Source organism: Perognathus longimembris, chromosome 26, assembly GCF_023159225.1.
Source record: "Perognathus longimembris pacificus isolate PPM17 chromosome 26, ASM2315922v1, whole genome shotgun sequence".
NCBI classification, from domain to species: domain Eukaryota; kingdom Metazoa; phylum Chordata; class Mammalia; order Rodentia; family Heteromyidae; genus Perognathus; species Perognathus longimembris.
In genome coordinates, this window is record NC_063186.1 from 4,424,538 (window position 1) to 4,568,716 (window position 144,179).

General features: G+C 44.9%; 1 non-coding gene across 1 annotated transcript; it reads right to left on the reverse strand.

Moving 5' to 3' along the window:
• Positions 1-24,964: 24,964 nt before the first annotated feature.
• On the reverse strand, positions 24,965-25,071 carry LOC125342707. The gene has a single exon (XR_007209264.1). It is a non-coding gene; the product is annotated as a U6 spliceosomal RNA (small nuclear RNA).
• Between the last annotated feature and the right edge of the window lie 119,108 nt (positions 25,072-144,179).

Here is a 144,179-nt window from a genome sequence, read left to right on the forward strand (position 1 = left end):
GCTAAGGACAGTGCTCAGGCCCTGAGTTCAAGCCCCAGGACTGTAAAAAAAAAAAAAAAAAAAGAACAACTAGGTAGAGCATATATGACACAAAGTTATGAACTTAAGGTTAGGATGAAATTACATTGTTTTCAGGGAAATGGGTGGAACTAAAGATCATCATAGTAAATGAAATAAGCCAGACTTAGAAGACAAGTTTGACGTATTTTCTCTCTGATTATACTTTAAAGAAAAATTAACATGCATATATAAAATGAGGACTCTTGGAGAGACCAATTGGCGGGGAGGGCAAAAGGAGAGAGGGTGATTGGGGTATGTGGATATTGAAGTCTTTTATATGCATGTATGAAAATAGAATAATGAAAGCCACTAAAACTTTAGGAGGGGATGAGAAAGAATAATGGAGAGTGCATGTGATCAGAGGACATGTATACATGAATGAGGATTCTCCGTCCAATTAATAAATGCTAAAATAAGAAACGTTTTTAGTTGCAAGTAATCAAACAGCACCACCAACAGTTTTAAATAGTGAAGACGACTGATTGTCCATTTCCTATCCATGGAGCCCAGAGGAGGCCCTGTCAGATGTGATATCTTTACTCACTCAACAAAATCAACGACTTAAGAAGCATCTTTTGTTTCCACTCTACCAACCTGGGAAAATTGTTTCCTGTCCTTAGGCTATCGTCTGGATGCAAAACCTAAGAAGCACAGCTCCAAGCAGAACATCTGCTCACTGCCATTGAAGGCAGCTCGGGGCGGGACAAAAGGGCTTGCTTTCTTCTTCCCAAAGCGTCCTAGTAGTTGTTCTAAGTCCTCAAGAATCGCCACAGTCAAAGCTGCTTGGGAGGGAGGCAAGAGGAACTTCTCAGCCTGGATCCCGTAGCCAGCACTCGTTTTGACCAGTCATGACCAAGCTATTCACAGAACCAGCTCTTGCCTCTGACTCCTGCGTCATGGAGACTTTGTGGCAGGCCTTACCGGTGAGCTCTCTCAGCATCCGCTTTCATGATACACTGATCACACCAGTGCAGTTTACCCGTTCCATGCTATTACCCTCCCCATCCCCATCACCACCACCACCACCATCATCATCATTTCACCAAGAAGGAAATTAAGGAGATAATTTGCCCAGGATGAAGTGGTGTGAATTGAAATCCAATTCTAAGTAGTATTGTTTTGATCATGAAAAGCCAGAGTCTGCCTTGTTTTTCTACTGTACCCAACAACCAAATCCTACCTGAAGAAAGGTTAACTTTCCAACGGAAACAGATAATTGGAAGAGTGGCACAGAAGAGGTTACTTTGAGAAACCTTGCGAAGGGAAGGAGGAGGTATAAACGAGGGAGGAAAGATGGAGATGAAAATTATAGTACACAGTGCAAATTGGGTCTAGTGTCATTGGCAATAGGCAGGCAGGCAGGATGAACTTCCAACCCTTCCTTCCGGAGCCTTAGACTGAGCTCTTGGTCACACTTAATCAAAGCAGTGTGAGGCAGAAAGTGTACCACACTTTTACATCCAGCACGGCTTCCTTGCTCCTCTTCTATCACCTACTAACCCCACGTCAAAATGAGGATGAAGGGGAAATCTTTGAGAAGCCCACACATAGTTTCTATCAGGAGGCAGGCCCCCTCCCCCACCTCTAAAGGCACCGAGGGCGGGGCTCTTGCTTCAGTGTCCTGATTCCCACCCAACTGCATTCTCAGACAAAATGGTCTGTACCAGCACTTCCATTTTAAGATACAGCTATAGCAGTGAAATTTAGTTGTCAGCAACAGACACATAATAAACACTATTTTATTCTGTCTGCACCTACCTAAACTCCTCCCATAAATACTCTACTATTTTTCTTCTGGCTTGACATAACAGAAAGGTTGCACAATTGTACCTGCAGCCATCCAAAGAATGATTTAAAAAAAATAGGTACGTGAGAGTGGCCTTGTGCGTCACCAAAGATAAAACAATTAGATAAAAACAATTATGCAATGGATGCTGGTGGCTCACGCTTGTAATCTTAGCTACTCCAGGAGGCTGCGTTCTGAGGATGGAAGGGCAAAGACAACCTGGGCAGAAAAGTCCTGGAGACTCTTAATTCCAGTTAACTACTGAAAAAGTCAGAAGTGGAGCTGTGGCTCGGGTGGTAGGGCACTAGCCTTGAGTGATAAAGCTAAGGGACCACACCCAAGCCCTGAGTTCAAGTGACAGTAGTAATACACACACACACACACACACACACACACACACAAAGCATTTATGCTTATGGCTAATTTGTATCAGTAACATGCAACTGAACAATGAAGTCCATGATAGAATACTTCCATTAGGAGCTAATGTTGCTCATTTTATGGCCAGTTTTTCAAATATTTCATTCACTGACTGAACACAGTTATAGCTGGAAATAATTCAACTTGATTAAAGTTGAAGATGAAAGAATTCAATTTATGAAAGGTTACCCAACAGAGCGAGATTTGTCTAAGTTCTATTTGGAAGCACAGATCAGATAGCACATGGAAATGGGTTTACACTGTTTGCAAAAAGTTCTTAACAGAAGTAATATAATAATAAAACAATAGCTTATCAAGCCGATCAACAGATGAAGATCACATCATAATTTTTTATGAGTAAAAAAATGTCAGGTAGTAGAAGTTATCCTCTTTAATAATGATCAAAACCACTTGGTTTTAAATAGCCATGTTCTTTTCCTGGTTTTATTTATTTGCTTACTATTTTACAATCACTCTGAACTATTACTGTGATGCATATAAAAGCTATGGTTTTATTGACAACATCAAAATTAATTTAGAAACAATTTGATATCCAAGTTTTCAGCAAACAAGAGTCCAGCAGATGAAGGTAATCACAACGTCTTAGTATTTAAAGAGTTTGTGAGGGTGGAAAAACATATTGCCCTAGGTGATGATTAAATGTTTGTAAAATCATTTATATGAGATTTACACACAGGTTAAAGCAGTCCTACTTGGTTCACATTTTTACTTTTTGTGTGCCAGTACTGGGGCTTGATCTCAAGGCCTCACATTCTCACCTGGCTTTTACTGCTCTAGGCTGGTGCTCTACCACTTGGGCCACTTTCCAGCTTTTTTTGCTGGTTAATTGGACTTTTCTGCCTAGGCTGGTTTTGAACCTCGATTCTTAGATCTCAGCCTCCTGTGTAGCTAGGATTACAGGCATAAGCCATCAGTGCCCAGTGTGTAAATGTTTGTTGAACAAATGAATAACACACTAAACACACAAGTGTATACCACCCTCTCGTAGATAAACTAACAATTATGGAAACTTTTAACATTGGGAAGTCTACTCCATTGATGCGTGACCTATTTGCTGGAGGGGATAGGGCACAAAGTCCCTCAGACTAATGTTTCCTTACATCTGCTTTATTTGTTGCACAGCATGGTGGTTTTAACCACCTCTCCCTGCTCTTCTTCAGTTTCTACACCTGTGAACCTAAACTCAAATCTTATTAGAAAGGTTCCATTCTTCCCCTAGGGAACCGCATTTCCTCCTCCTTATTTTAGACAGAATCTCTGTTGGATTGGTTTTACTGGTACAATTTTATCTGGCTTTTCAGAACTTCTCATATTAAAAAAAAACACACATTCTTTCCTTATGGTCCCTCAGACCTGAAAGAACACTGCATACCAAATTCTGCTTTCAATTATTCATTTTACTGCTCCATAACTCTTTTACTGGGTCATAACGTTTTGGTTTCATACATTTATTTTAAGTCTCTCCCCCGTCCACATAATATTGTCTTATGCCTGACTCCAAATGTTTAGCCAAGATCCAATCCATCTAATTGCAAGCTCATGTTATTAGGATTGGAGAGGACTTTACTAGCCATATTGACCCGAAAGTGTTCTTATTTTAAGGAGCTAGAGCATCAGTCCTGTGAGCAGAGTCCTCAAGGACAACCAGTGTGCCCTGTCCATGGGTGTCAGGGCAGGGGTGGAGGCACCGCAAATACAGGGGTACTCAGAAATCAGCTGTGCAGAGCTTACACCAATTGGGCTGATGGAGCAGAATTTATATAAGCCTGTGTGTGTATGTGTGTGTGCGTGCTGATGGTCCTGGGGCTTGAACTCAGGGCCTGGCCTTGTCCCAGAGCTTTTTTTTGCTCAGGGCTGGTGCTCTTCCACTTGAGCCACAGCGCCACTTCCATCTTTTTCCGAGTAGTTTATTGGAAATAAGAGTCTCCCAGCCCCTGTTGTTTTATACTCAAACTTTGAAAGCCGAGAACAGGTTGTAGTTAATTACCATTAGTTGGAGGAGTAGCTGATTTTCTCTGATGAGGCTGTTTGTAGAGCTCTTCTCTTAGGGAGTCTGGGAACAGGCTTTTGGGGCGTTTTTTAGGGGACCAAGCAGTCACAAACCCTTCCCCTCTTTTTTTTTTTTCCTTCCCATGAGGGTTCTAGAGCAGGAGGTCTGAAGGCGGGGCTGAAGACCCCACCGCATTTAGCTTCCTGCCTCAGGGAAGGGTTCTCCCTGCCTGAGCAGGCACTGGACCAGGTTGTCTTGGCCGGTGAGAAAGAGGAGAGTCACTGAGGCTGGTGACTCACCCCCTCTGAAGAACTGTGCGGCCTGTCACGGAGACGCAGTGAGCCTGCTTGCTGAGGCACGCAGGAAGCAGGATGTGGCCCCTGCCAGTGGAGCTATATCAGTGCTCTTGATCAGAACTCACCTTACGGAGTCACCTAGGAAGGAGAGCGTGCTGTTGGCCAGAGAACTTTGCGGACTATCTCGACGACCTCTGGAGCCCTAGCAAAAAACAAGCATGGAAGGCTAGAAGGAGAGGTGGCTGGAGACCATAAGTACTCCATTTTGAAGACGGATACTTCAAAGGGGAACTAGGAAGGAAAATTGGCGTATTGGCTATACTTGTTTGTTAACTAGCAAACGTTGGCTTTCTAGATTGGGGCGGACAGATAAGAGTTCTTTGCAGTGAATCTGGGAAGACCTGTTTGACTGGGGAGATTTCCCCCAAAATGTGAAGTAGCGGAGAGAAAGAAAGGCCTAAGAAAACAACAAAAATGAGGTCTCAAGCTCACTAAAGTACCAGAGCAGCGGGAAATCAGAGGCATCTTTGGATGGAAGTGTCCCAGCACTGGGTTTGACATACGATGCCTAGGCCTTGAGATCTGTACTGTATAGTGCAGAATCTAGAGGAGCCAATCAAATCTGTTTAACATTTGTTTTGAACAGGTACACATAATCCTGTAGGCATGGGGAGGGGAGAGATGGGAACCAATGGCCAGCCCAGGCTTGTGACAAACTTGAGACATGTCAGGAAGGATAAAACTCAGAGCAGGCTGAAACTTGTGAGGATAAAAGGGCTAAGGACAAACAAAAGGGTTTTTGAAAATGTGTTTGGAACAAGAAGAATATGGAAGGTGTAGGTCTACAGTTGGGAAAACTGTAATATTTACATGTAATAAATGCCATCACTCTGGTGTCACCAAACAAGAGAAATGCTTTTCAAACCTCCTTGTGGTACAAGGTCACAACCTAAACAGGGAACCTATCCAGGCACCAAATACCTAGCAGAGATGTGCTTGCCGAAAAGTTTTATTAATCATTAACTTGGTGCGAGAAATGAAGAATGAGGAGATAATAAAAGACCTTCCCACCAAGAGATTTGAGTATTTATTTTAGAAAATTCCGTCCTGGTCTAGATGATCCTCTTGTAGCAATCCAGGAGTATTTGCTAAGTTTAATGGCCTGCCCTTGCCCGCAAACCCCCTTAATGAATGCCAGGTTATAGAGAAAGAACCCAATAGAGTTTACCCCACAGATTATAGTCAAGGTAAGAAGTTCTGCCAAATTCTCACTCATAAAAGTAGGTGCATGGAGGGTGAGATCTGAGGATCCTGGTTTGAAGCCAGCCTGGGCAGGAAAGTCTATGAGACCCTTATCTCCAGTGAACCATCAAAACGCTAGAAGTGGAGCTGTGGCTCAAGTGTTAGAGCAAGACAAGAAAGCTACGGGACAGCACCTTGGCCCCAGGTTCAAGCCCCAGCACCAGCACATACACATAAAACTGGAATATAGAAACAAGTTGAAAGAGTAGAAGTGCTTGTAATTATACCACTGCTAGGATTTTGATGTTTTCCTTTCTCAAAACACACACACACACACACACACACACACACACACACTATAAGTGAATTGCAAACCATACTGTATGAGCTTTGTGAAAGCGCCCAGGCCCTGAGTTCAAGCCCCCTGCCCAACAAAATAATTCTTTTTCAATACATTTCACTAACTTATATCCACCCTGCACCCTCCCAGAGGTCAAGTGAATGTCAATTTGTCAATCTCTTCCCAATGCTTATTATGAGGTGGTTTCGTGTGATGGTTCAAACCCCTGCTTTCTGCAACCTCATCCTACCTCGGCCATCTCCTGTTCTCTCCAAGGCTTCCTCCATTGAGGGATGGAGCTTCCATCCTTGGATTATTTGACCTCTCTCTCTCTGTCTTTTTCTCTCTCTGTCTGTCTTCTTCTGAAGTCCTTTACCTCTCCGTGGCTGTTTTTATGTTATTGCTTTGAAGTGATGCGGATTTTCATCCATCTGACAGGCACAGTAACTCCCACCTGTCCCCTGGACCTATCCTGTCTGCAAGCTTCCCATCAACATTCCAGGCTAGTGTTGAGTCTTTCCTGTCTGTTGTGTCTCTACTGCCCTCTGTCAAAGCACTTACTACCCTGTACTGTGTCACCAGCTGCCCCCTCTCCAGCTGTGAGCTTCCTGAGGGTAGGGGCATGGCTTACTTCCACTGGTATCCTTTGTGCTGGACATGACATTGGACAGACATGGATGCTCAGTAGATGGGAAAAAGATGTTTGTTGACCAGAAATTCTTAAAGATTTATCTGTATTTCCATACCCTCCAACCCATCCCATTCCCATCAAATATTTACTGGGCCTTTTTTTTTTTCCTGGATACATAGCATTTTATTTAACAACTCAAGAGTTTACCTTGGAGCATTAAAATTAAAGAAATAGAAAAGGAAGGATAAGGACTAAGGAAAAGGGAAAAGAGAAGAGAATTTCATCAGACTAGGTTAGTATACTTGACATGTCTATGTGGTTTTGTAGTTTATACTGCTCTTTCATACTCTTGATTTTGATGTGGTCGTCTAAGCTTCCTGTTCTACTGTGATGTGATATTACAGACTCTTCTGCTATGATGTGATAACATTTGATCATCTCTCATAGAACACTTCACAATTGTTGGCATATAATTATTAGTATTCACTCTTGTTGTCCCATTGCCAAACCCAGGGCTCAATGCACTGTAGCAACCCAGTAAATATTTATGAACTCAGAGCAAAAGCATCATTATCTCCATCTTATAGACAAGGAAATGAAGCTGAGAGAGTTGATGTTTCCATTTGGGAGCTAGATTCCAAGTTGGGTGTTCTTTTCACTCCATATCAGCAGATATAATGGTCATTCCCTCCCCCCACTCCCGGGAAAAATATGAAAGTGCAAGGAAGGAGGAAAGGGGAGGCAACAAAGGGAGAGAAACGAGGGCTGAAAGGAGGAGGGAGACATGGAGACGGAAAGGGAGAAAACTGGTTGGAAACTTGTCTCCAGGTGCCTGTGGCTCAGGCCTGTAAGCCTAGCTCAACCAGGAGGCTGAGATCTGAGAATTGTGGTTTGAGGCAGCAAAGTCCACGAGACTCTTACCCAAATAACCGCCCCAAAGCCGGAAGTAGAGCTGGGACTTGAGTAGTAGAGTGATAGCCTTGAGCTAAGAAGCTCCAGGGCAGCAGCGCTCTGGCCCTGAGTCTAAGCCCCAGGACAGGCACGTACACACACACACACACACACACACACACACACACAGATTGTTTTAAAATACTTGTACAAAGGGATTTCCATTTAATATGTTCACTTGTGTTTCCAATGCATTTTGATATCAATATCCCTTCCGCCATTCTTCCCTGACCCTCTACCCCATCCCTGTTTCCCCGTTCAGTGTTCGTGTGTGTACACTGAATATGGTGACCATTCCTCTCCATTCGTCTTCCCCACTTCCCACTCCCCTCATACAAGACATGTTTCCGCTTCCTGGTATTGATTTGATTAAACTGACACTTCAGAGGAGTTGTTTGGAGGAGTTACACTATGAGTGTACAGCTTTTTATATGCCATACTTTGATCAGTTTGATTATGTATATCTGCATATGACCCTGTATGCATTTTCACATGTTTTTATTTTAGATCTAAAGTTCACACAGACCCTTGTCTATCTGAGCCTGGCTTCACTTAACATAATTTTCCCATCTACCCATCTTTCTTCAGTGACATATTATTTTTCCTGATGATTGAACAAAATCTCATTGTATATACACATTTGTATGTATATCTATATCAGCTATCTCTGTATAATCTATATGCCATCACACTTTCTTCATCCATTCATCAGTGGTAGGGTATCTGTTTCCATAACTTGGCGGTGGTGAATAGTGAAGCATTGAGCATGGGTGTGCCGGTGCCTTTACTGAATCTGACTTTCAGTCTTTTGAATAAATGCCAAAGGATATGGAGTTGCTTGCTGGGTCATAGGGTAAGGAACTTGGGATGTTTTAAACTTATTTTTTTTTTTTTGAGTCGTAGGGCTTGAACTCAGGGCCTGGGCGCTGTCTCTAAGCTTTTCTGTGCAAGGCTAGTGCTCTACCACTTTGAGATATAGCACCACTTCTGGTTTGGGGAGGGGTTAATTGGAGATACGAGTCTCGCAGACTTTCCTGCCTGGGATGGCTTTAAGCTGAGATCCTCAGATCTCAGCCTCCTGAGTAGCTAGGACGCCAGCCGCGGGTGAGCACAGCTTTGCACTTAAGTTTTGAATGCTAAGTGGGGTGTCTTAGGGTGTGACACTTCTCTGAGGCTCTGGCCTTTGGCTTCATGTGAGTTACAGTAGCAGGACAATTCAGATATATCACGTATAGGAGGCTAGAAGGCTCAAAGGTATCTTCTGTTAAAACTTGTGTGTGTGGCAGCTTTGGAGCAAGGGGCATTTGACTCAAGTTATCAGTGGTTCACCATTGTAACAGTTGGCCTAGTGAGAAACAGGGAAAGCTTTGCTAGAAATTCTGCTTGTAATAATTCTTTCACCTCAGACCTGGGCTGTCCAGTATGGTAGCCGTATGTAGTTATTATTATTATTATTTTCATATGTACTTCTTTAAGTCGAAGCTATTTAAAATAAAAAAAAAAAACCAAGCCGGGCATCAGTGGCCTGTAATCCCAGCTACTCAAGAGGCTGAGATCTGAGAATTGTGGTTCAAAGCCAGCCAGGGCAGGAAAGTCCCCATGAAACTCTTATCTCCAATTAACCACTCAGAAACTGGAGTGGCGCTGTGGCTCAAAGTGGTAGAGCGCTATCCTTGAGCAAAAGAGCTCAGGGACAGTGCCTAGACCTTGAGTTCAAGATTGGAGAAGAAGATTGGAGAAAAAAAATTGTAAAAACCCAGCTTCTCAGTTTTACTAACCACAGTTCAAGTGCTCAATAACTGGTGGATACCAGATTGAATATGGCAACAGAACATACCCATTATCATGGACTGTTAGTCCTATTGGCCAGTGCTGCTGGGTAAACTTGCTCTAGTAATAGAAATGAGTCGGTATTTAAGACCATTTACCACCCATCTCTTCTTATGTTTCATAATGAGTAAAAATTAATCATATCCAGTTAATTGGAATCTTAATGATGGCTTTGTGTTCATTTCTGATGCAGCGCTGGAATTCATCTTTTCAGCTTTTAGAAGGACACATGGTAAGGCTTGCCTCTTGCTTGCTGCCTTTTTGATGGGCTAAGGTATAAGAGCTGAAGCCCTGTCTTCTCTTTTCTGTAGATGTGCTTCATTTCAGGCTTTTCTGGGGGTTGTTCGGAGTCTACTCTCGGCCTCCTCCTGTGGTGTGTGTCCTGGGTCACTAACCCCAAACAGTAAGAACTGATTAATGAAGCCTGTTTTGGAGTAGAGAGCAGGGATCTGTAACCCTCACGGTGACGCTGACACCCACGAGGGGGCTCCTGTCCTTCTAGACAGACCCTCCTGCCTGCAGGGTGCAAGAGACACAGACACAAGGACACCCGTGACAATTAGCGATGGCATTTTGAGGTATCCTTTTTCTCATTAACCTCTTGCAAAATCAGTTGCCTTCTGGGAAGGAAACAGCCGGACCAGAATGACCACAAGAGGGCAGCAGCGTACCTTAAACGGCTTTAACCTACCAAAAAACAAACCCCTGGGATGGTTTCCTTGTGTTTCTAGGGAAGGAGAGAGTGAATAGACCGGGGGAAAAAATAGAAAACTAAAACAACAACAACAACAAAAAAAATCGTATGGTTGTATGTAACTAGAAAGCCTGCTTACTATATTTATGCATCCTGAGTCCCCTTAAATGCAGAAGTCACAAGAACATTAAACAATAATAGATAGATAAAGGATTAGATAGAAAATACTTCAAATAAGGAGTGAACAGGTCAGTAGACTTCAAAACAGAACAAACCTGACTCCGAAGCAAGGTAGCTATGGAAACATTACCAAAATTATTCCGTTACCTCATGACTGCTGTCGTCCCTGCTGCCTGCGAATTCTGTCAAGGGAGGGCAGAATATTATTTTCTTATAAATAATACAACACAAGATCCTATATGGAAAGTTACAGGAAAATTAGATTTCAGAGGGAGAGATGTTTCAACAAAAATACCCAACAGCTTTAATTTGGTTTCTGATAACTTAGCTCAGGGTTGCAGTTGTTAAGTTTTTCTCTGTTTCTGGTTTCGGTGGCAGAAAGGGAGCCAGGGAGAGCTTGATTTCCAAGTTCTCTGGCTGTGTTCTGTTCACCCACATGCCTGCACATTCAGTATGGCCAGTAGAAGTTACCTGTTTGTCCTGGTATGAACTACGTGAGCGTATGGGGTTTATCTTTAGTATGTTAGGGCATGTTTACTTGTTGTGGATAGGCCTGGAGCTTTGTATCCTCAGGTCTCAGGATACTACCACTGCCAACCTCCTGTGCTCCCGAGTCCCAGTAAATCCTAACAAGCACACAAAGACCGCGCACACAACCACTTCCTGACCTTGCCACGCACGGAGGCTCGTGTGTGGGTGAAGGATGTAGGTTGTGCCTGGCATGGTGACTCCTGCCTGTAATCCTAGCTACTCAGGAGGCCAAGATTGGAAGGATCATGGGACAATCCAGTTCAAGAAAATAAGGTTTGTGAGACTCCATCTCAGTCAAAGAAGTTGTGCGTGGGAACCTATGCCTGTCGTTCTCGCTGTGTTGGGAAACATAAAATAGGAGAGTGGTGGTGCAAGCGTGGACTCCAGCAAAAATGGAGACCCTATTTCAAAATAACCAGTGCAAATAAAGGTTTGGAGGCATGGCTCAGTAGTAGAGAGCCTGCCTAGCAAGTGCAAGCTCCTGAGTTCTAATCCCATTACTACGCAAAAGAAAAACTGCATTCATGCTAAGAGGGATAGGTTTTTGACAAGCAGGTCAAATGCCATATTAAGGCCTAGAGATGTGGGAAGTCTGGCATTGTCCTCATCTCAGGTTTATTTCTCTCTCCTCTCTCTCTCCTCTCTCTCTCTGCATGGTTGAAACAGAACATGGCTTGTGTGTGGCTGGGCTCTGATCACGTTCTCTTCTTAGCTGTTGGCAGTGGTGTGGAATAGGAGGTCAGTCTCTCTCATGTAGAAGAGCAGAGTGATTAGACTGAAAGACTGGTAATTAGCATGCTAAGACTGCAGTACGGTACCTTCTCACTGATAAGCGGTGTGAAGGCAGCTGAAATTGTGAGAAGCTGGAGAGAAACCATGTGGAATATTTGTTGATGCCAAAAAAATCTCTAATGCCCTGAAGAAAAAAAAAAGCCAACTCTCAAGCCCACACAGGATTTTTAACTCCAAAGAAAGACACACAGTGAATTCTAGTTTTACGTGTTGAGAAGGTGCCAAGACTAGACTAAGCGGTGAATGATTGCTGTTAAAGGCAGTTAACAGTGTATATATTTCTTTAAATCTCGCTCTATATGCTGCAATCAGTTTTTATCTATAATAATTTGAGATGGATTGGTATGCTTTGTTAAGCTTTATAAGGGGTTCTATTTTTATAGAAAGACTACAGTGTGGTGGAAATGTCTGTTAACCTCTCCTGTGGAGTGCCTTTGGTTTCAGTCTGTGGTCACAGATCCACCCCGAGGACTGCCAGCTCAGATTGTAGTCATGATAAAACACACAAACACAAACAAACTACTCAGACCTACAGAAGAAGGCAGCAAGTGTGTGTGTGTGTGTGTGTGTGTGTGTGTGTGTGTGTGTGTGTGTGTTTCCTGGTGTGTGTGTGTGTGTGTTTCCTGGAGGAATGAAATACAGAGAGAAGCCAGAAATGAGCCTGCGGACCACAGAACCTGGAATTCTGCCCTGGATACTTGGTTAGACAGCAGGACCTCTGAAATCAAGGGAACAACTTTTGGCTTAATCACTGTATTAGTTTCTCTTCTCATCATGATGAATCAAAATGCCAGGGAGAGGTTTTTTTTGTCATGGATCCCAGTTTCAGAGGGTTCAGTGCATGGTTTCTTGGCCCCCCATGCTTAGTTAGAAAGAACATCCTGGTGGTGAGGATATGTAGCAGAGACAATTCATCTCATAGTGGACAGAAGTAGAGAGAAAGAGACAAGAAGGGAAGGTTCTGCCCAAGAACTCAATCCCAGTGACCTATTTCTTTTACCTAGGTCCTACCTTCCAAAGTCTCCAGAACCTTCCAAAATAACGGGATCAAGTCCTCATCGACTGAAGCCAATCCCTGTCATTTCCACCATTCCATCCTACCATGTCCTTGCGCTAGCGGATGCTGCCTGTTCTAAGCTATTAAGGCATCCCTGTTGAGAGGGTATTTTCCCCAAGCGTTGGAAAAAATGGAAAGGGATTTGTGAGAGAGATGCCTTGGAGGAAATCGTAGTTTTACACTGCAAAGTGGAGGCAAAAGCCGTTCCTAGTTAAAGAGAAAGACGCCTGTGAGGATGGGTAGGTGGAGAAGAAGGATGGGTTTGAAACACAGCCCACCATTTCTATGCTGTGTTATCTTGAGCCGGTTACCTAAACTCTTCAGACATCGGCTTTTGTCATGCTCATCACAGATGTAAAAATAATTGCTTCCTAGTGCTGTGAGGAGTAAATTTAATAATTTACATGTAATAATTACATAAATCTCTTGATACAAAGCTTGAAACAGAACAAGCATTAAATCAGTGATAGCAAGGGTTCGTAGCTCTTACTCTCGGGCCCACATTGATGGGCCAGCGACTGAAATGACCATGCAGTCATCCATCTTTCATGCTTACCCTATGTCCTGCCATTCTTGCGATTCTTCACGCCTTGTATCTTCACGATGGACATACACCAGATTACATCCTGTCCTTGCCTCCATGTTCTTCTCCTTCGGCTCACCTTTGTGGCAACTGTAACAAGTACTTTGATTTTGATAGAAACCATGGACTCCTTCCTCCCTTCAGCCCATGAATGAACTAAAAGCAGGAGAAAACCCTGGCATCCTTGCCTCCATTTCTGTGTCTATCTTTGTTTAGAGCCATTCTCCTTCCCTGAATCCAAGAGAGACAGGAATGATGGATTCTATCTTCCCCAGGAGGGATGGAGGAAACTGCCCCTTCCTTCCTTCCTTCCTTCCTTCCTTCCTTCCTTCCTTCCTTCCTTCCTTCCTTCCTTCCTTCCTCCCTCCCTCCCTCCCTCCCTCCCTCCCTCCCTCCCTCCCTCCCTCCCTTCCTTCCTTCCTCCTTCTTCCTTCCTTCCCTCCTTCCCTTCCCCCTCCCTTCCTCCCTCCCTTCTTTACTTCCTTCCTTCCTCCTTCCTTCTTCTTTCTTCCTTCCTTCCCTCCTTCCCTCCCCCTCCCTTCCTCCCTCCCTTCTTTCTTTCCTTCTTTCCTTCCTTTCTTCCTTTCATGCCAGCCCTGGAGCTTGAACTCAAGGATTAGACACTATTGCCTGAGCTTTTTGGCTCAAGACTAGTGTTCTACCACTTGAGCCGCAGCTCCATTTTTGGCTTTTTGGTGGTTCATTGAATATAAGTGCATGATAAACTTTCCTGCCTGGGCTGGCTTTGAACTATGATCCTCAGATCTCAGCCTCCTGAGTAACTCGGATGTCAGGTGTGAACTCCCAGTGTCTGGCTCACTAATTAAAATTTAAATTTGAATGTCCAGCTTTGCCTGACAGGTCAACCTTCACTTTAACAAAAGTCAATTATGAAGTCACACACACACCCATTTCTCCTGGCCTCCTGGTGTCATCACCGAATGTGTCTTCCCAAAGCACCTCTTTCCCCATAGAGAAACCCAGGGATAGATTTGGGAGAAGAGGAAAGGGGCAGTGCCCCATCGGAAGGGTTGGGGGTGAGCTGGATTGAAGATGGGGGGTGAATGGGTGCAGTCTGGCTGATTTCTTTCTGGATGCAAGGTTCAGCGAGATTCACCTGAGCCCATCCCTGGTGGGCTACTGGCTGGGCCTTGCAGCTCTGAGCATGGGCAAAGCCTTTGAGTCATTGTCGCACACCTGTAGGCCTGACCCTCGCAGGGAGGGATGCTAGAAGACCCTGGTCTGGCATCTCACTGGCTTGGGTCACGCTGCTCTGCCTTCCTTCCCGATCCACCCTCTTGGAGAATCTTCACCCTTGATTCATCTCTGCCTCTTGATTTCAGCCTCTGCAGTGATGCCTTAGAGTCTTCTCTTGCTATCTGGAGCTATCTCTATTTTCTGAGTGTTGGGGAGATGACAGATTCCTCTGAGAAGTTTTAGACACTCTTAGAAAACAATGCACATATGCACATTTATATACCACTTTGCATAGAATTGTAGCAGACTCACAGATTTCTGAAAGCCCAGGCCTACATAGGAGGCCCTTGGTTAAGAACACATTCTTTAAGCTGACCTTAGAAGTTCCTTTCTTTCTTAGCACGGGCTCAGCTCCAATTCTGTATCACTGGGTAGCATTTTGATGACTGGTTCGGGCTCTAGTTACCTTAATAACAGGAGCAGACACTCAAAATAGCTACGAAGAATGCTTCATACACTATAAATATCTCTCCCCATTGGGTAGGTTATTAGATTGGCATTCTGACTCACAAGTCTTTTCTCTCTTGCCAAAGAGGCTTTACAGCTTAGTTATATGTAGGTGAAATTATAAAGTTCATAAAACAAGCATAGTGGGCTTTAGATTATGAACGACACCCCTTCTACAGCTCAATGGAGGTATTTGGCCCTGGGTCTATCAGACTACCATGTCTATCTTCAGTTGAACTTTAGCTCTGTGTGTGTGTGTGTGTGTGTGTGTGTGTGTGTGTGTGTGTGTGTGTGTGTGTGTGTGTTGGTACTGGGGCTTGAACTCAGGGCTTGAGCACTCTTCCTTAGGTTTTTCACTCAAGGTTAGCATTCTATACCACTTGAGCACTCTATACCACCTCTGGATTTTTTGGTGGTTAATTGGAGATAAAAGTCTCACAGACTTTCCTGCCTCGGCTGGCTCCAAACTATACTCCTCAGATCTCAGCCTCCTGAGAAGCTAGGATTACAGGTGTGAGCCAGCAGTGCCTAGTTCTGGTCCTTTTCCTTATAGGTAACAAGTTAAAAGTTAGAGGAAGCTCATGCTTGTAATCCTAGCAATTCAGGAGACTGAGATCTGAAAAACAGTGGTTTGAAACCAGCTGGGGCTGAAAAGTCAGAGAAACTCCATCTCCAAAGTAACCAGCAAAAAGTTGAGCAGGAGGCATGGCTTGGGTGGTAGAACACTAGCCATAAGTAAGAAAGCCAAACAAGTGTGAGGCCCCTGAAAGAAACATTGGGAAGAGGAAACATTTCCTGGAGGAAACACTGAGATCTTTTGTTACAGATGCCTGCTGGCTAGTCCCAGAGCTCATAGCTGCTGAGTGGCCTGGAGACTGAAGGAGCCGCCTGACTTCACTTCTAGTTCACTCTCTCTATTTGTCCATGCTGTATAGATGATTTGTCCTTGAATTTTGGACAAGACTACTTAGGAAGCAGACCCTGTGTCATATGCATATGGAGCCCTCATTCGTGCCTTGGATATATTCTTGTAAATTTGATAGTGAAGTGAGTTTCAGTAAATTATATATCTTATCATGTTTTTAAAAGATTACAGCTGTATCCCATCTATAACTGCTTCCAGTCTTGGGTATACACTTGGATATAATAGAAAAACCACATGCTTAGAGGAAAAAGAATTTTCTGATGAAATATTAAAATAATGTTCCAAATAAGCCAATACATATTAAAGCGTGAGACAAGAATCTTTTTGTCTAGAGGAAGACATACTCTATCTATTTATTTAAATGTAATATGTATTTCCCCCCTCTCTCTGCAGGTAAATATCTATTTAAAAAATCTCAAACTATTATTTCTTCCTTCTGGAGAGTTTATCTTGCACGATTACTATTAATTGTTTATTTAACAGTCTTGATTCTTTTGCCGTAATGTTTGCGTTAGCATCTTGTGTAAATTTTCTAATGCTATCGGTTTTCCTGATAGTGTTATTAAGATTTATCATTCCTGTATTATTATGACTTTCTCTATAGTAGGAATTCAGCAAGAAGAGTAAACAAAGAAACAGCTATTTTAAATTTTACTCACTATAGAACTGTTATTAAATTAAAAACCTCTAAAAGGTGATATGAGGTAGCATAATGCTTGCAATTCCCTCCCTCCCTCCCTTCCTCCTTTCCTCCCTTCCTCCCTTCCTCCCTTCCTCCCTCCCTCCCTTCTTCCCTCCCTCCCTCCCTTCTTCCCTCCCTCCCTCCCTCCCTCCCTCCCTCCCTCCCTTCCTCCTTTCCTCCCTTCCTTCCTTTCTCCCTCCCTCCTTTCCTCCCTCCCTCCCTCCTTCCCTCCTTCCCTCCTTGTCTCTCCCTTCTTTCCTTCCTTTCTGCCTTACAAGAACTTGTGATCTTTCTGCTTTAGTTTCCCACTTACACTGAGATCACAGGTGTGTATCACCATGCAGGGCTAGAAGAGGAAAAGAAAAGAGAGAAGGGAAGATGAGGGGAGAAAAGAGGATGGGAGGGGAGAAGAGATGAGTACTTGGGGGATCTTTTACTTGTGTAATCGGTTCCTGAATTATCGCAAGATGCCCCCAGTTTTAGTCTCCAGTGTTGAGGGGAAGAAGGAGAAGAAATGATGGGGCTCCCACTGGCCTGATACTCACTTTGTCCATGAGTTTGGAGACACAGCCCCAAAGAAGATTCTTTGGAGGAAAAAAAAAATTTACATCGGACAAATGTTGGTTTGCATAGTATAATAAACCTGTATATGTTTACAGTGCAGCTGCTGACACTGTTTAACCTAATAGCAAGCTGTTGTCTAAGCAGCTTTCAGAGGGTAATTAAAAGGCTCCTCCATGCTCCAAAACCAATTATATTAAAATTTTATTTGCAGGAGATACGCAAAACTTCAGGTTAAAAAAAGAAAAAAAAATCAGGATTCATGACCCAAGTCAAAGATATCTTCCTGCCATGGGCAAAAGGGCCACCTACAGGAGGAGGCCCCAATTAGAGACCAGGGCTTTGTAACAAAGACAGAGACCTCAAAGCAGCTTTCCTCCAACCCAACCCAGTACCACTTCAGTGAGGAAAAGGAAAAGCTCACTATTCCAATGGAAATGAATGCAGAGACATAGGGAAAGATGCTGTTTCCAAAGAGACAATATTTGAGTATAATGAATAGGTCATATTTGCTCTGTGTGTGTGTGTGTGTGTGTGTGTGTGTGTGTGTGCGTGCGTGCGTGCGTGTGCGCATGCGCACACATACACACTGTTGATCCCTAAACCGATCACAACTAGCTGGGTTTCCCAGAAGAACTACAGATGACCCATCAGGAAATCCAGCTGTTCATTCTAGAACCACCACGGAGGGACTGAGTGACGTCAGAGTGACCACGTTCCTTCTCTGAGCCTCAGTTCCCCGGGATCTGCAGAGAGAAGGGAACAATTCCAGCTTAACAAAACAAAACAAAACACAAAAACTCAATTCTGCTGCAATTATACTTCATGGAGAGAAAATTCTTTCTCTTCTGCACCCCCTTCCCTACCTGTCCCCCCCCCCCCCCAAGTAATTTAGAAAAGAGATGGTAGTCTTTTAAGCCTCTCAGCAATTCACAGGTATTATATTGCAGCTCGGAGTTATGGAGAATAGTGAAATTAAGTGACGGGGACAAGCTGACCGTGTCACTTTCAGAGGACAGATGACTCTACTCTTGACCCTAGAGCGTAAGCCATTTCAGGGAGAGAATTGCACAGAAAATGAAAAAGAAGCTGTTGGAATTTGGTGGTGGTGTTTTCCCCAGTGGTCCAGTTATTCTCCCCTTTGTTTGTTTGTTTGTTTATTTACTTATTTATTTATTTTTTTGGACTAGAGTTCATCCATAGTAGCTACAGACAAAGGTATCAGGAGTGATATCATCATTTTCTAAGTGGAGCTTTAAAAAAAAAAAAGGCCCGCTATCTTTAAGAGCAATTTTTATTTCTCAGCAACATTGAGAAGATACCGGGACATCTTAGATACCTCCTACCTACACACACGCACACCCTCCCACGTTATTAACATCCCCGCCAGTGTGGTGTCTTTATCGCAGTAGATGAACCTGATCCGAACATCATTCTCACCCACGCTCCACCCTTACTTTAGCTGGGGTTCACTTAGTAGAATGCACTACCAATTCATAATAATATCATTTTACTGGTATGGCATCCTACAAAGGAGTTATACAACACTCTAAGCTTTGCATATTTAGCCCCCCTCCCATTCTTCCTTAGCCTGTGTCCACCATTGATCTTTCTGCTGCTACCTTCATTGTTTTTATCTTTTTATTTTTATATTTAGTTTTTGTCAGTCACTGGGCTTGAACTCTGGGCCTGGGCGCTGTTCCTGAGCTCTTCAGCTCAAGGCTAGTAACCTACCACTTTAGCCACAGTGCCGCTTCCTGTTTCCTGGTAGATAAATGGAGATAAGAGTCTCTTGGACTTTCCTTCCTGGGCTGGCTTTGAGCATTGATCCTCAGATCTCAGCCTCCTGAGTAGCTAGGATAACAGGCGTGAGTCACCGGTGCCCAGCTAGTTTTTATTTTCTAGAATGCCATATGTTTGGACTCATACAGTAAGCAGACTTTTTGTTTGGTTTCTTTCTTAATGTATGTAATATGCATTTAAGTTTTCACCATCTTAATAGATCTCCTTCCCTCCCTTTTCACCCATCCCCTATATCCCAAATTTAAGATAACATGATTTTTTTTTTCCCTTCTGCCGACCAGAGTAAAAATGGCTGGCAGGCTGGGGCTGGAAATGTGGCTTAGTGGTAGAGAGCTTGCTTTGCATGCATGAAGCCCTGGGTTCGATTCCTCTGTACCACATAAACAGAAAAGGCTGGAAGTGGCGCTGTGGCTCAAGTGGCAGAGTGCTAGCCCTGAGCAAAAAGAAGCTAGGGACAGAGCTCAGGCCCTGAATTCAAGCCCCAGGACTGGGGGAAAAAAATGGCTGGCAGAGATGATCAAGCCTGGGGCTTTGTTCAGTTGGCCACAGCAGAAGTGAAGGTGGGTGATCCCCAGAAGCCACAGAGGAAAGAGAAATAGTCAAGTGAATACACAGACGATAAAAAGGCATTGCAAATATTTGACTTCAGTCATTGCATAGAGATCTGGGTGATGGATAGAGAGAATGATGGAGAATTCGGGTGAGTAGGTAGAAGGAGAGGTATGTTGGGATAAATGTACTTGTTAGATGAGGTCAAGGTCATTGTTAGCAATAAGGGCATTAGTTCCACGTCTGGCTTGGCAGATGGAAGAAAGACAGACTGAAAAAAAAAAAGAATGAATGCCAACAGTAGATTCTATTCCTCTTCGCTTACAAAGATGTGGGTGAGTCAGAGTTATTAATATAAACAGTTGCAACAGTAACAATATGTCCTAGTAATAGTCCTATTAAAAATTAAGTTCAAAATCTATTTAAAATTCAGTTTGAAATCCCATGTACATTCTCTTTTGCATCCCTTTGAGGACTCGAGCCTGTTATTTATGGTGTTTATTACTTTTAAACATATGGGAGGACATCTGATGTCTGTCCACTGTTCTCTAGAGCTAGTAAACAGACTTGGAATAGCACCAATAGGATCATTTTCTCTCCACCATTGACCTTGTCAGGCTCTCCAAGGTCAGCCATGATGTTTGGATTTTTGTCAGGATTGACTTGTTTTCAGAAAGCCCAAAGTCTCCTGCCCACTCACATTTGTAATCTTTCCTCACTATCTAGCCCACTGTAAAATTACTAGTACCGTTTCCCCAGGCAACGACTTTGTGATTTTCTCCTTTTCTTTATTGATCAATAAACAGTTTTAAACTAAAAAACCCCACAGTGAGAATAGAAACTTATTTGGTACTTGTAACTACCTGCCTTGGAGAAGAAAGAGGGACTGGGAAGACAAGAGCCTCAGGCGTCTGCTGCCTTCTTGACGCCAGCACTACCAGGTAGAAAGGGAAAATGCAAGTTTAGGTTCACCCAACCGTGTGTGGATCCTCCGTGCTAAGTCACTGACTCTTCCTCACGACCTGCAGCTATAGAGATCACCTTCTGTAGGTCTGAAAGAGTCAGGGGTTGCCTGTGGTGCTCACTGGAGTCTTCCTACTGTTACACACAGTGCCCGGCATGGGTTTCGCATCCAATAGTTCTTACCTGTTGAATAATTGATTGAATGAATAATACAGCTACCAGTGTTAAGACTGCTGGCCACTGGTTTCCTTGCATCCATCTGATCTCTCCAGCAAGACTTAAGCAGAGTCCCTGTCTCCTAGATCTTCTCTGTTCTCTGTGGTAGTAAATTTCACTTCTGACATGGAGAGTTAGTCAGGGCTTGGTCTCCAGTGGTTAAAGTTACCCGGGATTCTGTTTCTTTTCTTTCAGCTTTGTTCTTAGGGCAAAGAGAATTTTGAAAAATAAGTTTAAGAAACAAGACTTTTTTTTTTTTAGGAAAAGCAAATCAATAACCCGCTAAGAATAGTGGATGATTAGTGATTTTTGAACTGCAAATTATCTGTCTGGGCATGTTTTAAAGTCTGGGAGAGATTTCTTCTTACATTTATTGACATCGTTTAAAAAATTTGTTCTGGTTTGTGAGAATAAGGGGGAGGCACAGAAATGGAGGGACAAAGGGTGAACAAATGCAGCAGTGGTACTCAGTAGACACTGTGAAGAAACTATACAACCTGTGGGTAGGGATAGGAGGGGAAAATTGGGAGAGAGCCAGGGAAGGAGTGACATTGTCTAGAAAGAAATGTACTCTTTACTTGACTGATGCAACTGTAGCCCCTCTGTACATCACGTTTATGTATTCTTTTTTCCCCCTGCTGGTCCTGGGGCTTGAACTCAGGGCCTTGGTGCTATCCCCAAGCTTCTTAGTACTCAAGGCTAGCACTCTACCACTTGAGCCACAGCGCCACCTCTGGCTTTTTCTGAGTAGTTTATTGGAGATAAGAGTCTCATGGACTTTCCTGCCAGGGCTAGCTCTGAACTTCAGTCCTTAGATCTCAGCCTCCTGAGTAGCTAGGATTATAGGTGTGAGTCACTGGCATCTGGCTTGTACATCACGTTTATAATAACGGTAAAAAAAAAACATTGTGCTGGTACTAAGGATCGAATTCAGCGTCTCATGCTTGCTCAACTTGCTTACTCTTGGCTTGGTGCTTTTATCTGAGTCATGCCTTCAGTTCTGTTTTTCTTTGCTAGTCCTGGGATTTGAACTCTGGGTCTAGGTGCGGGTCACTGGCGCCCAGCTTCTGTTTTTTGTTTTCTTCTTATTGTTTACTTTAGAGATGGAGTCTTATAAACTGTTCTGCCCAGGTTGGCTCTGCAGTTCGATATTCGGGATTTCAGCCTCCTGAGTGGCCGTGATGGCAGGTGTGAGCCACTGGTGCTTGGCATTTTGTTTTGACTTTAAGAATCATAACGTGTCCTTTTCCTCTGGTGTTGAGAAGTGGTAGGCTTGATTGGTTTTCCCTTTGTCCACGGTGGCGCCAGCTGATGAAAACCTGCTGTCGGAGGTGATCGGGGCCCAGAGATGGGAAACAGCAGTGACATGAGCCAAGTCCCAGGACTCAAGGAGGGGTGGAAGATCTGGCTTATAGCTCATCAAAGCAAGAACACTCCTTCCACAAGTCTTTAAATTAAAAGGGGTGGTGGGGGGCATGCAAATAATCCCAGGCACTAGGACCAGGAAGGCTTTAGGGAATATCCACTCTAGTCATTCATTGTACACTGGAGGAAACCGAGGATCTAGAGACTCTGAAGACCTGTCCAAGGTCCTGGAAGGAGTGGGTGGCAGAGGGGCTCCCCGCCCGGGGTGGAGGATGGGCTCTGCGATGTCCCTGCTGTCGGGTTGAACTGGGCTGTCCCTATTTTGCCATCCAGGTTCACAACCCTTGATGGTCCTTCTCGGCACATCCACAGGGAATGAAGCGTACACAGCCATTTCCTGCAGGGCCTTTGCTGCCTGTTTTCTTTCCCATGTGGCCTCTTCAGATTCTCTGGAACCTTAAGCGTGTGTGTGTGCGCGCGCGCGTGCGTTTCCCAGGGCCTTGAGGCCTAGGGATGCAGCCGGGTGTGGCTTACCACCTTGGAGTTCTTACTCCAAACCAGCAAGGTTGCCCGTGGGCTGCGTTTGTTATGGCTCCAGGCTGGCAGCCCTCGGAAACAGTGAAGGATGAGGCCTTTCCCTCAGCTAACGGATGCAATTGCTGAAAGATTTCTGTCCTTTACAAAATGTCCCAGGAAGCCAAAATAACTCGTATTTCCCACATCATGTTATAGAGCAGATTGATGTCCCTTTAAGAACACATGTGGTGTAAAAAGATGAAGGGGGGGGGTGGGCTCAAGTTTTACATATGGTAGCAAGGTAATCGTAGCCCAGTTGGCTTCCTTCTGGAGAATGCCTGCAGAGTATAATTAGCAGGGAGCTAGCCATCCCAACAGATCTACCCTTGAGCAAACTGTGGCTCAGACGAAATGGGAGCCAAGGCTAAATTTATCCATAACGGGGTTTAAAAAAAGGAAGAGAAGACAAAGGAAGTTGAAATCTATTTATTTAAATGTCCAGAATATTTCCTAGCTAACTTTTATGACACGGTTCCAGCATTTTCTTCCATTTATTTATTTATTTTTGCAGTTAATTGGATTTCCAGGTTTTTGCAGTCAGTTACCGCAATTGATCCCTGAAAAAAGATGGATTTATTGCTTAGCCAGGCAGAATTCTGACAATCTTCAGAGGATGGAAAAATAAAAGAAAACAACCCAAGATAGAGAGTGCTGTAGGTCATGATAAGGGTCAGGACAACACAATACGTTACAGCTGGCAGGTTTACACCAGAACTTCAGTACAAGTAATCTTGCTGAATGAGCAATGCCAGAACCCAGTAGAATGTGGGTAGGGTAGCGTCAGTGATGTTCAGGAGGAATTACTGCCCAAGATGAGACTCTGAGACAGATCTCAGATGGGTTCGACCCACGGGAGGAGAATTGACTAAATTTGAAATGACTCACATCTTTTCTCTCTCAAGCTAGACCAGGACCTCATTTTTGCATAGCGAATGGATCTGGTCGGAATGGTTGGAGTGCCATAATAGTTCAGTGGGCAGAAACGATACAGACCTCATGTCTTCAAGTGAGCCGGGGCAGAATACTGGCCATAGCTCTCAAGAGTCCAGCATCCATCCAGCCACTCCCTTAGCAATCAGTCAACCCCTGTAATGATTTCTGCATCTTTACTGAATGCTAAGCATGTTGCTCACTGCTGAGTTTAAAGAAATGAATAAGAAAAGAATTCCTACCTTTACAGAATATACAGTCTGCTGGGAAAACAACTTTCCACTTCATGAGAGGAAAGAGAAACTCCAGGAATACTTTAGAGGTAGATTTACCCAGATCTGGAGACTGAGGAGGGCTTCTATGAAGAACTATTGTAGATGGAGACCCGAGAGGCTAAATATGCAAATGAACAAAACTAACAATGGGCAGTCCATATAGGAAAAAAAACCTCAAAAGATTCACAACCTGCAGTAACTAACACCAAGACCAACCTATTACTTTTGGTAGCCTTGCTAGAAACTTCAGTCAGTTTACTGCCTGTAAGTCAGACTTGTAGGAAACCAAAACAATAACCCATGTAACAGCTGGCCCTAAATAATGGCCAATAACTCATATTGTAGGACTAATCAGTTCTCAAATTTTAAAGTATGGAGGCATAGAGACTTTATGGGATCAAATCCTACAGCCAGGAATCTTGAGGCCACATTCCTGACTGTGACCCTATGACACTACTGTTCCTGAACCGGGGACTTGACAAAACAAGAGCTGAAGAGCCCAGGCAAGTTGCTGTAATTTCCTCCCCCTTCCTAACGGGAGCAGAGGGTCTAGACCACTGGGGGGAGGGGAGGGTTAGAAGCCCGCCAATTAACTTCAGCATCGTCAAGAATTTGTTAGGGAGGAAACTCCTTGGGCTACCTTGACCTACCGAGTGAGATGTTCTGAGATTGGAGCTCAGCAAACTCAACGAGCCTTCTGGTGGTTTGGGTGCCTGGTAAAGATTGAGAAGTACTGGATTTGAGATAAATCCCTGAGGGATTATAAGGAGTTGAGGAGGTGAGAACGCAACAAAAGACTGGCAGGCAAGAGCTCCTTTCTGAGATCGTCATCATCTCTGGAATAAAAAAAATCAAAGCCCGAATCAGATCCAGGAAACTTTGAATGCATATTAGGGCAGTGTAGGATCCGAGTCATAGAATCCTAGCATTAGCTTCTGTATTTCTTACTTTTGGCCCGTCCTGGCACTTGAACTCTGAGCCTAGGCAGTGTCCCTTAGCATTTTTTTTTTTTTTAATATGGAACGCTTCACGAATTTGCGTGTCATCCTTGCGCAGGGGCCATGCTAATCTTCTCTGTATCGTTCCAATTTTAGTATATGTGCTGCCGAAGTGAGCACCCTTAGCATTTTTTTTTTGCTCAAGACTACAGCTCTACCACTTGAGGTTTTTGGTGATTCATTGGAGATAAGAGTCCTATGAACTTTCTTGGCCGGCTTGGCTTTGAACCTCAGTCCTCAGATCTCAGCCTCCTGAGTAGCTAGGATTATAGGCATGGGCCACTAGCACCTGGCCCAGTGTGCACAATACCATTTGTCTCGCTGAAGGATTGAAAATTGCTATACATAAATTCATTATTAATATCTCAGACCTGAAGTTTGCTCTTCTGCAGGACAGTGGTCATATTAGAGACATCATGGAGCAAATCTATTTTGTCGTCATTTCTCAGTTTTGCTCCTTCAAGGTTTCCCTTACCTGTGAACTTGCAGAATACGAGTGCTTATTTGAGATCTGTGGTTAAAAAAAAAAGAAGCAGGCCTTTTGAATGATTTCAGTCACGGGGCATTCAATAAAATATACTCATTGTTTAGGCAACTTCTGAAAACTGGTCCCAGGCAATTTAACCTCCTATTTCCTTCACAGAATTTGTCACTATTTATTGGTCTTAATTTCCCTCAACATTGTATATCAGACAAAAAGAACACTTTTTTTTCTCTTCTGTTTCCATAGCATTAATATTTAAATGGTAAAATGTGACACTCATCAACAGCTGCGGAGGAGAATGATGGTGTTTCTAGAAAGAAAAACCTAGATTAAATACTCTATCAAGGTTTCTTTATAAACCCTCAGAACAAAGCCAGGAAGGCTTTGTTTGCAGGTGTGTCTTTCACACAGAATAGAGAGATGAAGAGGGCTTGTCGGGGAAGTGACTTAGGCGAGAAGAATGGCCTTGTCCCCCGCATTGTAGGGCAGAAGCGGCGCTGGGGAGGGAGGTGGAGGCTGAAGGCGGTGCAGGTGGAGATGCTGGCAGAAATATCCCGTGTGAATGCTAACATAGCTCACCGAGCAATCCAGAGCCGGTTGTCTGCTTGTTTTGTGGCTTCGGGAGGGACTTCGCTTTTGGAACGTTAGCTACCTAGTTGGCATCCTTGCAGTGCTTGGTGCTGGGAACCCCAGGATGGATGAGGCACCACCCCAGCCTTCAAGCAGCTGGTCCCCATCCTGTGAGACAAGTGCCAAGAAAAGTTGTAAAGAAAGGGGGATGGGACGTGTCACGAGTCACGAGTCGGGGTGGAGAAGGCATGGGAAGGAGCTTGGAAAGATGGGCTTCTTCACAAAGGGGGACCACAAATGGGGACTGGTAGAAAGGAAGCAGTACTGATTCACTATACGTTTCCGAAGCATGCACGGAATCCCGATCTTAGGTCAGGCACAGCACTGGATTTGGGGGTTATAGAAGTGAAGAAAACCTTATCCTGCTCTCAAAGAACAGAGACCGTAGGCAATGCCCATGGGAGCATCATGAAGGCTTCCGGGAGGAAGTGGTGTCTACTGAAGGACGTGTGTAGGTTACCCAGGCAAAGTTCAAGGAAGTGGGGCAGGGAATGTGGAAACCGCATGCGCAAAAGCCTTTCCAAGAGAGAACCATTTGTGGATTTGTAATGGCCCTGAGATGGCCAGGGGCTAGTGTTAGGGCACTGCTCACATTGGCAAAAACCAAGAAGAAACCTAAATGCCTAAAAGTAGGAGAATGGGAGAAAAAAAGATAGGCTCCTATACACATTCCAGGATATTACAAAATCCTGAAAATGAAGGAGCCCGCGTGACTGGTAAGAATATGGATGAATTTAACAAACATCCTATTCCCAGAGTAGAGTAAATCTCCAAAGCATACTTACAGTGTGATAAAATTAAAGCACTAATATGTAACCTAAACATACACATTTACACATACTAGACAACACATACATATACACATATTGATGTATAATGTGCAAAACTTTATGCAAAGGAACGCGATGGAATTAACCTAGGATGCTAATGAATGCTTATATGAGGAAAGGAAGAAAGAGGGCAAGTTGGGGGGGAGGAGAGGGAAGGCCTGTGGTAATACATAGATCCTTGTCAAGGGTCCTGGTTTTATTTTTTGGGTGATACATTCGTGAATGCTTAACACATTATTTGAAAAAGAAACTGAAAAAAGTAGGTTGGTCATTAACTAATGATGAGATTGCCATCAATCAAGGGCTATGGTGAAGCCACTTCTGTGTATCCGAGGTCTAATTACGTAAAATAATTTTCTTGAATGAATGAATGGTCAAATAGAAACTTAACAATGACATTGATCAGCAGAAGCCTCATTTAGATAGAGCGTTATCACACTTATATTGATAACAGAATGTAGTTGCTGGGGTATCTCTTGGAAGATTATAACTGAATTCAAGGAAAAATTGAAAAAAGATTAGGGAGGTTAGCCTTACCAAAAATTGTTTCTGGATCATTTCCTAAACTTCATTCTTTATAGTTTCAGGGATGTGGTTCTTTTCTTTCCTGTTGCTTTTTTTTTTTTTTTTTTTTTTGGCCTGCAATGAAAATACATTAGTCAGTTATTTCTTAATTGAGTTATGTGATCTAAGTCATGCAGATCAAAGGAAACATATGCAAAATACAATTGTTCCCCTTTCTCCCTCCCTCCCTCCCTCCCTCCTTCCCTCCCTCCTTCCTTCCCTCCTTTCTTTTTTTTTTTTTTTTGTACTAGTCCTGGGTCTTGAACTCAGAACCTGGGCACTCTCTGAGGTTGTTTGTTTTTGCTCAAGGCTGACACTCTACCACTTGAGCTACAGCTCCTCTCCTGGCATTTTTTTGGTAGTTAATTGGTGATATGAGTCTGATGGGCTTTCCAGCCCAGGCTGCTTTGAACTGCAGTCCTCAGATTTCAGCCTCTTGAGGAGCTGGGATTACAGGCATAGACCACCAGCATCTGACCAGTCTTTCTATTCCTAAATTAAAGCATTCAGAGTATCAGCACAACCCCAACTTTCTAATATGGCATTTTTAGACTATTTAAAATTTTATACACATCACTTTCTTTCTTACCGTTGCTATCCACCAAAAATTTAATCCAACTCAAATTCTATCCCCAGAGTTTTTATTAGACACTCTTTCCCTCTCATCTCCAATCTTGTAAGGTTGCAGCTGGATTGCTTAGTTTGAGCTATCCACAGTAGCCGGCCCACTTTATGTGACCAGCAGAGACCCCAATAATGAGATTTTCTCAGCTCATGGAAGTACAGGCTAACTGTGGTTGACTGCTGACCCAACTTTATGAGTACAATTCAGAAATAGTATTCTTGTTACACAGCAACACCTGCCCTTTACTTGCCCTAAAGACTCGTTCCAAAGAATGAGAGACTAGAAATGAGAACTCTTCCAAAGCAGCCTAAAATAACCCTCATGTCACTTGTCACCACGGCTGCCACACAAGGAGAAACTTGGCTCTTTATGACTCTATTGAGCTCTACTGAGTACCACTCTTTTGATTTGAGGCAGACATGTTTTGGTGGGATGGGAACTGCGTGCGGTGTTTGGTGGGGGCCAGAAGAGCATCTTGGGTGTGGGCTTTCTCAGTGTGATGTGGTCCTTAGCTCTGAGCACTTCCCTTTTCCCAGTAAAAGAGAAGTCAACCAATCCCTAAGTGGCATTTCCCCCCTATTTCAGATCATGGCTTTTGGACACTGTGGCTTGTTACAGACCTGCATCCTTTAGTTGCCCTTTTAACTTCTCCTCTTTTCCTAGTTAATAAAGCCTTTCTGAAGCATAGCCTCCCATTCTCCCCCCCCAAAAAAGGGTACATGGTCATTCTGACCTTATTGTTTCAAAGACCCACCACCTTTCAGTCATGAAATGCCTTTTTAAGATTTTACATAGGCTTCATCTCAAGTGTTCTTTTTGCAATAGGTAAAATTGTCTTTTAGATAGTGATGATGGAAATTTATTTCCCGAGGCAGGTAAAATACTCCACCATATGGTCAGACTCTGCCAGGGCGGGGCCGGCATTGCATGGTTGTGTCTCTGCCTCCAGCTACCGGGCAGGGCAAAGAGCAAATTTTACAGCTTGAAGATTGTAATTGATGTCACCTGTTGGGATGATGTCATGGCCCAATAATCCCCAATACTGTACTGTCTACCTCTCCATGGTCTTTCTCGGGAAGCTAAGTTTATAGTACATAGTTGCAAAATTGGAAGAAAGAGCCCTATTCCAGTAAGCAAGGCTGACATCTGAGGGTCATGGTTCAAAGCCAGCTGGGGCAGGAAAGTCAGTGAGACTCTCATTTCCAATTAAAAAACTGGAAGTGGAGCTGTGGCTCAAAGTGGTTGAGTGCTAATGCCTGAGTGAACAAGCTCAGAGACAGCACCCAGGCCCTGGGTTCAAGCCCCACGACCAACAACAACAACAACAAAAATTAAATAAGCAACAAGTAATGCTAATTTAGGGTTCCAGGGTAAAACTGGATAGGAGACATGGTTTGGGGATATGGTGGACTTCACCTTCCGAGCACCCCTTAGCCCAAATCTTGGGACCCTAATGCTCAAGATGTGCCTATGTGGAGATAGAGACAAAGAGGAGAGAGAGGTGGCTCCCGATACGGGACTCAGGGAATGTTCTGGAGATATGCCCTTGATGTAGAAGAGGAAAGCTCATTGCCGCTAGCACCAGCACCTACCTGCATCGGAGGCAGATGGCATCATCCTGGCAAGCATGTGGGAAAAAGAGGCACGCGACACATTTGGGAAAGGGATGAAGGAGCAGGGCATGCAGGCGCCCCTGTAACAACCCAGCCCCAGAAGACCTGCCTTAATCCATTCTGCAAGGGGCTACTTTGTACAAGGCTCCATTTCCAGATGGTTCTACCTGCCATACTGGGGGCTAGGTGGGGCTTGACATAGCAGACTGACAACGGAACTACAAGTAATTTAAGAGTTCTTTCTGATAGAAGGACGACTTAAAAAAATCAGGAAATCCACCTGTAAATCCCTATCCCAGTCCACAGAATTTAAGAGAAATCAAGAAGTATTTTCTGAGTGAACAACTGAGTCAAAGAATTGTTATTTCTGAAAAATTTCATTTTACATATTGCATTGCGTTTTGAATGTTTGGGAATACTGATAAATGACCAAGTGATTACTTCTATCCTTTTCAAATCCATAATTTCACAATGACCCAGTTTGGGTGATTGTGTTCTCTAAGGAGCTTTTGCTAAAGATCTTAGAGGCCGCAGGAAAACTTACCTTGGCAGACAAACACACTTTCAACACCCTCGCTTTCCTCCAGAAATATCTAGACTCTTCCTTTTATTGGAAAATGGTGGCCATTGTTTGCTTTTTGTTGTTGTTGTTGTACTGGTACTAGGGGTCTTGAACTTGAGGCTTGGGACTATCCCTTAGTTGTTGTTGGTTTTTTTCCTCTCCAACGCTTGTGCCACATCTCCACGTCTGGCATTTTGGTGGTTAATTGGAGATAGGAGTCAAAGCTAGCCCCAGACTAGCTTTCAATTATGAGCCTCAGATCTCAGCCTCCTGAATAGAGGAGTACAGAGAAGAGCTACTAGCACCCAGCTGTTTCCTTCCTACTATTTATTTGAATCACTGAGGCTGTATTACCCAGGTCTGTATGTTGTACACCACTACAAGTTATCCACGTGCTCTAAGGAGGGGAGAATGAACCTGTGAGCTTTAGTCAAATTGGTTTCCTAAATGATACTGCACATTTAAACTGGAATTTGTGTAGTAGTCTCATGGAAAAAAAAGTGGGGGGGGGGAAGGGAAGGGTTCCTTTGGTTTTCAGGCTGTTAACTGTAATTAGCCTGGTTTCTGAGATGTAATTATCTTGCAATCTCAAAGCAAACACCCTGGAGGAAATTGCACTGTTAAAGACAGCGTGGCATTAAAAATAAATTATTACCCTGGTGCCTGCTATTGCTGCTTATGCTGTGCAATTTGTCAGGGTTTCCGTTAGCAAGCACTTGTTTTGGGGGGCGGGGGTAGGCTGGTGTTGGGCAGCCATCTTGTCTCTGTTGGTACTACAGGAATTGGGAGGCTGGGTTTGCCTTGTTGTAAATAATATTGGGAGTACTTCTCGCCATGGTGGGAACGCTGGTGTTACACCATCCACACTGTTCTCACCTGTTCCCATCACCCTTTAGGGTCCAGAAAGGAGAGTGCTGTAGGTCTTCTCTGGCTCCAGATGATGACTGCCTAGAGTCAAGCATCATACGCAAAAGCACGTCAAAGTATCCAAAATTAAAACAACAACAAAAAAAACCCACACACAACAAAACCCGCAAAGAATGGGATTGCTTGGAAATGACGGAAAGACAAGGAGACTTTTATTTCAGGAGATCACTATTCACCCTCACTGGCCAGCCCCAGAGACTGAGGGAACGTGGGGGTTGGGCTTCAATTCCAGTACAGGTTGTTCATGCCACACAAGCTTCCCAGAAGAGGCTGATGTTCCCTGGTGCCCAGCTGGCCAGGCTGTGTGTCCTTAGGGCTGCGTCCACCCACAGGAAGGACAAAACATTTTAATGTCTGCTCCATTGGAATGCTTTAAATATCTATCTGTCTGTCTGTCTACCTATCCACCCATCTCTCTCTCTCTATCTGTCTAGAATAGTCTATGACAGTGCCATCCAGGACTATGAATGGTGTGGGTGACCTTATTGGACCATTATTCTCCCTGAGACTCTGCTTTCTCTTATATAAGAAAAAATGATAATCCTAACAGCAATAATAATAATTCCCAGTATTATTTCAAGACTGAAAATGGAACCTGGAAGGTATGTGATCACAGGAGTTATGATCGTGATGACAATTATTGTGGAGATAGTCCTGTCATCAAGGATTCACCTAGATCTAAGCTGTACCCCTGCTGAAGTCAGCCACAGAGACCCCGGGAGAGGCACAGACTCTTGGCTACCTCATGGAGCTGAGGGTTTGGTTGGGGAGGACAAAGCACTGAGACAATAATAAGGAGTTAAGCTGTACGATGTCTTTGTATGGGCTTTGTAGTGTGAAAATTCCACAGTCCCTAAAGTACTTTATTTTGGCTATGGATTTGGTGGTAGTTCTGGCTTGGTTTTTGTTGGTTTTGGTTATGGGGCTTTAACTCAAGGCCTGGCCACTGTCCCTGAGCTCTTTCATTCAAGGCTCGTGCTCTACCACTTTGAGCCACAGTGTCACTTCCAGCTTTCTGGGGGTTCATTGGAAAGAAGAGTCTCATGGACTTTCCTGTCTGGGCTGGCTTTGAACCACGATCCTTCAGATCTCAGCTTCTGGAGCTTGAGTAACTAGGATTATAGGCGTGAGCCACTGACACCCAGCTTCTGGCTTGTTCTTTTACACAGAAGAAGGAAAAAGGTGGAGGGTAGCTCCTACATATTTTAGAGTTAAGGATACGACCATATGAATAAGGGAGACGTGGAAATAGTGGATTCCAGGAAGACGGAAAGACATTGTAATTGTCCTCAGAATATCCAAAAGACTTTGGCTACACAGATGAATGCTTTTATCTTTCAGTGGTTGTATTAGAAATGATTTGAGTTATAAAAATCCACAGCTTTTTATTGTAAAAAATCTAATTTTATCCCACATCGCTACTTTTTTTTTCCTTGTTAAACTTCATCCATACCTTTGATGTTTCACTAAATAAATTATGAAATGGAAGGCCAATTAGGTCCATCTAGATTTATATCTCACCATCAGGGATATAATGTTAAATTTGCTCTGAGCTATTAGTGGTGGCTTATTAGCAAAATATAACCTCCTTTAATTTAAATGATTTCTTTCTTTCAGTGTTGGAAATTGAGCCCAGGGCCCCATGCATGCTAAGCAAACACTCTGCCACCGAGCCACACACCCCCAGGTCTGGTTTTACGATCTTGAATACTAGAATAGAATGTCTGCCCAAGTAATTTCCTGGCTTGCTCTAATTCTGAGAGTGACTGCACCACTATTGGCCCAGCAGATGCTTTCTTTGATTATTAAAGAATAAAACGTAGGTAGCAAGTTCACAATTTCCTTTTCAAAGACAAGCCAGGCTGGTCATTTAACAAGAGTCTGAAAAAGAATTTCTTTTGGTATCCAGCCTACAGTTCTCTTTTTCTTTCTTCTCCCTCCTTCTCTTAGAACCTTGAGGCACCATGCAAGCAACCTCGCAATGATCCCGAGGCCATTATGCTATGAGAAGCCCAGGAGATCACTTGGCTGTTGCAACTCTGTAGAAGAAAAGCACCAATGTGCTGGGACAGGTGAGTGAAGGAACTGTCTGGAAAGAGAATAATCTGGCTCCGGCTACCTCACCTGAGAATATGTTGATTCGATCTCTTCATTTAATTGAACTCGTCTTGCATTTCTCATCCATAATATCAAATAAAAACAAAACAGGAAAGGCCCCTGGATTTTGGAGTAATGTTCTGCATAGCAGTGAAGAATCAGGAAAAGGTTGTTTCTTTCGAGAGTTTGAGAGCTCGGTTCTGAAGCCTACTGCTAGGACATTGAGTCTTTGCTCTTCTGGAAGACTTTTAATTCTCTTTTCTCCATCCTTCAAGCGTGTTTGTTTTACAAGCTCAGCTCAGAACATTTTCCCCATGGTTTTTGCTTGGGTCTCAGCCGATCAGAATGCTTTTCCTTCTGATCATTTCTGTCATTGTCATAATTTTGAACAGAGCAATCGACACGCACTTGATTCACTGACTTATTCCTTTGTTGTTTACTTCCTGTCAGTCCCATCTCTGAGATCTGATGGCCAGTAGCCAACAAAACGACAAGACGCTCATTCTTCTGGATTTTACAATGTTGATGAGGTAGTAGCAATGTGTGAAACATAAACGATGACGTAGTGATAGCGGAAATAGCTGGGCAGAGGAAAGGCACAGGGTCACTTGAGAGCATATGGTGAGAGAACCTGTACTGGGTTCTCTCCTTGGGCCAGACAGAGGTCTAGAATCTAGGTGTTGCCAGCATTGGTTCCTTCTTGGAGAAGCAGAGGGATAATCAGTTCCAGATCTCTCTTTTAGCTTCTAGTGATGACCAGCACTCCTTGGCGTTGTTTGGCTTGTGACTGTATAACTCTAACCTCTGCGTGGCCACCTCTGCCATCTTCCCTCTGTGTGTCTGTATCTTGAGATAGTTTCCATTCTTTGTGTCTGAATCCACATGTCTTCTTCTATACTTCCAAGCACATCAGTTCGACTGGATTAAAGACCCACCCTACTGCAGTATGACTATCAACTACATTTAACAGTGACCCTATTTCCAGAGGTCATACTGTGTGGTTCCAGAAAGGACATGCATTTTGAGGAAGGGGATGCTGTTTAACCAAACATGCCATTCATCGGGAAACCTTCATGCTTCTACCTAAAATCTGCCTCTAGAATCTGACACTTCTTATCACCCCAGGACCTCGCTGACACAAGCCATGTGAATTGTTGTAGTGACCTTCCAGCTGTTTCCTCTGTTTCTTCCTTAGAGACTATGTTCCTCCTCTGCCCCAAACCTTCCCATCGCTGGGCAGAAGTTTTCACGTGAACCTAGAAGGTTAGACTGCCGCCTCTGCTTGGTGTCCTACCACTGTCCATTCCACTCTAGCTTATTTATCTCCTTACTGTGTTTTGAATATACCAGCCCCGTTCTGGCCTACAGGCCATTTTGTGGGATTGGTTTAGCATTCACCTTCAAGTGGTGTTATTTTATGTGTCTTCTTATCAAATACTCAGTCTGTTTTCTTGAAAATCTCTCCATGAATTTAGTTGTTCATTTGTTTGCTCCACATACATTTATTTAGTTAGTTAGTTTGAGACCAGGACTTGAACTCGCTATCTGATGCTTGCGTTCGCTCACTGGCTGGCACTTTGCCACCTGAGCTACGCCTTCAATCCTTGACACGCATTTATAACAGCACAGCAGACTGGGCTCCCATAAACCTGGACATTGCTGGCCCTAGTTGAGTACCAAGGAAAGTTCATTTCCCACCCTACCTCCTAGCCTCATCTCTCACAAGATCTGAGAGACACAAAGACATGGCAATCAGTTTCTTCTCCCTCAGTTGGAGAGAACAGACCAGACTCCAGTGACAGTCATGAGTTAATTAGTGCCCGAGGTTCCAAGTTCACACACCATGGATGTTTTCAAGGTGCCAGCCATGGATGGAAATTGGTAAGTCTTGAGAGATCTTGCTTCTGTGAGTCTTGTGTCCCTTCCAGGGCATTTGGTTCTTGGGCACAGAGTAGCATTTTTGGATGGTTTCCCAGCAATCTTGTTCCTAGGAGAAAGGGAACACTTCCAGGCGTGGCATGGAGTCTTTCTGGCCTTCGTGGAAGGCTATTAGCTATTTCATTTGCTTTCCCTGTTCTGCTACTTATAGTTCAAGTTTTATTTACCCAAATCTGATTATACTAGTCTAGTGGAATGAATCAGAATTAGTGAAAAATAAATTATAGACTTCCTGGGCTCATAATATAGACAGTTTTAAAGGAATGTAGTTTTTACTCGGAGATAACAAAGTAATTCCACACTAACTGCTAAGCGCTTTTGGGCTGACATTCGTCTAAGCCTGCTTTAATGAACAGATAACTCATTTATAATTAGCAGTGCCAATTAATTGGCATGCAAACAATTAAAGTGATTAAAATGCTAAAGTTCTTAAGAACAGTTTTTCCTAAGTAGGTTATAGACAAACGTTGCCTGACCCTGCTTCTTGTTTACATGATTAACTTGCTGAACGAGTCTTCCTTTTATAGAAAGCACGGGAGGAAATTTTAAACCAGCCTTGGTGAGCTAGCCTTGATTGGGAATTAGCGATGGAGAATTTATTGTACTCTGATTTGCCAGATCAACACTTTTCTTAAAGTGTAAATTATGTATATGAGTTGGTGAGTCTTCAATATAGTAGTCCTTGCTGCCCTCTTTTCTGGCTCCAGGGTCTTGGTGAACCGTAAGTGGTCAATAACCTCATGTACATCATTTTGCCTATCTATCCCAGATTCTAGAAAAGTGTAGGAGGTACTCATTGAATATGTTTACATGTATAACAGTGTATGTATATGTTGTGGAACAGCTAAAACATATACATGATTTCAACGTATACTTTATCTTACATACATATTTTTTTCGTGACATGAATATTTAAAAGCCACCCTCTTTCTGGAAGCTGCTGACATTCATGGATATAATCATAGCTACGCAGAAGGCTGAGATCTGAGGATTGTGGTTCAAAACCAGACTGAGCAGGAAAGTCTGCAAGACTATTTATTATCTCCAGTTAACCAGCAAAAGTTAACCAGCCAGAAATGGAATTGTGGCTCAATTGGTAGAGTGCTAACCTTGAGTAAAAAAGATCAAGGCCAGTGCCCAGTCCCTGAATTCAAGATTCACTCTCGGCATAAATTACAGTAGCAACGGTCTCCCTAAAATCTGCTTGTCTCAAGACTTGAAGATCATACGCATGAGATATTAGGTAGCATGTAGGGAGTGGACTAGCCAGTCACACATCCTCAACTCCAGAGAGAAAGGTCTTCTCTTTCTTGGCTGAGCTGTTTGGCATCTAATAGGGCACGCCCCCGATGGCAGGAACATTGACATTTTGTAGAAGTTCATTTTTAGTGTTCCCAGGTACTCTAAACAACCGCATCCTACTGAGGAGGGGAGAAGAAAGAGTGAGCGGGACGGGGCAGCGTGCATGTATGCGGGTGTCACGCTGAACACCAGTACTGCGTACAATTTAATACGCACTAGTAAAAAGAAAACGACGGAAGGAGAAACCAACGAACTCTATAGGTGTTGGGGCACTTCTCCTGACACAAGGGCTAGTGACTTTAGTTCTGACTGGAAGAGAGAAACCATCGATTCTGGCTGCCCAATCGAGGTCTCTTACTTAGCCAGGAAGCCACTGTCAGCTAAGCATCGACTGTGAATTAGGTTCTGTCCTAGGGGCTTCCCATATCCTTACTTGGTCTTATTCCTCAGGAAAGCTCAGTATGTAAGTGATTTCTAGGGTGAGGCTAAGAGGAATGACGTTGCTAAGTAAGTCGAGGGGCTCAGGAGTTGAGAGGTTTTAACATCCAATATTTTCCAATTACTTTCTGTTTGTGCCTGGGGTCCTGGCTGAGACCAGCTTCATATGGACCATGACTGAAGAACTTACTGGTCCTGGGGCCTGCTGTTTGCATTTTAAAAAATCGTCTTTCCTCCCTTCCCTACCCTCATCTCCCTTTGCCTCTGTTGTCTGCTAGAGTGAAGTATAGGGTGAGAATGGAGGGCACGCTTTGCGATTAATTAAAGCCGCAAAGGGATTCAGTGCTTCTTCTGGAATCCACTGGCCCTCCTCAGATAAGCCATGACCTCACTTAGTGAGTACCTTGGTTTTACAAAAGAGCTTTCTCATTTGATAATAAGATAGCCAGGCTAGACAGTTCTATATCCATTTTACAACTGCAGATACAGAGCTTTCCCCACCCCACCCCCCCTGCCCCCATCCCTAAGCAATTGTCTTTCTAGTGCTCCTGACTCTGGTTCCAGGACTTTTTTCCATTACCTTCTAGCTGCTTCCTCTGAAGAACAAGGTCAAGAAATGCCATTCTGGGAAATTGAAGCGACAAGAATGGAAACACAATGGCTTCAAGCAGTAAGTCATAAGTCATTGTGATTGGGAGAAGGCTGCCCCTGCTCAGGTTCTGGGAAGCAGCCAATGTAGCCCATGTAGAACAAGAATAATCTGGGAAATTGTAACTGGAGATCACATAATGGCTGGGACTTTGAATGATAAGATAACTGATAAGGACCATGGAACGAAAAGGAGCACAGGAGACTACCAATTTGAAAGATTTCCTCTTTGTTGCCCCGAGTAGGTGATATCTGACTTCAGATGACCTGTACTGGTTGTTCAGACTCAACTATCTCCCCAGTGGAGAAAGGCAATTCATCAAACAACTGGAGTTGAAAGTAATTTCTCTGAAACAATGTCCAGCTGCTCTGGCTCATGCTCTCTGCTCACCCAGAAGAGAACTTGTAATTTGGCCTCTGAAGTGCTAATGACTAGCCTGGGTTCTTTAGTGATGGCCTTCCTGGGGGAAGCTGGTATGGGGGTATTGGACTATCAGTCACTCTCGGGTGAGCTCAGCTCCTATACTTCAATCCCTTGTTGCTAGATTCCCTCTGTCGTTGCAGAGAGAGCCTGAGTCAGCTCAGATGCTGAGCAGATGTCAGACTTTGGCTTTCCATTTTAATATAGCCGTATACTTGGGAGGCTCTCACCTGAAGACGATAGGTTCTGTGTCTTATTATGGATTTGGGGAGCTAGAAGGAGCGGTCATCTTGTTTAGTCCCCAAACTCATATGTCCATCTTGTCTTGAAGCTTCAAAAAGAAGTTTTAAAGAGTATGAGTTTAAGAATCTCCTCCAGCCTCAACAGGAGAGCTTCAGATTTACTTAGAATAGTGAGCCTTGCATTGATAAGGTCAGGTGGCTGAGAGGGCCCTTTGGGGCCCCAGTATCCTGAGGCTATCTCAGAAGGCAACCTGTTGGTACTTTTGTGAACACCTGGTAAGTCCCTGGGTCAGAAGGAGAGCAAGTATGTACAGGGAGAGGAGCAATGGAAGTTCTAGTTGCTCTAGAAGCTGAAAAGTGGGTGAGGATATCAGTTAGCTTGGCCTCTTGGGTGCTGCTTAAACATCCTTCTAATAGTCTAGTCACTTGACTTGGGCAATGCCCCATCCCAATTATGGGCAGCGTCTTGAGATAGATTGGGCTGCAGCATGCCAAGATTATGTCATGAAGAGATCACAATGTAAGTGTTTATTCCAGACACTCGAATGTCCATCTGGTCCTAAAGGACCCAGAAGGCTTCTTAAAGGCTTCCTACCCAGCTGGTGGTGTTACTGAGGGGTCATTGGACCACAAAGGTCTCTAGCTTCATCAATAGGCTAATAGCTAAGAGGCTGTAGGGCTGGCTAAGGAAATAGTTCCCTGGTATCTATCTTTTAGGGGTAGATCTTGCTCTGGCTCCTTGCTGCCCATCTCTGTTTCCTGGCCTCTATAAGGTGAGCAAATCTCTGTCATACAACTTCTACCGCCATGCTATTCTGCCTCACCTAACGAACCTCAGGCACAAAGTCATTGACTCTGATGGCCTTGGACCAAAACCTCTGAAACGATAAGCCAAAGTAAACGTCTTGCATTATGTTGTTCAGTCAGGTGTTTTGTCCTAGTGATGAGAGTTTGACTCGCAGAATCAGATCGCAAAAGGAGATTTTTGAGGTGGAGGTCTTCTGCAACCTGCTTATTTGTGATTTTATGTGGGCTGAAGTAACACCCATGGAAACCAGGAAGTGTGAAAATTCTTGATGATTATTAAAGATGGAGATGTATCTGTGGCATTGTGGTGAGTGGAGAAGGTGAGGAACAGGTCCATTTTCTGGAATATGATGACATCCTGTTCTCTCTCTTTGTGTGTGTGTATGTATACTGAATTAGCATTAGCTCTTAGGCAGAGACGTTGGAGTAGACATGGAATGTATACTGAATTAGCATTAGTGCTTAGGCAGAGATGTTGGAGTAGACATGGAACTAATTGGAGGGATGGGTGCCATGCTAGAACAAGAGGAATCTGGAGGAGAGACAATATCCCAGTGGGAATAGAGCCAGGACATTCCATTTTTTTCTTGATCGATTTTTTTTTAGGTCAACAAAACACTAGTGTAATTGAGGAATGAGTATGTATTGGGTATTAGGACAAGTTTTACTGATGCATTTTATTTGGCTCTGTGTAATCAAAACACAGGACATCAAACAGCTCCTAAATGGTTCACATTGAACCTATGCAAGAGATTCACTGGCGCTGGTACAGTGGTTAATTTCATTTCTATGGCTCCCTGCCTCATCACACATATCTTCTGCTGCAGAAATTTCAATTGTGGGACTTTGGGCATACTGGGAAAATCCAAAAGAACAAGCCTTAAAATTGAGGTCTTTTGTGTGCTTTGTCATTGGGTTTATAGCAAAAGATTCAAGGAACAACAGCATGGAATTCAATCTTAGGGAGTCAGGAAGTGGAAGTCACAGGAACCTACTGTATGAACACCTTCCTCTCAGTCACTGATGGTTGCATATCAAGACATTATTCTGCAGAGTTGGAGAGCTAGATAGGACGGACAACTGATGGCAACTGCAACCATTTATCCATCTGGGCTCAATCAAAAACCAAGTGTCTCTCTAACTAACTATCCTAACCCTTTCCCAAACTCCCAAGCACCCAGATCTTTGGGACTAGAATTACATTAACCATAGAGATGAAATTTGGGGGGAGACTTGACATCTTTATGATAGCAAATTCTCCTATACAGGAATACAGGATGTTTCTGAGTTGATTCAATTATTATTTTTATGTCCTTTAGTGAAAATTTATGGTCCTTTTTATTTAGCCCTGTGTATTTCTTATTAACTTTGTTTCTGGATATGTCATATTTTGCAATGCTCTTCTGAATGTAATCTTTTTCCATTATATTTCCTAAGGAATTAACTAGTTCGTATGGTGTATTGGAAAGCTATTTTTATATGTTTACTTTGTAATGACTGCTGAACTATCTCATTAGTTCCTGTAGTTTTATATGTATATTTTTGCGGGGGGGGGCAAGGAACTAATCACATATTTCACAATATGTTGCATAAATGCTGCCAGTGTTTTCTCCAATATCACTGGAAGGATCATTAGTTGGTCACGCCACCCTTTCCCACAGAGGCTGAATGTGGTAACTCCTTCTCAGTCTGCAATCAGTTGGGAGACAATCCACCACAGATCTGTTGTATTTATTGCATATTCTCAGCTGGACGTTCACGTCCTATTGTCCCAAGCTATCTGCCCAAGGCTGTTTGTATTGCAAACAGTCTCAGAAGACAGATGTGGTTCTGCCTTTAGAAGCAAAGAGAAGATTGCAATTTTTTTAAAGCTCTGGGTTCTTTGACAGTATGTATCATTGCTTGGACAGTGTCCTCTGGTCTTCTTTGCCATCCCCAAACCCTGCAAATTGGATTTCAGAAATTGGTATAGAAATACTGATAATCAGACCAGTGCTACTGATGTGATTGATAAATAATAATTTTTTTGGGGGGGAGCTGTTGGTCTTGGTGCTTGAACTCAGGGCCTAGGTGCTGTCCTTGAGCTTTTTTGCTCAAGGACAGTGCTCTACCACTTTGAGCCATAGATCTTCTTCTAGTTTTTAGGTGGTTAATGGGAGATAGGAATCACACAGACTTTCATTGTCTGGGCTGGCTTGGAACCACAATCTTCAGATCACAGACTCCTGAGTAGCTAAGCTACCAGCAATCATTCTTTTTTTTTTTTTTTTTTTTTTTAAATTTTTTTTTTTATTATCAATTGAACATAAATTTTTTTTTTTTACAAGGTGCTGTGCAAAGAGGGTGCAGTTACATAGTAGGGCATTGTGTACATTTCTTGTGGTATCTTACAACCTGTTTTCCCATCCCTTGTCTAGGTCAGGTAGACCCATATGCAGTATACAATGTATCAAGCACATATACAGTGATCACAGACTTGGTCTCTACTGTCTCTCCATCTCCCTTTGTTAACAGTCATATATCAGGGAGATCATGCCCCTTTGTTTTCTGTGTTCTAGGCTTGTCTCACTCAACATTATTTGTTCGAGTTCTGACCATTTCCCTGCAAATAACAATATTTCACCATTCCTAATCGCTATGTAGTATTCCATTGTGTATAAGTACCATATTTTTTGGATCCATTCATCTGTGGAGGGGCATCTGGGTTGTTTCCAAATTTTGGCTATTGTGAATTGTGCTGCGATAAACATGGAAGTACAAATGTCCTTTTGATATCTTGGGTTTTCCAGCAATCATTCTTGATCTCCTACCTAGGAGTATTATTTTTTTTCCTCCCAGTATCCATGAAGTGTGTCAGGCTAACTTGTTTATTTACAGGTAGGGTAAAGTCTCAGACTCATTTTTGGGGCCCAGTTTTGTTGCTGATCAAAACATGACTTTCTGAAATAGAAAAGATGAGGCCCTCATAAGCTTATTAATGAATGTTATCCGGAGAAAGCCAATGAAGTTGGTAGCAAACATGTCCTCTAAATTGTATGATCAATAGGATAATAAATGGTTCTTTCTAGCCCATCAATGAGGAGGAAGGGGAAGTGGTTGCAGACAGAACTAGGAAATAAGCTCAAAGATAGCTGCTTAAATGGTGTCCTGGTTGATTGTTGTTAGTTCTCCAGTAGGCATGGAGACTTTCACTTCAAAGTAATGGTCAGTCCGAAGACAGCTCTACTAGTGCCCATGGTGCTAAAGTTGGAATGAACTGATATCAGACAGCAGTCACAGATCTGTAGATCTGTGTTGAGCATGAAAGCAGGGATACATGTGATTGCAGTGGGCGGGAATCATCAAAGCTGCTGGGCCTGTATCACATTTAGATCGCATGGGTACAAAAATGAAAGGTCTGAGAGGTGCTCCTGTGTCTTTCTCTGTCTCTTTTGTTTGGGGAGTTTCGGCTGCTAGAAGGGAGTGTTGGTCCTTTGGGGGAGGCTTTTCTGAGGAAACTCCTATGGGAAACAGTTGTTGAGATGTTTAAGCTTTAACTGTCCAGGCTCTATTTGCAATGCAAATGAAAGTGACCCATTGGAGAATGAGAAATGGAACCAGAACACATTGCAATAAAATTCTTGTAAGCAGGCCCCACTCCACTGGAAAATCCCCCGAGCTCTTTTGTTCGATATTATCTTGCCAGTTGTATAGGGATCCGCAAGCTTTTCCTGAGCAGGGTCGGATAGTAAATATTTTAGGCTTTGTGGGACATGCAGTCCCCATCGCGACTTCTCAACTCTGTCACTTTGGTACAGAAAAAGCCACGGACAAGCCGTGAATGAATGCATATAGCTTTGTCCCCAAAAAAGCCTTCCAGGCAGCAGGCTGGATTTACTTGTACTTTGCTGAGCTTTAATATAGTGGGTGCCTTGGATTAAGAAGGCATCTTTGGAGAAGGTTCCTACTGTGTAAAACCAAGCTTAAGTTAGTGAGTGGGGTACAAATTCTATGGCTCCAACCAGAAAGCAATGTGTTAAAAAAAACAAAAAGACAATGTTGTCAGGTGCTGGTGGCTCACACCTATAATCTTAGCTACTCAGGAGGCTGAGATCTGAGGATCACGGTTCAAAGCCATTCCAGGCAGAAATGTCTCCATAAGACGCTTAGCTCCAACTAGCCACTCAAAAACTGGAAGTGGCGCTGTGGCTCAAGTGGTAGAATGCCAGCCTTGATCACAAAGAAGCTGAGGGACAGCGCCCAGGCCCTGAGTTCAAGCCCCACAACTGACCAAAAAAAAGTGTCAACTGAGTACATTGCTGCCTGACACAGAGAGCTGGGTGGACCGCAAGCATTGGGAGCTGAGCCACTGGGGTTGGGCGATGCTGTTTCTATCAAACATAATAGAAAGCTGGGTGTGAGCGGTTCACACCTGCAATGCCAGCTACTCAGGAGGCTGAGATCTGAGGATTGCAGTTCCAAGCCAGCCGAGGCAGGAAGTTCGTGAGGCTCATCTCTAGTTAACTACCAAAAAAGCCAGACATGGAAGTGTGGCAAGTAGGAGAGAGTTAACCTTGAGTGAAAAAGCTAAGGGATAGCACCCAGGCCCTGAGTTCAAGCCCTGGGACCACCACCTCCTCCCCGCACACAGGGGAAACCCATTTGGTCTCCCCATACCTTCTGATCCCTACTCCCTACATACCTCAACTTCATCTACAAGTTGGGACTATGGCCTCTCAAAGACAATCGGAAGCCATACACACGCAGATCTGTGTATGCTGTGTATGTTTCCTGTGTCTCAGGAAGGAGAGGGATCCCACCTTTCACAACTGCTGGTTACCAGTTGTTCAAGCCACCATCTTCCTTGGATCTGTGGATGAAAAAGGCACCTGGAGGTGCCTAGTGGCTGGGTCTTTTTACACAGAGTGGCAGCCCTTCCTGTATAGTCTTAGACGTTGTCGAGTTTCTTTTTCATACTACTGATGCCTGGGAATTCAGATCAGTTCATGTGCACATGGCAAAATTTCTAGTATGTGCTAGGACTCTTTGCCAAGTGTCCATAAACTCCCCTGCCATTCACTCTGACGATTGGACATCAGTGATGATGTCTCTACCCTTCCGTACCACAGCTTTCACTAAAGATGAGGTCATGTTGTTTGGTACGATGGACCAAATTGTCCTTTCAAAATTCATATGTGTGATTGCTTTTGGAGATAGGACTTATAAAGAGGGCGTTAACATGGGTATAGTACTTCATGCCTTCTAATCCCAGGTCCTGTTGAGGCTGAGGTGGAAGAACTATGAATTAGAGGGCAGCCAGAGAAATTGAGCAAGATCCTGCCTCAAAACAACAACAAACAAACAAAAAACCCAGATAAGGTTAAATAAATGATGGGACATGGTAGCTCATACCTGTAGGCAAAACTGCTCAGGAGGCAGAGATAGAAGGATCATGATCTGAGGTTGCCTTGGGCAAATATATGAGGCCTTATCTAAAAAATGAACTAAAGTCAGACACGCTAGGGACGTGGCTCAAGTGGTAGACTAGTAAGTGTGAGTTCTGAGTTCAAACCCAGTACCACCCTAAGATGAAATGAGTCTTTATATGTGTACATATATACCTAATACATATATGTATGTATACATAGTATATAGGTGTGTATACATGTATCTATCTGTCTGTCTGTCTATCTATCTATCTATCTATCTATCTATCTATCTATCTATCTATCTATCTATCTGGCAGACTCTTCCAGTTGCCTGTGGCTCTGGCAAATACAAAGGCCCAGAATGACCTTAGTTAGGGACAAATTGAGGAGATGCAATCTTCCACCCTGCCCTGCTCTGGAATGGAGCAGGGTACTTAGGGGTTGATGTTCCAGATGACAAGGTGCTGAGGTGAAAGATGGATGTTGTTTGACACAGTACACCATGGGACTGCATTTCCATACAGCTCCTGAGTGAGTCATCCCTTGTTTTGGTATCTGTCAGTCCTGGGGCTTGAACTTAGGGCCTGGACAATGTCGCTTAGCTTTTTTTTTTTTAGTTCAAGGCTGGTGCTCTGTCATCTGAACCACACTTCCATTTCTGGCGCATTGGTGATTAATTGGAGATAAGAGTCTCATGGATTTTCTTGCCTGGGCTGACTTCAAACGTGAGCCTTAGATCTCAGCCTCTTGAGTAGCTATGGTTGCAGGCTTGAGTCACCGGTGCCCAGCTCAGTCTAAGATTTTCAAGTTTATGTGAACCTAAAAACTGTAAGGAAAATGAATGTAGGAATATATTACCTTTTAAATTCTTTTTTTTTTTTTTTACAATCTCCTTTGGCTGGAATACCCTAGATCTTAATTTTCATGTTAAAGGGCTCTTTCGAGAAACTCGTGGAACATCTGATGGAAGAGACAAATTTTTAAGCAACCTTCATCCTAATTAACTTGGCCCATTTTTGAAGAAATGGCAATGATTATCTCAGAGATTAATTAAGATTGCTAAAGGTGACAGCACACCAAAACCTAAGTGCTCCCATAAATTCCTCTCCCGTGGTTTAGAATGAAGGTATCCCGGGCAGAGGGGCAGAGGTCGTTAGAGTGATGAGGTCATTGCCTTTTACAAGCTGGTAGTGTCCTTTTGCTTGGTCACGGAGGTAAGGCAGAGGAGGAAAAATCTTCCCCATTTTCACAGTGGGACCATCTAGTGTGTTCCCTTCTAATAGAACGTGAAATAGCACCTTAATAAATTAGCGTTCGACTTGATGCTTGTCAGAACAAAGCTCAGAGGGCCTGCAAGTCCAGGATAGCTCTCGGCAAGAACATCAGACACCATCCAGGATGGTGGCTGTCTGTCTTCATCTCAAAGGATTTGACAGCTGTGAAAGACTCTGTGTGTGTGTGTGTGTGTGTGTGTGTGTGTGTGAGAGAGAGAGAGAGAGAGAGAGAGAGGCCCCTGAAACCCCTTCCTTCCTCCCTCCCTCCCTCCCTCCCTCCCTTCCTTCCTTCCTCCCTCCCTCCCTCCCTCCCTCCCTCCCTTCCTCCCTTCCTCCCTTCCTCCCTCCCTTCCCCCCACCCCCATCTCCTCCATTGTACTAGCGTTTGAATTCAGGAGCTCATGCTCACTGGCTTGCTTGTTCCACTGCCATTCTACTACTTGAGCTGTACCTCCATTGCTGTTTTTGGTTTTTTGGTCCTGGGGCTTGAACTCAGAGCTTGGGTGCTGTCCCTGAGCTCTTTTGCTCAAGGCTAATGCTCTACCACTTTGAGCCACAGCGCCACTTCTGGTTTTTGAGTCGTTTATTGGAGAGAAGAATCTCCAGGACTTTCCTGCCCTAGCTTTGAACTGGGATCCTCAGATCTCAGCCTTGAGTAGCTGCACCTGCACCTGACTTTGTTTGTTTGTTTCTGGTTAATTTGCAGATGGAGTCTCAGGGATGTTTATGCTCCAGCTAGCTTTGAACCATGATCCTCTAGATCTCAGCTTCCTGAGTTGCTAGGATTATACATGTGAACCACCAGTATCTGGCTTATGCTATTATTTTGGGGAACAAAAATATTGTCCAGGGGGTTATTAATGGCTTTCAGACCTCTGGGCATGAAGGGATAGATCCTAGAACAGCCCAGAAACCAGATCTTTCTAGCTGAACTCTTTCTCACACCACCTAGAACCTGGGGTCTGAGGAGCAGGCTTGTAAGGATTCAGTCTCTACTCTTGTCCCCTGCCTTGGAATCAGCATTTCAATTACTTGGGTGATAGTGGGGATTGAACCTTGGAACTTGCTTATGCGAGGCAAACAGCTAGCTACTGAGCTACATCCCCAACCCTGAAAGCAACACTTGAGAAAGGTGGTTATTCCTCTATAGAACGAATAAGAAAAAAGTCATACCTCAGGGTGTGTGCGTGGGGGCTGGCTTTCTGGGGCACGTGGGTTGCTCGGGTGCGATGTCGTGTCCCTGCTTCCTAGCAGAGGTCATAGACTCCGTGGACGTACCCAGCTGTCAGGGGCTGGCCCGCTCCCGGATCCCAAGGGGTAAACCTCTGTGAGTACAAATCAACCGCGCGAATTACCTTTTCCTTGCCAGTGATTACTTCAGTAGTAGACACGCGATGCCCTTCCAGCCAATGAGATGGAAGTGAGGCTCTGGGTGAGGAGCGGAAAACTGGGAAGGTTTTCTTTAGACTTAAAAAGAGACGCGAGGAGAGAATGTTCCCTCTCGGGCTTCCTGATGTGTGAGGATGAGGTGCCTGGAGCTGATGCAGCCATTCTCGGCACCCTGAGAGCTCAAGGCTGAAGTCAAAGGGCAGCGTGATTCGGATGGCAGAGCCAAGAGACGGGAGAGAAGAATCGGGGTCCCCGGTGACATGGCTGAGCCACTGAGACGCGCTAGCCTTGTCCCCAGTTTCCAACTTCATGTCCCCTGAGATAAGTGGGAACTACTGGAACATGTCTTGAATTACATACAGCACAATGGATTCCGAACAAATGTGTAGTCACCGCCCTTGCTTCCCCTCCTTTAGGAAAGCGGATCTTTTTTCTTTTTTTCTTTCTTTATTCTTTGTCTTCTTTTGGCCATTCTGTGGCTTGGACTCAGGGTCAGGCAAGTGCTCTACTACACGAACCACACCTCCAGCCCTTTAGGTTAGGGTTAGATAGGATCTCACGCTTTGATTTGGACCAACTGGGTACTGTGATTCTTCCTCCCTATGTCTCCTATGGAGCCACAAACCATACGTGCTTTGTTCATTGAGGTGGGGGGTGTGTGTGTCTCATGAACTTTTTTCTTTTATTGCCTGGGCTGGCCTGGAACCCACAACATTCTTAATATCTGCCTCCCAAACAGCTGGGATTACAAGTGTGACCCACCATGCCAAGCTTGGAAGACATAGGTCAATATGTCTTGTGATATTTGTAAACTGAGAGCCCATCTCTGTCTGCGATGGCTAGGCCCCTCTGAGGACATGTTTGGAAAATGTTCTGCAAATTCTTTTGGAAATCTGGTACATGGTTCAGGAGGCTGCGTGCGTGCATACGCGTGTGTGTGCGTGTGTGTGTGTGCGTGCGTGTGTGTGCGTGCGTGCGTGTGTGTGTGTGTGTGTGTGTGTGTGTGTGTGTTGATGCTGGAGCTTGAACTCGGGGCCAGAGCATTGTCCCTTAGTTTTTTTGGTTGTTTTTTTTTTTTTTTTTTTGCTCAAGGCTAACCCTCTACCAATTAAGCCACATCTCTACTTCTGGCTTTTAATTGGAGATGAGAATCTCACAGACTTTCTGCCCTGGTTGGCTTTGAACTGCGATCCTCAGATCGCAGCCCCTGGAGTATCTAGGATTACAGGTGTGAGCCATGGGAACCTAGCTCTATTTTTCTTCTTTAAGCTGCGAAAACAAGAAAACAAATCCCCTTGTACATTTCTTAAGATTTCTTTTCTGCCTAGTCCTTTGATACACTAAATATATCAAACATGATAATTTTATGAGTCAACCAAGTTATACATAATACATTTTATGCTCTTAAGTGCATCAAGCGATTTTAGATCTGCAAAGGATGCTACCAAAAAAAAAAAAAAACCCAACAAGAATAGAGTGTGTTCAATTTGTAAATTAATTGGAGAATATCTGCCTGTCTGTGTCTGGCTTTCTTGTTAAGTGGGTCACTTGAACTCAGGATGCTCTTCTTCATGAAAGCACTGGTGGTTGAGTTCATGTGCAGCTCATTAGTCACTGGAGTCCTGTCATTCGCTAACTGTCCCGATGAGGTGGGTGAATGCTTGCTGACCCTCTTCCTCTTGGTGTTTATGCTGTCTCGGTTCTCACTCTACTCTGTGGCCACCAGAGCTCGGGCAGGTTGGGTAAGTTGCCCAAGGGCACACGGCATGTGTATAGTAAAACTTGCACCCTGCGGTCTCCCTGGCCCCAGAGCTGGTTGTTTTCACATCCAGTCACCCTCCTGATGGGTCTCAATTACCATATTCATTAATGTTTCCATGGAAAAAAATCATTCCGAATCCTGTTTGCAATGCCAAGAGCAGATTTTTCAGTCCTGGCATCTAGACTCTTTCTTTGCCCTTCCAATTTCTTTGTGGGTTTTTTTTTTCCTCCCCTCAATAGTATAGGAAAAGTGAGAAAGAGAGAGAGAAGGAAGGAAGTAGAAAGAGAAGAGGGAAAGAGGAAGAGACAGAGAAGGAGGGGAAGAGAGAAAGAGGGAGAGAGAGGGAAAGAAGGAGGAGGGAAGGAGAGAGGGAGAGAGTGACCAGGCATGAATGCCATACACGTTTTTTGTGTCCAAGTCTGGCTTTTCCCATCATCCCTGGCTCCCTTTGGCCTTTTGGGCAGTTGAGCTGGACACATTACATTCTGCTGCCATTCCATCTATTTCTGACCCAGTCATCAACTCTGGCTTGATTAAAAGGCTTGGTGATTGGTCAAACCCCAGTCTGAACCATAACTTTACTTTGTAAACATTTTATTAAATGTTTTCCAACCAATGGGTGTTCTCTCTTTCTCTCTCCCTCCCTCCCTCCCTCCCTCCCTCCCTCCCTCTCTCCTCTTCCTCCTCTCCTTTCTTTCTGTCCTCTCTCCACTTTCTCCTCTCCTCTCCCTCCTCCTCCTCCTCTTCTTCTCCCCCCTTCCCTTGTCCCTCCCCCTCCCCCCCTCCCCCTCCCTCTCCCTCTCCCTCTCCCTTCTCTTGTGCCAAGAGACTGAGGCCTTGAACTCAAGTCCTGGGCACTCTCTCCTAACTATTTCACCTAAGGCTAGCACTCTACCACTTGAGCCCCACAGCTCCACTTCCAACTTTTTGTTAGTTAGTTGGCTGTCTGGGTTGGCCTTGAACTTTGATCCTCAGATCTCAGCCTCCTGAGTAACTAGGATGTCAGGTGTGAGCCCCTCCCTCAGAAATAAACCCTACATTTCTCCTGCTACCCTGTGACTCCCTTGTTCCCCATGCTGTCCTGCTAGTGGAAAGACCTGCACCTCTTCTCTTTGCCTTGGGCAATTAACATCCCAATCAGAATTCATTGTTTGGTTTATGTGATATTTTGGACTCAATTTTCTGCTCCTTTTTCTTTCATTGCTTGGATTCCCTGCTCAATTTCACTGTTTTTCAGTTCTTCCCCAGGGGGAAAGAGAAGTCAGGAAACAGGAAAAGCACATCTCCTGGGCCAAGGGAAATGCTTGAAGCTGATTGGCTGTGAAGAATTTCCGTTCTTCATTGGAATCTCATTCTTCCCCAATTCTTAGAAATTTGGAATTGCTTTTTCTAAGGCGGAAATCACACACACACACACACACACACACACAAAATAGAAAGACACTATTAACATCATTGACACTGAAAATATACACCATCTAATGGGTGCTCAGCTATGAAATGATCGGGAATTTTAGGAAAGAACGGTTTAAGGATCTCGCCAATGGGTCTGAGAACCATTCCCTTTGGGAGTTGAGCATCCATGCTCTCCACAGACCTTAACTCCCATTAGTTGATTAATTAATTCATTAACACCTCGTAGAGCTTAGAATATTGACTCCATATGGCATGGAGCAGGCAGTTTGATTTCTTTAGAAAATTTCTCATATACACAAGCACAGAAATAGTAAATAATTAAGCTCGGAGCTGCCTGGCTGTGATCTTTTATTGATCAAGGCAGAGATTTGAGAGGAGGAGAGCTTCAGGCGCTCACTCCAACCTGACTCTCTTTGCCCCGTGATGACATGTTACTGTGAGACGCATGTTCTTATTAGAAAGCCTTTAAGCAAGAAAACAAGTCCACAACATGTTTACGACTGGAGCCGCTTCTGTCTGAGGTTAATCACCCCAGCGCTGAAGGTGGAACGTTCTCTGATGGGTTCCCATGAGGCCAACCAAGTAAGATGACAAGTGCCCTGCCTGCCGCTTTTCCAGTCCTGGCTTCATTAAGCTGGCTTTTTAATACCTTTTTCCCCCCTAATAAAGCTATTAGGACAATGACTTATGATTGTACAGCTCACGGAGACCTCTAGGGAATGAAGGTAGAGGCCTGAGCGGAAAGGTTGGAGTGTGGATCAATGACAGGGAAAGTGGACTGAGCATTTCTGCTGGGTAGGATGTGTGTTGCTTTTTGCTGCTGCCTTCTGAGGCCCCCCCCCCCCCGGTTCTCCTCCCTGCTCCCTTCCCAGCCAGGCCCATGTGGATCCAGTGGGAGGGGAAACTCATCAAGTCAGCTGTCTCCGGTCCCCAGCCCTCCCTACAGCTCCCTTCCCCTCTGCTCCCAGTGGCTTCTTGGCAGAGCTTCTAGAGGGAATAGTTTCCGTCTACAATGTCCACATTCTCCCCAGCGCCTCCCAATCCTGACTTTGACTTCCATGTCTTTCTTGTGGTTGCCATTTGTCCCTTCTCTGTTGCTCTGTGTAGCTACGGCTGGCCTCTGACTTGTACTGTAGGCTGGCTTTGAATCATCCTCCTTCCATCTCAGTCCTCTAAGTGTTGGGATTACAGGTGTACTCTACCATACCCGGTAGAAACCATCTGAATCTCTAGTTTTCTCTTTTGCTCTCATCCTCTGCTTTGACTACACTAACTGGCCGTGCCAATCCAGGGCTCCTTCTGCTTGTCATTTATTTACTTGTCAAGAGTCAGGACATATATCACCTCTTCCAGGAAGCCTTCCCTGCTACTTTCCAGGCCAAATTGGGTACCCTTTCTCTGCGCTATCGTGTTCTCTACTATTAATTGCCTTAAAAAAAAACCAAAAACAACAAAACCAGGCTGCATCTCCTGCTAGGCAGAGCAGTTGTTCAGAGGAGTGCTTATCTTTCATCCCTGTCTCTGAGGCTTGAAGTTCTGATGGAAAGGTATTAAAGCCCTACCTTTGCTGGAGCTGCTGCGCTATAGAAGGACTGTCAGCTACTTGCCACAGGTATATTCTCCCCCCTTCGGTAGCTACATGAGTCTCTGGACACCTACCCTAAAAGGTGTGGGCTTGAGTTTGATCTCTTCCTGTCTATTAGCTTTGGGGAGCTGGGTACTGACATATGCAAATTGGTTGATAGCATGGAGACTCACTGGCCTTGAACATGTGTGCACAGGCGGGGAGCGGAGCAGAGTTCAAACAGAATCATCTCAGAAAGGCTTTGATTCCCCCAGCTAAGCGTTCTGCCTCTGCCCTCCCAGGAACTGCCTGCCATGCTGTTATTGACAAGCCCTTGCCCTAGAGATCAGCTCCGAGGAGGCAGACAGCTGCAGCTCCTCCTTGAACTTGTTTAACCCTCAGAGGCCTCAGTCTGTCCATCTTCAGAGTGGGTGCACTACAGCGTACGTGACCCAAGCTCAAGCCTTTGTGAACGAGCCCCTTAGAACGTGAGGTGTGCAGGTGGGACTATAGAAGGAGGGGCCGAGGGGTGGCCCTCTTATCTGCTTAGGAAATCCAAGAGCTCCCAAGCAAGGACTGTCCAGGTTGGTGATGTTGATTTAAAGGAAAAAGAGAAAAGAAAAGAAATGGAGAGAGATTGCCTCTTATCTGAGGAGAGAGCTGCTTTTGGTCTCAGCGGCTCCTGCCTCTTCCTGTGGTACATACAGGATGCACCGGCAAGCGGTTCAGGTGACAGGTGGGCAAAGACTTGAGCTTGTGGGAGCAGCTCTGCATTCTGGGGTGCTCATGTGAGGCTAGATTCCTCCCCCCGCCCAACCTGTCACAGGCCATTTTCCTCCCATCAGCAGATTACTTCAAAGAAGTGGTCCTCTGTGTATTTTGGGGGGTGGTGGTGGTTATTCAAAACTAACTTCTTAAAAAATTTACTTTTGTGCTAGTACTAGGGCTTGAACTCAGGGCCCGGAGGCAGTCCTTTAGCTCTTTGTCTTAAGGTTGGTGCGCTATCAATTGAACCATAGCTCTACTTCTGGCTCTTTGGCAGTTAAATGGAGATAAGAGTCTCACAGACTTTTCTGCCTAGGCTGGCTTTGAACCACAATCCTCAGATATCAGCCTTCCTGAATAGCAAAACTGCCTTTCTCAAGGCCTCAGTTTTCTGTACATGAAATGTGAGGTTATTGACTCCTGTCTTACAGGACTGTTGTGCAGATTAGATTAAGTCAAGTATAAAAATCGAGTGCTCAGGGGATGTAGAAGGAATGGAAACTATCATTGTTATTAGAAGCTGTGGATTATTGAACACTGCTGAGTTCTAGAGGTCACTATGTCATTGTGATTTTGGGGTCAGGATCAGTCTTAACCCTAAATGCAGTCACCGGGGAAGCCCCTGAAAGTTGCACATGGAGACAGCTTGAATTCAAATCCTAGCTTAACCATTAACTTGCTGGGAAATTTGGACAAATGAATGAACCTCTCTCAGCCCATTTCCTCAACTATGAAAGAGAGATAATACAATCGACATTCATAGTTGCTTTATTATGATCATCAAGGGGAAGAATGTATATAACACTTTTTGTGCTATGTCCCGCACGTAAAAAGTACTTCAGTTCTTGTTTCAGGAAGAAGAAACTCTACTGCGGGCTTGAGGGTTTTCCAGGTGTTAGAATTTACTCTTAGGTTCTGGAGGAATTATTTTGTAGGTAAATCTGGACAATAATGGCGACCTGGTCTGGCCTAGGTCAAAAGAAAGGCTAAGGTTCTTTAGATTCAGTGGACCAAGGGGATCTTACATAGCCCAGAAAGGCGAGCCGCCCAAGATCTCTGTACATGTTTTCTGGACAGCTGGTTCCTTTTCTCCCTTGTCCTTGGCTAAGAGCTTCCTCCTAGGTAGGACGGTGCACATCAGGCTACCCGAGGACAGAGGCTGTGGGGACTCAACTCTTTCTGCAGCCCAGCTCCTCCCACCCCCGGGGCCCAGGGAGGCTGCTGGGCTCACTTCATACACATCCTTACTTGGAGCTGTACCGTTTTCTCCAGGCTGTGTGGGGATGTGCATCACCATGGAAACGCTAGAGGTGAAATCACTCAAGTGTTGGCAAGCGGAGTTTCTCTCTGGAGCTTGGAAATATGGAGAGCCAGGCTCATGGTGTCGCAGAAAGGAAAGATGCCCTTAAAACAACCCCGCACGCTCTTAATTCCATTCGGGGACTTTCCCTTTCAATAAAAGCAGAACAATAAATGTAAGAGAAATGCCTTCAGTCTTTAGATTGACTCCTCCAGAGAGTTCGCTTTGAATGGACATGCCCATCCTCCTGCTTTCCCTCACCTGCTCCGTCTTTGACACCAGGTAACACATGCTGCCTGCAAAGAAACCTGGGTGACATCTCAGAGCTGGTATTTAAAAGTGATGTAGCCGGAGGCCAGAAGTGTCGACCTGCATGTCTGTTGCCTATTTCTGGTCCTTTGCTTGATTTTGGGGGGTCTCGCAACTCAATTCTCAAGTATCTCAGGTTCCTGGTTCCTGGTGGCTAAGATTACAGAAGACCTCCAGAGTCTTGAGGTTAGCTGTCTCAGTATCCCTCTCCCAATCAAGTAGTCCTACCTCAGACCTCTTAGGGATCTGCACCGACTCTAGGAGGAGTCACATGGCTCTGGCCTCCTGGGCTGGGGAAGGAGAGGAGAAGCAGGATATGGAGTGCCAGGAGGGCTCTACGAGGGCTTGGGGAGGCTTTGGCTAGTTGGGGGGGTTTGCATATGTCCATGGTGTGGAAGAAGCCTTCTTCTGTGTGAACCACCTGGTAATTGTAGCTGAGCCTCAGGTCACATGATTCTTCTTTCCTCCACTGAGGAAAAGAGTACTGATACTACTTCTGGCTTTTGTTAGTCAGAGCAATTTGGAACATGTTTGGAACATGGCTTCCCTCCCTCCCTCCCTCCCTCCCTCCCTCCCTCCCTCCCTCCCTCCCTCCCTCCCTCTCTCCCTCCCTCCCTCCCTCCCTCCCTCCCTCCCTCCTTCCCTCCCTTCTTTCCTGACACATCACAGATTGTGCGTGTTTAATGAGATTCTGTGGCTGCAATTCTCAGAACAGTCCCTCCTAGAAAGCAAGTGAGTGGCTCTGAGTATGCTGTAGTTGGTATAAATCCAGTGGCACTTGGATCTGAGCAGAGTTCTGCGGCTGGTGTCCAATGCATAACCACACAGGGGATTACAGCATCTTGGGATGCGGATGCTGAACTCGGTGCCCCTTTCCCCTGATTAGCAGGCCTGGGAAGGCATCGTTCTTGGAGCTTGTTCTCAGCTGTACCTACAGGTCACCACAGCAGTGGCTCTGTGTTACCTCACCAACATCCACCGAAGACATCATTCTCTGTGCTGCTAGGTTTGGCATCTCCAGGCCAGTCCAATGGTATTGCCATCGTGGGGCATCGTGCTTTGGGGAGTTGAGCACATTCTAAAGGATTTCTGAAAGGATTATGTGACATGATCATTCATGGATCATGAGTCTTTTTGGAGAATTCAGTGAATATCCTGGATCTTCTCTCAAGGAAAGCATCCATACACACACTGACACAGAGTGTGCGTGCTCCACTGCCTGACCCCTTTCCCCAGCTTGGGAGCTCTCTGTGTTAGCTCTAATTTGCTGCAACAAAATACTCAACACAAACAACTTAAAAGGAAGAAGGATTCAGTCCATGCTCCACTGATTCCATTGCTTTGAAGCTTGAGGCAAGGCAGAAACATCAGGTAGAAGGGCATGATGAAGAAAAAGCTGCTCACCCCAGGGCAGCCAGGAAGCAGGGAGAGATTGTAGACCAGGCTGAGGTCAAGATATACCCTTGAAAGACATCATTCCCCTCCTCCCCCGACCTATTTTCTCCAACTAGGACTCACCTATAGCCCATTCAGCACGAATTCATTGATGGATTATCCTGTAGATGGAACTTAGCACCCTCATGACCCAGCCATGTCTCAGTCGTATCACCAGATGGGGACCAACATAGGAGCCTTTGGAGGGAGACACTTCCTATTCAAACTCCAAACTCCAGTGCCTTTCCACCCCCCCCCCCACTTTGGTCTTTTAAAGCTCCCTCCCCTTCCCACCTGTGAGTTGAGGACCAAAATCAGGGGCTTACACACTTGCCAGGCAAGTGCTCTTTCACTGACCTAAATCCCCAACCCCCTCCTCCAGACTCTAGCTGTGTGCCAAGGCGTGTGAGCCCTTGGCCGGCGAGATGGGTTTGGAATAACGCCTGCCGTGGCCTGTTTCTGGGGGAAGGAGTTCCACCTCGGCAGCTTCCCCTCCTGTGGCCTCCGTAAGAGGAGAACAGAGCAAGTACTTGGCTCATCAAGCTCAAATCAACTGGATGAAACCTCCAAGGGGCCTTCTCTGTGCCTCCTTACTCATCTCAATCTGAAAAGTCCTACAGGTCCTGAACGTTAATCAGCGTCATCGCGCCAGTCTGCCGACGGAACTTGGAACTTAATTGGTTCTTTGGAGGAAAATGAGTCACCATCAGGAGAAGAGGCTGCGGGGCAGGAAGTCGCAGAAGGGAAGGAAAATGAAGCTGCGGACGGACGGGAAAGATCAAATGTGTCCTTACAGCTTCTCCTCCTCGACTGCAATCCCTGCCGAACCCACTCTTGCTGATGGGGTTGAAAGAGGTTTTGCAGACACCGGGAGACAAAGGACTCTGTCTCTTCCCCTCCCCCTCTGTTTCTCTCCTTCCTCTTCTGTATGTGGAGCCACATCCAGGAGAGAGGGAAAGGGGGGAGAGGCCGTCCCTTGACTGTCAGAGCTGATCACGGCTGACCTTATCAAAACACAGAATCGATACTCTCTCCTCCCAACAGCCCAGAAAAATCATAAGGAGTTTGAACCGAAGCAATTTGAAGTGGAGAGTTGTTTGAATCTCGAAGGCAAGCCAGTGAACAAACTGTTGGCTGTCGGAGTCCTTCCACGTCCTTTCTGGGAGTCAGAATTCTGGCTCAGGATAAGAGAGACCCCTACTCCCCCCCCCCCCGGCCCCCCACCACCAAGCACACGTCATTCGTCCAGTCCCATCTTGAAGATGGCTGGGGCTCCAGGCAGCTAGTACTGGTGGGGTTCAGAGGAGCTTTGTTTGTAGTGAAGGGCTAGTTCCTGGGGAAGTGGCCCGGACCCTCCCGGGGGCCCTGCAGCTCCCGTGCCAGCTGTCGGCGGCGTGTCTTGGCAGAGCAGAGGCGCTCCGATGCCTGACCTCGTTTCCCAGCCTCTCCCTCCCCGTGCACCTGGGCGGCCGGGTGGGACCATCCCGTGTCCCAGAACCTCCTCACCCTCTAGGTAGGGAGTCGACAGGGACCTGTCACAGATGGCCATGACTTCTAAATAAGCATTTCATTAGTTTGGAACCCAGGGAAAATGCGGCTCAGAGTTATGGGCAAAAATATAAACGAGTCCAGGAGAGCCTGATTTTAAATCCTGCTAGTTATGTTCCAAGTGCCCATAAACATAAGCAGGGCTCTCTTTTTAAAGGGGCTCCCGTTAATTAGCTGCAGTAGCCATTCGAGCACTTGTCTCATTATAAGGTGGTGAGGGAGGGGCTAGGGAAGAGGTTGTTGGAGGGGGGGGTCCCACATATCCTTTTTATGTCTACTCCTGTCAGACCAAAATTGGCTTTCTCGCTCCCTAACTGTGTTTTATGTAGAAGCTGAGTGGGAACGGCACGGCTTCTGTTTATCCTTGGTACCCGCGCCTGGGAGGCCAGTTCTTCCTCATTGCTCCTTCTGGAGGTCAGCGCTCCATCCCAATTGGAAGGGACACTCCATTCCATTTCCACAAGCTGTGGGTTCTGTTTCTCTTTTTCCTTATCTCCTAAGGAACGCTTGGAACTGTTTTCCGTGTCCTCCGCGTAACTACCTTACTCCATGTTCCAAGGTGACACTGCCACCATCTCCTCTCGGCTCCTTGATAGGCTCGTTCTGCTAACGGAGGCTTTCAGACCGTGGTTCAGAAAGCCTCCTGAAGGCAGGATGTTGTAGCAGGCGACTGGGCCCGTGCGGGGGACCTGGTTCTGGTTTGAGTCCTAGTTACCTCTGCTGATCACCTCATTGAGTCCCAGTTCTTTCATCTGTAGCCAGGGGTTGATGGCCCATAACAGTTACGAGGTTCTTCTGACCTGACCTGACCCCCCCCTCCTTTTTGTTTTTGTTTTTTTTTGTCATGGTGGTTTTGGAGATTGAACCCAGGACCTTGCACATGTTAGCAAGCTCTCCATGACTTGAACTACACCAGCAGTTAATTTTGATTTTGATCGTACTTTTAATATAAGGTCTCTATTTTTTTCTGTAGCCTGACCTCAAACTTACTCTTCTTTCCCCTCTGCCTCTCCAACTGCTATCAGGAAGCTGAGATCTGAGGGTCGTGGTTCAAAGCCAGCCTGGCCAGGAAAGTCCATGAGACTCTTATCTCCTTTTAACCACCAGGAAACAGGAAGTGACTCTGTGGCTCTACGTGGTAGAGTGCTAGCCTTGAGCTGAAGAGCTCAGGGACCGCGCCCAAGCCCTGAATTCAAGCCTCATGACCCACAAAAACAAATCCTGAAAGAGGAGGTGTGGCTCAGGTGGTAGAGCACCAGCATTGTGTGAAAAAAATGAAGGGACAGTGCCTAGGCTCTGAGTTCAAACCCCAGATCTGGCACAAACAAAATCCAACATGTAACTTAAAAACTAGAATTCGATGTTTCAGTTACTTTTACAATAACTTATTTCCCACCTTAGCAAGTTTAAATAATCACTTTTTCCTTTGTTCACAGTTCTGTGGAGTAATAACTTAGGAAGGGCTTGGTTGGGTGATTCTTGCATGGGGTCTCTGATATGATCGCTCCCGGCTGGCCCAATGTCCAAGATGGCTCAGCTGTGTGGCTGCATTGGTACCCACCATTGCCTGGGCACTCAGCTTGCTCTGTGGACTGGAGAGCTAGCTCACAAGTGATCTCTTCAGCACAGCGATCTCATGGCAGGTGAACTTTTCACATGGTTCTGGTTTCTTCTAGCATGTTCCAAGAGACCCAAGAGGAGCTGCGTGGTCTTTCGTGATTCAGCATCGGAAGTCACACATCACCGTCGCTGCTAATGCAGTCCTAAGTGCCGCCTAGACTCGAGAGGAGGGGATATAGATTTGCCCTTTAGATGGAGCTGTGGAAGGATTCAGGACTACTTAGTAAACTGTCATTTAAAAGTTATTTTACGTGTAAGCCGTGCCTGGGTGGTAATTAGTGTGCATTCGCTATCTACTGCAGTCAGGTGAGAGAAGAACTGCTGCTCTGGAAGGTGTCTAAAGACAGTACACAAGGTGGCTGATTTGGGCCTTGGATTAGGCGTGTGTGTGTGTGTGTGTGTGTATGTGTGTGGTATGTGGGGTGTGTGTGTGTGTGTGTGTGTGTGTGTGTGTGAGTGAATATGGGTAGGCCTAACAGGCTGGTGGTGATTTTAATAGTCAATGTGGATAAGAGTCAAGAGTTTGGGGTCTGGACTGTCTTCCTTCACTAATCTGGGGTTGTCTGGCTGATGAGTCCCGGGCCTTTCTGATGTGATGAAGGGGATTCAGAAAATAAAATAGTCAGCTAGAAAGGGTCAGTTCATGATGCCGGGGCCCCAGCAGTCAGCCCGTGGTTCTGGCCACAGAAGGTTACCCAGTAGACTTTGTATTAGGACCTTGAATGTCGACGCCTGGTCTGATCAACCTTGGGCAAAGGTTTTTGAGGAAAGGAGAAATCGCAGAGAACCCTGGGATGTTATATGTTGTCACTGGTAACTCAGTCTACCTTTGGACCCTCCATGCTGCCGTCTCACCTTAGGTATGGTTCTTAACAAATGCTTAATCCAACTTTGTCCCTAGCTGGCAAGGTGACCCCAGCTGCCTCAGAGCAGACAGACGATCCCCACTCATCGTGTTGAGGCCTGAATTGCCTGCATGGTTCCCTCCAGGGTCTTGGCTTGGAGTGGGGCCCACCTCCTACCAGTTGCCTCTTTTCAGTTGCAGAGCACACAGTAAGGGCAGCGTGGATCTGAATCTTCTGGGGGCCTTTTCAGGATGTGTATCGCCAGGCCTTTCCTTGGATCTGGCTTTGAGTTTCTAGCAAGTAAGGAGCAGAGTTTGGTATGCCTATTTAAAATAACTCTTTGGCAATTATGCGTCCATCCCGTCCCAGTGAGGTTTGGTTTAGAAGGTGTTTTATTTCACATCTGTCACCGCAGTTGATTGTTCCAAAAGGCAAGCCTGGTGTTCTTACCTGCTTTGCAGCAAAGGAAACGGAAACATCAAGAGATTAGCATGTAAATCTCAGAGCTACATTTGCATCAAGAATTCCTGACTCCTAAAGTCATCACGGTGGCCTTTCTGGGACTGTGGGGTGTGTACGTGTGGTGGGGTGGGGCGGGGGTGGGGCAGGGTCTGGCAGATGTTTTACTGGATTATGTTGGTAGCTCAATGGGCCAGGATGTCTGAGGCAGGGAAGCATCGGGGTTTAGATGGAGCCTCTTGCTGTTGTACCCAGGGACACCATCCTATTTGACTAGCGTGGACATGTCAGATGAATTTGGGTTGTAAAGGTGACTCCTCCTCTAGGAGAAATGTGGGGCCCATTCCCAGTGTACAACACATCTCTAAATGCAACTGCCAGGCCCCACTCCTCTGAAATGTAAGTTGGTGGCTAAAAAAACAAAACAAAACAGCAGAACACAAGCTTCTATTTTGCATTTCAAAGTAGGCTGGAGGAGGAAGGCTAGCCTGCTCGTTAGAAATGAATCTGGGAAGGAACCAGCTCTTAAAGACCAGAATGCCTCCTCCTCAAAGAGGGTGGAAGGGCAGTCTTTGGTGTAAGACTCCTGCTGCAAGGAATAGTGGGTGCTTACAAGGTGCTGTCTCCATCCTGTTCCCCTTGGGTGATGGATGCTATAATAATCTCCTTCCCTTGGAAGAGACAAGCAAAGATGAGAAGTACAAGGTGTCAGAGTGAAATGAGACCTCAGACCCTCCCTTTTCCCAACCCCTTTGTCAACTCTCATGATTTTTTAGGACAAACTCCAAGATGAGAGTCCCCTCAATCAAAAATCTAAATGTCGTGTGGTGTGACAGGCACGATTATCCTGGGAGAGATATGGCAACCAATCACCTCATAATTACTTTACAAACACCCACAAAAACCGGAGGGTACTAGATGAAAACCCAGTGTAAACTATGCCGGGATCCGATCACATCAGACCGATTTAATTCCCTCCACTGTCAGAACGACAGGTCTAGAAGATAAGGCACCGCAATAGATGTAAAATACTCTGGCTTTAGTGAGCCCTTTAGCTCTGTTTCACATGATATACTCATAAACACGCTATGAAAATATGGTGCGGCCTCTGCTACTGTTATTTACTTTTTGATTGATCCTGGTTTCCTTTCCCGAAAGAGTTTTAGTGGAGTGCTCTGTGGAAAAAGTATTTGCCAGCAGTGAGAGCACTGGGAAGGATCTAGTTCGGGACCCATGCTGGGGATTTGTCTTGTTCACCAACAAAATTGCAGAGAGAACTCGTGGCGACACCATGCTCCGGCACTGCTGCTGAGCCTTGGGTCTCTCACCCATCTTTAGATTCTAAACACAGATCGTTGCCTGCGTTCTGGAAACTTTCTTGAAAGGAGTTATTCACTCAAGTAACCCAGATGAACTACCTTTTTTTTTTTTTTTTTTTTTTTAACTTCTTCCAGGACAGCAAGAAGGATGTATTAGAAGAGTAAGGCTTATGGTAGAGACAGGAGGAGGCTGGTTTTCCCCAGTCTTTCCAAAGCGGTTGTGGGGGCCTGTGGTGATCCCAGAGGTAGACGTGACGTTGGGAAGTTGGTCAGGGGAGGGGAGCGTGATCTTTCTCGTGGACTGGCATGAAGAAGGGGGATTTCGAAAGTCTCCATGAGACCCCGGCTGTTAAGATGGGATCCACCAGAGAACTACACGGATGGCCGGCCAAGAGTTCCAGGATTATTGCACACAGACCCAGATATATTGAGATGGCTCCAAAGGGAGGGAAAAAAAAAAAAAGAAAAGAGAGAGGAAAACTTACAGGATGTTAATGGAAAAAGTCATTTGCAAAGGGAAGGGATTTTAGATTTATATGCAGGCCAAATATGACTGTGGAAAAATATTTACCAGCACTGAAAAGAAAGAAATTATGACTTACGGATTCTTTACCTGGTCAAGGTAATGACCACTTTTCAGACTAATTTCGGATCTCCAGCCTGTAGTGAGTGAGTATCTTACCCACGTTCCACAGGCAAGGTGAAAAATTGGAAGGGACTTTTAAGACGAATTTTGCCATCTCTTCCCCTATCAAAATATTAATGTATTTCTTTTGTGAGACTGTGTGTGTTCTGTGTATGATAAGGTAGAGAGAATAAGGGCCGGGCGGGGGGTGAGGGGTGTCAGAAAGGCCGGTAAACCCATCAGAGGGGCTTCGGAGGATTTGGATGCTTATTTGCATTTAGAAATGTTTACCGAAAGTCTGAACCAGCCGTAATAACCCTAATCCACTGTCTGTAAGACGGGGTCTCGGGGAAACAGATTGGGCTCTCGCGGAATTTCCCAGTGAGAGAAATCAGCCATCGTGTTGTATGACCGAGGTCACTTCTTGAGAAGTCCCCACCTGGGCTTGGTGGGCTTAGCGTAGCCAATTATGGGATGCCTAGCGACATTAGAATTGCAGGTAAACGTGTGTAAGAATGTGCTAATGATTGCATGAAAAGCCTGCATTTTGCTGGCAAGTCTATTCTCACTTCATGCCAGAGCCACAGAGAGCTGTATTATTTTTTTGTTTTGTTTTTTTTCCACAGAGCTTTGAGGTGTTACCTATAGGTAGATACTCAGGAAAGCTTGAAGTGAAAGGCAGGGTCATTGCCAACGCAGGAGTTAGAGAAGGAGGGGTTTCTCAGCGCCAGCCTGGCTCTCTTTAGGTCTGAAACAGAATTGAACTGGTCCTTGCTTTTGTGGCATTTAAAAGTGGATTTTCGAGTGTGTGTGTGTGTGTGTGTGTGTATGTGTGTATGTGTGCGTGTGGTGTGCATATGTCCTTGGCATGTATGTGCAGCATGTATGGATTCATATGTGTGTACACATATGCATGTGTGTGCATGTTTATGTGTGTTTGTGGCTATGGACTCAGGCACGTGTATGTCCATGGTGGGTGTATAGGTGTAGCATGTTCACGTGGGTATACATGCTTGCGCACACGCGTGCATACATGCACATCAGATGTGATGCATATTGCATCTATGTATATGTGCACATGCATGTGTCATGCAAACACGTGTGTAACACGGGCTATTTATATGTATTTAGGGTGTACGTGCGTGGTGTATATGTATTATATGTATGTGTGGGGTGTGTATGTGAATAGTGCGTGTATGCGTGTGTGTCATAAAACACTTTTCACTGACCATTATCACGTGTCCATTTTTTCTACAACATTTATTCTGCCACCATAACGTTTTAGATGAGGAAATGGAGGTACAGAGAGTTGAAATAATTGGCTAGAAGCCACCCACCCAGTAAGTGGCCAGAGCCAGGACTTGAACCCCAGTCTACCGTGACCCTGGGAGCAGCAGCGCTGTCCCTTCCCGGGCCATCTTTCTCATGAATCAAACGCAGGGAGCACGCAGCCAAGGCACCGCGTGACGTGGCGTGACGTGACGTGACGTGGGGGGTGGGAGGTGGCCGGGTGGGTGAGCCAGGGCGGGCTGAGGAAGGCTTCCCTGATGGCCCTGGGGGGGGACCTGAGGTGCTAGGGGGAGGAAGCAGTGAGCGCGTCCTGGCTCTGTGTGCCCGGCCGCCGTCATGGCCAGGGTCATGGCCAGCATCAGCAGTCTGCGAGCTGGTCTCTTAGGCTTTGCCGACCCCCGGGGGAACAGATCCCACGCAGACAGCTGTCGTGACGGCGGTGGCTCGGGCCCATGGAAGACGGCCTGTGTGACCTCGCACCTCCCACGCGACACCCGCCCACATACTACTGGCGTTCTGTGAAGCCCACCACCACGGGACAGCCAATCCCGGGCAAGCCGAGCCATCGCCAAGCAAGGCAGCTGAGATAAAATGTGTAATTGTGCTCCAAGACACCTTAATTGTTTATTAATTACTCCATAAATCACAGTGACACCTGTGTGTGTGTGTGTGCTCCTGTTAATTCACTCTCACGAGTGGGGGATGGAGGTGAATCCTGCTCCCCTCCCCCCCTTCCAGGAAGTGCCCAGCTAAAGAATAACTGGTTCCTTAGCTGTGGGTTAACAGAGGGGACAGATCAGAACAGGGACGCCAGGCCTCTCGGTGGTTTTCGCTAGCGATCAGCTTCACCTAGCCCAGGCTACAGCCCCAGTTAGGATACTATTGGATCCGGGGGGAGCTTTGGCAAGGAGGAGGTGGAGGCAGGAGGCAGGAGAGCCAGGCCCGCCCTCTCTCCCTTGACCCTGGGGTCCATTTTACAGAGAAGAAATTCAGGTTATGCAACCGACTGCGTATAACCCTGATAGAATTTGAACGCAGGTTTGTTTGACTCCCAAATGGAGGTGGTCTTGTGCGAAGAGTCAGAAGACAGCCCTGAAAGTGGAGGGGGGGGGCAAGCTTTCCCGTGAGTACTGTGACCGCTCATGCGGATATTTACCGTTATCTACCGAAAGGAAAGTTGCCTTCTCCATCATCTCTTTCTCTCTCCTTGTTTTTATTTTGTTGTGCCCATCCTGGGACTTGAACTCAAGGTCTGAATGCTCTCCCTGAGCTTTTATTTGTGCTCAAGGTTGGTGCGCTACCATTTGAGTCGCAGCTCCACTTAGGGCTTTTTGGTGGTCAATTGGAGGTAAGAGTCTCGTAGACTTTCCTGCCTGGGCTGGCTTTGAACTGCGTTCCTCAGAATCTCAGCCTCCTGAGTGGCTAGGATGACAGGTGCGAACCACACCGGCGCCCGTCTTCCTCTCATCTTATCTTGAGGATTATGACCCAAACCAACAGAAGTCTTCTGGAGTGTCTTAAGATTGGCCTGTTGTGGTGCCTTGGCCACTCTGACCGCCCTAGGCGCTCCCCTCTAACCCCCCTCCGTTCCAGACAGTCACCTGTTCCTGTCCCTGAGAGCTGCTTCTTCCTCTGCCCGCATCTGTCGGCAGCCGTCGGTGACCACGCGCCTGGCCCTGGAGAGCCTGTGATTGCTCCAGATGGCTAATAGAACTTTATCGTCTCATCATTCTTCATGTGGCCACGGCAGAGCCCCTGGCTGAGGGATGAGCTTTTGCGGGGTGGCAGAGCCTGGCTGCCGGGAGCGTGCGAGGGCTACCTGCCCCCCTGTAGTGCACACGTGTGCTGGGAACTTGCCCTTGACGGCGTAAGCATAACCGTAGACCCCAGTTTGGAGAGGAGGGAGCACTCCCAAACATGGGTGGAGGCACGTCCCTGCTCCCGTCCTGAGCAGGGTGGAAGAGGCAGGGAGGCTGATTTGTAATCTTTTGGATAAATGCCCAAGAGACCCATGTTCCTTGCTGGACTGTTCAGCATAACCAAATTATGGAAACAGCCCAGATGCCCTTCAAAGGGTGAATGGACCAAGAAAATGCGACCACACACACACACACACACACACACACACACACACTACACACACTACACACACTCTCTACTTATCTATCTATATCTAAGTACCTATCTATATCTATATATCTGTATCTATCTAAATTTTACTCATCTATCAGGAAGAATTATGTCATTTGGATGAACCTGGAAAAAATTATGTTAAGTGAAGCCAATCAGGTTCAGAGACAAAGGGCTCAGGTTTTCCCTCATAGGTGGGAATTAGATCTAAATCATAAACATATATGAAAACATATACAGGGCGGTATGCGTATATACACAAGCAAATTGGCTAAAGTAAGATATACTGTGTGTGTGTCTATGTGTGTGTGTGTGATTCCAGTGGTGTGACTCCTTTGAACAACTAGCAAAATGAATTCCAGGAAGCTGAAATGGGTTGGGGGGAGGGTGAAGGGGTTGAGGCCCAGGAGCTGGGGTGCAGATGAAAGGAGAGAGGGAGGGTAGGTGAATACAACCCTAATATTCAATACACATAAGTGAGAATAGAACCAGGTAACTTGAGGGGAGGGGTCAGGTTGGCAGAGCTAGGGGAGAATGACTGATCCAGATACAGTGTACTCACAAACTGACATGTTGAATTGAAACCCCTTTGGACAACTACCGAAAGACAATAAAAAGCTAAGTTTAAAAAAGAAGGGGAGGTCCTAGGGGGTTAGGGAGGAAGCAAGTATACTCAGTTCCAAACTCTCCCAGTTAGCTCTTGTCCTTTCTCAGGGCTCAGCATCAAGAAACTTCCCTGGCCAACTAATTCTGTATTGTTAGGTCCTTTGCAACTTGTAATTTTTCCTCCCAAGCACTTTTTAAAAACATTTGTGACCATAAATTTACTCATGAGTTTATTTGTTTAATGTCTCTCTCAGTCACTAGACGGCAAGAGGTGAGATTTGTTTTATTCAGTATTACACCAGGTGTTCGCATGGCACCTGGCACATAAAATATTGCCAATAAACACTTGTGGGATGAGCAAACAAATGTGTACATAGTTCATATAATTGAGTGCCGGTCATATCCCATTCAAGAATGATTCTCCAGCTGGGTTCTGGTGGCTCACCACCTGCCATCTTAGCTACTCAGGAGGCGGAGATCTGAGGATTGCAGTTCAAAGCCAGACTCAGGCAGGAATGTCCACGAGCCTCTTATCTCCAGCAAACCACTGAAAAGCCAGCAGAGGGGTTGTGACTAAAGTGGTAGAGAACTACTAGCCTTGAGCAAAAGAAGCTCAGGGACAGCACTCAGGCCTTGGACTCAAGCCCCAGGACAGGCAAACACTCTCTCTCTCTCTCTCTCTCTCTCTCTCTCTCTCTCTCTCGCGCGCGCGCGCGTGCGCGCGCGCGTACACACGATTCCCTTTACTGATAAGATATCCTCTGTGATACTTGCTTGCAGGTGATTGAGGATTGGAAAGGAAGAAGGGAGAGGCCAGCAGAGCAGAGGCCAACAGAATCCTTCAATTCTGACCCTTGAAGCCTGAGGCTAAGGTGACCGACCCTCCTGGGCACAGAATGGGCACCGGATATACCAGATGGTAAGTGACTCGACAAGAAGAGTTGAGTTTCCGTCCTCCTTGTGGATGGTAAAGCGAGTCTACCCGAGGGAATATTGCCTGCCCTTGCCTGCCACTAAAGGAACAGCCCAAGTGGGAAGTAGAACACTTGCCTTTTCAGCCCTGCTTCTCCGCCCTGGGCTCTAGCTGAGCAATTGCTGGTAGGTGCATACCTGCCATCGAGGAGACACAGAGGAGCCAGGCTGTCTCCCTAGGCCCTGGGTGTGCTCACACCAGAACTGGAGGACCTCGCTAGTCAGTAGCTGGATCTGTGTGAGCATGAGTCTTGGAGGAGCCACCGGCAGAACCAGGAACGTTCCAGGGAGCTTTGGAAAAGCCTCCTCGGCCCCATGGTCCCATGGTCTACTCCTCCTCTGGGAGCAGCTACGCTCATAGGTGCAAGCCTTGGGGTGACCTGGGAACACAGCCGGGAGTGGCAGGAAACTTCCCAGTGGGATCTGGGTTTGCTGGCCTGGGCCTGTGCTATCTGGTCACCATCCTGTGGTTCCTCATCCACAGAGAAGGGACCTGAAATCAGAGCAGACAGCTCACAGTGGCTGAAGCAGAGCTGGCTTCGAATCCTGCTCGGGTTGCCTCTAGCCTCCTCACCCCCCAGAAAAACAAAACAAACAACAAAATCCAACATCTACAAACTCAAAGATCCAGGCGTGTGGGTTGTGCATGTGCTGTGGGTGGAAGTCCGTGTGTGTTGGGGGACCCTGGGCGTGCGTGCTGGGCGTGCGTGTGTGTGGAACGTGGCAAGTCTCCTGGGGAAGCCTTCCTGGCAGCCTCCTTGGGCAGAATTTCTCGGGGTCCTCTCAGAGCCTAGGCGGCTCACTCTTCTGAGTGCGCAGACGCCACCGTGGTCTCGCCACCGCGGTCTCGCGTCCTCTGTCCACAGGCCCGGAGCACAGGAAACATCCTTCACATGCAGTGAGCGCTTCTAGACGTTCAGCGATTGCAGGTGGCTTTCTCCTGCCCTGCTCCTCTATTTTTAAATTTTAATCGAATTCATTCATTTTTTAACATCGGCAATCCCTTCCCGTGCTGCAGAAATTCACAATAAATATACAGTAGAAAAATTCTCCTTTCTTTGCCTGTCTCTACCCTAGAGGCAAACAATGTTACCATTTCTAAATTGCGTATGTATCTACTGGAACTATAGTGTATGGGTGCATGCAAAAAATAGGTAGATATTCTGTCAGTATTAATTTTGAGCCTCTACTTTTTTGGGAGGAGGGGAGGAGACATAATATTGGGGTTTACACTCAAGGCTTCCTCCTTGCTAGTTTGAGACTTGTAGCATTCGAGCCCCACCCCTCCACCTTTTGCTTTTTCATTATTTTTAGATAGAGTCTAGCTTTTGCCTAGTGTTGAACCATGAATGTTTACCTACACCTCCTCCATAACTGGGATTATAGATATGTGCTACCATGCTAGCTTGGTTTTTTTTTTAATTGAGATGGGATCTGGCTTGCTGAGCAGTTGGGATTATAGGTATGATAGCCTCTATCTATCTATCTATCTATCTATCTATCTATCTATCTATCTGTTAGGTCCTCTCCCTGAGGGCTCCATGCAGATGCCCCCACCTCATTAAGTCTCCACCCAGTTACCTGGGTAACCTGCAGACCTGGAGGCAGTTCCCTCCCCTTTCCCTGAGGTCACCTCCTAATCCACCTGGCCACACCCCTTGCCCCTGCCCTAAATAAAGCAGGGCTGGGTGGGGGTCTCTCTCTCTCTCTCTCTCTCTCTCTCCCTTCTCTCCAGCCATGGATCATCTTGGCCACAGGCCAGCAGTTCGGTAATAAACTTTCTCTCCTGCCTGAATACCGCGTGGTGTTCTCCTTTACCGGCTACCTACTTTAAAAACCTAACACTATCTATCTATCTATCTCTCTCTCTATCTTGTAATTTTTTTTGGTGGTACTAGAGATTGAACTCAAGGCTTTGCTCTTGCTTGGTGGGCACTCTTACCACATGAACCACACTTCCAGCCCTCTTTTAGCTTGCTTATTTTCCAGACAGAATCTTGCTTTATGCGGGAGTAAATCTGAGCTGTGATCTTACTTGTGCTTCCCCTTGTAGCTGGGATAACAGGCGTGTGCCATTGGTTGAGATGGAGCCTCGTCCTTGAATTAGGATCCCAAGTAGCGAGGCTTACAGGTTCGAGCCTCGCATCACCTCACCACTTTTGTGGACTTGCCTGCATTGGTGATGTGGTTACACAGCTCAGTTTCTGGAGCCAGATGGCCGTTGTAGCACTGTGTGATTTGGGTCAGGTTAGTTCTCAGTATCTTCCTTTCCTCACCTGTTAGACAAGTATGTAGCAGTCCTTGTTGGTTAGGATTGTTGTGAGGCCATGTGCATAAAACGTTGGTCATTCTGCATTTACTATGAGGAATGAGCTACCTCCTTCGCACACAGTCACCAATGGGCCCGGGAGGTAAGGACTGTCATATCTCGTGTCTGGCCCAGGATTTCTCAGACAGTCAACGTGCCAGAGATTATATCTGAGTCTGAACCACAGGACATCGCTGTGTCTTTTGAAACTTCTTCCCTTTGCATCCTCAGGCGATGATCTGTGCACAGCTGATACTCAATACAAGCAGACTCACTTGGATCTTTCCTTCCTAGTGCCTTTACTGTTTGTTTTGAGGCCATCTGCTTCTAAGCAAGATCACTGACGTTCTAGATATGTCCTGCTCTGACCCCAGTTTCAGCCCACAGCCATATGCTGAGAATCTACGGCTCCTGCCGGGCCCCATCACTAAGAGAATCTGCCAGCCCACCATCGTTTCTTTCTCCTCATGTTTATATCCGCAGAAATGAAGGGGAGAAAAATCAGCCTTTAACTAGGATTTTATTACCCATTGACCTCAACCATCTCCATCTATTTTCTCCTGTGCTCTGCCCATTAGTTGTCAGGGCAACGTCGTGTAACTCCCTACCGGCTGCAGTTGGGTGAGTTTAATTCTTCCCTGCTGCCCTACCGGCTGGGCATGGCTGCTTTGTGCACTTGCTCTGGGAGCACAGTTGGGCACGGCCCTGGAAAAGTAAATCAGGAGAATGAGATGTGTGTGTGTGTGTGTGTGTGTGTGTGTGTGTGTGTGTGTATTATGGATAATTTCCCAGCCCCTTATTCTCAGAGAGTAATTGCAGCTTTAAACGTAGTTCATGGGTCATCACTAGAAACCATGAAGTTGAACATGATGCAGAACAGCACATGTGGGGAAAGGATGTAATTGGAAGAGCTTCAGCTGGGTGGGAGTTTTGCCCTGTCTTGTCCTGAAGCCTGATAGCTCTTTAGAAGTTTAGCCCGGTGTCCAGCTACACCCTTCTCCACTACCTTCCCTCCTGGGGGTTGGGGAGAGTCTTTGATTCCAAAGCAAGTAGCATGATCCTCACCTTTGGACATACTGTATTTCCCTGACCAGCTTCTCATTGAGCCCTTCCAAAATGCTCATCTGACCTCTTCCTACAGTCTTTTCTAGCCTCTTTTCCAAACACCTTGCTTTGTTCCTTTTCCACAGTTTAAAAACATTTCCTACTAGGCACTGGTAGTTCATACCTGTAATCCTAACTTCTTAAGAAGCTGAGATCTGAGGATCATGGTTCAAAGCCAGCCCCAGGCAGGAAAATCCATAAGACTCTTATCTCCATTCACCAAAAGGGAAAAGCTAGAAGTGGAGCTGTGGCTCAAGTGGCAGAATGCCAGCCTTGAACCAAGAAACTAAAGGGACGGTACCCCAAACCTGAACTCAAGCCCCTTGCACAAAAAGAAAAGAAACTAAAAAATAACACGGACAAGAGATAAATAAAAGCCAATTCAAAGTACGTTTCAGACAGTGACTCCTTCTAGCAAGCTGAACAGCACAGAATAGATTTCTGGATTAGTTTGAAATTCATTTATTTCCTTCCTCAAGGATTGTCTCCTCACTTCCCAAGTTATGCTGAATCTCTTTGGTGTTGAAAATAAATCCATTCCCTCGGTGTTCTGTCCGTTCATTGGAAAAGTGGATTCTTTTTCTTTCTTTCCAAATTACCTTTGAATTTTTTTAAAAAATCACCTTTAAGTACTTTTACAAAGGGCTTCTCTTCCACATGTCAGTTTATGAGTCACTGCATCTTGATCAGTGTGACTCCTTCCGCCATTTCCCCCCACCGCCTCCCAACCCCACCCATCTTCACGCATGTACATTGAATACCGTACCTGCATTTGCCAGCCCAGCCTAAGCGGTATGCTGGTTGTTCAAAGGAGTTAACACTGCTGGAATCCTCCCCTCTTATATACCATACTTTAGTTGAATATTTGTGTGTTTATACACATGAGCCTGTGTGGGTTTCATATATGTTTATAGTTTGATGCAGCTTCCAGTTTTGGGAGGAAACGTGCACCCTTTGTCTCTGAGCCTGACTTATTTCTCTTAACTGGAAAATGGATTCTGTTTCTCTCCAGGGGTGGAGGGTAAATACCTGAGCTGGGACGGCAATGTGGGCCATCACTTTTGAGGCTTTAAGAATTCCAAGTTGGATTCAATCATCTATTGATTTTCAGCCCGGTAAATGGTGGCTTGTATCGTACAAGGATAACAAGTACGCTGTGCTTTTCAGAGAGCGATGTGATCAGTTTTTAAACAATAAAGAGAAGCACTGCTGGGCAGAGCGATTCGATTTAAATCCAGATGAAAGCCAGCAGTGAGGTTAAAATAAACAAAACAACATTCACAGTCACCACCACCACCACCACCACCCAAGCCCCTTGTCAATAATCAAACAGATAGGGGACTTTAAGCCAACCAAAGTGAATTTTAAAGAAATCGAATTCCTTTGAGGATAACAGACTAGATTTCACTGAAAATCCACGGTGGTTGGGCATTGTGTAGGCAGTCGTTACCTTTTCAGGTGTGAGGGAATTATTTAGTGCCGAGAAGGTTCTGGAATGGGCACCCGTGGGACACAGAAAGGATGACTCTGTTTCCTATAGTCTAGAAGATGCATTTGGGTACCGGTATTCATCCTTAGACCCTGGATGCAGATGGTTTATTTGGCCGGGCTACAGATGCTGTGTCTCCCCTAGAGCCTCATACTCCTGGGCAGAGGGACAGAGATCGCACCCTTGAGGCATCTGTGTTGGCTTCTCTGGCCAGAAATGCTCCTGGGGGGCTAGGTCCCAGCTTTTGGGCTCAGAGGTTAGGTATGTCTTGTGTCCGATTTATTCCTTGACGAGAGCTCTAAACTCACGTGGTTTGCAAGAGTAGGACACTGCCCTTGACTTGCCTTGCTGAAATCCGCGTTGGGTCACTGGTGGGCTGACCGTGTCGGGTGGTGGTGGTGGTGGTGGTGGTGGAGGGGTATACAGACTCCAGCTGGGTGCTGGTGGGTCACACCTGTCATCCTAGTGACTCAAAAGGCTGAGATCTGAGGATCACAGGGTGAAACCAGCCCAGGCTGGGTGGTCCCGGAAATACTCACCTCCAGTTAACCAGGAAAGAGCTGGAAGCAGAGGCGTGGCCCCAGTGAGAAAAGTGCCAGCCTTGAGTGGAAAAGCCACGTGAGAGCCCTCTGTCCTGTGCTCAAGCCCACCCAACAAAACAAAGAAAATCACGATTAATCTGCACCGTGGTTCATTCCCAGCCCAGCGTGGTGCCATCTGTGTGTGTCTGGGTAAGATTTTCGAAACTCTTTCATTTTGCATTTTCCCTCATCCCTGAGCTATTCACACAGGCTCTGTTTCTTGCCTCAAGGATGGTGTAGGACAGAGAAAGAGGCAGATGTCAGCAAAATGATTCCCTTCTAGGTCTTTTTTTTTTTTTTTTAAAGAAGCTTATTTCTTAAAGGGGAAAGGGAAAATGAAAAATCTCATGGAAAAAAACACAAGGGCACTATGCATGTATGGAAATGGAAACCCCTTTGTACAGAGTGTGTGTGTGTGTGTGTGTGTGTGTGTGTGCATGGGTGTGCACGTGCGCTGGTGCTTGAACTGAGGGCCTGCATGCTCTTCCCTTAGCTTTTTTTTTACTCAAGGCTGGTGCTCTACTGCTTGAGCCACCTGTCCACATCCAGATTTTTGCTGGTTAACTGGAGACAAGCATCGCATGGACTTTCCTGCCTGGGCTGGCTTCAAACCGTGATCCTCAGATTTTAGCCTCCACAGTAGGCAGGATGACAGGCGTGAGCCGCCAGTGCCTGGGTCAGCTTTCTTTCTTGTACCCGCCCAATGCTGTTAACCGAAACAAAGCTTTGACCCTAGATAGCTTTTCTTTAGACCAATAGTCACTCAGCAAACATTTCTTCCCTTCTGCATCCTTGTGGGTGGAAAGAAGACTGGCAACAAGCAGACTGTGAGCTGCTTTCTGCCCCAACTTTCTAGGATTCAGTCACAGTTTCCATGTACAAACTGCCATCCGTGCAGCCCAGACAAGATCTCCGGCTGGAAGCCATAAATCTGGTAGCAGAACCTGCTGAGAAATTTGTTGGGTTTTTTTTTTTTAAGAAAAGAAAAAAAGAAAGCATCACAACCCATATTTGCACGGAGCCCTATCTACTTGCATAGAGTGATCACGTTCATCCTCTAGGAGGTGAACGTGAGCAGAGGAGCAGAGGGGGTGAAATCTGAGGCCTCTTGTTTCCTCCCCCTCTTGCTCTTGGGCTGGGGTCAGCTGTGACCTTGTGGAGCTTCCCCGGCCCCTCTGTGGTCATGCCACCAGTGAGAAGTGGCAGGCCAGGCTGGAGGCGGGGAGCAGGCCGGGATGAGAGGGTCCCGGGATGAAGACAGCACCCCGGGGGAGCCCAGAAGAGCTGGATGGGGAAGAGGAACTGCTGGACAAGATGAGGAAGTTCATCACCGGATACTAAATGTTTTCTCCCCTTAGGTTATTTGTCATAGACAGATCTCAGCAAGGTCTTTAGCTATCAGTTCACCAAAGCCTATCCCTTAGGGTCATTTCTCATAAATCAATCTCCCCACTCCTCTCATTCTTTTTTTTTTTTAAATTTAAAAACTTTTTTTCTTTTTTCACAATCGCTCCTGCACTGTAAATTGTGGAGTCCTGTCACTCAAAGGAAAGTGCCGCTGTATCACCCAAGGGAAGACTGTGATGGAATTTTAAAGGGCCAGCCAGAGAGAATTGCACAAGCGAGGCATACTTCATTAGAGTAAAAGAGAGATGAACATTTCTGCCTTACCGTGATGACTCTTTCCCTTCTCGACTCCACCTCAACAAACATTAGGGCAATGAAATCTGTAGGGAGAGAGTGGACCAGTCATCGCGTTGGGCCTGATTTGCATTTTCTAGCTTGAATCTGATTGTATTGTTTCCTGTTCCTTTTTATTACCACTTAAGGTTCATTTACATTCCCTCCCTGTCCACTGCAGATCAGTGCAACACCACCCAAATGATCATCATTTGCAAGTTTCATTAACATGCTGTTTACCCTCTCTCTTTCAGATCATTAATAAAGATGACCCCCCCATACACTAAGACCTCCCTCAAACTCAGTATATTTCCATTTGTCACTACCTTTTGTTTGCAGACTTTGAGTCCCTTTTAAATTTATGTGGCAGCACTTCTTACTAAGCCAATTTGAATTAATTTTGAGTGTAACACTTCATACCACTATATCAAATGCTTTTCTTGGAGCTGCATGCATCCATCAAAAGTCTTTCTTGCCACCTTTCTACTTGGTATTCAGGTTGAAAGCATTCCATTCTGCCCGGGCATTTGAGTTCTCCCTGTGCCAACTACAGTCTTTTCTCCTAATTTTTTTCGGTTATTTTGAAATGATTGATGTGATGAAAGAAAGGATTTGGAGAGCTATTTATGGCAATCGATAGCTTTCATCTTTCTTTCCCACATCTACTGTTGTGGTTGAGCTAGTAATTTTGGTGAAATCCTTTCCCAGTCCCAGGATGTGAGAGAGAGCAGGACTTCTAGGGTGAAGGCCCAAATAAGTCTCTCTGTGTTTGGATCGAGTGTCGACTTTGTAACCCGTTCATTGCCTCTGTGTGTGTGTGTGTGTGTGTGTGTGTGTGTGTGTGTGTATGTGTGTGTGTAAGTACCAGTACTAGAGCTTAAACTCAGGGCTTTGTGTTCTCACTTTTTTTGCCCCTGGCTGGCTCTGTACACCTGAGCTATTCTTCCACTTCTGGATTTTTGGTGGTTGGAGATAATAGCCTCTCCAGTTTGTCTGCTTGGGCTGCGATCCTCAGACCTCAGCCTCCTGAGTAGCTAGGATTATGGGTGTGCGCCACCGGCGCCTAACCTGTTCACTTTCTGAAGATACTTTCAATATCCGGCATATTGTAGGTTCTTTTCCTTTTTTCTTTTCTTACTTTTTTTGGGGGGCGGGGGAGCAGTGCTGGGGTTTGACTCAGGGCCTTGTGCTTTCTCTACCACTGGTGTACATGCCTCCAATCTTGTTTTGCATTGATTAATTTTGAGATAGGGTCTCTCTTTCTGTTTAGGCACACTCCTGGACTGATCTGTCTGTTTTAGTCTTCCCTTTGCATGACCCCTTGAAGATAGTTTTTAAAAATGTTTTTAGAGTTATTTTTTTATTTTCTGTTTTTGACTAAAAAAAAATCTTCCTAATGCTGTTATATGGAAAAATGACTGTTCAAATACACCAAAACAAGCCAGGTGGCATTGGCTCATGATTGTCATCCTAGCTACTCAGAAGGCTAAGATCTGAGGATTGTGGTTCAAAGCAATCCTGGGCAGGAAAGTCTATGAGACTCTTAATCTTCAATTAGCCACCCAAAAAACAGAAGTGGTGTAAATCTGTAACCCCTCTGTATATCACTTTGACAATAAAGAAATAAATAAGTTAAAAATAAAACCAGAAGTGGAGCTGTGGCTCCAAGTGGTAGAGTGCTAGCCTTGAGTGAAAAAGCTCAGGGATAGAACCCTGAGTTCAGGTGTGTGATGAACAAAAATGAAAACAAAAACTCATTGTAGATTGGAGGAGTGGTTCAAGAGATAGAGCTCTTGTCTTATGAGCATAAGGTTCTGAGTTCCAACCTCACTGAGTAGGAGAAATTCTTGGATATAGGTTCCCTTATTGCTCAAAGTGGTAGAGCGCTAGCCTTGAGCAAAAAGAACTCAGGGACAGTGACCAGGCCCTGAGTTACAGCCCCATGACCGACCAAAACAAACAAACAAAACAACCTCGCAAATATACCAAAACAAGCAGCGTGTTTGTGGCTTATGCCAGTAGTCCTACCAACTCAAGCGGCTGAGAAGCCCGACACTCCATCTTCAACATATCCAGCAAAATAAAGAGCCAAAGCCAGCCTGCTACTCAGGTGGTAGAGAGCTGGCTACCTGAATGCACCAAACAAGCGTAAAGTCCTAAGTTCAAACCCCAGGGCTGGCAAAAAAAAGCTAATAAACCGATAAAAAAGCAACAACCCCAGACAGACCAGCAAACCAATAAATAAACCAGTGAATATCAAACAAGCCAAAACAGTTGGCCGTGGCAGGGCCATGTTTGTAATTCCTGCACTTGGAGGCAGAGGGCAGAAAGATCATGAGTTTGGAATCACCTTGGGCTACATAATGAGACCGGATCTCAAAATAAACCAAACCAAAACAATAATCCTCGAACCAACTGTTATCTGTATATTGGAGGCATGCCCTCTTGCCACTAGGCCATATTCCCAGCCCCTATCTGTATATTGGAAACACTGAAGTTGGTGCTTTGCCACTTGCAGGACCAAGTTCAGGCCCTTAGTTAGCTCAGCTCTCGTAGCTTTCCAGCCTTCAACTGTACAGGCCCCTGGGCAGCTACCACTCCCGCCCTCCTGCCCGCCCCCATTCAGGGGAGGGGGGCTTTGTTTTCATTCCTTGGTTCCTCCTCCTACCAGCTGGGGCTCTGTGTTTATGATGGACAAACACCCAGAAAATGGGCCTTCTTGTTATGGGGTTACACTGACAAAACCTACCCTGGGTAAACTACGCGAATTTTATAAAGTGTGTCTGTCTCTCTCTCCCTCTCCCCCTCTTTCCTCCTATCTCCTCCCTTTATCCCACTATTCTCTATACCCTGAAAATCTGGGTGTTCTAATTGTCCTTCAAGATGAAAGCCTAAGGTATTTCTAATAGCCCTGGTGTGGCTGTCAGCCTGTGCCCTGTAGATCATCTACCCATTTTCTGGGCTTCCATTGCCCTTTTCTGACCTCTAACCCTAGAGACTTTCATCCACCCATCCACAAGTCATCTACTTACTGATCTAACTCATCGCTCCGGATGGCAGAGGCCAAGAATTGGAGGCTTGCTTTGTTGTGCCAAGTCGCAAGACCACCCCCAAGAAGACCACCGAGATTCAGACACTCCGAAATGCAAAAGCAAGGCAAGGCTTTATTTAACGAGCTGCCAACTCGGGCCTCGTCCTACCCACCTACACAGCGGAGGTTAGGAGGAAGCCTCGAGCTGTGATTACACAGGGCTTATAAAGGCAAAGAACAAGGTTACAACAATCAGGTGTGCAAACAAGATTAGGACACAGGTACAATCTGATTGGCTCAGGGTTTAATTCTAAAATGGGGTTCACGTGTCTGGCACTTCATTTCCCCCTTTTTCTTTTTGGTACCTTGGGGGCCAATCATGGCTCCATTCTGTCCATTTCAATGGCTTGCATGTCTAGGGGATGACATAGAGGTAAGGCATGGGCCAGTAGGGCCCAATGTAGTAACCAAAGGGCTTGTCACAATTTCTTACAAGAATAGTCTCTGTACCTCTGTTTTGCATGTCTCTAGTTTATCCTGCCTCATCTTCCCCAAAACAACTCTGGTCCCTTGATTTTAAAGTGGGGCTGATGGGTGAAGATCATCCATCTTCTGTAACTTCTTCAGGCTGACTCAGGGGCGTAGACCTTACCTAGCCAGGAACCTATAACCTTAGTCTACTTTTCCAAGGGACTGCAGGATTACTGCAAACTGAAAATTAACTTTCAGCTATACAGACTTACCATTAGCTGTATAGTGTTTAGTATCCAAATGTAAGCAACAAAATAATACATAAACTTCTCAGCTGTGCTCTAAGGGTCGGGTGGCTATACCTGTATTCCTGAGCAAGCCCAAAACTACCTAAAATAAGGGGGTCACCTCACTTTGGAGTGAGCTGCCAAAATAACCAACACTAGCCAGGGTAGTAAGGAAAGAAGGCAAAAAGAAAATTAGAACAATATTCAGTCTAACTTTCTTTTCTTGAGGCGAAGGCGAAGCGGCTGAGTTGGGTGCTTGGAGACCTCCCATCCACTACAGTAGTCATCGTCCAGGGCAAAAGGTTCAGCTGGCCTGGCGTGGGAGCAATGGACCCAAGTGGTGACGCCATCTACCTTAAGGGCGGTAGGAGTAGTCAGTAGCACCACGTAGGGTCCCTTCCATTGTGGTTCTAAGGATTTGGGGTTATGCCTCCGGACGAACACCCAATCTCCTGGCCTGAATAAATGGGGGGTAGGGACAGAAGCAGAATCATATAATGCCTTAAGTTGGGGCCACATTTTCTTGTGCACGAGCTGCAAATAATCAAGTTTACACAAAAATTCAGTATCATCCAAATCAGCAAGCAATTCAGTCTGAAGGCTAGGGATAATGGGCGGAGGGTACCCGTACATTATTTCAAAAGGAGTAAAGCCAAGCTGATAGGGAGAATTTCTTACCCTAAGTAGAGCAAAAGGAAGGAGTGACACCCAGTCTGCGCCAGTCTCTAAGGCCAATTTAGTTAAGGTCTCTCTTAGAGTCCGATTCATTCTCTACCTGTCCTGAACTCTGGGGTCTATAAGCACAATGCAATTTCCAATCCGTCCCCAGTGCAGCGGCTATTCCCTGACTTACTTTTGAGATGAAAGCCGGTCCGTTGTCCGACCCAATGGTGGATGGGAAGCCATACCTGGGTAGGATTTCTTCCAGGATCTTCTTAGCCACTATATTCGCAGTCTCATGCTTTGTTGGATAGGCTTACACCCATCCTGAAAAGGTGTCTACAAAAACTAGCAAATATTTGTATCCAAATTTTTCAGGTTTGATTTCTGTGAAATCTACTTCCCAATACATGCCTGGCCTATCCCCACGGAGGCGAGCTCCTTTAGTAACTTGTTGATTGGGGGCATTGGTAAGCTGACAGGCCTTGCAATTTTTAACAATATCTTCAATAAGTTGATCTCCTTGATCTCCTTCCAGTGAGCTAGAGTCAAATCTAGGGGCTAGATGGAGGTCCCCAAGATAGAACGTTACCCATAGCTCTGATCAGATGTTTAGTCCAAAAGGCTACAAAAGAAAAGAAACCAAAACAATTAATACAGAAGGAAAAAAACATAGGCAAGATCAAGAACAAGAAAAACTGGAGATTTCCCAAGTTGGCCCACACATCCTCCTGCAAGGATGCAGAAAGAGTGAATTCAAGTTGAAAGCGGGGCTCCAGAGATCCCCCTTTAAGGGTAAGGAGTCTGGGACATCCCCCAGTCTCCCAGGATTGTCAAGTAAGTGCATCTGCTTCGACAACCCCTTCAAGAAATAAGCAAAAGCAAGACAAACAGGCACATTACAGGACAAGACAAATGAACAGGGCTGTTTTCTTACCTTTGGAGTCTGGGGTCTCGGGGTCTCTGGGGCTATCCCGGACGAAACCCCAAATGTTGTGCCAAGTCGCAAGACCACCCCCAAGAAGACCACCGAGATTCAGACACTCCGAAATGCAAAAGCAAGGCAAGGCTTTATTTAACGAGCTGCCAACTCGGGCCTCGTCCTACCCACCGACACAGCGGAGGTTAGGAGGAAGCCCGGAGCTGTGATTACACAGGGCTTATAAAGGCAAAGAACAGAGTTACCACAATCAGGTGTGCAAGCAAGATTAGGACACAGGTACAATCTGATTGGCTCAGGGTTTAATTCTAAAATGGGGTTCACGTGTCTGGCACTTCAGCTTGTGTTCTCTGCCTCTCACGAAGTAGTTTTTAATAGAGTTTTATTCAATCGATAAAATGTTAGTTAATTTATTTTTAAGTTGTGCTTTAATGAGCTCACTCCTGATCATTTTTTATCTATTCATCAAAGGCAGACTTAGTTCCTTTTTTACTATGTGTAAATGAAAGTGATAAAATGGAATCCTTTACAAGCATCTTGCCACTGGTCCAGTCTGTCGGCCTTCCAGCAAATTAGTGTGAATTAATGAGGGCTCACCTCCCTCTGTCCAGACACACACACGAAGAGGCAGTGACATGCTGCCGTGTCAGCCATTAGCCAGGAGTGGTGACCACAGAGCGACTGTCCTACTCACTCAGAAGTCACAGACACCTCTCCAGCCTACTAGGGTGACTAGACACAGATGCCTAAACAGCTCTGGGCGTTGCTATCCCTTCGGGGAGCGACTGGCTCTGAACATCTTGCATGTGCCCTTACAATGGCACCTTTTTTTCCAAGCCTCCTCAGCCTTGTTTTGTTATTTGTTGGCAAATACCCACAAAGATCTATTTTCTGAATGTCCTTCCTGTCTTCTCCTGAGTTTCTCCTTTATTTTGCCTCCCATTCTAAGAGGTTCACACATTTTCCCTTGGTTCCATTTGTATTACTGTGGGGGGGAGGGAGGTAGTAGATCTTTGCCCTTCCTCTAGCACAGTACGAGAGACATTGTATGGACTGATGTAATATTACCAAGGAGGAAATTATTAAAAGGATGAGGTTAGTGCTCTCATTCACACCTGAAAAGCAAATTTGATAGGCCTTGTACAGATCTTTAATGAAATAACATTGTTTAAGAAGTTGCCAGGGAAATTCATCACTAATTGATTTTTGAACTGTGGCAAAAGATAACCAGAGGGAGATGAGATATTTGCTTTCGTCTGGCCCGCCCAGCTCACCAGCAAGCACTTGATTTGCTCAGTTCCTTTTCCCACGGATGGTTACTAGCAGCTTCTGGACTTGCTATGCAGACACTAAGGCCATTCAAAGGCCTTCCTTCGTGTGGGATGGGATGTGCCTTCTTCCTGCCTCAGATCTCCCCCGTCAACGCTCTACTGGGAGTTGGTGGTGGTAGCCCTGAGGTTTCTCAGTAGAGCTGGAAGATTTAGTTGGAGTCAGTAAAAAAAATAGGCAATGCAAGGCCAGGTGCTTGTGCTCATGCCTGTCGTTCTAGCTATTCAGGAAGCTGAGCTCTGGGGATTGTGGTTTCTCCATGAGACTTTCTTCAGTGAACCACCAGAAAGTCGGAAGTGGAGCTGTGGCTCAAAGTGGTGGAGCACTGCTAGCCTTGAGCGCCCAGGACCTGAGTTCAAGCCCCATGATCTCCACTTCCTTCCTGAGTTACTGGTATTATAGGTGTGAGTCACTATGCCCAGTCCCGTAAGCCCTTTAGATTCATCACATCAGTCAACCTTTTCAGTTCAGAATCTGAGTACCAGTGAGGTAACGGGTCTTGTCTCAGGTCGTGCAGCTATAAGTCTTTGGGAGTTGAGATTCATTCCACATCAGCACTGAGCTCCCTTGTGTTGTCTTTGTGACGCTGCTCTTCCAGAGCCTGTCCCAGTACAGGCCCTGCAGTGACAAAGGAGTTGGGGCTTGGCTCTGGGAAGCCCATGGTTTCGGGCCACCGTCACGATCGATCCCTTTGTAGTTGGACGCTGTAGTTGGAGCTCCTGTGACCTCGCCGAGTGTGTGAGATGGGGATGCTGTTTCTAAGGCGGGAACTCAGAGTTGGAAGCATGGAGAGAGGGTGAAAATGCTCAGGTCATCTGGTTACGAGAATAGCCTAGGACAAGAAGTGGAGTGTTTAGAGCAATTGAAGAGAGGCGATTGATCACTGATGCTTTCTCCAAGGAGTCACATGGAACAGGGGAGAAGAAAAGAACTGTTACTATTTTGTGGGGTGTGTGTGTGTGTGTGTGTGTGTGTCTGTCTGTCTGTCTGTCCAGGGTTTGAACTTAAAGTCTGGGCACCGTCCCTGAACTTTGGTGTTCAAGGCCAGCAGTCTACCACTTGAGCCACAGCTCCACTTTCAGCTTTTATGGTGCTTAATTGGAGATGAGAGTTTTCTGGGCTTTTCCCGCCTAGGCTGGCGTGGAATTGGGATCCTCAGATCCCAACCTCCTGAGTAGGATGACTGGCACGAGCCACAGTTGCCTGGATCAAAACAGTTACTCCTCAACCAGTTTGAAAGGAAGGTCTGAGACAGGACCCCAGTCAGAGTCTGTCTGGGAAAGTGGTGGTGGCAGGTTCCTACGGAATTCCATAGGAAATGATACACAGAGAATTCTACTTGAACTGGAGTTTTGGAGTAGCCCAGAGTTTGGTTCACCTCTAGGAAGAATGTCTTGCCAGCAGGTTTTTTTTTTCCTCTATTTTTTTTTTTTTTTTTTTTTTGGTGCCAGTCCTGGGGCTTGAACTCGGCCTGAGCACTGTCCCTGGCTTCTTTGTGCTCAAGGCTAGCACTCTGCCACTTGAGCCACAGCGCCACCCCTGGCTTTTTCTATATACGTGGTGCTGAGGAATCGAACCCAGGGCTTCATGTATGCAAGGCAAGCGCTCTACCACTAAGCTGCATCCCCAGCCCCCCAGCCAGGCATTTCTAGCACTGAAGATGAGTTAAAAACTATTGGCCAGCCATAGAACATTGGTCCAGCCACCTGAGCACCAAGCGCTCTTGGATGTTCTCTGTATGTTTGGAACACTTCTTATCTCTTGAGCCTGTGTCCCCATAAAAGGAAAGGTAGAAGTACAGCTCCACAGCTTTTCTTGGATAGAGTGCAAGTCTGAGGTCTTTCCAGCTAGAGGAAGGCTTCAGTTAGAAGGCTGGCCAGGCTGAGAGACAGAGGAGTGTGTTCTGAGCAGGGAATGGGTTGAGATACGGGGCACCCAGTGCTAGCCACGGGAGGGCGGCTGGAGGAAACACACGGTGCTCAGTGCTGTGCGTAGGAACTGAACAGGTGCAGAGACCCTCAGCTACACTCTGGAGGATGGTGCAATTGCTCCGTTGTTCCTGACTGCAGGGCATCTTCCAGAGAGCTATCAGAACTTTGTAATGAATTTCTTTCCTCCCTAAAGCGGCCAGGGAGAGTTCTTTTGTCTGCAGCTATGAACCTTGACTGGTACAACAAGTAATGTAGAGAGCTTATACAGTCTCTGGAGACTTTTGGAAATAGGAAAAAGCACTCAGCTGTCAGTCTAACACAATCAGGGTGTGTATCAGTCAGGGCCCTTGGTTGCAAACCCAGAAACCAACTCTGTGTTTTAAGCAAGTAAGCAGGTAAGCAAGCAAGCGGCCGGAGGTTCAGAGATTCCATGGGATGCTTGAGAATCACACTTAGGTTTGAGTGCTCGAGTCAAGAATACTTCGTATAGAAGCATGACCAGGTCAGAAAGCAGCCTTTGCTGCCCTGGGGAGCCGCTTGACCCGCCGTTAGGCACCAGGAGTTAGAGAGCTGGAGTTAGAAGCATGACGGATCCAGGGTCTTCAGACTACTTGCTCCAGTTTCTGCCTGGGATGGTCCCTCTGGTGTAAGTGCGTAGGGATGAAGAATCCCACCTCCTTGGGGTGTCTGAAGTGGGGAGCTGGGCACTGTGCTCCAGCAGGATCTCACACTGCAGCACAGCGTCACAGGAGGAACAGTCAGAGGCAGCCATCATAGATGTCAGTACCAGGGCTGCTAGGAAAGGCCACCCGGTGCAGGGTTTGTCAACTTTGGTATGGTCATGTGTGAGTGTGGTTTGGGGTCTAAATATTTGTGTGTGTGTGTGTGTGTGTGTGTGTATATACATGCTTGAATACTGTGTGCATGTGCTCGTGTGTGTGTGTGTGTGTGTCTGCAGGTATTGGGGCTTGAACTCAGGGCCTGGGCGCTGTCCCTGAGCCGCTTTGTACTCAAGGCTAGCTCTCTACCACTATAGCCCCACCCAGCACCACTTCCAGCTTCTTCTGAGTGGTTTATTGGAGATAAGAGTCTCATGGACTTTCCTGCCTGGGTTAGCTTCGAACTGTGATCCTTAGATCTCAGCCTCCTGCGTAGCTAGGCCGACAGGCGTGAGCCGCTGGCGCCCGGCTTCCCCAGGCTTCCTTGGCACAAGCTTTGTAAGATAATCTGGAAATAAGACCACAAAAAAAGAATTCCATGGCGGCCCTGAGCTCCCTCAGCAGCTCTTTGCCTGTCTGGCTACCCTGGCTCACATCCTCCCTGCTTGTTCCTTGGCCTCGCGTGCATCTGGGGGTGAAGGCCCCCGTCGCTTGTGTACCAGAGGGACAGGAAATTCCTTTCTTGGACACAGACTTGGACAGGGCAACTGACAGAGAGGTCAAACTTACATCTCCTAAGTGATTTCCTTTCAGCCCTGGCTCTTGGTTGCTGGAAAATTTTTCATGCCCGAGAGAAGCTTCCAGTGACAAGTTTACTGAAGCCCAGAGACAGGATGGGGGAAATGATAGCATACCCCTTGGATTCCCAAGGGGACACATCCCGGCCACCAACATTGCTCTTCACGCTCACAAACGCGGGAGCGTACGCGTGTGCCACGGAGATCCATCTTAACCCCCAAAGGCCCTTTTGTCTCACTGAAGTACTTATTAAACCAATCTGTGTTTCCACTAGCAGCCCCGCACTGTCTACAGAGGGAGCACACTACCACGTCAGTCAGTATTTGTTACTGTCACAGCTTTCTTGCACTCCGCCCGGCATTTATTGTCTTTTCGGGCCTGTTGTTTTCCTGTTTTCTCTGGGCAAAGCTATTAATCTTCCTCCTGGCTCGGGTACGGTGCCTTGCTGACAGCTGGGGTCTTGGCTTCCGGGGGATCCTGGGTAGCGGCATCTCCCAGTCTCCCCAGGACAGGGCTTTGATTAGAAAGAGGGAAGAGCAAGCCTTAAAGACGCCAGGAGGGATGCAGGTGTCTGGGGTCTCCGAAGGTACTTGGGATCGGTGGAAAAGGTCATCCTGTTTTTGAAGCCTGTACGGCGCACCCTGACATGAAAATACACGCGGTCCTATGCCGAGTCACTTGATAAAGAGGCTAATGAAGTGGAAAGATGTCAGCAGAGCTACGCGGGGCCAGGCTCTTGGGGATGCGCCATGATTCAACCTCCCGTTACCATGGAAACCAGGGAGGCTTGGCTTCTTTGCTTCCTCTCCTTCCTTCTGGAAAGCCTCTCCGTCGGTAACCTTGACCCTTTCACATTGGCAAGCAGAGATAAGGAATTCCATTTTCCCTTATCTTGGTCATGGTTGGCTGGTAGGCTCTGATGGGTCCGTGATGGAGGAAGGGGGTACGGGCCGGGAAAGGTGGGGGGGGGGGGGAGGCTCTGGAGTGCCTTAATTCAAATGCATGAAGGGGAGGGTGGGAGGCAATAGAAAAAGAACACAGTTAATTAAGGTTGATATTGCAGAGAAGGTTGTTTTCTGAATAATAAATTCCACGGGCTTCAAAACAAGTGCAATTAAAAGAGTACAGAAAAGGAGAGACAGTTGAAGGGCAGAAGAAGAAGACCAGTTTGGCCATGGAGTAATTCTTTTCTGGGGTGGGGTGGGGTGGGGGGGTGAGGGGTGGGGGGAGGCGGCACACGAGGTTGGAGATAGAAGCTGCGAGGAGGAGGCCCTCACTTGACGTGCAGATCTGTGTTTTCAAACCGTGGGTTCTCCGCGAGAGCTTGTGACCTTGCTGCCCCTGCAAATGTCCTTTGCCTAGAGCATCGGAGCCACTGACCTCCCAGCCAATGAAGAAGGGCCGTGAAGCCAGTCCTTAAGGTTGCTAACAAGGAAAGACATATATATATATATATATATATATATATATTTTTTTTTTTTCTTCACTGTAGGCTCAGAAATGTTGCTCCTGGGAAGATCCTTCCTGGTTACATTGTACGTCATTTTTCAGTTCAAGTGCCCCGTTAATAAGTTCTTGGTGTCTTCTAGACTACATTATTGATTGAGAAAAATATGTCCGTCCCTTACCAGTCAAAAGCACGCTATCCCTGGGACGGAGCTGCCTACTCTTGTATCAGACAGAAGTCAGGTGGCCAGTGCACTGTAGTAGTAACTGACCCTTTGATCTACCCCTTAAATAAAAACATTATAGGTTATTATTATTGTTGTGTGTGTATGTGTGTATGCGTGTGTGTGCGTGCACATGTGTATGCATGCTAGGGTCTTTGAATTCACTTCCTGGATACGTTTCTTTAGTTTTAGTTTCTTTTTTTTTTCTACTCAAGGTTGAGCCACAGTTCTGTTTCTGACTTTTTGCTGGTTAATTGGAGATAAGAGTCTCATGGACTACCCTGACCAGACTGGCTTCAAACCTAGATCCTCTGATCTCAGCCTCTAGGGTAGCTCGGATGACAGACGTGCGCCTAGGGTACATCCTTAAGGAAATGCAATATTGGATTCCCCCGGACAGTGATGTTATATAGGAACAACTTACAACCTCAGAGAAGGAATGTGTCTTGAGATTGGTACTATAATGGGGAAAATATTAAACAAAATTATTTTCTTTATACTTGGGCTTTGGGAATTGCTCTTCTCTTTCTTTCTTTTCCCTTTTCTTTACTCTTAACTGATAGAGAAGACTTGGGAAAGAAAAAAAAATACAGGATACAACACACTATTTAAATGTTTCCCTGACTCACTTCCAGTATGAGTGGGGAGAGAGGAGTCAGCAAATACCTCCTACCCAAGGGATATATGAAGCTGAATAAGACCATCAGAAACAACCATACCCCCCCCAAAAAAACCCCTCAATTTATTTATAAAAATGCATTTGGTACAATGGTGAAAGTGATATCTGTGTCTGGGACTCCTTCCATCTCCTTCCATCTCTACCAATATGGTAGTTCTCCCAGGGAGGGCAGACAGAAAAGGTCCCGAAACCCATCGCTTTCCTACTACTTCCAGAGGAAGCTTCCTGAATGTGGAATAGTGTCAGTGAAAGTGATCTTGGCAGTAACCAAGCAGTTTCGGTGTCCTCCAGTTGCACGTCTGTTTGGAACATGCAACGAGACTATTTTGAAACATGGCTGAAAGTTTTGGGAGTGAGACAAACCTAGCCAGCTTGATGAATTCTCTGGGCATGCCCGGTTGCCTGAAGGCGGTGCATATGAAGAGCAGAAATGGAGTGAACCTAAGCTATGCCCATAGCTATGGCTATTGTATCCTGTGCTCAGGTAGAGGAAGATCTGAGAAAGCCTGACAGAAAGCATCCTCCAAGAGTACTGTTTGAATATGAAATATCTCCCACAGGCTCATTTGTTTCAAACCTCCATTCCTAGCTGGTACTACTATTTTGGGAGTTAGTAGAAACTTGAGGAGATGGGCCTTGCTGGAGGAAGCAGGTTACTGAGGGCATGGCTTGAAGGATATCTGGTCCCTAGCTCCTCTCTCTTTCCTTCTCGTCCCTACTCCCTCTCTCCTGTCTCCTTTTCCCCCTTTGTCTTTCTTCCTTCTCCTCTCTGTTTCCTTGGTTATCCCTCTGTTTCCTGGTCACTGTAAGGTGAGTGACTTTGCTTTGGGCTCTTGAATTTCCAGGGTCCAGGTATGGTCAGCTGGTCCTGTTGTTCTGGATTGTGATGTACTGCCTCCAACCAGACTCTGCTTCCTAATAGCCCTGTCAGTGTGAATTCATCAGTGGACTAACACTCCCATGATTCAGCCATAAGAGCATCTCTTATGGTGCTGACTACACGATAGGACTACCAATAGCACCCCTAGCTGGGCACAAAGCATTGAATCCGTAAGTCTCTTTTGGGAGGATTTCATATCCAAATCACAGTGAATAGTCAATGACAGGTTTATAGATGGCAGACAAAGAAGTATCAGGGGTGACCTGGGTCAACATATATTGTAGTTATAAACTGCCTTGTTAAATGTTAACTCCTTTGTACAACGACTTGACAAATACTAAGAAAAAATTAAAAAGTATAAAACCTGAAAATGAAGGAATAGGAATTACCCAGACTGAATAACAGGAAGGAAACAATTCAAGGAAAAATGAGCAAAGCCCCAGAAACTTATAGGATAACATGACATGTGCCAATAGGCACATCATAATACAGTACTATTCAGAAAGTATCTAAATAATTTTCAGATTCAGGATGCCTTGCAAACTCTGATCAGGATACGTTAGACACATCATAACCCAATGGTTGGAAGCTAAAGACAATGGAAACAAAATCTGAGAGCAGAAGAGAAAAGCAATTTCTCTCACAGAGGGAAACAGTTAATAATGACTTTCTGTTGATTTCCCCATAAACAAAAAAAACCCCCACAAACAATAGATTACAAAAGGCAATGGAACAACGTTTTTAAAAAGCTGAGAGAAAAAAGAAATTGAAATCTAACATAGCTGTTCTTCAAAAGATGAAGCATACAAATATTTCTGGATATACAAACATGGAGAGAATTTGTTGCTGCGTGACCTGCCTTACAGGAAATACTAAAATCCTTTGGACTGAAAAAGATGAGACAGCAGATGGTAAATCGAATTTATAGGAAGAAGTAAACAGCTGTAGAAGTGGCAAATGTTTGGAAATTAAACAAAATACTTCTAAATAACCCATGGGCCAAAGAAACCATCAAAAAAGGAAATTAGAATGTATTTTGAACTGAATGAAAATAAATGAAATGAACACAATGTATCATGATTTATGGGAGGGAAATAAAGTATCATTTAGAGAGATTTATAGCTGTATAAGTCAATAATAGAAAAGAAGAAAGATTTTAAGTCAATAACCTAAACCACCATAAGAATAGACTACAATAACCAAAGCATACAGAAGGGAGTAAATAATGAGTAGAGTGGAAATCAGTGGAATAGAAAATAGAAAAGCAGAGAGATTGTATGAATCTAAAAGTTGGTTCTTTGAAAATATTAATGAGGTGAAAAGTTCTATAGTCCCTGTTGTTGCCATGACAAATACATATTTAGTGGTTATAATGCACAGGTACATTATTTGGCAATGATGGAAATCAGAAGTGTGACACTCCCCCCCCCCCCCCCCCGTCTCACTGAGTCAAGTTGGGTCCCAGAGTTGAAGAAGCGGTAAGAGAGACCTTGCTTCTTTGGTTCAGCTCAAGAGACAGCCTGTTTTCCTTGGCTCATGGCTCTCTTCCTGCTTCTTTAAAGCCAGTAGCATTGGGCAGGTCTTTCTTACACTCCCTTTTTCTGATTCTCTCTCTCTCTCTCTCTCTCTCTCTCTCTCTCTCTCTCTCTCTCTCCTGGTCTATCTGTTATTTTTAAGGACCCCATGTTAGCCCCATTGGGCTAACAAAGTTAAAGGATGTGTGTGTGTGTGTGTGTGTGTGTGTGTGTGTGTGTGTGTGTGCTCAATATATAAAATTTCTGGTCCTTTGGCTTGGTGGCTTGGGTGGGAAGGGGGTTGTGGTGAGGAATTCCATCACGGTGAGGGAAAGTTTCTCACATGATTGTGGCCAGGAAGCAGAGATGGAAGAAGGGAGAGAGAAGGGGAGAGGAAGAGAGAGAGACAGACAGACACCAGGGATTAAACATCCTCTTCAATGACACACTCTCAATGATGTACTACTTCCTAAACCTCCCATCCCCACACCTGAGTCGGCTATGCATTCATAAATGGACGAGTCCATTCAGGAGTTCAAGGCCCTCATGATTCATTCAGCTCCCAAAGGCTCCTCTTCTGAAATCTTGAACAGTGATGTTGTTTGTTTGTTTGGTGGGGGGAAGGATAGTTAACTTCAAACCATAACAAGGTCTGAGATGCATTTCTTTTGCCAAATTCACTTCACTTGTTTGTCCATAAACATCCACTCTGTTAGGTTCAAGTTAATTCATTTTTTTTGTCAGTCCTGGGGCTTGAACTCAGGACCTGAGCACTGTCCCTGGCTTCTTTTTGCTCAAGGCTAGCACTCTAGCTCTTAAGCCACAGCATCACTTCTGGCCTTTTCTGTGTATGTGGTGCAGAGGAATCGAACCCAGGGCTTCATGCATGCAAGGCGAGCACTCTACTGATAAGCCACATTCCCAGCCCAAAGTTCAAGTTAAATAGGAGAAGCAAAGTTGTGCCTCCCTGGGGCTTTAGGTTCTTCTCATTATGCTTTCTATGCATTGGGCAGCATAATCAAGATAGTGCCGTATGTTTCGTGTTGTATTCTATCCCCGCCCTCCTCCCCCCGCAATATAAAATCGTCAGCACTTAATCATATTATAAGTCTTTATTTGCTGCCAGTTTCACTACCACATTCTTCTGTGTTGTGTATCCATCCAACTTGTTTCACCTGCCGTTATACACAGTGCTTCAAAGAATTTCTTTGCTGGAGAATCTTTAGTTCCTTATCTTCTCAAGCATCATCTCAGAAGAGAGAGGGTTGGCTCAACTTATAAATACTAACTTCGTTTAGGATTTTTTTTTTCGTTTGCAAAGGCGGTTTCTACTATGTGATGCCCCACCACCCAAAAGTCTTATCTTTTTCTAAGACTTAGTTGGAGTGTGAGCCCCTGATGCAAGCATTTTATAGTCTCTTAGAAGAAATCTTGGAGCATAAATTTAAGAAGAGCACACTATATTGCTCCCTGATTGCTGGGTAGTCTCAGGTGTCAGGAAACTGGGCTAGACCAACAAGCACCCAGGTTGTAGATTGGACCCAGAGAAGCAGAAAGTTCCAGATGGAGAAGTGTGTCCTAGACAGAACTGCTCGTGTTAATTATGAGTAACAACAGAGCAGCTAGTCAAACCTACTGCAGCAAAAGCTAGGTGAAGAACCCCATCTAAAGGAAACAAAAGTGAGGTGACTGAAATGGCTTCCCCTGGGAATTTTTTTTGAGGATAAATTAGTAGGAATATAAACATAATAAAACAAGAACTCAGAGATGAGATGATAAAACAACAGAGTGAGTTGTAAAAGGAGATTGCAGACCTAAAGAAATGAGCTGAATTAAAATTGCATGAAATAGCAAGGAACAGAATAGATGTAGCTAAAAACTGAATTACAGACGCGAAAAGAAAGCTGGAGATAACCACCCTGAATGCAAGAGGAAAAAAGATGAAATAATTAGAAAGAGGAGGAGAGACAAAGATGATTCAAAATAAGGTAATTGGGTGTTCTTTCAGTGGAGAAGCAACAAAGGCAGAGACAGAATTCAGAGAAGATTGCAATCAGCAGCTAGGAAGGGGGTCTCACAAGCCATGAAAAACACATTCAGAATACCAGACATGGAGGACTTTTCTGGGTTAAATGATTAAATTTAAAGAACAAAGAAGGAATTCTTGAAGCATCCAGAAACAAAAATAGTCCTGATAGGAAGAAAGATAAAGGCATCTTCAAATACCTCCACTTCCAAGGTAATAGAGCAATATTTATAAAGTTCTGAGCTGCAGAGAGGCCTAAGAAAAATACATTCAGCTAAGTAGTTGTCCGGGTAGGAAAGCAATGGGCAAGCAGTCCTGAGTGTGAAATAACAGCAGGAGTAGAGCACTCAAGACATCCACTCCCATAAAGCCGAAGTTCTTTGATGATGAGATGCGGTTTGGAGAGCCTATGAAAAGGGATAAGTGATGAGCGATGAATTAAACATGGAACTGTCCAGGTGTATTGGTCATCTTGGTTGTTACGATAGCAATATATCAGACACACTCTTAATAAAGAGAAATGGTTTCTGTAGCCCATGGCTTGGAAGGTTAAAATCGGATGAGGGTGATGGATAGCATTGGTAGAAGTGTGTGTTGGAAAGGGCTAGGAAGCAGAAGGAAAGAGGGAGGATAATACTTATAATAGCAAGATGGTCAATTACTGAAGATTGGAAGATTCTAGTGTGTGTGTGTGTGTGCGTGTGCGTGCGTGCGTGTGTGTGTGTGTGTGTGTGTGTGTGTGTGTGTATGTGCCAGTATTGGGGCTTGAAGTCAGGACCTGATCACTGTCCTTTCACTTTCTCACTCATGGCTGGTCCTTCTTGAGCTGCACCTCCACTTCCAGCTTTTTGGTGGTTAACTGGAGATAAGAGTGTGGAAATTTCCTGACTAGGCTAGCCTTAAACCTCAATCCTCAGATCTCAGCATCCTGAATAGATTATAGGTGTAAGCTACTTGCACTGGCTTAAAATTGCAACTATTAAAAACTTGCCATTGTAAACTTTAGATGGTGTGTGTGTGTGTGTGTGTGTGTGTGTGTGTGTGTGTGTGTGTGTGTGTTTATTTTTATTTTTTGGCCAGTCCTGGGCCTTGAACTCAGGGCCTGAGCACTGTCCCTGGCTTCTCTTTGCTCAAGGCTAACACTCTGCCACTTGAGCCACAGCACCACTTCTGGCCATTTTCTATATATGTGGTGCTGGGGAATCGAACCCAGGGCTTCATGTATATGAGGAAAGCACTCTTGCCACTAGGCCATATTCCTAGCCCCTGTTTTTTTTTTTTTTCGTGTCAGTCATAGAGTTGACCTCAGGGCCTGGGCACTGTCCCTGAGCTCTTTTGCTCAAGGCTACAGTGCTCTAGCACTTTGAGCCACAGCTCCACTTGCAGTTTTTGAGTGGTTCATTGGAAATAAGAGCCTCACGAGGACTTTTCTGCCTGGGCTGTCTTTGAACCATGATCCTCAGACCTCAGCCTAGTGAGTAGCTAGGATGACAGATGTCAGCCATCGGCACTGGGCTTACTTATTTTTTTAACCATAATTGTTTTGGCCTTTCACTTGGTAAGAAAGTGCTCTACTACTAAGCCACATCCCCAGCCCTGATTTAACTTTAATTTCTAAGGCGTTCATATCTCTCAGGGATGAGGAAATAATGTATTATAAATCTTTCAAACACTCATCAGTTTGTTATGTTCAAGAAAAAATACATTTGCCTGTATAGAATTATTTCATTTTTGGAAACTTCTCTGTCTGTGCCTCTCATCATCCCCACCCCCCACCTTTTGTTCCTAACTTGTGATGAAATATCAAAGAGAGTCTGTAAGTCACATCAGAAAGTGTGAAGACTAATCATTTCTGATTAGGGGGATGTGTGGTGATTGTTGAACTCTTTGTACTTTTCTGTATTCTGTCTTTTAATGGCTTGCACTTAAAATGATGCATATGAATCATTGAACAACATTTATCGTTGTTCCCGGTGTTATATATGCCCTTACAAAAATGTGTAACAGACAGATTGAATGAATATGATTCAGAAATGCTTAACTAGCAACTGTGCTGTTGTGGTTGTTGGCATTGATTTAAATTTAGGATCTCTCTCTCTCTCTCTCTCTCTCTCTCTCTCTCTCTCTCTCGTTGGCTAAGCTCTGCCATGTGAGCCTGTTGTTTTGGGAGATAATCTCTTGACTTTTTCTGCTCAGGTTGGCCTCACACCGTGATACTCTAGCTCTTAGCCTCCCCAGTTGCTAAGATTACAGGCATGGACAATTCGTCATCGCTAAAATATGGAACCAACCCCAGATGCCCCTCAGGAGGTCAGTGGATCAAGAAAATGTGGTACATATACACAATGGAATTCTCTATCAGAAAGAATGACACTGCCCCATTCATAAGGAAATGGAAGGACTTGGAAAAAATTATGCTAAGTGAAGTGAGCCGGACCCAAAGAAACATAGACTTTATGGTTTCCCTTATCAGGAATAATCAGTACACATCTAGGATTATCCTAGCAGAAGAGCACAATAGGTCAATAGCTATGTACATATGAACGAACACATAAGATGATGCTAAGTGAAACGAACTCCCAAGTTATGGAAACAAGTGGTTTAACACTGTTGTTATGTTCAACATACCATGTGAAATTATGCCCTTTTGTCTTTCTTTATTGTGGTTTAACCTTTGATGTCACTGTGATTTTGGTGCCCTGGATATTGTATATATGTGTATTGGAACTAGGGAAGGGAAAGGGAATATCAAAATCGAGAGACAAAGGATAAAAAGACAAAGGCAAAGAGCAATATGTACAAAACTACATGGTATAAACCAACTGCACAACTCATGGGGGAGAGGGAAACAGGGAAGGTAGAAGTGGGGGGAAAATGAGGGAGGAGGTAACAAGTTGGATAAGAAATGTACGCACTGCCCTACATATGAAACTGTAACCCTTGTGTACATAACTCTGACAATAAATTAATGAAACAAAAGATTACAGGCATGGGTCACTGGTACCTAGTTTCTTACTCACCAGCTTTTATCAGCCATTAGTTGAGGGCTGCTTTCAGAGACGGTGGATTCTTGGTTTGGTGGGCCTGCGGTTTGGGCAGCCAGAGCTAAACAGGGGAGCTGGAGGAAGCCCTCCGACTCAGAGTTGAAGGTGTTGGTTGGAACTATGTGGGGGCATGGGAAGTTTCAACAAGATCCAAGAAAGGCACTTGGAGCATGCTCTGCAGTCCTGGGATTTGAACTTTCAGGCCTTGTGCTTGCTAGGCAGTCACTCTACCGCTTGAGCCATGACTCCGGCCCAACCTGCAGCATTTTCTAAAGGTATCTTTGGAATTCAAGTGAGGTGTTCCCTGCTATGAACTCTCCATGGATCCCATCCCCCGTGATACTCTGACTTTACCCAAGATAGAGACCAGATCTTCCCTCTCAGTCTCTCTGGGTTGCTTAGAGACAAAAACCCTCCTAGAGGCTGGACCATGCTGGGTGCTGAATAAATCTGGAATGAAAGAATGTGTGCGGGAGAATCGTGTCTTCTGGAATCACATTGCTAACGTTCTATGTATTCCTGCAACTAAATGCTCGATGCTAAACTATATTACCATTTCTCTTCTTGAAGGCTGCCTCTATGGGAAATAATTTTCGATGGTGGGGTCCTCCAGGTGCAGGCAAATCACTAACATGTTTATGGCGTGTACCTGCTGGTACCTCAGGCTCCAGGTGATTCATGGCTAAATAGCCCCCTGGAGAAAAGCCAGGGAGGGGAGTTAGAAGCTGCCGGGGAGGAACTTTCTGCCCAGAAACCCCCTCACCACGGGGCGAAGCGAGAGGGTAGCGGTGGCGGTGTTAATGTGCAGCTCGTACCGCTCCGTCGTAGATTCCATCCGGCCGTCGTGATTTACTTCTTGTCACGGGCTCTTGGCACTCTGGGAAGGGGGGATGCTTTGTCTCGGAGGAGGGAGCCGTGGTGGTGGTGGTGATTCGGCTGTTATTATGGATAATAATTGTGTTTTCTGTCTGTGCTGCCTGGGTTTATTGGGGCGCTTTATCACCACCGCTATAATTCTAAATATTTTAATTAATGATACTTTGCTATGCGTGTGCCTCAAGGCTCCTTAAGCAAAATGAGCAATTAAAAAAAAAGGGGGGAGACATGAAAAGCAAATGAATGAAAATAAAAGAAAGGGCATTAAAAAAAAATCATTCTGCATCTGTAATGTTCCCGGCTTGAAAAATGTGTTCGCTGGTCTGCTGTAGGCAACAGAACATTCTCAGTGTTTCTGCTTGTTATCTTTTGCTTCTACAGTCATCTGTCTCTGGCAGCTGGTGGGTGACAGGGCATGTCCACACAGCAGCATCAGAGAGGACCAGGAAGCAGGGTCCTCGAGGCCCTGGAAAACCCGGAGCCTCGTGCCTAGGAAAGCATGTTCACTCTTCTCATTCATTATTGTCAGCCCTTGCTTGCATGCCTTTCCAGTACTGTATGTATCACTGAGAAGACACGACCTACGGCTTCTCGGAATGGAATGACCGGAAGTGGTTCTGACAGCGCATTTGTGAACCCAGGATGTGTTCTGAGATGGGTTGGGGCGGGGGGAGGTAGGATGCCCAAGAGAGGCCAGTGGCCTAGTGTGAATGGGGTTTGTTTGCCCTCCCCCTTCCCATAGAACAGTGTTCTGGAATGGGAAACTACCTCCCAGGCTTTAGGGCTCAGGGAAGATCCAGCTTCATGAAGGAAGCTGAATTCTTCCATCGCGGGAGTAGGTTCTCTGATCTGTAAATTTGGCCCATGCTCTCTCCCTCAAGTGTCTGTCTGTCCTTCTCACCATTTTGTAATAGTGCATGAGGCCCTTGTCCAAAGCAAACAGTGAGCTATTTTTTTTTTAACCCAGACTCAAGCACCCTGTCAGAGCAGTGGACTAGGACTGGAGAGTAAATCTTTCGAAAGGTGGAAGTTCTGTTTACCTGGCGTAGAAGCTCCGCAAGTCGAAGGAGGCTAAGCTGCCGCCTCAGCTTCTTTCCTCAAGGGCTCTCTGGCTCAGATCAGAATTCCAAACTCGGGGACACCTGAGCCTTGTGCAACTTCAGCTTCCATTGTGTGTTAAAAGGATTTGAATTAGCAGCCGCTAGTCAGCAATGGAAAAATCAAACCTGAAAACTTGGTTTCGAGTCTCCCTTAGTTTGTCATCTCTCAGAAGATGGCCAACCTGGGTTCTCGGGATCATTTCCGGGGGAGGGGCCAGAGCCAGTGGTGGTGCTCTGGCGTGCTGGAACTGGCTCCTGTTGGCTTGGGAGATAGTTCTATGGGCAGAGTGTCTCCATTTTCTGTTCAAGGATTCCACACTGGTAGCGTGGACCTCACTGGCGTCAGTCATGGTGGAACATGCATACCGTGAACACTGCTCTAAGGCCGGTTTTCGCCTTTGCCATTCCTTTGGATGAATGTCAGGTGTGCTTTGTTCACACCTACAGCTTCTAGTCTTCTCCCTACAGTGAGGCTGTGTGGCCCACCGTGTCCCCTGGGGTTAGATTCTGGGTTTAGGATCTCCTTAAACCATTTCTTTATGTTTCAGGGGTCTCTATGCAGACCCTGCCCTCACTCCCCCCTCCCGGCCCAGGACCGTGCTCAGAGAAGAATCATCAAGGGCAAGGAAAGGCCAGCCTGTGCACTGAAGAAGGAACTGGCTTCATCTCCGTGGAATGGGGACTCTTGGGAGGTGCAGAGTAGAACTGTGCATTCTGAGAGACGGGAGGCACAGACACCTTGTGTGGCAGACACCTAACCCCTGCTTGATGGGCTGTGTCTTAGTGATACAGTTTTGGGAGTGGATGGCCAGCAAGGTACAGCCTGAAAGCTCCAGGAACGGGTCTCTTCAAGCTGTGAGGCAGAGGTGCAGGGAAATGCTGTGCTTGTGGGGAGACTGCTTTTCTAGGGCTGGAGCAAGGGAGAGATGCCAGGGACAGGGCTGACTTGGTGAGCATGGCGCCTGTGTTGAGCTATATAGGACGGCACCTGGTTTGAATTCCTGCCATCATCATCTTTCAGTTCTAGACGCTTTTTTTTTCTTTTAATAAGAGGACTTGAATTTTATTTCTGTGGATGCAGTGAAATTGTACGTTGTTTTTTTTTCTCAATATAATGGGCACAGTCTGTATTACTCTGCTGATCAGTTTGAATGTGAATGGACAGCCTGCCTGCTTTGTTGGTCCAGGGAAGCAAACCTTTCCTTAGGCTCCCTGTGCAGCCTCTTGAAGTGAGGGGGAGGGAATCCCTCCAAATTTCCTGAGAACTTCTATGGAGAGGGCTTGACCCAGACTTAAGTGATCAGAAATACTAAGAAATGTGTTAATTCGTCCATTGTACAAATAACAGATTTTCAAATACCTTTTGAATTTATCTTTATTTCAGGGCTATGTTAATCTATTCTGCTAGAGTGATTTCTTTTCTTTGTTAATAACACTGGTATACTGAGGGTCTAAACTGGGGGCCTGATATCAATATTTGGTAATATAGGAGTGACTTTGACTAGCCCCATGGCCCAAAGGAAGGTAAAGTCTTGTAGGAGATAAGCATAAGCGAACTCAACAGCTTTTGCCTCCTGGAACACATTAGAATTCAAATCTATAAAAACCGCCTTGGGGAAGCAGAGGCGGGAGCAGATAGTTTTGCATAAACAGAATCAGGGAATTTGTAGCAAGGACTGGGAGGAGAGAAATAACCCTCTGAATAGATAGACTAGGACGATACAAGGCAGAGGCTTGACCAGAATCTTCTTGCTAAGCCAACTGCTGTCTGTTGATGGCGCTGTTTTTAGCAATGGAGGCTCACCCGGTGGCTCTGCGCACCCTTAAGGAAAACACCGCGTGTGGTGGCCAGGCTGGAACCTCGAGACTGTTCTAGAGGCTGGTTCTGAAGAGTGCCTGGTGGCCAGGTCTTGGTGGCGTGGTGAGATGTGACTTGGGAATACTAATACATGTCTTCCTTAGTCCACCTCGGAGCACCTTTGTCCCGGCTTTGGCTATAGAAGCTGGGGTGGTGAAGGCCTCTGGGAATGGACACGTCAGAGGGAGACGCAGACAGGCATTCTGCACCCCCAGATCGGGTAGGTTTTCCCAAACCAGAAGAAGGAAGACCCAGACATTAGATATGAAGAAGCCTAGGAATAAAAGTCACAAATTCAGGCACTTTGGCCAACCTCATTCAAAGTGTCCTGGGAAGAGGACAGAAAAGCAGTTAGTGGAAGACAGAGTTGCTTGGCTCTATTAAAACTAACGACTCTTTTATGTGGTAAATATTTTGTGAAGTTCCCTTTACTATCATAGAGTAAAATGAAATTCATGGGTAATAGAACTCCTATCATTATGACACCTAATTAACATGTCTACAAATTTCCCGAATAGCCCGTAGGAGATGAGACTTGTTTTGGTTGGAATCCTGAGTTTTCTTTGCTGAATAGGAACCAGGGAGGGGTGGGAGTAGCTCAGAGGAGGAATAGCTATGGGGTGGCCAGAAAGCCCAGAAGAGGCCCCAGGAGTTTCAGATTGCAGTAGGATTGGGTGGGAGGGGAGAAGGAAGGAAAGGAAGAAGGAGGGAGACCAGGAACAGACACAGAAGACAGGGAGACAGAGAGGGAGGGCAGGGAGGGAAGGAGACAGAGAAGAGCTCAAAAGGAGCCTTATGTTGGGAGAAAGGCTGGCCTAGCCATAACTGCGTGTCCTGATTCCCCAAATTAGAGGGGCAAGGGCCACTCAGCAGACCCACTGGCCTAGGTGCCCCAGCTCTACCTTGTAGAAAGTGTATTGACAGAAAAATGGCCATTCCTCTTCTACCCAGTGGAGTTTATGGGCCAGCGTTCTTAACGCTGCAGTTTATCTTCAGTCCCTACTTGAGTCAGCCTCCCTCCACCTCCTAGCATGAAGTAGGATCACACTGCTTGTTAGCTGTTTCTTGACTACCAGTCTCCATTGGCTTCAAATGCCACCACGGTTGTCCTTAGGAAGATGAAGACTCTGGTACCATTTTCAAGGTGTGGGTTTTGTGAAACAGGAAAAAAAAAAAAAACAACAACAACTCAGGTGTGGATCTCTGGATTATTGTCCTCCTGAGACAATTGTGTAACCTTGCTTTCTATCTTTGCTAGAGAAGGAAGGCTGTTGTTAGTGCTTAATATATTTGTTCTAGTGACAAGCAGAGGATTTGGAAGAAGTAATCCAGGTTACTCACGCAATCTCTTTGGCACTCCGTTCCTTTATCTGTAGAGTAGGAGTGAAGATAGATGTGGTGATGTTTCCGGAGCCCCTTTGCCATCTGCAAGGCTGTGAATTATTGTCACAAAGACCATATCAGAGGCAGCTAATTTTCCCCATGCAGTGGCCAGATGGGGGTAAAGAGATTTCCTGTGGGCTCAATGGCTTCTGCCTAAGCTAATTACAACTTAAGAGTTCTTTGATTGCTACTTGAAGCTGAAAAAGTTTCCTTGAAAGTAATTAAATCACCCCATGAATAAACTGAGCAATGTATTTCATTATTTAGATGAGTGGAATGTACATTACTAATTGTGTAAAGACTATATTTGTAGAAGTTCGATTTTGATCATTAATTCCTTCTCATTTGTTCTTGGTTAGGTTTCTAGGTGGAAATGTGCTTGTAAAAAGGCTTGAAGATCCATCCACTCATCTGTCCAACTGTCTATTCGCCCATCCATCCATCTAGTAAAAGTTGACTTTTGTTTAGTTAGCAGAAGGGCCTGGGAGAGGTTCTGTGGGAACGCAACCTTGAATCAGAATAGACACACTTTTAGAGGCCAAAAATGGAGCTCCTGGACTCTTGACTACTTTTGTTTTCTTTATATGTGATTCTACTTCTTAACCCTTTCTCTAAAGAGTATATACTTCATTTGGCTTAGTTGTTTTATTGGTGTATCTTGGTTATTCTTTTCCTTTCAAAAAGAAAAACATTGTCATTTCCATTTCTTGGAATTCATTTAGATAAATATTAATATTATAATCAGAAGCACATCAGAAGCACACAGTGGCTATCCTATTTTTTTTGGAGGATGGAAGGATTATTTATTTGCCTATTGTTTGGGCTGAACAGGGACAGATGACAGCAGAGTAATAAAGAATACCACATCTCCAGAGGCAAGCTAAGTTAGGGCACATCCTGCTTCTCCACACGATAGAATTTAACAAAGCAAAAATTAAATGTGAACAAATCCTCAAATACTACAAGACTATATAACTTTGGGAGTGGGGAGGATCTTAAAAAAAAACAAGAAACATCATTCAAGGAGAAAATATTAGCATCTTTGATGAAGTAGATATTTTAAAACTTGTATATGTCAGATGATAGTATAAACGTTATCTAAAGACAAAAGACTGGGAGAAAATACCCAGGACCTTATTGTAGTAAATAGGATTAATAACTCAAGGAGTCTAGAAAGTAGTAAGGAAAAGGCATATAGCTGTTAGAAGCACAAAAGCAAACCACAGCTGTGGCATCAAAAATGACAAACACTCGAAAGAGGTGTGCAGCCTTATGGAAATCAGGAAAGTGCAAGTTGGAAAAAAAATGAAGTGCTATCTTTACCCAATAGATTGGAGAAACACAAAGTAACAGAATTGCCAAAGCCTGGAGTTGGGTGGTGGTGGTGGAGAGTGAGCTCATTTATGTTTATCGGAATGTGAGTAGTGATTACATTTTCAGGAAGTAACCTAAATGCGCTTTAAAAAAACTGCATATGTCCTTTGATCCAATGAAGTACTAATACCTAAGGAGAAAATCACAAAGGTAGTGACCACAGCAGTGAGAGATTGGGGACTGAGAATGTTCCATCATTTCAAGGGTAATTGAATAACATGGAGTACATTTGTAGTAGAGAATATTATAAAGCCATTAAGAAGTGTAACTTAGATTCATATTTATTGACTAAAGAGGATTCATATACTCAGGGAAAAAGTGCATGTTGTTGAGACCTAGAAAAAAGTTATGGAAATGAATACCTCAATGTACTGATACTGGTTACTTCAAGGGTGGTGGGGAGCTTGAAGATAGTAACGGTGAATAATTGGCCTTTAAATACATTTCTGTTTTATTGGACTGTTACAAATATACCTTTATGACTTGTAATTGCACGAAAGTAGAGAAAACAAAGAGGAACAAGATGGAAAAATGTGTGTGTGTGTGTGTGTGCGTGTGTGTTGTATATGTGTTGTTTGTGTGAGAGAGATATTAGAATAGGATGGAAGGAAGGGAGACAAAGATAGTACATTAACATTTTAGACTTTGTGGAAGAAAAGTAAATTCTCTGACTGCAAGAAAGTATAGATGTAAATTAAAAACAATTGGAAGCTGGGCGCTGATGGCTCACAACTGTGATACTAGCTACTTAGGAGGCTGAGCTCTGAGGATTGCAGTTCAAATCCAGCCAGGCAAGAAAGTCCATGAGACTCTCATCTCCAATGAGCCACCAGAAAACTAGAAGTGGAGGTGTTGCTCCAAGTGGTAGAGTGCTATCCTTGAGCAGAAAGAGCTCAGGGACAGCACCCAGGCCTTGATTTTAAGCCCCGTGACTGACGAAAACAAAAACAACTCCTTAACAACAACAACAACAGCAATTGGAGCTACAGAACTATAGAGTTTGACATTCTTAGCAATTACAGAAATGGATCACTCTGAGTTAATATTCTGTGTTGTGGTAGTGAGGCTTTTTTCCTGAGTCTCTTTTACATGGAAGAAAGTGTGTCCCCTCCCCCCTTTCTCTCTCTTTGTTTAATGTCTTCACAGTTTTGTTTGGTGAATGATTGCTGGAGATCTTGGTTGTTTCCAAAGAAAAGAAAATAAGAAAAGATAAATAAGACTGAGAATAGGAAAAGAAAATATTACTCCTGTATCTCAGTAGTTTGAAGGTTGCTGTAGTTCATCTTCAAATACAGGGAGTCATGAAAGATTTATTTAATCACATTCCTGTTAAGGTCGAATGGGTTGAGATAATCCCGACTTTTTTTGTTTGTTTTCCTATCAGGGTCTTCTTATTTATTTCTCTCTTGTGCTACTATAAAAGATTCTCAGTCTCCAATGTTTGAAACCATCTTCAGCAATACCATCCATTTCCTCCTTCCTCCTTTTTTTTTTTTTCTCTCTCTGTGCTTGGGAATCAACATCCTGACACTATTCCCGCTGGCCTCCCATAAGTGAAATAATAGATGATCACTTTCCCAGTATAACTAGATAATCAAGAGATGGTATCCCATCTCGCTGTGTACTATGATCCGGATCGCCTTTATAAAATAGTATCTGTGGCTCCTCTCATTTTACTCAGCCCCGATAGCAGCTCCTATCCTTTGGGGGGGGAGGGGGCAGGGTGACCCTCCTTTTACTAAGCTACATTGGCTTTCAAACATGTCTGCCTCTCCCACCCCTGTGAGATAAGGATTGTAAGTATTAGATGGCATATTAAATTGTGCGGTGCTTTTCATATCACTCTTACAAATGAGATAGCAGCTGCAGGGTAGCGTGTTGGGTTGTTGGCAGAACTCCCAATTCCTGCACAGCTTAAACAAGGCTCGCATTACATCCCAACTGTGTGGGGTGCTCGTCTGTGGGTACCATTTAGCAGGGCCAGGGGGCTTCCATTTCCTTAAATCCACATTTCCAGCCTGCTGTATGTCGGTTCATAAGGGACAAATCTCAACCAAATCTAGGCTTCCTGTGAAGTCTATGGAAAGGAGGTCAGAGTGTTCTCCAAATTTCAGTTACTATATCCTCTTTTTTATTTTTTAGTGATTTTGATCACACCCAGCTATCACCAATCACCTTACTTAATAGTAGTTTTAATCTTAACCCAACTATCTTAGCCTTATTTTAACTAATAACAGTGGAGAAATCACATTCACTAGGCCTTTTGTACTCTCTATTCAACTATTAAAATAAGCATAAATATTAATGTCTCCTATGCACCATCTAAAGTAATTTTGACCAGTACTCACGGATATATGCTTGAACAACACAAGGAAATTGGTTCTTACTAAAGTGTACAGATTGTTTTCTTGGCAACGGCTCATGACGAATGACCCAGTGCCTGGAGGTAGGGATGACAATTGATGTGTACTGAAGGACTCCAAGGCTGGATCCCAGTGCCTCCCACCTGTAATCCTAGCTGCTTAGGAGGTTGAGACCTGAGGATTGTGGGTTGAAGCCATCATGGGCAAGAAAGTCCACGAGACACTTTTATCTCCAATTAACCACCAAAAAGCCAGGAGTGAAGCTGTGGTTCAAGTGGTAGAGTGCCAACCTTGAGGGGCAAAAAACTAAAGGACCAGTGCCCAGGCTCTGCTCTTGAGTTCAAGCTCCAGGACCAGCACAAGCACACCGTACGCCACATATGCCATATACATCACACACACACACACACACACACACACACACACACACACACACACACTCAGAAAAGAGACCCTGAAGGGGAATAGGGACCCAATTTCATCCTGGCCAGACTTCGATGAGAACAACAGAGTCCAGGAAATCTTCTTGCCACCTTTCTCAGTGGGATCTGGGACTGAAGGACAACCAGGCTAATGTAAGACCTCGAGTGACGAATGAATCACATTCAGTCTGTGCCAAGCTGCGAGGATGGTACAAGTGCTGAATGTTGCAGGCATGATTTTTTTCACCAGCACTAACTTGCCTAGCCAGAGAAAATGACTTGACCATGACAGTTTTCTGTTTACAGCTCAAAACCGAAACAGAACTACAAAATGATCAAGTGAGTGGATCTGAGCATCCAGGGCCTAAAAGATCTGTTTCAGAAGTAGCACATGAGTGTCTTGAGAAACTTCTGCCGCAGCCTTCTGGGTGCCTAGAGTCCCAGGCTTCTGAGAGCGCATGTATTAATAACCCCTTTTCTTTGGGCTCTCTACTTCCTGCTCATTACCCCTGACAGAGATGGAAAGACAGTTGCAGGGTGTTGATGTATCCTGGCCAGGCCAATTCCTTAGGGGTTTTCTCCCATCTTTATGACCAGACCAACTGTCCCAAGCATGGATATCAATGCCTTAGACATGTGGTCCCTTCCACCCATTTCCACTTGCTGCATGGACATAGGGATGGCTGACAGGCAGCTGGACAGGAAGGAGTTAATCTCCGAATTGGCTGCGATTTAGGTGAGGGCCCGCCAAGCCTGTGGGAGCATGTCCAGGGAGCAGTTAATCAGACACCAGTGTCCAGGTGTGGACGGCCTGACTGGTGACCAAAGATTGAACTAAATGTCTGGGAACTGTTGAGGTATACCAGGCCGGGGCTCACAAGAGACAGCCATCAATCCGTACGTCACCCTGCCATCCACATCCGTTGCTGATGACGATAGAGCAAAAATTAGCTGGGTCTTTTTTTGGTACTCTGGTGGATAAAGCAGGAAGGCATCTGTGGGGTTTTGTCAGTAGTGTTTTTGCTGAGTCGTTCTGTACTGATTAGCTCATGTTTTCCCTCATTTCCCCCCAATTAACGTTCGCTACCATCCTGCATGCCCGTGGAACGGGTAACTATCCACAGGGATGCTGAGGGCAGCACTTCCCTGCCACACACTGGTGACGTCCAGGCCCCTGGCCACCACCAGCCTGGAGACCTCCTTCTGAGGGAAGGAGAAATGGGAAAGAAAATCACTCCCCCAGTTTCTGTCAGTAGAATAGTCCTTTATCTCGTTGTTGTTCCTCTTTCTCTGCCTTAGTAAAGAACAGAGCAACAGGAAAGGAGGAGAGGGGAAGTAAGGAGAGGGAGGAGGAATGGGAGGGATGGCTGGAAAGAAGGAAGGCAGAAAGGGAGGAATGGAAGGAGGGGCAGGGGAAGAATGACATCATAGCCTCTGTAACGTCATCGTTGAATGAATGCATGACTGTTTGTGGTGACACTAGTGTGAAGAAATCTACTGTGTGGCTGATCACCTAAAAGAACGGCAGTTACGTCTGGTACACAATACTTAGGGACAATAATAAATGACTTATTATGAGTTTATCCAACTATGAATCATTAGAGTATATTTCATCAGCTTATAAAAACGGTTCACTGTAACACACTATGTCGCGTATATGGGCAGTTGCCTCATACATCCTGTGTTTAGGGTATCTCCTTTTGGGAGGGCAGTACGGAGGCTTGCTCAGCTGGTGTTCTACCATCTCAGCTATGCCTCCAGCCCTGTGTTTTGATGGTTAATTGGAGATAGAGTCTCATTGATTTTTATTTTTCCTGCCTGGGCTGGTCTTAAACTTTGTTTCTCTGGATCTCAGCCTCTTGATTAACTAGGTTTATAGACATGAGCACCTGACAGTGCATGTCTTCATTGGATTAAGAGGCGTGTACAGTTTGAGCTTGACCTATACCATCTAGGTTTGTGTAAGTACACTCTTAGATGTTTGTACAAGGGTGAAATCACCCCATGGTAACATTTCTCAAAAAGTATCTCCATCACTAAGCTATGTATGCCTGTGTTAGAAGCAGAAGTTAGTACATAATCATTTTAAGAAGACTCAAACATGACCAAGTTGGTGGCATTGACCCTTCCCAAAGATCATGAAACTTAATCTTTAATGACACTGCATCAGTAGGCGAGACCCAATGGGAAGTGTTTGAATCATGAGTGCCCAGACCATCAGCTTGATCTCTGGCTGTCCTGTATCCGCTCTTTGCTCTTCTACAACAGGAAGGCTCTCTCTAGATGCCAGCACTTGGATCTTGGGCTTTTTACCCTCTAAAATCATAAGCGTATAGCTTTTTCTTCCTGGTAAGTTACCCGGCCCGTGGTATTTTGTTATAGTGGCACCAAACTAACTGATGGGTATGCTTCTTTTAACTTCATAGTACATAGAAATTCTAGATTTAAAAAAAAAACAAACAAAATTTATTGAAATTGTATTTCTGAACTTGAGCAGAAAAGATGATGTTAGATTTAAGAGGAAAAGAAAGGCATGTGAAAGCTATTGTGAGGGGCTGGATGGGGAGACCTGCTACCAAGAGCGGTCAGGGGATTTGAGTTGCATAGGAAACTTTGGGTGAACCTATAATGTATGTACAAAGATAAGTTATGCGGCCCCCAGGATACTGTTGAGGGGAGGAGGAGGGATTTTCTATAAAGCCTAGAAACTGAAAAAAAAAAAAAAAAAAGCAACCCTGTTCATTAAAAGCAGACTGGGAGGAGGGGAGGAAGCATCCACTAGTCAAAAGAAGCAGTATGGAAGCTTATCATTTATCCAGAGCCTTAGGTAGAAGGAAAAAAAAAATCATTCGGAAAGCAGAATTCCCAGGCCTGAACTCTGCAGAGGTATGTAATCCAAATTTATGCTACCTGTCTGGTCTGGGATGTCCAAGCTGAGAATTTATCATAACCTGGTCAAGGACCACTGAAACTTTGCAGGTTTTCAGCACAGTGGATTCAAAGCATCTCAGCAGGAATTCTTTCCTAATCCAAGGCACACAGAATCCCATAGACTTAACACCCCTGATAAAGAGGAGCTCACAATAAAACCCAGACAAATGTCATGAATCAAAGCAGTCCACCTCAGAGTTAGGAGATACCATCAGCAGGAATTCTGACCCGCTACCCACAGGAGCGTAAAATGTGAACACTATAGCACAGCAGACTAGGCAAACATGCAGACAGACGGCTCTCTTCTCCATACATCCCCTAGGAAATTCTATTAGGTGGGTCTAACACGTGGGCAGGGATGTTCGCTGCCCTGTAATTTGTAAAAATAAAAACAAATCATAATAATGAAAGTCAGAATGGAAATGGATAATGGAATTTATTCCTATACTATAACACTATCAAATCATCAAAATGAATGGATACATCCATGTGAATAAATCTTAAAAACATGTGAAGTGAGAAAGCCACATTTCTCAAGGAAAAATAGAGTGTAAAATAGAGTATGCTATTTATGTAAATTACAAAACCACAAATGGCTGGATGCTGATGGCTCATGCTTGTTAATCTAGCTACTTTGGAGAGATCTGAGGATCATGGTTCAAAGCCAGGCTGGGCAGGAATATCTGTGAGACTCTTTACCTCCAATTAACCAGCTAAAACCTCGAAGTGGAGCTGTGGCTCAGGTGAAAAAAAAAATAAAGTCAAAGCCTCAGTACCAGCACAAACAACAGACAAACCTGTAAATCAGTGTTGAGCCTGTGCAGTACTAACAATAGAACATATGGACTGCCTACAAATGAATGAATTTTATATTTAACTATGATTAAAGTGTGAAAAAATACTTTTTTTTATTTGAAGTCACAGCCCCAAGCCCAGAGCTTGTTTGCTCATAGCTGGTTCTCTACCACTTGGGTCATGCTTCCAGTTTTGCTTTTTGCTGGTTAATCGAAGATGGCGTCCTACAGACTTTTCTGTCTGTGCTGGGATCCTGTAGATCTCAGCCTCCCCAGTAGCTAGGATTACACCTGTGCCTGGAGAGATTTCTTTCTGTCTTTTTTTTTTTTTTTGAGAATGCATTATAGATTTAATTGTTTTTACATCATCCCTGTATCATCCTCTTCTCATTGTCACTGTGTAATGTGTTGCCTCTTTATAAATGTACACTGCTATGTTTTGAATGGGATTAGTTTCCACAAAAAAACTCAAATGGAGATTTGATTTCCCTATGGAGGTGCTGGGAGGTGGAGCCTTTGACTTATTTGACAGTTACAGGGGATGGATGGCTTTCTTATGCAAATGAGTCTCAGTCCTTAGAGCGATTATTACAAGGAGTAGAGGAGCAGTTTACAGGGTCGGGCTGTCTTGTCTATTCTGACACTTTTGCACAGGCCCCTTTGCCTTTCTGCTATAAGTTGAACTAGCATATGACCCTCACCAGCTGTAGCTGCCTGCTCTTTGACTTCCTAGCCTCCAGAACGTTGCTCTCAGGCATTCTGTTATGGTAATAGAAAATAGACAAAGGCATACACTGTAGTCCAATGATAACATTTCATCACTCTAAAAATACTAGGAAGTGTTGTATGGGAATTCAGTCACACACACACAAAAAACAGAAGCCACATTTTGAGAAGTAGAATGGAGAGTCTTTATTAGAAAGCTAGCGACTGCAGGTGGACCCCCTGTCTCAAAGACCTACAGCCACCTCGAATACACTGAACTCTGTTAGAAAATGGAGACTTGGGAGCAGGAAAGTCAGGAAAAGCAGAAAAACAATACCAACCAACCAGATCATCTTCAATGGACAACTGAAGTGGGGTGCCGTCGTGACTGGAGGAGAGCCAGGATACACGAGGCGGGACTGAGCTGGTCCCAGCCTGAATAGCCTCAGGGTCACAGGAAACTTGAAAATCTCTAGAGTTCAAGGCATAGGATGGACAGGTCCAGTAACTTATGTCCAAGTCCCTGCCCCTGCTTCTAGGAATTCAGGCCTGCTCATCACCTGGGGATGGGACTTACCTTCCTACACCATGAAGACAAGATGGCACCAGTTACACCCAACTCCCATCGTCCTCCGTGTGGCCAAGATGGCACCAGTTAGACCCACTTACTACTTCAGAAGAAAAGAGTGGCAGCAAAAAGACAAGAGACTATTTTTTGGAAAAGACAAGAATGAGTAGGAGAAAAATAATGCTGGCTACACTGGTGAAAGTCGTGTAGCAAACCCTCCTGGTATTACATATTACATGGAACTCCCCTTAGGCCAAGATAGCTGCCTTGAGAGCTGTTCTGAACCACAGGTGAGGTGAGCAGTAGGAGTACTTCCTTCCAAGGAGCTGTGTTGACTGTTTTGACTTCCCCTTCCCATTGTAGGGAGTTTAAGGCATGAGGATTGACCTCAGGGATTGAGCTATCACCTGCTTCTGTTTTTCGGGACTTGAGCATAGATCAATTAACCAGTCAGTTAGCTCTCCAGAACCTTCAAGGGATATTAACCAAAAGCCAGAGGTCTTACTGAGTCATGGTCCACAAATTCTGACCCTGCTTTGATAGTGTCTGTCTCTTAGCAACAGGCTCCAGTGCCATGGGCATAATTCTAGCCCTGGGCATGACTGCTTCAGCTGGTCCTCCCCGTCAGTGGTGGAGGCAGAGATGATGAGCCTGTCACCCGGCAGCTCTCCACTACAGGGCGTCATTGTATTTTTTTTGAGCAGCAAGTGAACCATGGCAGGTATTGGCAAAGGTCCTGGCTCATTACCCTCACTCCTCAGGCCTGTTTCCTTCTGGGTCCCGATTTTAATCACCTCTGGGTTTCACACCTACCTACTGTTACTTACACTTAATTTTTGCTTTGGGAATATAATATCTCCTAGACATTTCGATTTCTGGCTACTGTCTCAAGTAAATCTCCGTCTCCTCCCCTTCTCTGCTGTTAGTTTGGTCAGCCTGCATGGAAATACAAGCTTCATCTACTGTCAAGATATATTTCTTTCTAAGCTGGCCACTAAGGTATAACATGAGTCGGTTGAGCTCACCATGAAGTGGATTCCTGGGGCTGGGGTAGATAGCAAGTAGTTCGCATGATATTTTTTACCCCCCAGCACCAACAATACCAAACTGGATCATTGACTTCAACGTGGGGAGGGAAACTTCTCCTTGGACCTCAATCCCTCTAAATTCAGCCGCTTCCGTGCAGGTCTATTGGGATGACTCTTGTAGCGGCTTAATTTGCCTAGCACATATTTGGTTCTAAGAGAAAGGGAACAATTCGAATTAGCTTAAAGCCCCAGGGAGGCCCTAGGCCCATATATATAGGAAGGACAAGGGATGTAGGTGAACCTGGATCCAGAAGTTGAACAGCACCATCAGGTGCTGTTTTTATCTGTTAGCTTCTCTCTTCCTCAGTGCCAGCTTCATTTCACGTGATAAAGATGGAAAGATGGTATATTGTAGTCCTCAGTTTTTGTGGTTCTAGCTGATATCTGAGTAAAAATAGAATATTCCTCCCCTCCCCTTTTCTCCTCCCCCTTTCCTTCTTTCTCTTCTTTTTGGGGTTGTTTGCAATCTTTCATTTACTGCCCCTTCTCTCAAGCATTGAATAACCCAGTTTAACATCTATCACATTCTACTTGGTTCTTATAATTCACCATGTAATCAAGGAATTAACTCCTAGGGCCCAGGAGGAGAGAGTTGGTTTCCATTTACAGAAACCACGCACTTCCCCTGTTACCCAGTCATTCTACCCCCCCACCCCCAAATCTACAACTGTGGGTTCTTTCAAACCATGTTGCAATCTCAAGAATTTTTGCCTGCTTCTTTCCCTCTTCCCGCTCCTGCCTGGTGCTCGTTTCTTTTTTCTTTTTAAATTTTTTTCTCCTTGTGAACTTTAATACATGTTTAATGTGAATCTTAATGATTTGATTACAATGGCATAATTACATAATTGGAATGTATTGTGCATGCTGGCGGGAAGGAGTCGGGAAGGTGCCGGGTGAGTGACGTTACGTAAACAGAATAATAATCCTGGTGAGATTGAGAAGGAGACTAATGAGAAGATGATTAGAAAAACGGAGGAGAAATGGACACTTGGGGGGAAATGAGAACACCGCATTGCTTTTTGCTTTAGTGAGCGACTGGGATTCATTTCACCCTGAAGGCTGGAGATGTGGAGAATCAAAGGTTCGGACAATCTGGTGTAGAGAGGACACTTTGAAGCTATTTGAAGGTCCCAACCCCTACCTGTGTGGGTATAAAGCAAGTCAGACAACCCCCCCCCCAAAAAAAAACCACCCCCATCATCATCATCATCATCATCAACAACAAAAAACTCTGATCAACTGCTTCTTAGTATCATTTTGGCAGACAGCAAATTTAGTCTTCTCACCATGGTCCTTGTCTTGGAGTGTTTTATGGGGTTTATTTGCATATCATTGGAATATTGAGAGCTCCATTAATATGGAACTCAGTGACCTTCCCCTCCCCATTGCAGTTCTACCATCTCTCCATGGTAATGTCTTGCCACTGGAGAGGAATGGCACCTGGCCGGTCATTTTGTTCCCCGTTAATGACTGCCATTACTGTGTCACTTGTGGTAGAAAAACATGCCTACCTGCTTAGAGCTAGAGCCCTTCCCGTAGTAATTGGCCTGCTAGCACCATTCTTCCTTGATTGTTTTCTGCGCATTGCTATAATCACAGAGATTATTTCCACAGCCGATTTGTACTATTAACATAAAACATCTCCGCTCATTGATGCAACAAACACCGGTATTTATTAAATACCTGTACAAGTTCTGGTTGCTCTGTGTGATTTCGGATAATAGACACAGCATGCATGGATTAGCAGTGGAAATCCAGGCAAGGTCTTGATCAAAAGTTAAGTGTGGCAAATCATCACCTGGTAAGGGATGAATTTTAGTTAGAAATGTGAGCTCTTCCATCCATCAACTTAGAAAACACTTAATGAGCGCTTTCTACATGGATGGCTAAGGGTGAGGGGCACGGATACTGAGATGAGTTTGACAAAGGCTGCCTTCCGGGAAAATTTGGAAGGCAATCTGGCTCTACCTCTTGAGGCGAATAATGGATCACCTTGTATTATCCCGTCTTTCCACAGGTTGGTTTATCTCAGATGGTCATTCACAGGATGGTCCCAGATGGTCATCTGCACAGGCCTTATTTATTTACCAGTTATGGCAATTGCAGTGTTGTCTGAAGTATGACAGGGCAGGCAATGCAATGGTCTAGCAAGACTAATGCCACACCGTGGAGAACTATACAGAGACTAAGAAGAATGACATAGATCCTTAGGATACCCTTTTAAATAAAACGAGCGAGTGATTAGATAATGGTAGTACCATTTACAGAAAAGGAGGAGCAGAAGAAAAATCACACAGAATAATTGTATGCATTTTCTATGGGTCAGAGATAATGGATGTATGAAAACAAACAAATAGCACTCAACAACAAAGACCAGAACTGAGAAGGCTGTGCCCAGCTTGCTAATCTTGGTGACCTCTTGTGTTTGTTGGGAGGGGCTAACCCTGAGGATGGATGTTACTTGTATTCCTTAATACAGAAGCTTGCTCAGATCTGGAACTTTAGCTTAACTTGGATTTTTTTTTTTGGCCAGTCCTGGGGCTTGGACTCAGGGCCTGAGTACTGTCCCTGGCTTCTTTTTGCTCAAGGCTAGCACTCTGCCACTTGAGCCACAGCGCCACTTCTGGCCATTTTCTGTATATGTGGTGCTGGGGAATCGAACCCAGGGCCTCATGTATATGAGGCAGGTGCTCTTGCCACTAGGCCATATCCCCAGCCCTTGGATATTTTTTTTTAAAGGAAAGATACATTGTTTATTTTCTTGAGTAGTAAATGCTACAGAAAAAAAGATAGATGGAATCCTATGGGAATCTCTGGTGCAGCAGTACACAGTAGGACTTAATGTTTACTGAAGTGAACTAAAGAGGATGGGTGGGGGCGGGGGATGTTTGAGGCTGGAAGCACCAAACCCGGCTTCAATAGGGAGCTGTTATTTGAACTAGTCTTTCACAAGGAGATGAGAAATGAAGGACGGGGTGACATGGAGGCTCTATAGAGATGCTGCTGCCTGTGACTAAAGATGTTCTTCCTTTCCAGATTGTTCCCTATGTTTGTCTTTATCTGGCCCAATGCATAGTCTAGGGCATCTGGTATAACTATCCAAGGAGGGAGGACAAGCATTCTTGTTTTATTCTCAACCTTTTGGGAAGGGGTGTCTGTGTGTGTGTGTGTGTGTGTGTGTGTGTGTGTGTGTGTGTGTGTGTGTGTGTGTGTTACTAGTTTCTGAACTGGTAAGCATTTTCTCCCTTTTTACCCCCTCCTTTTTAACAGCTTCTCACTAGGTAACTCATCCTTGAGTCTCAGCCTCCCAAGTGCTGAGATTACACACAAGCACCACACTTGCCTTTCAATGTTTTGTATGTTTACTCTTCTTTGTCCTCTTCTAATGTGCAAATAATAAACATGGTTTATACTCTTGGTTTTATTTTTGTGCCAGTCCTGGGGCTTGAACTCAGGGCCTAGGCACTGTCCCTGAACTTCTTTTGCATAAGGCTAGTGTTCTACCATGTGAGCCACAGCTCCACTTCTGGACTTTTTTTTTTTTTTTGGTAGTTTATTGGAGGCAAAAGTTTCATGGGCTTTCCTGCTCAGGCTGGCTTCAAGCTGCAATCCTCAGATCTCATCCTTGTGAATAGCTAGTTCGTCAGGTGTGAGCCACTGGTACCCAAGTTTAGGATTTCACTCTTTCGCGCATCCCTAGTGCTGTCTCTCACCAAACCTCCCTGTGGATATTTTTCAGTGGATCTATTTAGGATTACTAATCTTCCCACAGTGGGAGACTGCAGCCTGTCCTTGGAAAGAGCTCATTCTTGGGGTAGTCTGGCCCCTGGGAGATAATCCCACATGCATCTCAACCAAAAGGAAAGAAGCTTTTCTTTTGGAGGATGCTGGGGTCTACTCTGGGCTCACCCAAATTTCTGCTCAGTTCCTTACCTGCTAGATATGCTAGTTTGCATTATAGAAAAATGAGCAAATCCTCGAGCTAAAAACAAAAAAGTGGTCTCTATTGTTTGGTTCATCCCTGCCTTTATCTTCTGTGTTCTAGAATCATGTGCTTGGACATATTCATAGTCGTGGACTCGATTTTTTTTTTTCTCCCTAGATCCTGTCTAAAAGTTCTGCTTAGCTTCTCAGGTACTTAACTGCCTCCTTTTACACTTGAAGTGCCACTCGAGGGGAAAGTGGGATAGAATGTAAAGATTCCTTCTCTCTATAATCTTGGGCCCTTCAGTACAAGAGCTTGGTAGTTTCTGGAGCCTTCCAAGAGCCTTTCTCCCCCATTTATTTCCTTTTAGTTGTTCTAAAAGGATGGATGGCCCAAACAAGGAGATATAGCTATTGTTTTATTTACTCTTTGTAGGTCTGTTTGTTTCCTGTGGCACTGGGGATAGAAGTTGGGGCCTAAAAAACACAGCTACACTACTGAGCTGTAGTTCTAATCTAATCACAGATGCGCCTTTAAGGATTAAAGGGACCCAAGTAACCCAGCCCAGCTGTGCTCAGTTGCCACCACAGCTCTACCAAGAGCCACTCAAACTCCTTTTAAAGCAAAAGTGTCTGGGCCTTTCTCAAGGGATCACGCCTTGGCACACACCATGGAGAGACTGGCTTCTCTCAGTCTTCTCAGCAGACCAGAGATGTATTGGGTGCCTTGTGTACATTGCCGTGTAAAACAAGGCTAGGTCTTCAGCACCGTGGCTTTCTGTTTGTACTGCCGTGCCTCATGCTTGTCTGCAATAATTGCCTTCAAAGAGCTCTGTGTTCTGTTCTTTCCAAGCCCGTGTGCTTCGGATCCACGGGCCTGCGTGATTGTAAGCTAGAGTCTGCCATCTTCCCTTTCTTCACTGAGCCTGGTAGCACCAAACGGATGCTGGCTGAATGACTGGATCTCCACGGTAATGAAACAGATAGTGATGAGAACCCAGCTTTCTACTGTCTGTCTGTAAAGACAGCAGCATTCTGAGAAGGCCCAAAGCCAAGGTTTTTTTTTTTGTTTTTTTCTTCCCAGCACATTCCACTTGCATTGATATATAGTGCGATCATGAAACAGTTATCCCATCCACCTGCAAATCACAAGCACCTAAACCAGGATTAAAGTTCGGTGACAGTCAAGTTTAGATTCCAACATTTCCATAGCCCAAAGGAGGGGTGCTCTAAACCTGATCATTAGACTGTGGATAGAAGTGGAGTTTTTTAGTCAAAGAAGATGCTCCTTTATCTTGTTTGTGAGGGGCCAAAGCATCTGTCTTCAAAAATGGTACGTAGGAGATTCTAGGTGATTCTGACAGTCACCATGACTTGGACCATTGGGTAAAGTAACACTCCAGACAGTGTTCGACGAGCGGGGGTTGTCCCTTGCCTAGCTCTTCCAACAGACACATCTGCCTTCTCCAAGGTGAATCGTAGGTACATGTGTGCGGTGTACACGCACGTGCATGTGCGTCTTACCTATCTAAAATAAGAGATAACCCTAAAAGCAAAAAAAAAAAAAAGGACTGAGGACACGGCTCAAGTGGTAAAGCACCTGCCTAGGAAGCATAAGGCCCTGAATTCAAACACTGGTACCACCAGAAAGGCCAGTCATTCTTGTTTACATTTAGTGAACTGAAAAGTGTAAGTGTAGGCACGTTACTTAAAGTTATCCTCACCCAGAGCTTGTGGACAAACAATCCTTACATCACCCATGTGATGTTTGGAGACAGTGGTGACAGACCTGGCCCCACCCAGCAGCTCAGAACACATGATTAGAGTCAGCATAGTGGCTCTGCAGGGGGAAGGCACTTGAGTGCCGAGGGGGGAGACAGGGGCTCCATTTCTTGATGAGGTTGCTGTTTACTGCATGTAGGTGCTTGTGGGTATTTCTCGTGTAAACATGGCACAGCCACAGAAGGTTAATGGAAAGTTTGCCTTTGGGGAACAGAACTCGGCTAGGGGAAAGAGGAGTTGGAGGTCTGCCTTATCGGGTTGCACGTAACAACGGGTGACTGTGTACTCTCGAGACCCTCCTCTAGCATGCCCACGTAGTCAGGATGAATTGGAAGACAGCCCTCTGACCCCGGGAACTCCTGGTGATGCCTTTTCGAAACTAGGTTAGGCCCTAAAGCAAGGGCGTGTGAGTCTGTGAGGACTGCCCGAACCCTCAAACCCAGAACTGGAGCAGGGAAGAGGTCTGAGGAATGAGTTCCACATCTTCAGGGCCTGTAGCTGCTGCACGCTGTCTGCCCAGCCTCCGCCTCTCTGTCTCTGCCTCTCCACTAGCTGGAATGACAGACATGTACAACCAAGAATTACTGGCTCTTCTCATGAATAAGGATTTATTTCACATTTCCTTTTCTCAGCTTCTTTTTCCCTTCTAATAGACACACACTTCCCTGTTGTGTATCTATCTGTATGACTACGTAGACAATACACATGGGTACACAGAATTGTAGACTAAATGATCCATCGATGAACATATATGTGTAAATGATGAATTATAGAAATAAAATAGTCCTATATTTAATTTATTTCATCAATCGTATTTAAGTGCCAGTAATAATAGCTCATGGTTAGCTAATAGCTGGCATTTGTTGGGTATTTTATCATATGTCAAGGTCTCTTCTAGTGGCATTAATTCATTTCATTCTTATATAGTTCTGTTTGAAATTTCTGTAAAAGCAAATGATGTATTGATACATCAATGAAGGCCCCTGATCTCCATGTGGGCTCTAATGTCAGAGCCTGTGGCCTTTGCTCTGCTATAATTCTAAATAATATGCTTGTACCTTAATTTTTTTTCTGCATTTTCTTTCTTCGGTACCTTTGAGAGTAATTTCAGCTATAATCCTTTCTAGAACAACTTTAGGCAAGGTAAGTGACTTACTGGAAAATCCATTTGCTTTACCTCTTCAAAATTCTCAACTAAATATTAGTTAAAAATGACAGTGATGTATGGGCCTAATGCTTCCATTATGAAAATTACTCTAAAACTTCTGCATAATCCTACACTTAGAAACTTGCTCTTATTTTTGCCCTGTTCCTATCTTGTAATTGAATGTAAAAAGCATGTATCTGCTTTTCCCTCAGTAAGATTGATTGCAGTATTTGGCTGTAAGCAATCCAACTCTGCTCTGGCCTTACTCATTTATATTTGGTGCTCCTAAGTTGGTGGCCTCCAGACCACCCTAGCGTCTAGTGCGGTCAGGAGTCCGTCCCCAGAGGGCACAGGTGACCGCTCTGTCCAGAGGCAACCTGGCAGCTAACGAGCCAAAAGAACAACAGACACTGAGATCGCTGTCCAATGCCTCCTGCAGCCTCGGAAACCAGTCTCACTGGGTGCCCATTAAGTAGGACTCACGCCAGTGCATGCTCTCTTCTCCATCTATATGTATTATATAGAACGTGTATGTATGTGTATGTGTGTAGAGATAGTGTATATAATGTATTTAATTGGGGCCAGTCCAGGGGCTTGAACTCAGGGCCTGCGTATTGTTCCTGAGTCTATTTTGCTCAAGGCTTGCACTCTACCACTTGATTTGTTTTTGGTGCTTAATTGAAGATGAGTCTCACCGACTTAGCCGCCCTGATTGGCTTTAAGCCACGATCCTTAGATCTCAGGCCCCTGAGCAGCGAGGATGGCAGGTGGGAGCCACCAGCGCCTGCCAAGGTGCCAGCTGCCATAGCTTGTGCACTGGCCTCTGCAGCAGCGCCACCTTGCCACCGCTGGCTGGAGTGTTGGGTGTCCTCACGATGGCACGCTCGACTTAGCCAAGTCAGCCCAGCATGGGGATGGAGCCCACACTGGGCCTGACTGGACTCTGAGCCTTGGTGGCAGGCATGCGGTGTTAGGCGGGGTTCCTTCATCTTGCTGAGTCTTCATGTTCACATCTGTAAAAACAGAGCCAGTGTTTATTTGCTAGGACGTTCGGTTTCAATTAGATTAGTGCTTGTGGCGCATCACAGATTTCCAGCAAGCACCAGAGAGATGCAGAGGTGGGTTTTCTCAGCCTGGGAAGGAGAGCAAAAGAATCCTTCCTGTAGGAAATGGTACCTAAATAAAGCCCTAAGAGAAACAAATAGTAATCCTGCCCCAAGTGTGTGTGTGTGTGTGTGTGTGTGTGTGTGTGTGCATGTGCACGTGCATATGTGTTTCTGTGTATTCACACAGCTGGAGAAGGGATTGCACAGCCTGGCATGAGGAAGGATTTGTTACACAGTGTAATGATGTTGATCCAGGAGGCCATGTCTGGGACTGTAGTAAAAATGAGTCAAAGTACAAATGAGAGAGAGGTTGGGAGAAATAGCCAGGAGCCCAATAGACAAATAGAAAGGCTAGGCACACTCATAAAGTTTTCACATAGATAGATAGATAGATAGATAGATAGATAGATAGATAGATAGATAGATAGATAGATGTATATATCTATGTGTATATACTATATATACACATATGTAAAACACACACATACATATATATACATTAAAAGTTACATATAGTGTGGGGCTTGAACTCAGGGCCTTGTGGTTATTAGGCACACACTCTACCATTGTGCCTACCTCCAGTCCTGTTTAGTTATTTGTGGGATAGAATATTATGGCCTTGGACTGCAAGCCTTCTACTGGCATCTCCCATATAGCTGGGGTTACACGATGTGTACTACCACATCTAGCTTACTTTGTTGAGATGGGGATTTTTTCCTCATTAATTTTAGCTGATAGATCAGCTCTATCCTCTTGATCTCCACCTCTAAGTCACTGGGATTATAGGTGTGAGCCACTGGGCTGGGCCAAATTTTCACTCCTGATGAAAGTGAATTTACTGTTCATTTAGAGTCATTGAATATCAAAATTCAAGGGACCTCAGAGCCAGCCTTAATCTTGCAAATAGAAAAATGGGAAGCCCACAGAGGCCTGCTTGTTGAAAGTACCGCTATTACTTGGTGGCGGTTCACAAGCCCACAGCTTCTTGTTTCTTCATAGGGCGGTCCTGTCACATCTGTAATCTGCCTGCATTCTCATTCAAACCTCTTGGACATTCCAAGTTTGTTATCTACTGACATCTGACAGCTCATATTCTATACCCTTCTCTTTGTGTTTCTCTCTTTCCATTTGATCGGAGCAACACATTGTCGTAGGTAAAACAATGCCACTATGTTCCACTAGGCTTCCAGGCCTGGTGATATGCTTTCCTCTTTCTTCTAGAGCAGGATGCTTGGAAGAAAGTTGCTGGGGCACCTTCTGTCCTGAGTGGTTTTGTGGCCTCATGGGGGTAGTTTCTTGGGCTGGATTTCCCATACCTCCTCACCATCCACTTTCTTTTTGTTTTTTGGCCAGTCCTGGGGCTTGGACTCAGGGCCTGAGCACTGTCCCTGGCTTCTTTTTTACTCAAGGCTAGCACTCTGCCACTTGAGCCACAGTGTCCCTTCTGGCCATTTTCTGTATATGTGGTGCTGGGGACTCGAACCAAGAGCTTCATGTGTAGGAGGCAAGCGCTCTTGCCACTAGGCCATATCCCCAGCCCTCTCACCATCCACTTTCTAGCTAGGTGACACCCACAGGCCTCAGATTGGGAGACAATGCAAGATGTTGCCAGGATCCAAAGAAGCTTGTAGGGCAACACCCAGGAGTAATCAAGCCTCAGGAGGAGGAATTAAGATACACCCATAGAGACAGACTCTTATAGATGGAGAGAATAACTATCCCTTCTGGGGAAGGGGTGTAGATGAACCAGGCTTATCAGATACCAGCACTACCATGTTCTTGCAGTGACAACTAAAGAGAAATGACTTGACTGCTGAAAAACCAGGTGATAATAAGCAACTCTTTTTCACTAAACCATCTTGAGGAGTTAGTGAGACAAATGGACTAAAGGAGGAGGAGGAGGAGGAGGAGGTAACAAATCCATGATGAAGGGTGGTGAGACAAGAAAAGGGATCTATCCTTAGACAGATTTTTTGAAAAATTCCTGGAAGATCAAAAACAGATTGAGATCAGATTGCAGAAACAGAAGGGCAGGAGAAAAAACAAAGTCATAGCTCAAACTTAGACAATAGAAAGCTATTGCAGGAGCAATAGAAACTCCAGAAATATTTTAAGCTTAGACTCAACAACATTGAGAGAGTAGGAGGGACTTCTGGGTAGTCCTCAGGTTAGTTACTAAAGTTTTGCCTTCTGAACAGCTGGGCCCACCCACCTTCTCCTGAGCAGAGAGATTCAATGAGGTTAACAACCCCGAGAAGCAGACCAGAGCTGAAAGCGACTCCAGATAGGCAAGGAAGAATGACAAAGAAGGAAACAAAGAAAAAAAGGAACAAGGGCTGGGAATGTGGCCCAGTGGCAAGAGTGCTTGTCTTGGATACACGAAGCCTTGGGTTCCATTCCTCAGCACCACATACATAGAAAAGGCCAGAAGTGGCGCTGTGGCTCAAGTAGCAGGGTGCTAGCCTTGAGCTAAAAGAAGCCAGGGACAGTGCTCAGGCCCTGAGTCCAAGCCCCAGGACTGGCCAAAAAAAAAAAAAAAGGAAGGAAAGACAGAGGATTCCTCCACACCCTATTAGCCAGTGCATGTGCCTGGCAGCCTCTTGCTGTGGACACCCACATGGATTTGAGGAACGGGAATTACACAATAATTCTTGTTCAATCTGCAGTTCCTCTGAAAGGAAGCTTTGCTTGCAGGCTCCCATTAGTCTGGTTGGTAGAGATTTTTTTTTTCTCCCTTAGCTATCTCTGTACAGTGATCTGGGGCTCTTTGAAGAAGGAAAGACTTCCTTCTCTCCTTACATTATTAACTGTTAGGCCTGCGTCTTGGTTTGCAAATTCTGTCTTCTTCCGCTCTTCTTCCTCTTTATCCTTCACAGGCAATTTCCCTTAGCAGGTATTTGGCATAACTAATACCATCTTGATGTGTGCTTCAGGAAGGATCTGAGGGGACACATTGGCAGCTAGTTTTTATGGACGTCATTTACGCCTTTTCATATCAACAGAAAGAAATAACTGCATTGGTCTGGCTATACCCATCCTCATCCCCAGTTGATGAGAAACTTGCATTCAGGAAGGCAGCCTGTGAACGGGGTTGGAAAGGTCATCTGAGGACAGGTTTTGGTGGATAGGAAGAATTACTCAGAACCAGGAACACACACACACACACACACACACACACACACACACACACACACACACACAAAATGGAGCATTAGTAAAGGCAGGGAGAACCCCAAATCTCGTTTGTTTACATAGAGAAATCAGCTTCCTTTTATTAGTGTAGTATCTTCATTTTTCTATCAGTTGAAACAACCATTCACATTTCCTGTCTTTATGTTTTGGATACTACTGAAGAAGCACAGAGTTTTGTTTTTTGTTTTGTGTTTTTTTTTAAATTTCTATTTTTGGCTATTTTTGACCTTTAACTGATAAACGTAATCAGATTACATCTGCAGTCATTACTAATACATTGGGATTTGTGTTTGCCTTCCATTTTGTGCTTCCTGTCTGGGAAATTTTTGTCATCATCATTGTTCTCTTTGCTTATACGTAATGGATGAAGTTTGGAAAAGTTTTTGCTATTGTCTCTTCTCATTTGCTTTTTTCATCATCTCACCTTTTCTAAGCCAGTCTTCCCCTCCCCCTCCAACCTCTGGTCCTATTTTCTATTCTTTATCTTTTAGTTCCCTATTCCTCTCTTCTGCTGTGTTCAGTCTTTTATCATCCCAGCAAATGTGCTCTGTATGTTGAGATCCAGCATTTTCAGGTTCTAGTATCAGCTTTAAATTTCTTTGTAATAGCCTGTAACATCCTGATGGATATATGTCAAAGCTGTCTTTTCTCCGAAGAGAATTTACATTCCCTTCTGATGGATGAAGCGGTGGCTGGTCAGTTTAATCATATCAGGGTTTAATCATATCAGACTGTGCTATTTTACAATGGAATTACAAATATTTTCTACTGAAAGTGGACTTAAGTATATTAATTAGAATTGCTCACTTAGTTTTTGCATAAAATATAATTTAATTAACACAAAGAAAGATACCAAATACTTAGGTAAACACCAGTGTAATTTTTAAACTCATCATAGACACCTTCACTGTATCACTTGCAGTTTTCTGTTATGCTAAGTAGTAGTTGCTTCAGATTCAAAATATTCATTTATTCATTACTTTAACAAAATATGTATTGAACGAAAGTATCGCACACTCCTCGAGGCACTCCAAGTTGAGAGAAGAAAATGACATACATAATTACAATTCAGGGTAAAATTCATTTAATGCCAGGAAATAATACAGTAGAACTTTCAGCTTCTTGTCCCTCTATTGGTACATGACCTACACATATGTAAAACACACCATAAGGTGTTGTTTTGGTAATTTTATAGTAGCTACCTGTCAGCCTACCATCTCCTACTTCTCTCCCACTTTCTTCGAAAGTACTGAGGGTTGAACACCAGGCCTTGTATATGTTGAGCAAGTGCCCAACTATGTAAGCAATGTCCCAGCTTGTTTTTGTTTTATATTTTATTAATTTATTGTTTTGGGCAGTACTAGGTTTGAAATGAGGGCCTTACACTTGCCAAATAGGTATTCTACCACTTGAACCATGCATGCCCCCAGCCATTTTTGCTCTGATTCTTTTTGAGATAGGGTTTCAATTTTTGTGTCCATGCTGGCCTAGACTATGATCCTCTTTATACTTCCTGCGGTAGCTGGAATGGCAGGTGTGTACCTCCATGCTCAATTTTGTAGCAAGAAAGAGGCAAGAGGAGACCTCATTCAAACAGCAAAGCCCGATCCTAGTTTAGACTTCCTACAGTTACACAAGATAACCCAGCAAGGTGCTTTAAAAACATGTCTTCAAATTAGTTTGAGATTCCTGTCACAGAGAGGGAGAATATATTTCTACTGTTCTTGAATCCAACTGGACACATGACTTGCTTATAACTAAAACAGAGGGAATGTTCTGAATCTCCCAACGGTCGGTCATAAAAGGCCATACAGCTTTAGCTTGTTAGCTGGGAAAATTTCCCTGCGCCACCATGGGAGACGCTCTGCTCTGTTACGCCAGGTACGCCTTGCTGTCAGGGAGCCCCAGCTGAGGTCTGGTAGGTAGCCGGTCGCTAGGTGAATAAACCTTCAGCCAAGCGGTCCCCAGCCACTGACTCATCCCAGCTCAGGCCTTCCGCATCAGAGTCCTTCCCATCAGGCCCTGTCCTCATCTGCAGCCCACACAATTGATGAACCTGGTCGTAGAGTTGCTCTTAACCACCGGGGCTGATCCTGTAGCACAGTATTAGCAACTGAGAGATCCAACAGCCTCTTTGTGATCCTTCTCTTGGGTCAGGCTACTTTGAGTTAGATTCCTGTTGGTTGGAAAAGACAAGACCTGGCTAATCTTAATACGGGAGTGAACCAAGGTCCTGGTGGCAGTAGTTGTGTCTCTTTCCACCTAATACGGGGATACTTTAGAATTAGTCAATACTGATCGCTGACAGTACCTCTTGATGTAGAGTACCACCGCCTTGGGACGAGACAAAGAAAGTGTTGTGGGAGACGGGGGATGGAGAAGAGTGGTTGTGGCTTGTGGATCCGGGATGGAGGGCTGTGCGGTTGCGGTCTCAGCACTTGGAGCTGCTTGCCACAGATTGGCTTGGCTTTCTGTTCAAGCTCATGGCCGCATCCCCTTCTACTGGCTGCAAGGCAATAAGGCACGGGGGGTCCTGCCAGTGTACCTCAAGTAGCGGCTGTCATTACCGTCCTCAGGAGTCTGATGTCTGCATGTTGCTTAGATGGTTTGCTTTTTTGTACCTCTAGCCCTTCCTCATCCAGGAAGGAAGACATGGTGGAGAAAAAGGATCATGCTGTGTCTCTTTCCTCTACTGTGGCAGTCTAGATTCGATCCCCTGAGAGTCTCATCCAATCAGGATGGATGGACACATCACAGCTGACAGATTTCCTCCACGATGAATCAGTATAAGCTTCTCTCAAGGCGGGGTGCAGGGAATTATCCCCAACCGGGAGGAAAGAAAGTAGAAAACAGGCATGTGTGTGTGTGTGCCTTGCTCTGCTGTGGGAATAAGCTAGTGTAAGTATGCCAAATCTTTGATGGAGTTGTGATTTAAAAAGAACCAAGTTTACTTAGTGAGCAAGCTCTTGATACATAGTTTTGAAAATGAAAATTAGCAGATAAACTCCAATTCTTCATGTAGAAAGGTAAGAAATGTACTGAAGTTTTATATACCAGCTAGCAAAATTTTAAGTTCATTTGCACCTTATGAAGTTGGAGTTTATAAATGAATTTATGTACTGAAAGAGGCAAAGACTAGTAGTTATCATATGAAAAGGTTTGTTCAACAGTTCCAGGGCCTGATGACTTAGAACAGGTAACTTTGTAAAATGTGTATCCACTTAGAATGTTAGAGCATTTACTGTAGAAATATTGGACTTCTTTCTTTGAAGTTGTAATTTATGATTGCTACAGGAAGTTGATTTTATTCTCCAACATTGTGATAATTAACCTGTGACCATAACCCTATTGATCAAACTATAATGAACTCAACCAGTACAGAAGATTCTCTTATGAGTCAGGAAGGTACCTAAGGGCTTTTCTCTTTGAAAACATTGTCTTACAAGTAAAAAGTAAAAATGTCTGATTAATTTTCAAACCCAGACAGAATCTTGATTTTGATACAAAGAAAGAGGGCACAAACATAGATGAGTTCAGGACTTGGCTCTGAAAATAATGCCTAGTGAAATGAGCTCTTGGGATCTTAGATTTCCATAGTAGGCCCTTTGGTTACTATTATTTACTGACAGGTGTTCATATCGCTGTTGTCCCCATTTATTGAGAACCTACCGTGAGTGTTCTGGGTCACAAATGAGGTGATTGCCATGTGTGTTAACTCTAAGGCTATAGCCCCTGCTAATTAACAGCCTGGATTTAATGGGTAAAGTCTTAACAAATCTACCGACAGGCTCAGGCGTCATTCAAGCCATCCATTTCCACCCTGTCTCCATCCAACCTATTCTCAGTGACTCACATGGTCTCCTCTCCCTGCTCCAATTGTCTTTCTGTGGAGTACTAATGAGCAAGGAGAGGCCATAGAAGACTATTAAGGAGGAGTGGAGTGAGGGGGGCGAGGTTGGGAAGAAGAGGAGGAAATGGAGAAGGGGGAGGGACCGGAAGCCGAGTATGTGAATACTCTGCAAACGGGGTCATTTATCTTGCATGTCCCCAAGTGGGTGTCCCAATTACTTAAGGCATTTTAGGTTCAAAGATCCATCAAGACACTTTTTTTTCCCCCCTCTAAAGGACCTGCTGTATGCTGTATGCCCTATATCTGTCTTGTTTCTCAGCAGGAGATAATGATGTATGGTGCATAAATCTTTGCAGAGTGCCAATTAATGCCCGCGCTGCTGCTTTGAAGTGCTGTGAGGACTGACTTCTGCTTAGAAGTCAGGGGAGGGACCGCTCCTTCTCCTTCGGTTGTGTGAGCTCCAATCGGCTGAGAGTTGGGGGGGGAGGAGGGGTTCTGAGAAACAGCTGCTGTTTTGGGGGTGACTGCTTTGCCGGGGCAAACCTTCCCTGTCATAGCAGAGGAAACCATGCTGGGTTTTAGTTATAGTTAGGGGGGAAGGACCCTATTAATCAAGAGCCTAATCAGCTAGCTCTGGAATATGATGGTGAGGGTGACCATATAATTTATTGTCCAATCTAGGGCACTTTGAGACAGAAAAGAGAGGGCTATTAATAATTATGTCGGGAGAACAGGTGTAAATCGGCACTGTCCCAGGCAAAGCAGGACATATGGTTACCCTAAGGTAATATATTAACTTTATCAATTAATTTTCAGAAGTCCGTGAAAGAGGCTCACTCCACATATCATGTTGTTGGGTGGGCTCACTTGACTGTTCCTGCCTTTAGGTAGAACACCCATACAGTGTTTTATAGACCAATGCGTCAGAAGAACAAAGGCTTGGCTGCCGTCGGACCTGCTGGGTTTGTGTCCCGGCACCTGTCATTCACTAGGCTGACCTTGTCTGCTAGCCTGATTTCCCTCCCCCCCACCCCTTCTCTGGATGGCTCCAGTTTTAGCACTGAAAAGTTTCATGTCCCAGAAAGCCCTGTAGTCCCTGGCCAACTGGGGCAGTTGGTGACTCTCTTTAGAGGCTGCTTCACCAAGCACGGCCATGGAGAATTGGAAGCAGGATTCAGCCCCAGTGTGGGCTATCCAAATAAGAACAGTGACGGTGGACTTGGAGTATCAGGGATGAGGAGCCAGAGGCAAAGGAAGGAGGGACTCAGGAGATGGGTGTGTGGGGGGAGAGGTTGCCAAAGAGTTCTGCTTGTCAGGTGTGTAGCACTGGTGACTGAGCAAATGTAGGTAGAATGAAAGCCAAGAGGAGAGCGACCCAAACTATGGCTGCCTAGAGGGAGATTCAGAGTGGTGGCCAGAGATGCAGACAGCAGCATGAGTTACGGATAAGAATCCCTTCTCCAGACTGAGGCTGCCCACAAGACATAAGAGGGGAGACTGGGTTTCTGTGGCTTGTGGCAAAGGGTCCAATAAGCAAGAGGATCAGGGGCTGATTATTTCAGTGCCACCCTGCAGCAGGGCGCAGGGTTTAAGCGAAGTGCCTGGCCCAGGGGCTTCTTGAACCATTCCTCACTCAGTATGAGTCGGTCTGCTCTCTTTTTCCATGTTGTCTTGCCCAATACAAGACTTGATCCATCTCTTCTGCTTGTTCTAGTTTCTCCAAGGACCACATACAGATGAGGGATGAAGAAAGAAACAAGTCAAAATGTTCCAACAGTATCAATCCCCCACCTCTACCACAAAACCCTCTGTGATACCAGGTAGATAAAGCCAGTATAAACCACTCTTTCGTTTTACTTTCTTACTCATCCATCCATCTATCTCTAGTCACTTATTCCATTTGCCCACCCTCCTTCCCTCCCTCCCTCCCTCCCTCCCTCCCTCTCTCCCTCTCTCCCTTTCTTCCTTGAAATAACTATTTATTATTATTATCAGTATTATTTTTTGTACTAATTTGGGGGCTGGGCACTGTCCCTGAGCTTTTTTCCCCCCCTCTCTCAAGGCTGATGCTCTACCACTTAAGCCACAGCTCTACTTCCAGTTTTTGGTGGCTATTAGGTAATAAGAGTTTCACAGACTTCCCTGCCCAGACTGTCTTTGAGCCATGATTCTCAGATCTCAGCTTTCTTACGTAGCTAGAATTACAGGCATGAGCCACAGGCACCCAACTATAACTCATTCTTAACTTTGTATTTCAAATTATGGACACATGTTCCAGAATAGTATAGGAAGTGTAAGTGTGTGTGTGTGTGCGCGTCGCACGCACGTGCTGTGGTATAGTGGTGTGTGTGTATGTGTCGTAATATGGTGGTGTATGTGTGTGTGTGTGTGTGTGTGTGTGTGTGTGTCTGTAGTTTTTCATGCAATTTTCAGAGATACTTCATGTCATTTCTTGGAAATCTATCCATGGACCTTATTTTTAGCACTTCAGCATTTGGTGATACATAAATTCACTCCAAATTTCACTTTCTCTGACTCTCCTATGGAGAGAGGGTGGGAGAGGAGAGGAAAGGAGGGCTGCTGGGAGTTGGAGCCCGGATCCACTTAATGATGGAAGCCAGTGTCTGCTGCCAGAAACTCGGGTCTGCCCTGGCAGCAGCACCGCCCCCAATCGAGCTCCTGGAATGTAGGGATGCAGATTGATGACAGCCATAAACAGTGTTCAGATTCTCTGGGTGTGGCGACAGCAGGTGTGCAGGGCAGGCAGTGTTCTCTGCCAGTTTGGGAGGAAGACCACCTTGGAGAGAAGGCATGCGCTCTAGGGTAGGCTGGGGTTCAGATAGCTTCCGGTCTCAGTCTCAGTGGCCTGTGTCTGGGGCTGGAGAGAGCCCCACACGGTGTGTTTTTGGCAGTGGGCATCAGGGACTCTATCAGACCTTGCATGAGCAAAGCTAGAAGGAACATCCGTAAGACATTTTGAGGACTGTCATTAGGGGGCCATATATGTAGTGGTTGAATACACAAATAGCCAGTGGGGTACCCAAGAAGGGTGAGTAAGTAGAATGGAATCTCTATTTCCCAACTTGCCAAATGGTTAGTAACGCCTAGAAGAGTTTTCAGGGACTGAGACTCCTTTTCATTTCCCCAGAAATATAGAAAGAGGGCTGTGGTCCTACCACCTGCCAGTGGCCCCTGCTAGTTCTGCCTGGCTGATCCAAAGGCCTGAACTAGAATCTACAAAGGGGATGAGTTGGCAAGCCTGAGATTGGGCCAGTGTCTAGCATGGGCAGGTAGAAGTCAAAGCCAGGGCAAAGGATCAATGTCAAGCTATCAAGCACAGACACTGGAAAATAGAGGCAGAAGGAGCCTCTGTAATAGCAGGCCAAGGACAAGGTTTTAGGTGGGCCAGTTAGCTTCTTGGAGACTCAGTTTCCTTGCATGCCAGCCAGATGAGACCGATACCATGTGGTAAAGCAGTTAGCCCAGCAGCTGAATGTGAATGACTTAGTGCTTTCATGGCACAAAGAATCCGCTCTGGTTTATAGTAGCTCATTATCACTATGTACTGAGCCACTGAGCAAGGGCCTTAGTAGGGTGGCGGGGAGGGATGGCTAGGGAAATGAGGAAGGAATATTCTCCGTTCTCAATTTGCTCATGGCCTCTCAATGATCATGTAAGTCAGACTGTGATGAGTGCTATAATAAATGGAATGACTGTTGTTCAGCTCCTTCTGTGACCCCATAATTGCTCACTTGTGGAAAACCTCTCAAGTGACCGAAACCCTCCCAGACAAAGATATTACAGAATCATGCTTCCAATTAATGTCTCCTAACTAGAATTACAAATGTGGGCTAGAATTTCTCAGGGTCACCACGGGCTGTTTCTCAGGTAACTGGAACTAAGAGTATATACAATGGCATTCTGTAAAGGTTTATTTATTTCTAAATATAGGGATGTATGTGTAAGTGGAACCTTTTCTATCATGGGCCGTTGAACTACAATGGGGGGAAAATTGAGGAGCACAGAACTGAAGAGTAATTAATATTTTCTTTCTAATTTTTCCCCCCAGAGAATCCAAAGCTCTTACTCATTTGCTTTCATAATTAGAACAAGTGTCTAAGTTCAACAAATGAGAAAACAACACCCCTTTGTTTATATGTAATCATTTGCTCATGGAAATACATAAAACAAGGAGAGACAGAGGGAAACCAACCGAGGGAGGGCCACAGATGGAAAAGGAAAGCCTGATTGGAGACTGAGGAATGGGGAGATGCAGAGAAAGACTCAAGCAAAAAGTAAAGACAAGGTGTAGACAATGAGAGGAGGTGTGTGTGTGTGTGTGTGTGTGTGTGTGTGTGTGTGTGTGTGTGTGTGTGTGTGTGTGTGTGTGATGGGTGGGAAACAAGGTTCTAAGCCATACCTACTCAATCCTGGGGCTGGCAAACTTTTTCTGTAAAGGGCCAGGTAGCAAAGCTTTTAGCTATCATGGACCACACAGTTTCTGTTGTAATTCTTCAACTGTTGAGATTGCAAAAAGAGCTTGTAGACAGTACAGTAATGAATGGATATCCTGTGTTTCAATAAAACTTTATTTATAATGACAGTTGGCAGGCCAGGTTGAGCTCATGGGCCGTGTGATTTGTAAACCCTTGCTTTTACTCTTGCCTCTTTTAATAATCAGTGAACAGTTACGTCTCTCCTGGGTTCTCAAGGCCATGGTTTTTCTCGGATAGCTCTAAATAGCTTGGTAAGTTCCATAAGCATCATGGTATCTGGGACATCCATACCCTTAGGTCCTCTCATTTTAGTTCACGAAACTCAGCACCATTTCTACCAAAAAGAAGGAGCTAGGAAGGGGTTCTTCACTTTGAGTGACATAGGTACACAGGCCACTCAGACCTAGCTAGCCAAGTATAGGGCCTTGGCCTATTCTCTGGGCTCTCTGGCTCCCCAATGAACACCCCCTTCAGGGCCAAGACTCTCATGTCAATCCCTGGCCCTGTTTTTTGTCCCAACCCTAATGATTTTGACCTCTAGCACTTCAAGAGTCTGCTGTTAAAAATGTAGCACTCATCCATCCACTGTTGAAATTTGGGAAAGAGAAATAAATAACTTGAGACACATGGTAGATTCATCAAGGAAAACCCTGGGAGAGAAAGAGGCCAAAAAAAAAAAAAAAAAAAAGACAGCAGAAGTGGAGAAAGAAAGAAAGAATGCTCTTAAAACAAGTTATTTATCTTTTCCTTCTTCCTGAGAGGGCTGGGGTGGGCAGCTTGCTTGAGGAGGTTCTGAGACAGACCAGATGTGGTCTGACCTCGTGGTCATTGCTAGCTCCAGCTGTCTAGGATGTTTAACATTCCTGATGTTTAGATTTGTATAATGCCGTTCCCCTGCCGAGTTCAAGGCGTGAGGTGTGACACATTGGGCAAATGCTAGGTCAATTGTTGGGAGGTGGGAAATGTCGTTCTGGTTCTGCTGGGCACTTGGGTTGGGTAGGGGTGCTGGAGTAGTTCCCTGAAAGAGAAGAATCCTGTGTTCTTGGAGCTGGGGAAAAGCAATTCTACACTGAGGGAAACCAAGTTTCTTTATTGACTTGATGATCACATCTTTTGATATGCAAATGTGCCTTGTGAATGACCAGTGGTTGTAACCATGGTGTGCTCCAGTGATCTTATCTACTGTAGGTCCTTTGGCCTCTTTTCTCTACTTCAGGAATACAACTGGGCCCTTCTTCACCTTCCTCTCAGACCTTATTTTATGTCTTTTTCTTTCTCATTCACTGTAGCCCTGAGAGTCTGGACAAGGTCCTCTGATCTTTCTTCCATATATTCTAGTCACTCATCCATCCTCATGGCCCAAACCATAACACAGTTTAGTTTGCATTTCTAGCTTTGACTTTTGCTGGCTTCCATATTTCCACATGACATTTCCCTGCGTGCATCTTTTCTGTCCTTTCATCCACGACATGCCTAAACCCAGCTCACCATCTGCTTCTCTGTCACTCTACCTTTCCATAGGACTTGCTGTCTGGCTCTGACTGCTTCATATCACATCTTCCCTTCTTTAGTAGAGCCCTTTAGTTCTGCATTTTCTAGCACATAACTGCTATACTCATTCTTCTGGCAATCTCCACAATATATCTCTAACATGTCAATTCCTTCTACTGTACTGTGGATATGATTTGAACACTTATATTACCTATCTAGGTGGTGAGCTATATCTCACAGTTCTTGTGTGTCCACTAACATAGGCATATAAAAGAACACTTAAAAACACTGCGATACTTTTAGGTGGCTAGCTGTAGGTAAACAGCATCAAGAGATGACAAATAAGCAACAGATGTCAGTGGGAGCATTATTCCACCTGTAAGAAATAGCAGGGCAAAGTTGTTGCCCTGACCTATTAAAAGAATAATTATCTATTAAGAGTTCTTCTGTTTTCTCAGAGTTCTATTTTCCAGCAAAGGAAAAGTTGTTCCTTTCTCCATTTTGCAGGTGAGGGAACTAAGGTACAAAGAGGCTACCTACCTATGCCCAAGATCACACAGCTAGCCAGGGGCAAATTCAGGCTTTGAACTGTTGAGCAGCTAGATGCAGAATCTGAGCTGTTAGGTACTACCTGGTCCTGTGCTGTCTCTCCAGACTACCTCATAGGGCTGGGTAGGTGTAATTGATTTGCAAACACTCAGTGGACACTGAAAAAAAAAAAAACACCTTTGTGTTCCTAAGGCTGCATTCCTATTAATAGCTTGTCCCCTGAGTTCTTTCATATGAAGCCCCCTTGGGATGGAGCCTCATAAAAGAATTTCACCCAGAAGCCTCCAGCACACTGTCAAGTCCACAGCAAACTCAGCTGATAGGAATGAACAACGGGACGGTGGAATGAATCAAGGGTGAGCAAACAAACCACGGCTTGATGAGATCTCAGCTTTGCATCCATTCCCTCAAGCAAGAACGAATGGAGAAAGCCAACCTTTGCCCTTCTTATCTTTGTAAAAAAGAATCAGAAGACCACAGCTCAGTAGTTCATATTTACTTGTTCATGTCCCTGGATCAATTTCTTGGGGAAAAAAAATAATAAAGCACTACTCATGCTTGCTTGCTTTCCCTTTTTCTTTTTCTATGCACACACACTGGAAATAGTTAAGGCAGCAGATCTCCCTGGTGACAGGAGGCCCCGGTGCTGTTTGAGCTCCTGGGCATGAGAATGTGTAGCTGTTCCCACAGCGAGGAGAGACGAGAAATCTGCTATCCTTGGAAGGCCTCACACTGTAGCTCTTCCACGTCCCGATTTTGCCACGAGGAGGAGCCCGTTCCTGGGCTGATAGCTTCAGACCTGTTTCTGGTCAAATGAGAGCTTTTGCTATAAGAGATTGAGAAGGCCAAGGGAGGCTAAGGGAAATTTGAGGATCTTTGTTTAAGGCCCCCTCTAGACAGATCCCAATTCTTCTTTCTTTCATTGATGTTTTCCAAGGTGATGGATGCCCTTCCACGCTGGTAGCCCCGTCCCGAGAGTGCTAGACCTGGGAAAAAAGAGGAAGTTGATGGTCATGTTTCTAGAATCTGTCTTCCTGAAGACTTGATTTGTTACCTCAAGATACCACCTCAGCCGGAATCTTTGCCACCTCTTGCTTTCTCTCACTTGTGCAGGAAGGGCCTTTCCTGGGAACAATAGACTCTAAGCTCAGACATCCAGGTTCGTTCTATACTGATCCCTGGTCAGGTGATCAGTATGCCATGATGTACAGCATGTCAAGCTTCCAGAGGCACAGCTCTTGTCACAGCCTTAGTTTCCTCATTTCTCACTGCTTACTCCTGTGCACAGCTGTATTAGAAGTCTACTGTCACCTGAATATCTGACAATACCCGCTATTCATTCCCCATCCATCGTCCATCTCCCTTGACCACACCGTGGCTCACATGGCTCCTTCTCTGCTACACATGCGCTGCTGCTTTTCCCAACCATTGATGGGTAGTGATGGGTTCGTGTGAGCCATGGGTCCTGTCCCTTGAGGTTCAGAGGTGTCCAGCTGTTTAATGAAATGGAAGTAGCATTTTCTGACTTGGGGTTCTTCTCCTCCTGATGGACTGGGACAAATAGTTGGACAAACCATTGGATGGTAGAGCACCAGCCTTGAGCAGGGCTTGAACTTAGGGCCTGGATGCTGTTCCTTAGCTTTTTCTCCTCTCCAGGCTGGTGCTCTACCACTGATCTGACTTTTTGCTGGTTAATTGGAGATGAGAATCTCATGGAATTTCTTGCCCAGGCTGGCTTCAAACTGCCATCCCCAGAACTCATCCTCCTGAGTAGCTAGGGTTATAAGCATGAGCCACTGGTAAACTGGCCTAAAGGTCTTTTTTGTTTTTCATGAGCTAAAATTTGATTTCGGGAGATGCCTGTTCTATTTCTTAAATAGTTTAGCCATCCATACCTGTCTGTTGTACCAGCACTGGAATGGTAGATGCCACTTTTTTGCCTTGCTTGACCCTACTGTTCATTCTTGCTGAATGGAGCCGAGATCAGGACTGAGTCTATCTATTCCTTTATGTGTTTATTCACTTAGGAATCCGAGGCATGCCACACTCTTGCTAGAATCACAGTCTTGCTCAAGGGAGCCATTTTTGTATATCTGCGTCTGCCTGGAAATGGACATTCATGAAGGTTTCGGTGCTTCTTCTAAACGCTCGCAGGGCTCATCTTAATGTCCGGAATGCAAGGATACTAAGCCTCTGGGGGAGGTGGGGGATAAGACCAAGGACACAGTGTGGCTTCAGGAAACCAAAGGAAATGAGGGTATAATGTCATTTTCTTTTCCCACTGTCCCTTCTAATCTTTATGTCTAATCCCCCTAACCCCCCTAGAAGAAAAGGCTTGTGTCTACAATCCTGAACCGACACAGGGAGACAGACAAGGGGGAACGAGCGAGGAGCTCATCAGAGATGGCACGTTCTGGAGATGGGCAAAAAGGAAGTGTGACAGCCAACTTCTTGGGAAGGGGACGGCAGAGCTGTAATTAAATTTTCTGATCTTGTTAGCCAATTTCTTCACTCACTGCCCCTGAACCAGAGGAACGGGGTTGGGGGGGAGGGAGGGTGGCGGGGAGGAAGGACACTGTTGCATTGGTGGCGGCGGGGAGGGAAATGAGCTCTTCACGGATTATTGGGTTAGTTCCACTTCTCCCACTTTTTTAATTTATTTGTCTGCATGTTCTCCGGAGCTGAAAAGGCTCAGAGTCCTCTTTTCCATTTTCTTTTAATTAGATCTGATTTTGGAGTCTGAGAACTTGGGAGGAGCTCAGGTTACAAGGGCTGGAGGATAACACTTAGATGGCCCCCATCACTTCTTTTTGAACTCTTGGTTTTTCTTTTTTTCCAGGATTGAGATTTCTAGTTTTTATTTTTCTCTCTTGCCTCTTTCGCTCTTTTTAAAATAGTCATGATACTCGTTTCCCTATCACTTTATCTCAGGTTGTCCTTTTGTGTTTAAATATTACAGATATTCCTCCCAATTTTTCAAAAGAAGAGTATGCATTTATGTTTTATAGTTCATTCCTTCATGTTGCTCCTTTGCATACTAGAATACAGACCAGGAAAGCTAGCTGTATTCATTCTGGGTATTTAGGAGAATTATCACTGGTGATTTGTTTAATTATCTTTAAGTTGTACAAAGGGGTTTCAATTCAGTGTCAGTTTATGAGTACAATAACATCTCGACTAGTGTCACCCCTTCCCATCTTTTGTTTTGAAACACACACACACACACACACACACACACACACACACAGAAGAAGGCCCCAAAGAAAACAAAAACAATAATAAACTGGGCATATAAAGAGCCAAGTGGGATTCTGGTGGATAGACAACCTGCTTTATTATCTTAAATCACTAGTGACTCCATCTAGGGTTAAATATAGGTGTTTAAAGTTTAAAGCAAGAAAGCCAAACATAAAACACTTGCATGGCCTGTGAAGAAATAAGAAGCCATCGCTGTGCTGTGGAGTTATTTCTGTGGTCCCATTGACAGAAAAGCATGGTTCAAGACAATAGGACAAGATCTACCATGAAGCTCTACCTCCTGTGAGGCAGGAGTGGTGTTTTCCCCGTGAGATACAGACTTTGCCCTACAACCTTCATGGTGGTGAATGGGCCTTTGGACGTGGAAACCAAGTTGGAGCTGAGACGCAGGTGTGGGATGAGGCCGAGAGAGCGTTGAGATCTTCTCACTTCCTTATCATTGTCATGCCTAGACTTGGGTGAGGTCAGTAAACTTGAAGGGGACATTGGCTTCCTCTTCCTTCTCGGAGAGCCTCCCTCAAGACGCTGAACTCCCCTGGCAAGTTCCCCTGGCTTGCCTGGCTGCGCCCGGCTCTGCCTGCCCTCAGACCAGAGCCATTCCTTCCAGACCGTGAAAATGGCCATGATCTCTAGAGCCTCGGGACCTCCTGTTGATGGAACTTCACAACCCCAGCCCAAACCTAGTTGAGAAAAACTCATTGAAATCAATAGATAGGATGGCCTATGGTGGACATCAATAATTGATTATGGACATTAGGCCAAGTGAAAGCACAAGGAAGGGCAACAGTGATATTTGAATAAAAAAATGTGTGGTTTCTGATTTTTAGACTGATATATTACCAAAACAGAACTCAAGCACCCCAGAGCTAATAAAGACTTGTCAGACTTTCATTAGCACAGATATGAGAAGGAAAGTATAGCTTCAATGTGTTTTTATCTAGTGAAATACAGCACAAGCAGCTCTTTCATTAAAGATGGGGAAATCAAATTTTAATGCCAAGGTCTAGTTAGAAGTTTTTCTACTGCTCAACAGCTCAGCACTCATTTCCAATATTAATAACTCGGCTAAGCACCTGGTAGGAGGCTTGTCTCTGCTGAGTGAATACGTTTTATTTTCTGCGAATCCTCGTTTGATTGATTACATCATAGCAAATATGACCACATAAGAAGTTGCCCTGGAAATAACAATTATTTGAAGCAGTGGTTCAAATAATGAAAACGAGCAGACTCTCTTTTGAATTGTTTACCGCAACGCTAAGAAAACCCGAACCAAAATAGATACCAGGAGAAGTCGAGTTATTGGCAAAGTTTAGCACAAAGTTTGAAAGGGGGTGTGTGCGTGTGTGTGATAGTTGCATTTTGAGGAGTCCATCTGTAATTCAACTGAACATGTTTTTCTATGGTCTCGAGATAGGCAGGTGGTAGTTGTATGTCATAGGCCTATATAGAACAATAACCGGTAAGCCAGATTCTATTATAATCTGTGTCTTCTCAGACAAGCCCCAGAGAGGGATGAATCCTGTTGGTACCTTTAATAGATGAGAGCTCTCCCAAGGAGAGGAGTTTCTCCATGTCTCTGAAGGATGAGCTTCATGGTTGCTGGCTTCAGAACAGTGGGTTTCTTTCTTTTTTTTCTTCTTCTTCTTTTGTGTTTTCATTTTGACAGACTTTTTCATTTCCCTTCTATGAATCTTAACTACAACACGACAGATTTCTTTTGGGTATGATTGGAAACATTCTGATTTTCATCCCGCCTGTAAATGTTTTGAAGATGGGGGTAAAGACCATCTTTTAAAAGCTGCTCTTGGAAATATTTTCCCCTCAAACTGTTGTTTAGAACATAGTAAACTAAATAAATCTTCTAAAGCCACAGATGTTGGTTTGCTATCTGGATAATGTCAAATACAAGCAGTCCAGTTGTAGGCTAGAAAATAAGCATAGGTGGTGGTTGGCTTGCTTCATGATCTTGTCTCAAAGGAAGACGCATCTGGTCACGCACACCTCATTTTAGCAGGACACATACATGTGTTCTTCAATGGTCCTTAGGTGGAAATCGGGGTAAACCTAATTCTTTTTTCAGTTGTAGGGCTTGAACTCAGGGCCTGGGTGCTATCCCTGAGCCTCTTTGTGCTCAAGACTAGTGCTCTACCCCTTGAGCCACAGTGCTACTTCTGGTTTTTGAGTGGTTCATTGGAGATAAGTCTCATGAGTGCTTTTCTGCCTGGGCTGGCTTTGAACCGCAATCCTCAGATCTCAGCCTTCTGAGTAGCCAGGATGACAGGCTTGAGCCACCTGTGCCTGGCTAAAATCAATAATAGAATGCCCTCTGATCAGTTTCAGTCTTGAAGGTTTTCTTTCGATAATAAAGGAACCGTGGTTGCGGGGGACACCTACTATTTTCTTTTCTCCTTGGATTATGGAATGTTAATATTATTTGGATTAGGTTATTGATCTTCCCCTCTTCTGTGTACCATGTTGGTATGTTAGAAAGAACAAAATATATTTTGCCGCTCCATTGATTGTTGAACTTGGCCAGTGGAGTGATGGTTGTTAGATACAGGCAGAGCTTGGGAACTGTGAGTTGTTTGGTTTTTTACTATTGTGATGGCTTTGAGGAGGACAGTACCTTAGGATACCTCTATCCCTTCAGCCAGGAGTCAGACAGTCCAGTTTTAATGATAGCTTAGTTCCTTCTGCAAAGAAAAAAAAAAAAGCATTCATCATATGAGGACAGTTGATACCAAATGTTTTCTTTTTCTACCTTTGAGAGCTCCAGAGGAGTTGAGACAAAAATAGTTCCATTGTTTACATCTTGATGCATAATATATATTTTCTACTGAGGAACTGAGAAAAAAGCAGGACCACATGGGGTTACAATTTGTGCAGTGCACTTTACAAAGTACCTAGCGCGTGGCGCAAACACTCAGTAAACAGAAAACTTATTGTGGTTATTAGTATTATTAGTTGATTTTTTTTTTCTGTAGGAACTGGAGTGCCCAAAGGCTTGAAAATTACTGTTTGTGAGTCAAGGGGATGCTTCCAAGTTTTCCATTTTTGAAAACCGTTCTGGGCAGCTATTGTGATTTTTGAAAACTACTGGTGACTGGGTTTTTCACTGGATATCAAGCCGGGTCTCAGATGGAAGGGTTAGAGCGTTCTCATTCCAGTGCTACTCCTGTAAGGGCTTCACAGGCTTTCCCTGCGGGCTCTTTCTTCACTCCCAGAGCATTGTTGAAGCAGCTGTTCTTGGTATCCTCCACTAGATCCTTCAAGTCCACTCTTCACCATTTCCAACCTTCTTCTTTCCACTGGGAGATGGAAAGGCAGAAGGAGAGATGGATCCAGGTGGTTCCTTCCCTGGCGTCTTCTATACTGAACCTGAGTCATCTTCCCCCCTCCACTAAAGACCATGCTTCTGTTAGGCAAATGCTCTTCATAGAGCTGCCCAGAGGAGGGATTGAGTTCCTGTGCACACTTCCCTCCCTGTTCCCTTTCAGATTCAGGGTGCTAACAGCTCCCGGCTATTGCTGGTCGCAAGCACCTGCACCGCCTCTTCTGGTTGCTCTGAACTACGCTCCTCACTCCTGATTGTATATTAGAATCAGAGAGTTAAAAGAAAGACATCCAATCTTTATGCCCAGCCTGCCCTCGGGACCAGTGCTGTCCATCAGGAACTGAAGTTGAGTCACTTATGTGAGTCTTTAAATTTTCTACAGGCACATTATTAAATGAATGGCTCGCAGAACTCTGGGAAGCAGTTTAATGTTACTTATTGGCTTATTCCGATAAATAGCGTAGGCAGACATGAATATCCAGATGCAGAGGTGACTGGGATGAGGTCCAGAAGGTTCCTAAGTGAAGTGTCTGTCTGTCCTGCGGCTCTGGGATGCCCACGGGTGTATTCACCAGTTTGGAAGCTCTTGGAATCTCATTGAGGAGTTTGTGTGAAGCTTCATCTTCAGGCCTTCACTTTGGGTGTGGAAATGTAACTCTTCCCACGGGGCCTTTGTGCTGCCTGGGCTGTGCGTCAGGAGGGCAGTTCTGCAGATAACTTCATAGCTCACCCAGCCCAATCTTCAATCTTAGATCCCCAGCCACCTGGCTATGACATTTAAGTAGTTGTACAAAGGAGATGCCATTTAACAAAGCCGTTTATGAATGCAATGCATTTAATCAGTGTCACCCCTTTCCCTAGTCTGTTTTCTCTGATGTCTATCCCCGGAACACTCTGACATGCTGCAAGTCTGCTTTATTATCTGTCTGTCCTCAGTAGAATCTGGAATATGACCCCTTTCTCACTGGGACTAGTTTACAGAGGGTCATAGGATCCAGAGTCAATGAAGGTCAGAGTCAGAGTCAGGGTCAGAGTCAATGAAAATAGTTTCAATGTTGTGGCCTTCATTGGTTCTAGAAGCAATTACGAATACCCTTCTCTCCTAGAAGTAAGTGTACAAGTATATTGTAAACACAGGCATCACCACCCACCACCACCATTTTTTTTTACAGCCAGCCAGTCAGCAGATTTGTCACAGACATTGTTTAGAAATGATTGGTACACTTCAGTCGTGGCAGATTTTCAGGTGACCAGGTCCTGAGATAGGGGCAGCATAAGTGCTTGGGGAATCGCTGCAGCTGGAAATTAAAAGAAAGAAAAAAAAAGCACCAAGGTTTCTTAGACACTCAATTTGAACTCTATTAAATGAAACACGGGCCCTCTGAGAGAGGTGTTTGTTCTGGATCCAGCTGCGTTCCACTTGGAGAATGGCCTGTGGGGACAGATCTGTCACCGGTGCAGTGTGTGCAGGTGTCTGGTTTAAGACAGAGGACTCCCCCCCCCCCCCGCACCCAGTTTGTTTGTGAGCCAGCCCGTTTTGTAATTGAAGGTAAGCCTGACCTGAGCTGTTCTTGGCACCGAAAAGGCCACTCAGCTTGGCCTTGGAGGAAGTTCATGAGAGTGTCTGCCTGTCACTGTGATCTCTACTTGCCTGGGGGCAGTGGGATGATGTCAGGGTTTCCCACAAGCACACCGCAAACAAACAGGCAAAATTGATTCCCAGGCTCACTGTTTACCTTTCCAGGTGTCAGGCTGTTTCATTTCAAGACCATTCTACCGTGCAAAAATTATTCATGAGTTGGCACCAGTGGCTCACGCCTGTAATCCTGGCTTCTCAGGAGACTGAGATCTGAAGATGGTGGTTCGAAGCTAGCCAAGGCAGGAAAGTCCATGAGACTCTTATCTCCAGTGAACCACCAGAAAATCGGAAGCGGAGCTGAAGTTCAGTGGTAGAGCACAGGCCTTGAGCAAAAGGAGTCCAGGGACAGCACCCATGCCCTTAGTTCAAGCCTCATGACCAACAAAAAACAAGTTCTAGTTCTCTATGTCTGAGGTGATTGTAGAGGCACTTTGTTAAAGGAATGAGAAAAGAAATGATCGCTGTTATTTTAACATTGATCTTAGAAGCCCTGGCCAATGCGATTACATGGAAAAGGAATAAGTATCAATATTAGAAAGGAGAAAACAAAATTATCATCATATGCAGTTGATGTTGCCCCATAAAAACCAAGAAAATTGATGAAAAAATTATTTGATACAATAAGAGTAAGGTCACTTATTATAAAATCAATACATAGAAATCAATAGCTTTAAAAAATACTTTACTTTTGGGCTGGGGATATAGCCTAGCGGCAAGAGTGCCTGCCTCGGATACACGAGGCCCTAGGTTCGATTCCCCAGCACCACATATACGGAAAATGGCCAGAAGCGGCGCTGTGGCTCAAGTGGCAGAGTGCTAGCCTTGAGCGGGAAGAAGCCAGGGACAGTGCTCAGGCCCTGAGTCCAAGGCCCAGGACTGGCAAAAAAAAAAAAAAAAAAAAAAAAAAACTTTACTTTTTATTATGAAGTGTCTCACAACAAAGTATTGTGTGTTACATCACATGTATTATACGTATAATTTAAAATACATGTACCATTAAAGTTAAGGAGTAAATACTTACTGATTGAATTTCATTCATCAGTTGTTTAGGTTTTTTTCATTTTTCACTGGTGCTACTGGGATTTGGACTCGGCTTTGTGGTTGGTAGGCAAGTGCTCTACTACTTGAGCCATTATTCCCACCTAAGAAACATCCACTATTGATCATTACCTGGTTATTTACAGTGGTATTGGTTTCATAGATTCCCTAATTAATATTGATTCTTTGAAATGGTTCTGAAAGAAAATAATAGAGTTCAAACACACATGCACACAAAACAGGTTTAACAATGAAAATAGAAATCATATACAAATGAGACCTATATGCAAAACCATAATAGAAAAATCAGTGGATGACATACCTATGATATTTTAAAAATAAAAACTGTGCCAGATGCTGGTGGCTCATGCCTGTAATCTTAATTGTATGGGAAGCTCAGGTTGGGGGGATTAAAAATTCCAGGCTAGGGGCTGGGGATATGGCCTAGTGGCAAGAGTGCCTGCCTCGGATACACGAGGCCCTAGGTTCGATTCCCCAGCACCACGTATACAGAAAACGGCCAGAAGCGGCGCTGTGGCTCAGGTGGCAGAGTGCTAGCCTTGAGCAAAAAGAAGCCAGGGACAGTGCTTAGGCCCTGAGTCCAAGGCCCAGGACTGGCCAAAAAAAAAAAAAAAAAAAAAAAAAAAAAATTCCAGGCTAACTGAGGTAAAAAAGTTAAGACCTTATGGTAACAAAAAAATCCTAGCTGTGGTACAATGTGTCTCTTGTCCTACCTATAGTGGGCAGTATAAATAGGAATATTATGGTCCAGGCTGGCCTAAGGGATAAAAGCAAGACTATCTCAAAACAAAACAAACAAACAAAAACCCCTAAGCCAAGCTTCCAGCACCTTTAATCTCCTTTCTGAAAGTGAAATTCAGGAAACTTTTCCAGTTTTCCCGCATGGCCTTCTTTGATCATTGAAAATGTTTGTATTTTAAAAACAAGGCAGATCTATATGTTGCGACAAGAAAGCTTTCTAAGGAAGAAAGTATGAAATAAAGCACAGAATAAGATGCGTGGGATAATACTAATAGCGGTGTGTGATATTTTCTGCGTCTTTACTGTGGCCTAAGAATTCTTCTAAGGTCTTTGAATGTATTGGCTGAGTTTTCTTCTCACCAGATTCTACAGAGCTAGTAACTATTAGAAACTCTATTTTACTTGTCAAGGTCATACATCTAGCATAGAACACACACAGGATTTACTTCGTATTTGCATTCATTTTTGTGGTACTGACGACTGCATTCAGAGCTTTGTGCTCACAATGTAGTCACTATAGCCTTTTGTGCTCTGGCTGATTTTGAGATCTTCCTATTTTATGCTTCTTGCTGTATCTGGAATGACAAAACACATGCTGTCACACTTTTTTCTGTTAAGGCAAGATCTCTCTCTCTCTCTCTCTCTCTCTCTCTCTCTCTCTCTCTCTCTCTCTCTCTCTCTCTCTCTCTCTCTCCTGGTCTGAAATCACAATCCTCCCAACCTTAGCCTCGTAAGTAGCTGGGGATGACAGATGCACGCCACTGTGCCCAGCTATTGGTTGAGAAAGGATCTTCAGAACTTTTTCCCCTTGGGTCTACCCTCAAATTCTGATCCTTCCAATCTCACCCTCCCAACTAGCAGGAGTCACCGGCACCTGGCTGCAAGTCATGTTTACTAAGCAGGCATTCTGTCATGGAACCATATGCCCCCAATTCTTCCTTCGAGTTTTGTGTCTTAGATAGAATGGGTCTTAGGCTAACTTTTCCCAGGCTGTCTTTGAACTTGGATCTCCCTATCTCTGCCTCTCAAGTGGCTGGGATTCCAGGTGTGAGTCACTTCATCCAGCTTGTGCATTTGATTTAAAGGCAGGCTATCTGAATCCATGGCTCATGCAGCAAACTACTTCATGACTGATACTTGACAGCATAAAACCTACAGGAACCCGTCTAACCCTTCACCATGACTTTTTATGGGATTTGACTTCTTATTCTCTACCTGTGCCAGGCGATAATAGTAGCCACTGGCCACATCTGTATTTAACTTGAAGCTAATTGAAATCAAATGAAGAGGAAAATCAGTTCTCCCGTCTCAAGTGCCCCACTAGCCACAGGTGGCTAATGGCTGTTATTAAACTGTGTCGCTATAGGACACTTCCGCCATTACAGCACCTTTTATTGGGCAGTATGCTCCGTGGAGTTCCATGTTTGAATTTGATAATAAGTGTTGTTCCTGATTCACTTTCGTAATTAAGTAGAAGAGATAGATGACAGGAAGGAAATGTATTGTTCACAACTGAATTTCTTTTCATCTTGTTTCTTGACTCTTTCTTCAAATCTCTGGAACTCTTCAGAGATTCCCTCCTCCAAACAATTATCCCTGCAGGTATTTAAAAGCAACGTACTCCTTAAGTCAGTGAAAAGTTCATTCAAACAAAACCATTCTGTGTTTCCTGGAAATATTTTCTAACACACTTATGGTCCTCTCCACAATTTGGAAACATTTACAATGTGCATTGCTTTCAACATGTTACCCACACCAAGAATTATGCATCCTTGAACTAGCAAAGAGCATCATCATCAATACTCAGAATGTCTTTGGTTTTGTTATTTTTTTAAGTCCTCTAGTAAAGTAGCAACTGTAAACATTCAGCCTGAACTTGACTAACTTTCTCATGATTGAGATCTGTCCAGTGGAGGTAGCAGAGTTAGAACCTGTCAGGAAGAAACACCTCAAATTGAATTCCAGCAATGAAGTGAATTGACCTGCTGTCTTGTGAGCATTCTTCCAAAGCACCAGAGGAATCAGTGCTTAATTTGTAAGTCTCAGGGTGTTGGGCAAAGTATTTCTCTGAGGGGATGGGGAGCTGACTTTCTTGAAGTGTTGGAGTCTTTAAATGTTAGGGATCTTCTTGTATGATAGATCCACCACGCTAGGCTAGTGCTTAGTTTTGTTTTTTGTTTTTTTAATCTACTCTGAAACATTGCACACAAACCACTAAGGAATTCACAAATAAAAGGAAACCACGTTTATAGGGAGAAGAACAGGAGAGGGAATAACATAACTATGAGAAGGTCGGAAAGACTATGTAGGCAATAAATGACTTAGCAGCCAAAACAAAGCTACATTTTAAGTAGGAAAAGTCATGAAATAACCTAACCTTTGTCTCCTAACTCACAAAAGGCTCCCAACTAGTTCTACCAGGAAGCCATGAGGAAGTGAATAAGCAATTTCCAGGATTGATGCCGCTTGATCCTGGGTAGAGTATAGAGACAGAGGAGCCCTATCCCACAGAGATGGCAGGGTAAAGCAGAGCCCAGGAAAGTAGCTGTGCTTCAGGCCTAGTGACTAGGCTCTTGGAGCAACACCTTCAAGTGAATGAAACTGGTGCCTTAATATATTCAAACATATATACCCGCCTGGGGAGGACTTCGTTGAATTAAGTACCAAGAACGAGAAGCAAACAAGGTAATGATAAATGCAAAGGTCCACAAAACACATAAGAAAGGTAAAGGACTTGTAGGAAACTCTATGGCCCAGCCAGGAATGGCTCTTCGATCTCCAATTTGGGATAGAGCTCAAGGATTGATCACTCACCCAAATCCGCTGGAAACTGTATCCGTGGGATGAAGTGACTGATAGAGGCTGGCGAACATTTTTTTGTCAAGAGCCAGATAAATATTTCAGGCATGTGGGCCATATGGTCTTTGTGAAAACTACTCAGCTCTGGCTGTCAA